This window comes from Pipistrellus kuhlii, unplaced genomic scaffold (genome assembly GCF_014108245.1).
Source record: "Pipistrellus kuhlii isolate mPipKuh1 unplaced genomic scaffold, mPipKuh1.p scaffold_m20_p_63, whole genome shotgun sequence".
In the NCBI taxonomy this organism is placed as follows: Eukaryota; Metazoa; Chordata; class Mammalia; order Chiroptera; family Vespertilionidae; genus Pipistrellus; species Pipistrellus kuhlii.
This window is the reverse complement of record NW_023425566.1, coordinates 1-140,401: the sequence shown is the minus strand read 5'-3', so window position 1 is coordinate 140,401 and position 140,401 is coordinate 1. Positions and strand designations below refer to the sequence as shown.

Here is a 140,401-nt window from a genome sequence, read left to right as displayed (position 1 = left end):
CATTTATTCAAATCTCTGTACCTGAGGTCCAAAAAGTAAAATTAAAGAAATAAACTTCATTTAAAAAAAAATAAGCACGTGAAACTAAGGAACCTTGAAGAAGCATGGGTCAGGGGAGTCAGCGGGTTGACTGAGGAACTCAGGCTGGGTTGTTGAGGGATGTGTAAGAGTTTTCTAGGCACAGAGTCTCAAAGGTACCGGAGGGCCCGCCAGTGGCCCGAGGGCTCTGAGGACACACTGATGTTGCTCCTCCTTGGCTCAGACTCCTTTCATGGGGTGGCCTGGGAGTGGCATTTAGTGAGGAAGCATGTTTAGGATTTGGGGTGAGGATGGGAAAGTGATCACCTTTCTATTGCACTTGCTGGCACCCCAGTCCTATCACCTGCCCTTCGACCACGCCTGCTTTGGGGCCAGCCAGCTGTCCTTGCAGGCTAGAGGGTCCCACGTGTCACCAGCCCTTCAGAACCAGGAGCTTCAGAACAGAGTGGGGAGCAGTGGTTCTCAGCCTTTCTAATGCCGAGACCCTCAGGTTGAGCACCGCTAGCAAGGTCACCTAAGACCATCGGAAAGCACAGATATTTACATTATGATTCATAACAGTAGCAAAATTACCGTTATGAAGTAGCAACAAAAATAGTTTTATGGTTGGGGGTCACCACCACACGAGGAGCTGTATTAAGAAAGGGTGAGAACCACTGGTGGGGAGCCCTGGCAGGTGTCGGAGCAGGCTGTAGCTGTTCTGGCCCCAGGGCCGCAAGGTCTGCGGTGAAGGCTTGTGCTCCACTGGGGCCAGCAAGTCCTCCTCAGGAAAGGAGACACCATGGCATTCCCCGGGACAAGGAGTCAGCTGCAAAGCTACCTAACCTCACAGATAAACTAGAGGTTTTCATTCACTTCTGAGTGTGTTTCCTTTGTAAAATGGGTTCTCTTGTTAAAATGATGCTCAGAATTTCCTAGCGTTTGGGGCATGTTCTAGAATCTAGATCATGATTGACAGTGGTTATGTAGAGTAGAAACTTGTCAAAAATCATCAAGTTGAGGATTCAAATGTGCACATTCCATTGTATGTAAATTGCGCCTCAGCTAAGGGAAAAGAGCATTGGTGGGGAGAAGGTGCTGCTTTGAAGCAAGCCCCCTGGGCGAACGGTGGCAGCCCTGGGACTCAGCCTGGATCACCTGGAGCCTAGGTCTCAGGCGGCCGCTGCTTTGGTGCCTCTTCTTGCCTGCGGTTCGCTGTTAAAATCCTGATGGAATCCAGCGAAGTCACTCAGCTGAGCGCGCAGAGAAACTGGACAAAACAGTGGCCCTGCCGTCGGCCGCTGCTCTGAGCACTAAGCAGTGACGGGGGTGAAGGGGACAGCACTGGGCTGTGAAAGAGTCATTTCCCTGCAGTGAGGGACTGGGAGCACATTTTAAAATTCCGTGTTTGTTCCTGCTTTACCTGAACTCAGAGGCCTGGGAGGAGCTGTCCCCAGGCTGCAGGCTCACTCAAAGCGCAGGCGGGAAGCCCCAGATGCAAGAGGTCTTACTTCCTTAGATCAGTGACTTCCTGCAGGGAGTGGACAGCGGCCCCTGCCATACGTGCTGCCCAGCTGCTCACGCCCAGCGCTTTTAGCAGAGCCACCAGCGGCCTCTTCACCGCTTCCCTTTCTGGCATCTCCTTGGAGAGAGAAAGGCTCCGGGTTCGAGAGCTCTCCGGGGGTGAAATGTGCCTGCGTTCTCCTGGGAGTATGAGGCGTGGAGGTGCAGAGACCTGTGGCACCACACGCACCAGGACAACCACCAGGGGACAGGCATGGATTGGGCACCGCCAGCCCCTGACTTGGGGCCCACCACCCAGCCAGCCCCCCATGAGCTCCTCGGCCGAGGCCCCGTTCAGCCACGCCTCAAACGGCAACGAAACCACACAGCCTCCTCCCTGTCTGCACAGGGCGTGTGGGAGGGCAGCCCTGACTAGACAGTCTCAGTTAAACCAAGAAAATATTGTTTTAAAAATATGAAGTTAAGAGCATTATCTTTCCACTACGAGGTTGGGTTTCACCTGGGACGCTGGCAGAGACACAGGCCTCATGGTGACTCCTGCCCACCGCCCGGCCGCTCCCAGGAGCCAGGCTTCTGGAAGGAATGCAGTCTATTGAAACGCAGCGCCCTGGGCCAGGGCCAGGGCTCGGGGTGAGGGCCAACTTCTCCTTTTTGAGCCTTTTAAGTGCATTTTTGAAAAAGGGGAATGCAGACTCCTGGACAGAAATGCCCCTTTTCCCTGTGGCTGGCGGGCACCAATCCCATCTCCACCCCATGGCTCTTCCTGCACCATCTGTGGCCGCCACCGCACGTCCTGGGGAACGTACCCCATCAAGACTCCGTGTGCCTTTTGAGGTACCTCGGGTTGTGAAGTGGGAGGACAGGTGACTTCCAGCTCGGTTTGGGTCCTCGAACATTTACTGTGCTCCTACTGTGTGCCTAGCAATCAAAATGAGCTCACAAACCCCGGGTCAGTCACGGTCCTAAGACCCACACAGGTCTCAGCTCATTTAACACTTACAGCCTCCCTGGGAGGTGTGCCGGGGCGCCTCCCCTGGACAGAAGAGGAAACTGAGGCTCCGGAAGTGGAGTAAATTAGTTAGGATGGTCAGAGTGGAGGAAGCAGGGTTCCTACGCCGCCCACCTGGCCTCACAGCCGAGGCTCTTACTCACTGCGCTACACGGCCTAGACCAGAGCACGAGCCCAGATTGCAGAGGCCCCAACTGAGGCAGAGAGAGACCTGCCACGCCTTCCGATCCCAGCCAGGCAGCGGGCACTCTGTCCTCCTCAGAGGCCTTGACCCAGCAAGGCGCTCTGCTCCCTGCCCAGGCCGCCGCCAGGCTGCTGAAGACCCACGCAGAGGCACAGCCCTGGGGCAGGAATCTTCTTCCATAAAAGGAAGCTGTATTTGCAGAAGGAGCCACATTTGGCTGGTGAGACTCATCCAATCACAAGTTGTACCCAAGTTGTTATAATTCAAACTCAGATGTCGATTGCAACTCCTATCGCACAACTATTTTAGGCCCAGGAAAGCCCACAAGCGTGTCTATTCTGAGACAGCGACACAAAAAGATCCAGTGAGAAGAACGCTCAGAGAACCTGGGATGGTAATTACTCCTACACGCTCGGCTGCTCTCGTTTTATACAGTGGCTTTGCAGAGACGGCGTCTCGGGGTTCGGCCCAACGGTGGGTGGGATTGGGGGGTGACAATATTTTTAGTTCCTAGAAGCCCCCCCCTCTCCCCGCCTTCCTGAGAAGCTTGAGGCAGAAATGGGCCCAGGACCTGAGGGACGAGCAGGTGTCCCCGGGCAGCTCAGCCAGGCAGGGCCCGTGCTGGGGAAGTGCAGGGAGGGGGTAAGGGAAGAGGCTCGGTAGCATAAAATATGGACCTTATTTTAAAAACAACAATGTTGCCGAAACCGGTTTGGCTCAGTGGATAGAGTGTCGGCTTGGGGACTGAAGGGTCCCAGGTTCGATTCCGGTCAAGGGCATGTACCTTGGTTGCGGGCATATACCCAGTAGAGGGTGTGCAAGAGGCAGCTGATCGATGACTCTCCCTCATCGATGTTTCTAACTCTCTATCTTTCTCCCTTCCTCTCTGTATAAAATCAATAAAATATATTTTAAGAAAACAACAATGATGTTGACCCCAGTTAGTGGCTGTTTGATGTTATGGCCGGGACTGTGCTAAGCCCTGGGCATGTATTAATGCACTCGTTAATCCAATCCAAACAACCCCTCAAAGTAGATTAGTTTAGAATCCTCTTTTTATGACACAAAAACTAAGGCAGAGAGGCTTGGTGAGTCTCAAAGTCACACCTCGGAGCAATGAGGCCAGGAAGAGCTTACTCCGGTCTTGAGACTAGCTCTGAGCGGGGCGGGCATGCAAGGGAGCGGGGTGGGGTCCAGAGTGGGTGACCCTCAAAGAAGGAGTCTCCTCAGGGACCAGCCTTCAGTGGAGGCAACTCAGACAGACGTGGCGTTTTCTCGCCCTCACCCACCTCCCTGGAGCCCCTGGGTTGCAGCAGGTTTGTCTGGAGAGCATTCTTAGTGTGAAAGCACCCCCTTCCCACAGCCCCCCCAGAAGGCTTCCCCAGCCTCCCTTCCCAGCATGAGTAAACGGAGGCTGCCTGAGGTCAGAGAAGCTCATGTAACCACACAGTTCCGAACCCACACGCCCCCGGGGCTGGAACTGACCTTGGAAATGCCCAGAAGAATTCGTGGGAAAAAGGAACCGTGCTGATCCGGTTTCATTTGGGGCACAAATGCGGCCGGATCCCACACAGCCATAAACCCAGCCCAACCCAAACAGCAGTGAGGGCTAGTCGGTCTGGTCTGCGTCAGGGGCCTGCCTCAGTGAGCGTCCCTCACCCAAAACTCGAGCCTAAGCCCAGGAGCCTGTGGGGTGCGGGGTAGAGAGGGATGGGGACATGCAGAGACACTGCGGGGCTGCTCCCAGCTGAGCTGCACCCCCGGCTCCTCTGCACTGACTCCTGGCCTTGGACATGAAGGCCTGAAAGCCGCCAGTGCCTGCTTTGGAGTGCTCTGGACCCGCCACGCTGTCAGCTTCCCCGGTCAAGCCCACGGGTCCCCTGCCCACCTCCCAGACACAACTCAGCTTAACTGCCCTGAGCAGAGAAGCCAGATCCCAGCCACGCACTGGTCAGGAGCAGGCAGTGTGGGTGTCATACTCTGGCTTTGTCCAGGGCAGCAGGATCCCGGTCCGGGGCCCAGGGAGGGGCTCTCCTACGGGGCAGAGAGGGAACTGCTGTCATCAGCAAAGGAGTCCCAGAGCCCAGGACCCAAGGAAGCTGCTTCCCAGGCTGGCCCGGGGAGGAGGCCCTGGGAGGAGGTGCTCGGCTCCTCTGCAGGTTGGGGTCCCCCGAAAGGCAGGCTCCAAGGACTCAATACAATGGAACACCAGTCGCCCTCACCTTATTCACAGAGACTGAGCTCCTGGCACACAGCGCCAGCCAAGAGCTTCCAGACGCTCTCTCATTCCCTCCCCACCTGGCCCCCAGAGAGGGCAGCTTCTGGCCAGTGTCCCAGCTCCTCGCTCTGCTGACCTAGAACTTGGGGGGTGGGAGAAGGGGGTGTTCTGTGTCTCGTGGGGACAGTCCTGGGCTGGAAGTGGGGCGATGGGGGAGCTGCCTTGCTTCTCTGCCCCTCTCTGCCCAGCAGCCTTAGCCCCCTCACTGCCCTGAGCCGTGTGCCCTCCCCTGGGCCCCAGCTCTCCCAGCTGAGGGTTTTGTGGGCTTGGGCTTATTTCAGCCTTGGGTTTTCAAGAAGCCCAGAGGCTGACATGTCCCAGAGAGAGTGGCGTCCAAAGCCACAGACTTCAGTAAACACTGCTGGGCTCCATCCTGCCAAGATGCTGAGCCACACAGGGAGGGTGGGGCTGTCCAGTCACAAACCCAGGGACTGGGGCTTCACAGACACCAGTGTGGGCGCAGGGCAGAGGGCACGCAGTGTCTGCGGGGTATGATGGTCTTCGTTCTGACTCCGTGTAGGAACTGCTCTGGGGCTCAGTGAACTGGAGCAAAGGAAGCCAGCAGCCGGTGAGCTAGACAGGCGCCAGGGTCCCCGTTCCACCAGAGTGTCGGGAAGACCTGGAATCTTCTGGGTGGGGGGATGTGTTGGCGGCAGGAACGCTTAGAACCCAGAAGGAGGGTACTCTGGATGCAGACGGCTGGTCCCTCAGGGCTGTGACAGCTCTCAGAGCATTTTTAGGTACGAGTTACAGTGCACATAGCATGGAGCCAAAACTGGGAGTGCCGGTGAGGGCTGTAGCTTAGTGACAGAGGAGCTGGTTGGGGAAGAAGTAGTGGAGGGGAGTGCCAGATGGGACTCAAGGTGAGCAAGTATGGCTGAGAAATCAGAAATTATGAGTGGGGAGACAGAGAGAGAGAGAGAAAGCTAGACAGAAATGGTGGGACAGGAAGCAAGAAAGGGAACCAGCAACATGGGCCAATGTTCCACCGAGAAAGGAAAAGCCAGAGGAAAATTTTCCACTTTCTTCCCCTGAAACCTCCCTCACCAGTCAGACTTCTCCGCCACTAAGAAGATGTACTTTGTTTTATCTATTTTTTCCTTCCTCAGTGAACAGACAGAATTGCAGCCGCTTGGCATGAAGTCAGATTCCTCAGTCTCTTTGGATTTCCCGCATAAGCTGTCCGGGCCGTCTCTTCGCCAGAGCATCGAGGAGGAGCTGAGTGTCTTGGGGACTCGGGCGGACTTGCAGCACAGCCTGTCACAGGGTCTCGGAGGAACGTCTCTCGGGGCCTCTGCAAATCAGTGATCACCTTTCTCTCCCGAGGGGAACTCGGTCTGGTTTCAGGGGCACGGAGGCTAGTTTGTTTCTATGTCGACAAAGCAGAATTCATCCAGGAATCCGGAGGCTGAGGGGGCCGGCCTGTTAGACTCTATCCTACGTGCACTGTAACTCGTTCACTGAACCATGCGCCCATCATGGTGCACGGCCCAATGGGCTTCCTCGGTGAACTCGCCCACATACCTAGCCCCCAAGTCAAGGCACAGGGTATACCCAGCTCCCTCCAACCCCCAGAAATGAGCCGTCACTGCTTCAGGCCCCTTTAACTCTCTTTTTCTTTTCTCCCTGCCAGATACAGAGCAGGCCAATGAGCACGGGCCTTCCTGGGCATCATCTCGTCTTAGGCTCACTGAAGCCTTCAGAGTACCCAGACCTCCTGTCCACTTCACAGATGGGCAACCTGAGGCATCAGCCGCATCCCTCACCTGCTGGGGGTCTCATGGCCACAGGGGGTGGAGCCCGGACCAGAGGTCATGCCCTTCCTCACTGACCAGCCTCCTCCTCTGTCACGTTGGGCACAAAGGAGACCTGATGGCCCACGGTGACAGCCCCCAGCCTCGGCGGAGCCTGAGGGCACAGCAGGTGTACAGTCTGTGCTATTGACCAACTGAACAGACCATCACCACGTGCACACCCTGGACAGATGTCCTGGGAAACAAGGGGCTTTTCCAGGGAGGACAACCTCTGTGACCAATGGCCTCATTTGGGCTCCCACCGTGCAGGCCCTGAGACAGGGTGAGGGTGCGGTGGTTCCCCGGGCAGTGGCTGCAGGAAGCAGGGGTGGGCTAAAGGATGATAAAGCTGAAGTATGAGCCGATTCCCTCTAATCAATCGTGGAAGATGTCTTAAAATCACTGCCTTAGCTGGGTAGTCGGGTCCTCACCCACCGACTGCTGTGGGCACGGAGGAGGAGAGTTGCCATGGGCACTTCCTGGTTGCCCCTGCACGTGGGCTGGGCAACCCACGGGTGCAGGAAAGAGCCAGCAGGCTGCTTAGTGGAGAGCAAGATGGGCTGATGACACGGCAGGTGAACCTGAGGCACCAATGGACCCTCTGGTCGAGCAGCTTCTGCTACAAGAATCAGGAGAGGAGAGCGAAAAGAAGGTGACATGTTTGAGGTCTCTATTCGCTAGCATCTCAGTCCATTTGGGCTGCTATAACAGAATACACAGACCGCGTGGCTTAGGAACAGTCATTAATTTCTCACCGTCTTGGAGACTGAATGCCCAAAACAGGGTACCAGAAGACCTGGTATTCATCATGACCATCTTTTCACTATGTCCTCCCCTGTAGAAGGAACTCTCCGGGACCTCCTTTAAAAGAGCAGTCCTGGGGGGAAGAATGTGGGGGGGAGGGTGAAAGAGGGTGTGGTGAGGATAAATGGTGATAAAAAAATTTTTAAATAAAGAAAATAATAATTTTTTCAAATGGCACTAATCCTATTCATGAGGGCTCCACCCCCCATGACTTAATCGCCTCCCAAACCCCCTCTCCCTCCTAATTCATCACATTGGGGGTTAGGATTTCAACACAATGATATTAGGAGACACAGACATCCAGTTTTTGTCCATGTTAATTCATTTAAACCCCACAATAGCCCCACCAGCTTTATCTCCTCTTTCCAAGTGAGGAAACTGAGGCACAAAGAGGTAACTATTTCACCCAAAGCCACTTAGGTGGGGTAGAGTGCGGGGAGTCTGAAGTCAGAGCTTGTGTTCATAACCAAGTCTGGGATGAGGGTGATCAAGCAAGGCACCCAGGCTGCAAAACTGAGCGGGGATGTCCCCTCAGGGCTGTGCAGGTGGAGGATTGGCACCCCAGAGCGAGACCTTCCTAACTGAACCTGGGTGCTTCACCCTGGTCAGGACTCTGCAAACTGCTCCCTTGGGTGAGCTTCCCCCACAACCCTACCTCTGCCCATTGAGCACCCCCTGCAGGTGAACTGGGGGAGTGCTGATCCGGTTCTGAGGCTGACCACAGGCCACATGCATCCACATGCAGCAGGCTATTGGGGTAACTGAGACAATTATGCACATAGTTTATGCAAGAAACAACTCGTCCCTTTGATCTGTGTGTTTCAAGAGGAGTAAGTAACTGGTAATAAAATACATTGCAATTTGATTTTAAAGTTTATTCAGTAGACTTCCAGTTTCTGCTCCAACTCGTACAGCTTGGGGGTGTCTTAACTGAATATCAACATCTCTTCTTAGATCCTCCAGAGAATGAGGTCACAGGGCAGACTGCCACCCCAGTGGCTGGATGCAGGGATGCGGAGTCACAAGCTTTTGGAGCTGGTAGCAGGTGGAACCTTCGAGCAGTAACTGAGTCACTGCTGAGGGCTGAGTGTGACTAGCTTAGGATAAAAACTTGAAGGTGCCCAGTCTCGGGAGGGGCCCCACACTGCCATGAGTTTTTCCTCAAGAGCCCCACCTGTGCCTCCAGCAAGAGGAGGGACAGTGACCTTTGTGAAATAGGTTACTTCCCAAACATCTATTCTTCTTAACAAAGGACTGCACTCAAAGGGCAACACCTTTCCTGGGCTTCCTCTGACCCAAGCTAGGATAGCCAGACAGCTGGAGCCCCTCCCAGCTTTCCGTATCACTTCAGGGGAAAGGAAAAGAGACTAAGAAAGTCCTCTGAATGTCACACCCCAGGGGATGTGGCCACTGAAAAGATTTAAATACGAGATTATAAAGGTCTTTCTCTCCCCATTACCTTACCATCACAGCAACAGGGCTCCAGAATGACAGCAGTAGATTACAACCAAGAGAGTGCAAGACACAAACTCAATTTAAGAGAGAATTTCCAGGGAAAGCCAAAGACACTAGGGAAGACAAAAACAAACTCGAGAACTTTGAAGCCTCAGCCACCAAGAAGCTCTGAGCCAGACTGACAGAGATCCTCACACCAAAGTCCACTTCCCTCGTTCCAGTTCCTCATACAACTTATCAACCCAATTTTCAACCCAAGGTTACTAGGAAGGCAGACTCAATGGCAAGGAAAAAAAGAGATGATGAAGCAGGCATCAGAAGCAGACTTGGCTATGACAGAGATTTTTGAATTATTAGACCAGGAACTTAAAATAATTATGGTTATATGTTAAGGATGCTAATGGGAAAAGTGGACCACATGCAAGAACAGTTGGATAATGTAAGCAAAGAGATGGAAACTCTAAAAAAGAGTCAAAAGGAAATGCTGTGCTCCAATTTTCCAAAATTAATGCCAGATACCAAGAACTCAAAGGATACCAAGTAGGAAAAATACTAAAAAATCTACACCTAAGCATATCATACTCAAACAGCAGAAAACCAAAGACAAAGAGAAAATCTTGGAAGAAGCTGGTAGAGAGGAAATGCCTTGCCTACAGAGACACAAGGACAGAATTACATCAGCTTCTTTTCAGAAATTATTAAGTAAGGGTGAGATATTTAAAGTGTTGAAAGAAAAAAAAAATCAACCTAGAATTCTGTGTCATTATCCTTCAAATTTGAGGAAAAATAAGGATTTTCTTATAACAAATAAAAGCTGAGGGCATTTAACACCAGTAGTCCTGGCTTGAAAGAACTGTTTTTAACAGGTTCTTCAAAGAAAAGAAGTATTCAGATGAACATAAAGGAAGCATATTAGAGGAAGAATAAATTGAGGTAAAATAAAATGTTTTGTTTTTCTTATTTTATAAGTGATCTAATAGATAACTTTGTTCAAAATACTAATAGCAAAAGTGCATTGGGGTTTTATAATACAATGAATGACAGCAATGTTACAAGCAAAGGAAGGAGGAATTCGATTGAAAATGCTCTGTAGTCAGGTACCTTCACTACTCATGAGATGGTAGAGTGTTAGTTGACAGTGACTTTGATTAGTTGTAAACGTATTATTATAAACTCTAATAAAACCACTAAAAATTTTTAAAGCAAAATTGATGTGCTAAGAAAGGAGAGAAATGAAGGCATAAAGCAAAATTGTCAATAAAAACCAGAGAAGGCAGAAAAGGAGAAGACAAAAATAATAAGTATAATAAACAAAAATATAATATATGGTAGATATTAAGTTAACCAAATCAATAATCACTTCAAACATCAATAGTCTAAATATACCAATTAAAAGACAGAGACAGACAGCATAGATAAGACCAAACTATGTGTTGTCTACAAGATAGATGCTTTAAATACAAATACATAGACAGATGAAAAATAAAGAAGTGAAGATATACCCTGCTAATAATCAAAAGAAGGTAGATGTAGCTATTTTGTTGTTGTTGTTGTTGTTGTTAAACTCGCCTGAGAATATTTTTTTCCCATTGATTTTCAGAGAGAATGGAGGTAGGGTAGGAGGGGGGAGAAAGAAAAGGAAAGAGGAGGGAAAGAAAGACATATTGATTGTTTGCCTCCTGCAGGTGGCCTGACCGGGGCCAGTGGTCAAACCTGCAACCTAGACACATGCCCTTGAGCAGGAATCAAACCTGTGACCCTTCAGTGCACAGGCTGATGCTCTAGCCACTGAGACAGGGAAGATGTAACTACTTTAATTCAGACAGAGCAGACTTTGGAGTAAGGAAACTTACAATAGGGAGAGTGGAGAGGGAGAGGGAGAGGGAGAGATGAGTAAAGAGAAGGAAGAGAAAGGGAGGGAGGGAGAGAGGAAAGGAGGAAGGGAAGGGAGAGGCAAGAGGGAAGAACAAAATACAAAAGGAAGAAGTGCAAAAAGTAAAAGCTCAATTAGAAAGAAAACGTGTCTCCAGAAACAGAAGATAATTTTTTCCAGTTGCTTCACTATATAGAAAACCTTAGTTAAAATTATTAATTCAATTAAACAAATGCTCAAAGAAAAAATGATATAAATTTTTAAAAATCCTATTTAAGATTTTTAAAAACTGGCCTAAGGAAACAGATTTTAAAACAAACAAACGAATCATTACATTACTAAGAAATAAAATTTTAAGTGATAGAGAACACAACAGTTATAGTTGAAAATCCAATTATTTAACTAAAGGCCCGGTGCATAAAATTTGTGCATGGGGGGGGGGGGGTGTCCCTCAGTCCAGCCTGCACCCTCTCCAATCTGGGACCCCTTGAGAGATGTCCATCTGCCAATAGGATCGGGCCTAAATGGGAAGTCGGACCTTCCTCTCACAATCCAGGATGGCTGGATCCCAGCTGCTCACCTGCCTGCCTTCCTAATTGCCCCTAACTGCTTCTGTCTGCCAGCCTGATCACCTAACCACTCCCCTGCCAGCCTTATTAATGCCTACCTATTCCCCTGCCAGCCTATTTGCTCCTAACTTCCCTCCCCTGCAGGTCTGGTATCCCCCCACTGCTGTCACCTGCAGGCCTGGGTCTCTCCCAACTGCCCTCCCCTGCAGGCCCAGTCATCCCCAATTTTCCTCCTCAGCCAGCCTGGTCACCCCTAACTGCCCTCCCCTGCAGACTTGATGGCCCACAACTACCTTTCTTTGCAGGCCTGGTCCCTCACAACTTTCCTGTTGGCCTGATCACCTACAACGGCCCTCCCTTGCAGGCCTGGTCCCTCCTAATTGCCCTCTTCTCCTGGCCATCTTGTGGCAGCCATATTGTATCCACATGGGGCAGCCATCTTTGACCACAACAGTTATAGTTGAAAATCCAATTATTTAACTAAAGGGGCAGCTATCTTGTATGTTGGAGTGATGGTCAATTTGCATATTACTCTTTTATTAGATAGGATTAGATAGGATAGAGGCCTGGTGCACTGTGGGGGCCGGCTGCTTTACCCTGAAGGTGTTCCAGATCAGAATGGGGGTTTCTTTGAGGTGTGGGGTGGCCTGGGCGAGGGGCCTGTAGTGGTTTTCAGGCTGGCCCTGTCCCCAGTGACCCAAGCAGAGGCCCTGGAATCTGGGATTTATTTATCGTCTATAATTGAAACTTTGTAGCCTTGAGTGGAGGCCTGGGCCTGCCAGGGTGTGCAGAAAGCTTGGCTTCCTCCATTGCTGGGGAAACCCAAGCTTCCTGCTCGCTCCATGGCCACAGCCATCTTGGTTGGGGTTAATTTGCATACTCGCTGCTGATTAGCTGGTGGAGTGATGGTTAATTTGCATATTATCTTTTATCAGATAGGATAGAAAAAGGCTTGAGATAAAATGAGTAAATATGAAAGAGGCAAAGAGTCAGGGCTGAACAAAGCTAAGGCCAGGCAATGAGGGGTGTGAGGTGTCCCTGAAGTACAGAGCCCGGCAAGGACAAAGGACCCAAAGCCATGAAACAGAAGTTTCCCTGAAATGAAGAAAATTCTCTTACAATTACATTAAAGACTCTCATTATGTTCCAAGAAAATTTAATGAAAAATGCTCAACTCGTGAGACATTTCCTAATGGAATGATTGCATTTCAAAGATAGAGGAAGGCTTTAAACATTGAGTCAGGACAACAAGTCATGGAAAAGCAGGGTAATGGCACACTGACCTCAGACTTCTCTGCAGCCATGTGTGGCGCAGAAAGCCACCAACAGCTTCCACAACGTTCTGGAAGCATTACGAATCGTCCAGATATCACATCAACACAGCAGGAAGCTGCAAGGACACTCAGGCGTCTCACACCCATGACAAAAACTCCCTGACTAGACGTTTTTTGGAAGAAAATTGAACTTTTTCACAATGAAATGCACCAGTGATAGATTAATCCAAGAAAGAATTACGACCAAACGTACAGCGACCCTACGACACAGCAAGCAATTTCACGAGGAGGGTTATCCTGCTGTAAATGAGCGCTTCCATCTGCTTGGCCAGCAGAGGAGGACGCTGCCAGTCCTCGGCTCCCTGCCCAGGAGGAAGGAGAGAGGAAAGGACAGAGGGTGAGGAGAGTCATGGGCCAGGCTGGATGCCGCAGGGGAGCTCCCACTGCCCTGGGAGTACAGTCCCACCTAGCCCACTGACAGGCCCCGCCTATCCCAGCTCTAGTCCCCAAATCCCCAGGCTCCTCGCAGCTCATGCTCTCCCCAGCCTCCTGGCTCCGCTTCCTAGGCCAGCTGCCAGGACACTGTCCCCACCCCACATCCCCCCTCTGGCCAAGTCCTCCTCACCTTTCAGGTGTCAGGATACACACTCCTTCCTGGAGCCAGTCTCCTGGCCCCACAGACGTGGAGACGTCGAGGGCGGACACACTGCGTCCGTCTGCTCGCTCTGTGCTGCCCTGCCCCCTTTCACACACCCCTGCTCCTTAACTGGCCTGCCTTCCTGAACGGGGTCTCACACCTGGCACACCTCTCAGATCCCCCCTTCCTGCCCTTGTGGGGGCTGCTCCGCCACCCCCATCTCCACCTTCATCGGTGGGTGAGACGCACAGCGGGGTGGGGCGGGGTGGGGCGGGGCCGCTGGCTTCCGAGCAGCCACCGAGGGGCTGGGTGGGGAAGCCCAGAGATACTCATTCCCAGGGGGACAGGCAGCCGGGCAGAATTCCTTCTGCACTCTTTCTCCGGGGGCTCTCGCAGGTGTGTGTCCCCGTGGCCTTTCCAGTGAAGTCCATGTGGTCAGTGGGTGCCTCGGTGGTGTCCACCCTCAGCATGTCCGGGCTTGGCAGCCAGGGCCCCTGCAGGCCACACCCGCCTCGCTGCCTCGCTCCCTGGCCCTCACCTGCCCCCCCTTGACATCTTGGTCTCCCATCCCGGCCTCAGGCTCTGCTCCCGAAGGACTGCTCAGGGAGGACAGGGACGTGTCTTGTTCCTTTATTTTTCTCTCCGGGGCTTGGAAATGAACATTTGAGGAATGGCACGTGAGCTAATATTCAGGTACGTTCTCTTACCACTCGTTTTACAGTCGGGAGATAAAGACACAGAGGAGGCGAGGTGAGGGTCTCCTCTTAGGGTCCTTGGTCCAGAAATTGACCTAATGGCTGAACCGGAGTCCTGCTCTCAGAGAAGTTGGTTGGTATCTGAGAAACCCTTTACATGTCTGTGAAGACGAGGCAGGTTCACGTACATTCAGGCTGGAGACGGTCGGTTTTCCTCCCCAGGCCTGGCAGCTTTCCCGACTGTCAGGAAGGGAGTTAACCTTTAACATGGATTGTGCAGTTATATCTCAGCCGGTGTCTTTCTGTTACTTTCTTGCAGACCCTAAACCAGTGGTCGGCAAACCACAGCTCACAAGCCATATGCGGCTCTTTGGCCCCTTGAGTGTGGCTCTTCCACAAAATACCACAGCCTGGGACAGTCTATTTTGAAGACGTGGCATTAGAAGAAGTTTAAGTTTAAAAAAAATGTGGCTCTCAAAAGAAATTCCAGTCGTTGTACTGTTGACATTTGGCTCTGTTGCTAATGAGTTTGCCAACCACTGCCCTAAACCGTGGCCCACGGAGACAGGCAGCACGGTGAGTGGCTTCCTTTAGCCCCAGTTTCAGGCCCTCGGGCCGTCTTTGGACCACGTGCCCCAGGAAAATGAGGCATGGACATGCCTGCTCCCACACTGTGCACAGAGTGCAAGGAATTTCCCCAGATAACTGCCTGCGATCAGGTCCCTCTCCTCTGAGCGGAGGCAGCCCAGAGGCCGGAGGGAGCCAGGACCCAATCAAAACGCAGAGAAGGGACAGTCCTCGGGCCTCTGCAGCGAGGACGCCCGTCCAATCACTCAGAACAGATGTGATGATTTTTGCTCTTCTCTCCAGCAGTAGCCGTGAGCTTCCCTTTTGCAAATTCCCCAAATATGCTTCGCGGGTCTTCCACGGCCGGGCTGTTCCCTCCTGGTGCAACCTAACTACACACACTGGGCTTCCAGCTGCATGAAGCCGGGGCCCCACCCGGGAGAGGCCTGGGCCTAGGAGAGGCCACGCGTGGGAAAAGCAGGCAGAGCTGCTCCAGGAGGCGAAGTGGCCTGCGGGGGGTTATACCTCCCTGTTCTTGGGGACGGAAGGGAAGAGTCATAGTGGGGAAAATACTGTGGTCTTTGGCTGCAGTTTGATTCGCATCTTAATGTCGCCTATTTCTGGTGGCGATTCCAGAGAGGATGCGGCGACAACGTGCCTCCTGGGCTGCAAATGGAAGGGCCTCTGCAGCTCTCCCACCGTCACCCAGTGACCTGTGACCTTTAGCTTCTTAAAACGAAGCAGTCAGGGTTCCACCAAGAGCAAGCCACACTAGCGGTAGCCCCAAACTGCCCAGGAGCCCAGGTGAAGTTGGGCAAAGGGCGGAGACCCCAAACCTGAGAAACCCCAACCTGGTTGGTGAGATGAAGCGCCTAACAGAACAAAGCATGTCTGCAGTTGAGCTCCCAGCCAACCCCAGCCTGACAGGATGTAATGAGCTTTGGGGACTGGAAGTGGAAAGAGTCTGGTGATTGCTTTGGAAAGAAAAATAAAGGCAGGGAGGGAGGAAACTTTTCCTGCCTGAGCTTAACACAGCATGCTGCGTCTTCTCCTTTTTCTGCTGCCCTGGCCGCCGGGAGCCCTCCCTCCATCCTCTTCTCCGGCCCACAGGCTGCTGCTGGCCACCGGGCTCAAAGGAAGAGGCCGCCGAAACCGGTTTGGCTCAGTGGATAGAGCGTCGTCCTGAGGACTGAAAAGGTCCCAGGTTCGATCCCGGTCAAGGGCACATACTTTGGTTACAGGCACATCCCCAGTAAGAGGTGTGCAGGAGGCAGCTGATCTATATTTCTCTCTCATTGATGTTTCTGACTCTATCCTTCTCCCTTCCTCTCTGTAAAAAAATCAATCATATATATATATATATATATATATATATATATATATATAAAACCCCTTCTCCTGCCTGTCCCCCTGCCCCCCCCATCATTGGCCACTCACAGGAAGTATGCCTATATTTGTTTCTCTGCAGTATGTGGCTCTCCTGCCGGTCCCCTTAGAGACAGGCCAGCTGTGGGTGTTCCTGAGGCGGTGGTTCTGGGAGAGCCAGAGCTGGAAGAAGCGCTGGGGGCTCAGGGGCAGGGATGGGTGGGCCGCGGGCAGCAGCTGAAAGGCCAGAAGCAGGTGTGATTCTGGGAGACAGGTCACCGGGCCCGTGGCCTCCACTTGTGCTGCGAGCCTCGGAAAGGCCAGCAAGAGCTGAGCAGTGGGCCTTGCCCTGCCCCTCCCCAGAAGCACAAACCATCCTGGTGACCAGGGCTGAGGCCTCTGGGGAAGAGCCACAGCCTGGCATTGCCGTTCCCACGATGACATCAGTGAGACAAACCAATGGCTCCTCAGGCGGTGGAGGGGACCCTGGTCAGGCGCTGGGGGTCGGGGTGATGCTGTGTGGTGACGCCAGCTCAGCGCTTCGGGGCCTGGACCTTCTTGTACTCACCCGCAGTGAGAGAACAGGCACCGGCAGTGTTCAGAAAGGGGTGCAGTGATAGACACTGCGGGGGCCCGGCCTACCGGGCCTGGCTATACCAAACTCGAAGGAGTCGTGTGTCCCGGGAGCTTCAGAGCCGCGCGCAGTGGGACCACTCCCAGGACTGATACACGAGAGGAAACATCGCGCTCTTTGCCACACATGTGGGCAGCTGCATTCCATTGAGCCTGCTCAAGGACCCCATCGACAGCGCCCAGACATGGAGGGGACCCTTGGCAGGGGGGGCCAGGAGGGGATGGGCATGGCTGCTCATCAGTCAGGCTGTAGTGCCCAGAGCCACCTTCCGTTGGTCCTCGGATGTGCATGGGACCTCCGTTTGGAGCCTGGGGCTACAGTGGGGACCAGTGTCTGCAAGGGGCAGTGTACCTAGTGTTATGTGTGCGGCCCTGGAGGGAGGAGGCTTGAGCTCGAGTCTCACTTGTACTGTTCCTCAGCTTTATGACCTTGGCAAGTCGCTTAGGTTCTCTTTGCCTCAGTTTCCTGACCTGTGAAATGGGCCCCCACGCAGGCACAGCTGGTAGATAGCACTAAGGTGGAGCGTGAGGCCCTCTGTCATCCTATCCTTCCCGGGATCCTCCATCCCCACTCAGGTCTCTCAAGGCTGCCTCCTCACGGTGTTCTTCTCTGACCCCTTCTGCTGCCTGTCCCCCTGCCCCCCATCATTGGTCACTCACAGGAAGTATGCCTATGTTTCTCTGTGTGGTGTGCGGCTCTCCAGGGCATCATGAGCTTCATGAGAAAAGACTTCCTCAGTCCTGCCCAGGCGGCCTCAGGGCCAAGGACAGACTCTGCCTCTGACCGAGACAAGCTCCTACACAGGTGGTCCTGAGTCCCATCACACCTGAGCCCGCACAGAGCATGCCCGAGAGACCCCAGATGCCACCAGACTGGGCTCAAGGAAGCTTCGCGGGTGACAGCCCCCAGTGGGGTGCCGGCAGCCCTCCCAGGCCCGGTGCCAGTGCTCGCAGGCGCCAGGCCCTGCCTGGCCAGTTGGGAGCGGATCTGGCCGCGCTGCCCAAACAGCGCCCGCTTTCAGTTCCTTCCTGGAGAGCACCGCTTTTCAGACTCTCCGCGGAGCCTGCAGCTGCAGGCTTCCCGCTCCCCCGTGCACCCGGCCTGGGCGAGGGGCTGGCGGAAAGCCAGAGCCAGCCGCTATGGCAGCGGCTCCCGGGACTGTAGGGGCTGACACCTCACAGAGTTTCCAAAACGTGTGGCTGAAATGGGAAGAGTGGAGCCCTGTGATACGGAGGAAAGCTGAAATGCCGCAAGCTCCCTCCCCGGGCTTCCTGTTTTTAACAAAGAGCCCAGCCTCCTCGCCCCCAGGCCAGTCGGAGACCAGCAGGTCAGCCATGGCTTCCTTGGGCAGTTCCACCTCCTGGAGCCTCAGGCTCCTCGTCTGTGCAATGGGCACAGGAGAGCCCTCGCTGCCCCTTTCTGCGAGGGCGGCGTGAGATGCTGTACATGGCGCACAGTTGACATGCACATATCTAAGTTCCCTTCTCCCTCCCCCTGGCCCAATGGCAACTGGGTATTTGGGTTGCAAAACACGCCATTGATTGACTACGTCCCTCTCTAAGGGAGACTGTCTCTTCTACCTCCTCTCCTACCATCCTCCCCTCTTCACTGACCTTCTGCTTTCTCCAGTGAGACAAGCCCAGTCCCACCTCAGGGCCTTTGCACCAGCCATGCTTTCTGCCTGGAACCCTCCAGAACCTGTCTTCAAATATGGTGTGGCCACCTCCTCATCCTTGTTCAGGTCGTATCTCAATGCCACCTTTCCGTCACCTACTGCAATGCCTGGGCACAGCAGATGCACACAGAATTGAGGTTGAATGAAGCCCGCTCCGCTCATGTTTAAAGACATGAGGAAGCAGCCTTCCCTCTGGGCGGGAGAGGCGGTACCTTGAATGGAACCTGTTTTAAAGTTTCCAGCGATGCATCAAGCTGAGTTACTCCACTGCCGCCCCCCCTCCCCTCAACCCCGAGGAGCCACTAAAGTTCCTGGGGGTCATCCTGAGGCAGGGTGGGGTGTCAGGGGCAGAGGTCACTGCAATCGATCCATCGGCTGGACAGGACCTCTCGCTGGGAGACAAGGCTCCCATGACTGCGGCAGGTTTCCGAAGGGACCCACAGTGGCCCATGGTGAAGGTCCATCCACGTGCCACACACAGCCTGGTGCCCATGGTGCCCGTGGAGCCCCTAGGGGAGAGAGAGAACCGGGGGTCAGAAAACGGGCCCCTCCTGCATTGTGTGCCTTTGGGCAAGTCACTTCTCCATTCTGGGCCTCGGCTCTCTCAACAGGAAAATGGGCAAAGAGATTCATGCTACCTTGGTCCCCGCTGGCGCCTCTTCCCAGCCGTGCTGTCCTCAGGTGGCCACTCTGCACCTCTAGTGTCTAAAAGGGACACTAGCTATGCCAACCACATAGGGTTGCCATTGAACTAATCTGACATGCAACTCCCTGGCACGTAGCAAGTGCTCAGTACGTTTCTGGCTCAGGAGCAGAGCCTGGGCGTCTGCGCGGACCAGCTCGCAGTAAGTGGAGAAGGTGGGGGCTCAGCAATGAACATGGTGGGGCTGCCCACAGAAAACAAAAGCAGACAGAGGTGAGTGAAGGGAGGAAGCAGAGGACCGAGCAGGAGCCTGCATTGGACACACCTCCCCACCTCACCCACCTGGGTCGGGAGAGCCTGGCTGTGAGCTGCACTTTATTGGAGCCATCGGTCCCCCCGAGTGGGGCAGATACCCATCAGGCAAGCCAGGGCGACCTGCCTGGGGCACGTCCCTCTCTTCGCAGAGCCTTGAGGGGGGCAGAGAGCCAGGAACCAGGAAGAACGCCTAGCCTGGGACACAGTAACTGCACAACCACGGCTAACCAGGTGGGCAGCCCCACAAATGACTTCCAGACGAATCCTGGGCCGGAGACTGGCTCAGCCAGAATGCTGACTTCTCAGGCCTGGACCACAAGCAAACGAGAGCCACATCACGAGTGCGGCAGACTTGAGGCTGGACAAGCCTGGCTCTGGGGGAGTCCCGTCAGCGGGAAAAGTGTTCGGACATCACGCACCAGAGCCCCTTCCTGTGGAACTCAGGGACAAAGAGAGGCGTGAGGGGAGGAGACCCAGATCTAATCTCAGCTGCCGCTTCACAGCTCTGTGTCCGTGGGTAAGCCACCTCCCCCTCTGTGCCCCCGAGTGAAAAGCATGAAGCAAAGGGAAGCACTTCCCGGGGCCAGGCCGCTGAGAAGCATGTGACTCCAGCCTCAGCATCTGACCTCAACTCACGTCTGCGAACTGAAAGGGAGGCTTTGCCCAGGAGAAGCTAGGACCCAGTTCATACCCCTCCACTGAGCCAGCATTCATCGTTTCCTGGAATGGAAAGGCATTGACGTCAGGCATGGTGGTACCCAGGGGCTCCAGCAACATCTCCCCAACTTCTGTCATCCAGACATGTTTACCTAGAGGGGGCACCTCCGGACGCACCTCTGCCTGGCCTCCCTGAGAAGAACAGCTGTCCTTTCCCGTCTGTCCCAGCAGGACTCCCAGGATGGCTTCCAACTTGCACCCTTTGTCACGTGCCCATCCCAGCCCACTTGCTGAGCCTCAGTGTAAATCCAGCCCACAGCCAGCTGGGTGTGTGCCCTTGGGTGAGCAGCCGCATCTATGGGCTGTGACTGCCATGACAAATGTCCACACACGTCAGCAACACAATTTCTTTTCTTCAAGTCCCAAAAGTCAGAAGCCCAAAATGGGTGTCATGTGCTAAAACCCAGGGGTCAGCAGGAGTGTTCCTTCTGGAAGCCCGGGGGGGGGGGGGGGTATGTTTCTTTGTCATTTCCCACATCAAAGCCAGCAACGGCCTCGCGTCTGCCTCACATGCATCGCTGACCCCCTGGCCGTCCTGCACCCGCTTTCACCTGGGACCACCCTGTGCTCCACGGGGTGCTGGACACGCCAGATCCTCTACCATCTCGGGTCAGCTGATTAGTGACTTTCATGCCACCTGCAGCCCTAATCTCCCTTTGCCACGAGACATGACGTGTCCACAGGTTCTGAGGGTCACCATCGGGGTCATTATTCTGCCATCCTCCCTTGCCTCACCAGTCCTCACTCTCACTGCCTGTGAAATGGTTTGATGGCCTTGCTCCCTCTGAGGATCAGGCTGAGAGATCCTGAGCACAGAGCCCAGCAGTAAGTGCCTAACAGCGGTGTTGACCAGCTCAGCAGTGTCGGTGGTGCTCGGCCAGCATTTTGGAGGTGCTCACAGTTATTTTGGAAGAAAGGCAGCACGTGGTTTGGGCAATAAATAATTCTATACAATAAAAGGCTAATATGCAAATAGACTGAACAGTGGAACAACCGAACAACCAAACAACTGAACAACCGAACAACCATACACTGGTTGCTATGTGTGCTAACCACCAGGGGGTGTGCTCAAACATAGTGGGCATTGGCCCGGCAGGATGATGGAGCAGGTGAGCAGGGGCACCAGACCAAGGCAGGGTGCCGGTCACTATCATTGGAGCTAACCTCGGGGTCCCGTTACTGAAAATTCTTTGCTCCTGCAAGCCGAGGTCCCACTGGACACTTGCACCCACAGCTGGCACTGGAGCTGCTGCTGGAACCCACTGCCAGCAGCCAGCACTGGTCCCAATTGCTTGGTATCATCAGTGGGTGTGAGCCATGGCTGCCAGCTCCAATTGCTCCTGAGGGCTTCTCCACATCACCCTGCTCCTGAGTGGCGGTCAGGGCAGCAGCCAAGGCTCACACCTGCTAATTCCGTTGGCCCTACTTATACCCACTGCTAGCATCAGCCCCAATCACTCCACACCATCAGCTGTGTCCTCAGCGTGTGGGAGCAGCAGCAACAGGAGCAGGGCTGCTGGCAGAGAGGAACCAGCCAGGGGTGTGAAAGATGAGCCAAGACCCACCCCTGTGCTCACCAGAGTCTTGCAGCCCACAGTTCCTTTCAAGGTGCACAAATTCGTGCACTGGACCCCTGGTGTAAAATAAAGGAACAACTCATCGCGGGGCCTGGCACGTGACCCCGACATTCTGATTCCTCTTCTGCCGCCACTGCTCAGACAAGGCGGGACACCACCCCAGGTGTGGGCACAGGGAGAAAGAAAAGCCCACAGTAGCCTAAACATGCAAAGGTGCCCACCACAGCCCTCTCTGGGCACTCTGCCCTGAGAGGTTTCAGAGGAAGCCAGGGCCCACCTGCTCTGCTCAGGCCTGTCGGCTCTGTGGTGCCACCAGGTTCCGGCAGCATCGGCCCAGGCAGCCGGTGCTGGGAATGTCTGGGGAGTCAGATTTGTGGGAGAGCCTCTGGGCAACTCTGGTTCCCACCTGGCTTGAGCCTCAGTTTCCCCATCTGTAGGAGGGAGAACCGCTTGGTTCTGACCACGTGATGGGCACTCCTTAAAAGGCCACAGCTGCCTCCCGGCCTCACCTCCTGACCTCCGGTCTGAGTGCTGTGCGAACTGTGAGCTCTAAGAGACCAATTCTACCAACTCAGCAAGCCCCTGGCGCCGGAGCCCGCCTTATAAAGGCGGCAGCTGACCCAGAGGGGAAGCGGCACTGAAGGACGCACGGCTGAGAGGAGGGTGGGTCTGCTGCTCCGGTTCGGCTTCCACAGCCCAGGACCCCCGCCTGAGTACCTCCCCAGGTGGCTAATAAGAGAGAAACAAGGTAAAACAACACGAACCACCAGCCCGACCCCCTCCCTTCCCCCCTGCCCTGCCCAGTGTTTCTGAGAGCTAATTACAGGTTTAATGATCCTCCTGCACAGCCGCCTCGCTCGCACCGTGGTGCCAGCCTCTGTGCGATAAAGCCTCATGCAGCTCTCATTGATTTGTAAGCAGCTCAGCTGCCTGCGAGAAGGCGCTTGCCAGCCAGCCTCTCTCGCGCCCACTCCCCCCCCTCCCCCCACAACGTGACAAAACGCTGCTGCCAGGGCCTCCGCGGCGCTGGGGCCTCTGCCTGTCTGCTTCCAAGGGCAAAGCACAGGGCACCCTCCCCGGGGGCGCAGCACGCGGTCTCCGCTGAGCGTTGGGAGGAGTCTGCCTCTGAACGCTTCTCCGTGTCTAGACAAGAAGCACGGCCTGCCTAAGGCCTTAACGTCTCCACCTCGACTCCCAGGAGAGACCCCTGGGCTGTAAACAGAGACAAGCTGAGTTTTCTCTCTGTTTTCCTCTTTGTTTGTTTGTTTTTTGTTTTGTTTGCTGATTATGTCGGTTGCAGAGCTGGAGAGGCGATGTGAACTTCGGGGCCCACACACTCCCTGCCTTCTCCATCCCGTCCTGGTGTCTAAGGGTCTGGGGGCACATCCTGCGTTTGTCACTTGGCGGCTGTTTGGGCCCTCTGAGCCTCAGTTTCCTCATCGGAGAAATGGGATGGCCTCACCGGGGTATTATAGGACTAGATGAAGCAATAAGCAAGACAGCCAGTGTACCTGGTTGAAGTGTCCCCAAAAAAATTCATGTCCAACTGAAGCCTCAAAATGTGATCTTGTTTGGAACTAGAGTCTGGAGCTCAAGTGAGGGCTCACTGGAGCAGGGCTGTTGTCCCGAGAAGATGAGGAGAGACAGACATTGACGTTTACCATCAGCTCGGGCTGCAGAACAAAGACCGAAGCTGGGGCGGTTTAGGCCACAGACATTTGTGGAGGCCGGAAGCCTGAGATCAGGGCGCGAACACTGAGGGTTCTGAAGGGAGCTCACTTCCTGGCTAGTAGACGGCCGCCAGTCACAGGGCTCTGCCCTCGTGAGCTCCTAACCTAATCACCTCCTACAGCCTCACCTCCAAATGCCATCAGATGGGGGTTAGGCTTTCAGCACATGAACTGAGGGGACACATTCAGCCCATAACGACAGAGAGGAGCAACACAGAGGGAAGACACCACAAGATGACAGAGACAGGTTGGCAGGAGGTGCCTAAAAGCCAACACGGACAGAATGCCAGCAAACACAGGAGGCAGGAAGGGCCTGCACAAACCCTCACTACAAACTTCCAGGTTCAGACCAAGGTCAGAAGAAACTTCTGGTGTTAAGCCACTCAACTGTGCTATTTTGTTACAGCAACCCTGTGAAACTAATACACCTGCGTAAAAATAACAGAGCTTTGTAAAATACTTGGCAGAGCAAGCACATGCCCACAACAGAACTTTGAAATCTAAAGGTGACAATTACCCATTTCGCAAATGGGGAAACTGAGCCTCCAGGAACCTAAGTGACTTGCCAACCTCACATGCAAGCATTTCCTCCACCCCTGGTGCCTGTCCTTGCCCAGAGTTCAGAGAGAATGCTAGGCAGGCACACAAAGATGGTCCTTTCCCTGACCCCTCCCCACCTCTACCCACCACAATCATGTGTCTGTGTCTGGGCTCCCTGGGTTTTCCCTCCATAGCTGGGGCCCAGTTCCTTCCTCAGAGGCTCCCAGTAGGTGCTTTATAAAAGAGTGTTCATGTGAATGGCTGAATAGATTCTGAGCTTGGTGAGTTGTGTCTTGTTCCCAGCTTTCTCCTAGGGCATAGAATGCCGCCTGACACACAGTAGGCTCTTTATCAAAGACCCATTGTTCAAATTGGTCTATATAATAAAGATGCAATATGCAAATTGACCATCATTCCAACACACAAGATGGCCACCCCCATGTGGTTAAATATGGCTGCTCCCATGTGGACACAAGATGGCTGCCACAAGGTGGCCAGAAGGGGAGAGAAGTTGGGGATGATCAGGCCTGCAGGGGAGGGCATTTAGGGGCAACCAGGCCAGCAGGGAATAGCAGTTAGGGGAGACCAGGCCATCAGGGAAAGACAGGGACAACGGGGCTAGCAGGAGAGGGAAGTTGGGGGTGACTAGGCTGGCAGGGAAGGGCACTTAGGGCAATCAGGCCAGCAGGGGAGTGGTTAGGAGGTGATTAGGCTGGCAGGCAGGCAGGCGAGTAGTTGGGAGCCAGCAGTCCTAGATTGTGAGAGGGATGTCCAACTGCCTGTTTATGCCCAATCCTGGAGGGGGTCCCAGATTGAAGAGGGTGCAGGCTGAGCTGAGGGACACAGATCCCTGTGCACGAATTTCATGCACCAGGTCTCTAGTAGACTATAAGCTCTGTCAGGATTAGAAATGGTTCTACCTTTTTCCCTGCTTTCTCTCCAATGTCTGGAACACTGCCTGCACCTAGTAGGTGCATTAGCAATGTTCAATTATTCTTCTACATGCCGTGTCAGTTGTGTGAGAATTGGTACTGCATCTGTGTCCTGTCTCTACCATATCTACAACACTGCCTGGTGCATTGTCACTGCTCAAAAAATATCCATCAAACAACTAAATGAATGATTGAAGAGTGAATATCATCTCTAAGGCTGTTTGGCATAGTTCAGTCTAAAAATCTGCTTGTCTCAATCCATCTGGTCATTAATCAAAATTGAGTCCCACCCACATGGCAGAGAAGCCAGGGATGGGGCTACTATGAATAGTCCTGGTGCTGACACCTGGTCTGCAGGCCAATTGTCAAGCTAAAACTTAGTGGTGACATTCCGGAGCTGCCTCAGGTCCCACCTCAGTGACTAGTTCCAGGGCAGGGCTGGGCCCACCCATGCCTGGGGGCTGACCTCCGCTGAGTCCAGCTGGAAGACTTCTGTGCCCAGGGGAGTCATGGGGCTCCCACCATCCAGCCACCTGCCCGGAAAACCAGCTCAGGTGCCCATGGGGCAGTCCAGATGACCCTGAGAGCAGGAGCCGCAGATGGAGAGCCTGCGGCCAGGCCAACTGCTCCTCAGATGGGGGTGGCATGGGGACCATCACCCCTCCAGGAAGCTCCGCTTAGTCATGGTGACCCCAGCAGCTGAAGTTCTTGCCATCAAAGCTCCCTGTCATCTGCAGTTAGATCAATCAATCCACAGATGAGTGGCGTCTCACCCTATGTGGACAAGCACCCCTGAGCCTACCTCCTGCAGTAAATCTTGCCATGTGCAGGGGGAATGTCCTCATGTGTGACAGTGGACAGTTGCCACCCTGCATCACTGAGTCCCAGCTCTCTGGACTTCAAAGTTCCAGGCTTCCCAACAAAATATGGATATCAACATATGAATTTCAGATAAGTAATAATTTAAATACACTTACATATATATTTACATTTATATATACTCTCAATATACTGGTAAATATATATATATATTGTTAGAGGCCCGGTACATGAAATTCATAAACTTGGGGGTGGGGATTGTCCCTCAGCCTAGCCTGCACCCTCTCCAATATGGGACCCCTCGGGGGATGTCTAACTGATGTACATTCCTCTCACAATCTGGGACTGCTATCTCCCAACCTCTCACCTGCCTGCCTGATTGCCCATAACTGCTTCTGCCTGCCAGCCTGATCACCCCCTAACCACTCCCCTGCCAACCTGATCAAGGCATAACTGTTTCCCTGCCAGCCCAATTGCCCCCAACTGCCCTCCCCTGCCAGCCTGGTTGCCCTTAACTGCCCTCCTTGCCAGTCATCTTGTGGTGATCATCTTTGACCACATGGGGGTGGCCATCTTGTGTGAGGTCATGAGGGTCAATTTGCATATGACTTCTTTATTATATAGGATGATACACAGTATTACATGTATAGCATAACCTGTATTATATATATTTTTTAATTTATGGGGGCTTATTAAGTCTTATACTGAAAAACTTTTATTTATCCAAAATTCAAGTTGAACTGAAGACCCTTCTTTCTTTCTCTTTCTTCCTTCCTTTCTTCCTTCCTTTCTTCCTTCCTTTCTTCCTTCCTTTCTTCCTTCCTTTCTTTCTTTCTTTCTTTCTTTCTTTCTTTCTTTCTTTCTTTCTTTCTTTCTTTCTTCCTGTCTTTCTTTCTTCCTGTCTTTCTGTCTTTCTGTCTTTATGTTTGTTAATCCTCACCCAAGGATATTTTTCCATTGATTTTTGCAGAGGGTGGAAAGGAGAGGAAGAGAAACATTGATGTGAGAGAGACACACTGAGATGCAACCGAGGCACATGCCCTTGACCAGAATCAAACCCAAGACCCTTCATTCCACTGAGCCACACCGGCCAGGGTAGGACCCTGCATTCTAATTTGCTGACCCAGGCCAGCCTAGATGAACATGGCCCATGCCCTCTGTCGGGACAAGCCCTGACCAGTTAGCCAAAGTGTCCAGCAGGTCTGGTCTAACCACAAGGCACTGCCACCCAGATGGGCCCCAGCCTCAGACAGGCCCACTGGTGCCAGCAGGTCTCAGTCCTGGGACCTTGGCTTGAGCTCTCAGGAAATGAACTTTCTCTTTCCTACTGATTTTAAACCTGAAGCCAACAGCAGCAAGTCACGCTGACTGTGGTCTTAAACAAGAGGTGGGTGGTCTGAGGAGGAAGCCCAGCCGTGGGCACGGAGGGCGAGGAGGCGCAGCCTGACTGTCCTGTCCAGTCACAGCAAGTCCCCGGGACTCCCCTTGGTCATTAACGTCAGTTTGGATTGAGTTTTCTATGTCAGCCAACCCAAGCCACTAAGCTCACGAGGCGCTGAGTGAACCCCGGTCTTAGCAACAAAGGTGAGTCCCAGCATTAAAGTCACTGAGTCCCCGGAGCCCACAGGCTTTTCCAGCAACCAGGCCGCCTGGGCCTGACCTTCCTCATTGGGGCTTAGCTGTCCTCGGAGAGCTGTACTTGGAGCAAGGGAGACTCCGCTCAACCAGGAGCCCTGTCCACGCTCGCTCTCCACCCTGCTTCGGGGTTAATCTTCCGGAAGAATCGCCCGCCTGCCTGCGGTCGGGGGCCCGGGCTTCTGGACAGAGCATCAGAAACACATCTCTGAGCCCCATAAGCCCTCAGAAGTGGGGACAAGAGGAATGTGCCTTATGGGTTCAGACGAGGGACGGGCCAGGAGGCTGGGGGCAGGGAAGGTGTTCCCACTTCTGGAATCCTTTGGCATTTAAACAATGGAACCAACAGGAGAAGTCACTAAATGGGGCCAGTTGTAAAGCTCACAGCCGGGTTCCCCCACAGCCGGGAGGGGCCGCAGCCTCTTCATCCACACAGAGGACCTGCTGCTGAGAGGACAGGAGGAGCTGATATGCCTGAAGCTTGGCAGGACCTGGCACGAATGCGCCCGGGCATGGCGGCCGCTGATGCTGGTTCCTTCTCCCCGGCTGAGCGGAAAGCAGGGCCGGAGGCCGAGCTCCGCACGCCGCTCACCTGAGGAGTGTGGTCCCAGGGCAGCAGGAGGGAGGCACAGCTGGCCGTGGGGTCCGGCAGGATGTCCCGGCGAGGCCAGAGGGGTCTTTGGCTCCTGGACAGTCTGCTGAGAAAGGCGGCCAGTGACCTACCTCCTGGCTCCTTCCCTGCCGTGGCCCAACGTCTGCCCTGCTGGGTGCTGCCTGCTCCCCATCCTCTTAGGGCACATTGCTCTGCCCTTTGGGGGGGCTCCTGGAGAAACCAGAGAATCTAAGAGTCCACTCCAGGTATGCATGGGGCCCGAAGCAGCTGTGACCCCAACACTAAGGGCAAGATGTAGCTGTGCTAAAGCTGGACCATCATAGGGGGAAGAGGGAGCGGAGGAGGGGAGGGGTACAACACAGGCAGCTGATGGTCTATGGCACATGTGTCAAACACAAGGCCTGCGGGCCAAATCCGTCCCGCCAGGCCTTGCAATGTGGCCCGCACTGCGCTGTCATCACTGCACTCCGCTGCGTTTCCATCACAATGACAGTTTATGACTGTTCAGTAAACCATTCGGCCCGCGATTTAGGCTGGATTTTAGATTTTGGCCCCTTCTCTGATTGAGTTCGACACCCCTAGTCTATGGTCTTGAGGACAGAATACTCCCTCACTGGGAAAGCCTCCGGCCCAGGGCGTAAGTGAGGCCATGGGGGAACTGGAATGACAGAAGCTGGGCTGGGTGTTCACACGGTGTACCAGCTTCATGGATACCCATGCTCCATCCCTACACCAAGCCAGGCATCATCCCCTGTGGTTGTAAAACAAACACATGACTGTTTCTAAGGCGCTAGGATCAGTGCTTGGCATATAAGAAGTGCCACAGAGGAGTCTGTCAATAAGTAGATAAATCCAGACCGGCTGGTTTGTCACCCGGTCTATTTGATCTTCCTTGGGCAGTTACACAGTCCGCTGCTCCAATGCCCTCCTCTAGCCCTGGGTGGGCGGGGCAAGGAGGCAGGAGGGGAGGACAGATCTGCCAGCCGCTTGTCCCTGCCCACCCGGAGGCCCGGCTCCCACCTCTGCTCCCAGCGCCACTGCTGTGGATCCGCAGGGATACCTCCATGCTCCAGAGTCAGAACTGGTGCTGGAAGAATCACTTAAAAATAAAATAAGACAGAGGAACTCCTTTATGCTGAGGTGACAGTATTTTCCCAAGTTGCCTGCAGGACAGAACATTAAAAAAAAAAATGTATCTTTAATAGCATTTTGCTGAAATCTGCCACTGGAGAGCTTTGTGTCCCCACCGGAATATGGAAGGGCTCTTGTCTGCCCTTCATACCCTCCTCACCATGCCCCCCAGCACCCGCCCCTTCCCCCCACGCCCATTCTCTCCCCAGGGACTCTGCAGCTGCTGCCTTCCTTCCCTCTCCACAGTGGTCAACTCTGAGCTCAGGAAGGGAAGAGAAAACACAACCCCGGAATCCAATTGCCCTGCTCCCCGCCCCTCCACCCCTACATGTGTGACAAGACAGAAACACAGGGGAAAGGAAACTCCAGCACCAGTAAAAGGTTTTCTTATTTCATACAAACGAGTGTGATAAGAGATGGTAAAAATGTAGGGGGGAGGACAGAGGGGAGGAAGGCGGCAAAGCAAAGGGGCTGTTAGTGCAGCAAAGTACAATAATGGTAACATTTATGAGTTGATGTATATACACATATATGAATGCCTGTTGTGTAAATACACAAAGGAAATCTGGAAGGATTTGCTTTCCTATGTTCCCCCTGGAATGGGGTATAAAGGAGAAATGCTCTGTGCCCCATGCATATTTCTCCACTGCTTCAATGTTTTGCAGGTAACTTTTTAAAATCAAACGAGGATCTCCCATCACAGGGAGAACTCATGCAACCTGTGTGATTGGCTTGCTGGCCCATCTGTAGGGAATCGCCACACACCACCGGTGGGAGCACCTGTGGACCCGGTCACTTTGGAGGGTGGGTTTTCAGTGTCTGAAGATGTTCAATGATAGCCAGCACACAGCATGTCCATTTTTCTGAAGGATGAGCACGGGTGAGAACACCCATTGTGGGGGCTGTTAGTGAAAAAACTCACACCTTAAAGGGTCCCCGTGGAGGCTGGCAGAATAAACTATGGGGCCTTAAAGCATGAAACGGTTACACACCCAACACAGAAGCCCTGCGATGTTTTTTCGGGACAATGAGAAGAGGTGCAGAACAACCTTCCCGGTGGGATGCAGTGTATGTTTCCGGGGCACCTATGAACGGGTGCAAACTCAGATGAAGACGCCCGGACGAAAATGCACGGAATGATCCCGGTGTGTGGTGGCCTCGACTCTCCTTCCAGACCACCTGCATTGCGGGGACAGGCAGGGCTGTGACCATAGGACAGTGAACTGTGAGCAGCAGTGTCCTGCGGCTGCTCCAAGCTGCACGTTGATGAGGTGAGGTGGGCACAATGACCACCACGTTCAAGATGGCAGCTCCCTGCCAACCTACACGTGGCTCTGAGCCCTTGAAAGTTGAATTTTTCGTTGCTGCAGAATAACCCAGCCTCCCCAGCTATGTCCCGCCCAGGGAAGGCTGCCAGCCTCGTCTCCCACCATTGGCCCATCCCGGCCTTCAGCCACCGCTGCCAACAGGAGCCATGAGTGAGAAGCACGTCTTGTTCTCCAGGCATCCAGAGCTGAGTGCTCAGTCAGCACCGGGAGTGGAATAAATGAATACATTTCCCAGGAAGCTGCAGGGGCCAGGGGACCTGGCACTTCCTTGTCAGATCTGATCCCGGCTGAAGGCGGAAACGCTAATTATTCCTCCGTTCACAGCGCAGTGCTGGCTGCCTTCCCACAGCCGTGCTCCTGTCGCCTCCTGACAAGGGACCTGGCTAATGGGCGGCATTTCCCAGCTGTCCTTGCAGCTGGGCACTGAGATGAGCGTGGGACTGTGGATGGGGATCCTTCAGAGGGGGGGGGGGGACGCCGGGTGCCCCTTTGGGTCCCCTCCTTCTCTTTGACTGGGTTTCCTCACAAGCCAACCCCAAGTCAAGGACTCAAGTGCAAATGGGTCTTTTCAAGGTCGTGCAGTGGGAAGGTGAGTCTGAGAAAGAAAGGAAGCCAGCACAGAGCACATTGACAAACAGCTTAGACTGTGGGCAACATGAGCTCAATCCTGCTGGGACCTGGGGAGATGGTACAGAACTCGCCTCTCCGAATACCCCACCAACTACTGTTCCCACAGAACACGCCTTTCCCCGTTACCCCAACTCCTGTTCACACCGAAGGCTGCCTGCCCTCGGGGCACTTTCAGCTAGGCCTGCGTGAGCCAGTGCAAACCTTCTCCAACACCCTGCCATGGCATGCTCTGGGGCAGTGAGAGTCAGGAACGGCTGTTACCCTCCCAGACCCTGAATTCGTGCATGGGTGGGGTCCCTCAGAGTGGCTTGCAGGGATAGGGCCAAAACCCACAGTCCAGTGCCACCTGCAGCTCCTACCTGCCCACTCCCGCTCATCCCGGCCCCACTGTGCCTGTGCAGGCTCGTGCACAATCAGCCCTGCATCTGGCGCCCTCCCAGGGGGAGTAGCCTGAGGGATAGGGCTGAAACCGGCTCTCCAACATTCCCTGAGGGACCCTGGATGTGAGAGGGTGCAGGCCAGGCTGAGGGACCTCATGGGTGCACGATTGGGCCAGGGAGGGACCATCAGAGGGCTCCAGGGCATGTCCAGGCCATCTAGTCACGATCAGCCAGACCCCAGCAGCAAGCTAATCTATCAGTCAGAGCATCTTCCCCCTGGTGGTCAGTGCACGTCATAGTGAGTGGTTGAGCAGTCTTAGCGTATCATTAGCATATAACACTTTGATTGGTTGTTCAGTTGCTCTGCCATTTGGTCCATTTGCATATTACCCTTTTATTATATAGGACTAGTAGCCTATTGTGCAATATTTCGTGCAGTAGGCAGCCTACCACTTCTGTGGGAGCCGGCAGGAACTGGAGCATACTGCCGGGAGCCATGCTGCTTCCATGGGAGGCAGGCCTGCTGTATCCTCTCCCAGCCTGCACTCACCCACAGAGGCTGTAGGCTGGCCCCTCTGTCCGCCAGAGGCCCCGGCTAATCCATACCTGCTGCCCAGCGGCCCTCCATGGGGCTGGGGCAGAACGCTCACACTGCCCACTCTCAGCAGCTGCCCCTGCCCCAGGACTGGGGGACTCCGGTGAGGCTGAGGGGAATGGGTGCCATCATCTTGTGGCTATGGGCACCACCATCTTTGTGATGGTGTGATGGTTAATTTGCATATTGTCCTTTTATTAGATAGGATGATTGTGATAAATTCTATAAAGACAAGGGCCTGTGATAGGAGGGTTTGACCTTGTCACAAGCAAAGGTCCTATGGTTGAAAAGATTAAATATAATAAAGTGTGTAAACTTTTTAAGACTCGCTGGCCAGTACGTATTGAATGGAACATTATTAGGATGTCCTAGGCCCATGCTGGGAAGGATTCCCATCCACTAAGAAGATGCTTCCCTTGCCATGGTTCTGGTTTTATCTTCCAGCATGGGGCCGGCCTATGAGGAGAAATGGGCTGGTCACTCATTCCCCACGATAGGGATTTTGTTTGTTTGTTTTGGGGGAGATATATATATATATATATATATATATATATATATATATATATATATAAAATTGTTGATAGTATTACAGATATATCCCATTTTTAGGGATTTTTTTTATTATTATTATTACAAACAATTTGGTGGTGTTCTGCTCAACGGAAGAGCTTGGTTGAGATGTGTGATGGGCAAGCTAAGCTAGCTGAGACGGTCCATTTCCCTCTGCCCACGCTGATCCCCAACTCACTCTAAATTCACCAGGTGATCAGCCCCACCCTGGTGGGCACACATAGAGGAGAAAGGACAGCCGGCCTCCCACAGCGGACATTTCCTCCCGTTGGTGGATCACAAAGATTAGAGGTGAGGGGCTTGGAAACGGTATGTTTCCTTTTTATCATCCCCCCCCCCCCCGCCCCCATTTCAGACAAGCTCCTGGGCCAGGCGCTGCAGGGAGCACTCGGCCTCGGCTCTGCCAGACATCAGCTCAGGGCTGCAGCACCCTCAGAGCCAATATTAACTCTGTTCCCTGTCTCCAGTGGGGCAGGAGGCCGGCTGGCCCAGCGGCAAACAGAGACTGCATTTACACTCCGCCCCTCCACCTCATTCCTTCATTCTAACTCGCCATGTCTCTGCAGCGGGCAGTGGGGCCTCCCTGCCTGGGGACGCGCGTCTTTTCACGGCTGTGGGACCAGGATCTGAAAGCCCATCAGCCGCCTGACAAAGCACCAAGGCGGCCCCCAAAAGGTTGTCAGCAGCTGTGAACCCACCAAAGAGGGTCTAGGGGGACCAGGCCAGATGCTAGTCCATCTGCCCTGCAGCCGCAGCCCCATCCTGGTCAACCCTTTGGTCAAGGCCCACCCCTAAGATGCTGAGTACAGCCGGCGGCAGAGTGCTATTCCCAGGACAAGAATTGCCCCTCCCCGCTAGGGACAGGTGTCAGCAGGCACCTCGGGTCCTACTTGCACTTCACTGCTGGGGACACTGAGGTTAGGGGAGAGAGGAATGTGGTCAAGGTCAGAAGACAAGTCAGAGCAAGAGAAGAGGGAGCCCTCCTCCACACAGCAGGTACCCGGGGTCTCCCCCTAACACTGCCCAAACACTCAACTTGCAGGATCTGGTAGCACAATCCTGACTGTGCCGGCAGGTGACAGAGCCCTGTCCCAGCTCCACGTCCTGGACTTCCCTCATCACATCACTGACCCCGTAGTGTCCCTGCCTGGACCCTTGTTTGTCTCCCATGACACAAACCCCACAATGGCAAGGGCTGTGGTGGGTGCTTGGGTGCCTCACCTGTGATTTAGGAACACACACGCATGCACACACACACACACACACACACACTGCGAGTGAAGGGTGGGTGAGTGAATGAGACAGTCACCAATTGCACACTCCTGATTCACAGGTGTCTGCACCCCTGTCCCAGCAGGACTGGGCAGGCGACTCTGGTCCTGGCTGAGCTCTGATTTGCTTCGTGACCTTGGCCACACCTGTTCTCCGGCCCCGCCTCCCCCCAGAGTAACCCTCCTGTGGTCAGAGAAACCCTGAGGCAGGGGAGAGCAGAAAGGTTCCCCTGCTAGCATTTGCTGCAGCCGTCACCATCATTGTCTTCATCAACATTATCATGTCCTCCTCATCATCATCATCTTTATCTTTTGCCAAAACTTCAACCTAAACACAGGCCTGACACATTTCACAAAAACCAACTCCAAATGGATCAGAGACCGAAACAAAAATGCAAACGTTACAGGGTTTTTGAAGAGACCTGACAGGCCCTGCCCTATGACTGGGGGCTTAGTGGTGTGGACACAGCAGTGGTGAGACTGGGAGTGGGGCACTGCCTTAGTTCGGGTGAAGCCGGCAGGTGTGGTGTGATCTGCCTAGGTTCCAGAAGCTGAGTTGACTGGATATCCTGGCTGAGAGAGGTCTTCTCAGCAGGAGCATTTCCCAGGAAGTCTCCATGGAGCACCCAGCACCACAGCTCCCTGGCTGTCAGCCCCTGGCCCCGCACCCTGGGAGGCCGCCCTGGAGAGGGGGAGGAGGTCCCTGAGGGAAGGAGGCCCTGCTCCCTGAGCCCCATGGGGGCAGAGCCCCAGGAGGGGCAGGACCTGCTGGTCCCCAGGCCACTCTGCCTCAAATCTTCACTCAGCCCCCAACATGACAAACGCCTCCTCCTCCACGCTGCCGTTGCCGCCTGCAATTTCTCTGTCTAGACGGGTTTGGGGCAGAGAGAGGCGTCCCAGGGTGGTTCTCAGACGCACCGGCTGTGTCTGCAGAAAGCGCAGAGCCCAGGGCAGAAAGCTGCCTCTGCGGAGTTCCTCCAACAGGAACACACTTAATTCTTTTCTTTTTTATCGCTGACAGCTTCCAACAGATAAAGCTTATTTTATTTAAGCTTTCACACACCCAGTGAGATAAGTATCCCTGAATTCCAGGCTTCACAGGGGAAAAAATTAAGAAGGGATGAAGTCAGAATCTTGAGCAGGTTTCTCGGAACTGCAGCAGGCAGACCCCCAGGAGGGGGTGTGAATAAATCACCTCCCTGTGGGAAGGTAGGGACAGCTGGGCTCTGCGGAGGGCGTGTGCGAACCTGCTGGCGGAGATGTTCCAGGGGACAGCCACGGCTTCTGACCCAGAGGAACCTAGAACTCAGGTGGGGAGGAAGAGACCAGGCTACAGGAGAGGGCACTGTGGGTTCAAGCCATCAGGCAACAAAGGGTCTCTGTGTGATTTCTTGCACTTGTATTTGAATCTATAATCTCAGTTAAAAAATATGTATGTATACATATATTTAATTACAAATTATAATTAAAAAGTAGGATGAACTTATTGACCTTTGAATGCTTTTATTTATTTATTAACTTATTCCAAGGATTCAATAAAACTATTTTTATTCAAAAATATACATTAAGCCCATCTATAATAATAAAGGCATAATATGCTAATTAGATCAGAGAGCCAAACCACCTTCCGGACGTCATTCCGGATGTCCTTCTAGATGAAGCAGAGGTGATTAGGGGTTATCAGGCAGGAAGACAAGCAGTTTGGGGTAATCCAGCAGGCAGGCAGAGTGGTTAGGGGTGATCAGACAGGCAGGTGAGTAATTAGGGGCAATCAGGCAGGCAGGAAGCAGTTAGGAGTCAGCCAGCAGTCCCAAATTGCAAGAGGGTGCAAGCCAGGCTGAGGCCCCCCCCCACCCCCAATCCCATGAAGGAATTCTGTGTACCGGGCCTCTAATATATATTATAACAAAACACTCCAAAGTGTTTTTGGGCAGATCCAGGACGTGAGGATTTTTAGTGTTTAAACACTCCCTCTGGCTCCCTGTCCCTTCTAGCTCAGAGTCTCTGATACTAAGTGGCATTCATAAAGTGCCTACTGTGCACACAGCCCAGGGCAAGGTGCTGTCAGACCCAGGAGAGACCAGATCTGACATCTGGGTGGTGAAACCGGACACCAGTGAGGGTCAGTGGGAAGAGACAGTGAGAGCCAGGGCCCCATCACAGGTGGGTCAGGATCCTGGGCCACTAGAGCAGCAAAGCGAGGGCTGCTGGTGGCCTGCACAGGAGCACCTGGGTCCTGCCTGTCCCCGGCCCCTGGCTCCTCTGTGGACAACCCACCTTCCCGGGGGGCCCTCAATCAACGCCTCACTGGAGGGAGTCACCCACAAGCCGAGAGATGACAAGGGGCAGGGCAGGAGGAAGGCCTTCCCCCTATCAGGGTGTGTGTGCCAGAGTGGCTCCTCGAGGCCGCCGGGAGTTGGCTCCTTGGCAGAGAATTCCCAAAGTCACGGGTTGGCAGGCAGATCAAAAGCAGAATTAAACTCCGGCAGCCTCTCGTCTGGGGTTTATTTCTAATTAATTCCTCGCTGGCACATGCAGAATCTGCACTTTCTCTCCCTCCCGGCTCTTCCAGCCCCATGCATATTTAAGAGCTCAACAGCTTTCCTGGTACTAAATATAAATCATGCTTTAAGCTGAGAATTCAGTGTGAGTTGGTGGTCTTCGCCCCTCGCATTGTGGGGTGATTCTGCTCTTCTGCCTCATGCTGGTTGGACCTGTGGGTGCTCCCCCATCCATCCTCATTATCCAGTCCTCCCATAACCCAAGGACAGTGGTCAGTACGGTTTCATCTGTCTAGCATTCATCCCCTCTCCTCTGGAAACAGCACTCGATTTTCCTTAAGAGAACATAGCTGACCCACATCTGAGTCTAAGGGTGTTGTCAGACCCAAACCTGGCCAATAAGAACACTGGTTCCCTACAGCCATGGTGATTGTTTCAGGGATGTGCCCATGGCACACAAAAGACCAGTAAGAGACTTCTCTGGGACTTGCGCTGGAGCCAAAAAGATAGAGACACTCTCTTATCTCTTAAACCACTGTGTGAGTAAGAGGAAACCAGGGGTTCTGGCAGCCACTGTGCCACCCACTGCGCCCACCTTCTCAGGAGCAACCGTCCAGGAAGGGCGTGGAGCTGAATGCCGGCTTATCAATATGGGAGGAAGGAGAACATGAATAAACTCACCATTGCAACTGCCGGTAAAATATTAATTCAGGAAAGAATCATTAATGGGCACAAAACCATGAGCTGAAAGAGTGCTGGGAGAACAGATTCTTTGAAAAGGGCCCAAATTTCTCCCTACAGAGTAATTTCAAAGGGAAAATAAAACTTCCCAGAGGAAAAGTCAGTGGTCACCATCTCCCAGAGACCACACGTGGCATCTCCAAGAGTGGAGCCCCGGACATTGTGTTTTCATGGGAAACAGAGGGGAGAGAAGAACAAGAAAACCAGAATGGGGGACAGCCTGCAGGGTAGTTGGATGTTCACTTCAAAAAGTAGAGATCATGGAGGAAAGATGGAGGGAGAATATTCTAGATTTCTAAAGACTCAGGAGATGTGCGAATTTAAGTGCAATGTGAGGAAGTTGTTGGATCATTGTTCAAAAGCAAAACAACTAAAAAGATGTTTGGGGGAAATTGGAGAAGTTTCCTTGTGGACTGGGCAGCAGATAATAGTAAAGATTTAGGGTTAATGTTCTTAGGTAAGAAACAGTGGGGTGGACATCAAGGGAAATGGCCCTTTCCTTTGGAGATGGAGCTGTGTGGATGCCTCCCTTTGAAATAGTTGACACACAAACACACACACCCACTGACATAGATGCTGCAGAGCGGCCCAAAGGTAACTTCGTTAAAAGTCAAGGTAAGTACCATTCTTCCAACTCTTCTATGTATTTGACAACTTTTATAACAACAACAACAGAGTGAAAACCAGCCTGTCACTTAACATGGAGTAGCCTTGAGAAAGCCACCTTAAGGCCGTGACCTGCACGTCCTCGGGCACTGAATGGGACAATGGGAAGCAGACCTTCCTGAAGCTCTAGGAGGACTTCCCTGAATGTCCAAGTAGAAAGCTTGGTTTGAGAGCCTGGCCCCTAAAGGCACTCAATAAATGCTAAATGTTAGCTTTGTCAGAAGACAGTGAACTGAAACATCCCGGTTCTAATCAAAGACCCCAACCCAAACCCTCAGAAAGTCCAGGGTCACCCTCAGGCCGGGAGGGCGGGCTGCTCAGGCCCTGGGGCTGCCCGGACTAAAGCTCAGGCCACTTGAGGGGTGGTCCCTGCACACAGTCAGGCTGCTGGGAGCAGGCAGCCATGAGTGTTGTACCCTTCAATTCACAAATGGGGAAACTGAGGCCACGGAGGCCAGGTGGGTACAGGGAGCCTGACCCCTGCCTGGCATGATCCATAGCAGGCCTGGCCTGGCCATCAAGGTTTGGGGGGGGGGGGCATTCAAGGACAAGGGGGCTGTTCCTGTGCCCCAAATGATGGCAACACAACAGACCCTCCCCAGCCAGGCCTGACTGGCTTTGCATGTGCATAAATGCATCCAGGGGGCACACATGCCCCTGGGCCCCTGGGCACCCCTTTATTGTTCTCTTAGTAATCGCTCTCAACCTGAGCCTACAAGGACTGCCCTCCATCAGACCAGCAGAGGCCAGCCTGGGCTGCCCATCTGTATTACTTATCGCGCCTGGACTTGGAGGAGACAGTTGAGAGAGGAACATGCTGGCCCTGAGAGGGGACAGGAGTCATCACCAGGAATAGACAGGTCCCGGAGCCTATTGATGCTCTCAAGGCTGCTGGGTACCATGGCTCCTCTTCATCTCATGGCAGAGGCACCCGGAGAGCTCACCCTGCTCTTCCAGCGACGTGGGCATCGCCATGCACCACCTGCCCGAGGAGGAGGGCCACACTGTCCCAAGATTGGATAGCTGGACCTTCCAGGGGCGGAGTTTACCGCCAGAAGGATCCCGTGGCCCGCGGTGACATTCCATAGAAGGAGCAGGGTCTAGCTGAGGGTCTGCCTACAACACACCAGCCTCCACCTGCACTAGGACGCTGCCCTACTGCTCACAGCCCTGTCCTTCCTCGCCTCCACGCCCCAGCAGCTGCACTCACCCTGTGGGTGCTGATCGCTTCCCCTCTGCCCCGCACACCTGTGTCCTGTGAGCTTCAGCCCCGCGGGCCCAGCACAGTGCCTGGCCCGTGGAAGGTGATGGGTCCACGTTTGCTCCCTGAAGTGACCCCATAAATGAAATAAAGAGGATTTTGAATCTCGGCTAAGCAGGGGTGGGTGTGATATCAGACTGATTAGACCACACCCCGGCCCCGGTCACCATGGACCCTCGGAAGCCACTGGCCCGCCACCTCCGTCTGAGCAAGCTCCTCCCGCACAGGCTCCTCCGGCGGGATCAGCTGTGGTGGTCATGCGGCCGTCCCAGCAGACATGGGTGACTGCCTTTGAAACCACTTTGGCCTGTGAGTTGGAAAGCCGCCGACTGTGATGAACTGACCTGAATGTTAACGGCACGGGACTTTCGTTGCATTCAGAGGGGAAGGAAACGCGCCACTCGCAGGAGCCGGAGCTGCTTAAGTAGTGTAGTAGCTAACTCAGAATCCAGGCCACAGGGGGCCAGGACCCAGAAGGGAAGCGGGACCTCCCCGGGACTCGGCGGCTTCAGAGAAAGAAGCCAGTGGCTCAGAAATGATGAGCACGCTTCCTGAGAGAATCAGGCCAGAGCCTCCAGCCAAGCGCTGAGAGTGCTCCCCAGGCTCCTGCTTCTGTCAAAACTAAGGACTAAAAACAAGTGGGAACGTGGTAAGGACTCAAGTGTGCACACGAGGATACATGACATATGACTCCGGAGGGAAGAACCAGCTTTTAATAACAGCAAACAGGTCCCCCCGGTACTCAGCACGTTTGGTTCAGAATAGCTCCCAAAATGGAAATCACTCAAATGTCCATCCATAAAAGAAGGAATGAACTGTGACTTAGTCACGCCATGGAATAGTATGCAGCGATGAACAGGACAAGCTCTTGCTATGCACAAGAACACGGATAAAATGCAGAGGAATGGTTAGTAAAAACGATGGCACCAAAGGTTACACGTATACTGGATGGCTCCACCCACACCAAGTTCAAGAACAAGAGAAACGAAGCTGCAGTGATAGGAGGCAGAACAGCCTTACCTGTCAGGAGGTACAGATAGGGGCTGGCGTGCTCTGCATCTTGATCACAACAGGGGTTAGAGAAGCGTGCATCTGTGCAAAATGCAAAATGTGCGTGTTCAGCGTGCAAAGCCACACGGAGTGGACGTGTTACAAGACCTGTGCACGCACCTGGATGTTGGTTATACTTCAATTTAAGTATGTGCATATTTAAAGAAAACCCTCTTCTAAGTGACATGGCAGCTAAGGTGTGTGCCAGGCACTGCCTGGTGCCACAGTTGTGACACGTGCAAGCTCGGAGCCCGCATCCCACCCCACGCGGCCGACAGCCACTGCTCAGGCAATGGGAGCCATTACCCTCACAATTACAGGCTGAATTCTTTGCAGTTGTCTCTTCTGTTCACAAAATAAATTATGCACCTTCCCTGTACCCTCTTCGCCCACGTGGACGAATACAGTGGGGAGACTGGGCACTTCTTGCTTGTGGTTAAGGGCTCCGAGGGGTGGGAGCCACGGAGACGCTGCAGATTACGAACTGATTTGCTCCTCATGAAATTTCACGGCAAGCAGGAAGCCATCCCTGTCCCCACGAAGCGCAAGAGGGAGAATGAATTATGCTTCAAAGCCATAAGACGTGAAAATTGATTCAGGAACGCTAGCTGTTTTCAATTTTATACTGCCATTTATTTTAAGAACGCCTAGGCTCTCCCAAACAGGAGTTTAGAGGCAGATAGAAAATATAATTAACACTTCAATGCCGCTCCGTCCCGGGAGATGGGTGTCTGGGCTCTGATCTGCATAGCCAAGCAAACAGGACCCGGGCCAGAACCCAGGAAACATCGAGGGATAAACAGAACATGAAGGATCTGCTGCCTTTTTCCAGTTTCTCCTTCCAATCCTGTCTCTCTCTAAACTTTTATGAGCGGGGCTGGAAACAGGGAGAGGAGACAGAGTTCCAGGGACTTGCGGATTGAAGGACTGACGGAGGAAGCACATCTGGCAAAGCAAAGGGCCCAAGTGAATGCTGCTTGCACATCTGCAGGAAGGGTTGCCTGAGGCCGAGCGAGCTTGGGGTTTAGAGACAGAAAGATCGTATCCCAGGACCAGCTTGATCACGTTCCAGCTTTCAGGCGTCAGTCCACCTCTTGAGCCTTGGCTTCCTCACCTGTGAGTTGCAGATCAAAGCAGTAACCTGTTTAGGGTTGTTGGGAGGATGACACGGAAGTAATTTTTTTTTTTTCTTTTAACTGATTTTTTACAGAGAGGAAGAGAGAGAAGAATAGAGAGCTAGAAACATCAATGAGAGAGAAACATCAACCAGCTGCCTCCTACACACCTCCCACTGGGGATGTGTCTGCAACCAAGGTACATGCCCTTGACCAGAATCGAACCTGGGACCTTTCAGTCCACAGGCGGATGCTCTATCCACTGAGCCAAACCAGTTTCGGTGGAAGTGATTTTTGCAAAGCACGTTGCTTAGTTGCCAGCCACAGGTCAGAGGCCCTCACAAGCACTAAAGACCCAGGCCCCTCCTTGCCACCTGGGAGCAAGGCAGCTCTGTTGCTTGCGGAGCCAGGGCAAAATAGAGACATGGCCCCTTGTTCAAAAGCAAGGGGAAGTGCCTGTGCCATCGTAACTGCAGCCTTCTTTCCTTCTGCAGACTCTTGACTTGTCACCTATTTTTTATTTGCCATTCGAAGTTGTCCTAAGAATGCAGGTCTAATTATTAGCATGAATTGGATCATTCATCTTTTTATTATGCAATGTCAATTTTAAATGCAAATATGAGAGTATTTGACTCATATGCGGAGTCACCGAAATTACACTATTTGTATTTCATTGCTCATACATGCATATGTATTTTGTTCTTTCCGGAACCGTAGAAACTCCGCACAAAACTGACTCAGCTGTTTTATTTCTCTCTAGATAGCGCGCACTCTGCACACACCCTCCTGTGGGCTCGCTGGTGACTCAGGAAGGACTGGAAGGTTGTTCTCTCTTCCCCTTTCCTCTATGGCTTTGTTTTTAACAGAGGGACTGGTTGGGCCAGGGAAGTGACATAAGAAAGCATATGATAGGGTTCGTTTGGTCATTGTTGTTTCTTAGAACAAGGTTGCCTTCTTTCCGTGTTAGAAGCAAGCTCTGGCTCACAGGGACTGTGGGCTCTCGAGGTGCCCATGCCCCTCTGCCTCAGTCACAGATGGAATGCCCTGACCTGTACTTGCTTGAGTCTCACTGAGCTGCCAGGAACCTCACAGGATTCTGTGCCCGTGGGTGTTGTGAAGGGGACAGCAGGGAAGGGGAAACTCATACTGTCTCCTCTGCTTGCACACAATGGCCTGTGAACTTCACTTACACACACAAGTTCAAGGCTCCTCAGAGCAGGACACACCTCAAAGACACGCCCACCCCTGGTGACTGACAGTACTATCCTGCTGACAAGGAAATCAAACAAAGAGTGGAATCTTCAGGTTTTCACTTTTCTCCCAGGTAGAATGTGTTGCTTTCCCTCTGTCTCCTGGGAGCAAGCCCACTTCCCTGTCCACACTGCAGGCAACAAACCAGGAGGGAAGGAAAGAAGCATGCCTGGTCCTGAGGGGACGATTGCAAACTCATCATTTAATTATCTCCAGTTGATAACTGGCCAGCTGTCTGTGACCGTCCTGCATCGACTGCCTGATGGTTTCCTTTTGTTGAATGTTAATGATGTTTTGGGAAGCCTTTGAACTGGACTCCCAAATCCAAAGTGACTCCTTGTGGTGGGGAGAGGGAGAGGGCTATCTGGGAATGACGGCGGGAGGTTCCCTGTGGGAGCCCAGATTACCGGTCTACACATCCTGATGCTGGCTGGGCACATATCCTCTGCCAGACCCTCTCGCAGCAACTTGTGGGTGCAAGCACCTTCCCACCTCAGGGCCTTTTACTTGCTATCCCCACAGACAGGACTCTCTGTCCCTATCTGACCTCAGAGCCGCTCATCCTCGTCTTCCAGGGAAGGCTTCCTGGACACTGCTCTCTAAAGATGGATTGTCACACATGCTTGCTTATTTGTTTTGTGCAAATCTCTTACCTCAACGTGCAGGTGTACATGTTTAGCCTGTTTATGTGTCTCACCTGTTATACTGAAAGTCCACGAGGGCAGGGCCGGATGTCAGCTTCGCTCCATGTCACTTGTGCCTGGCACAATTGTTTTTTGGAGATGGGGCGAGGAGGTTCCAGGTACCCAATGAACGAACAGAGGTTGAATGAATGAATGGGCTCAGTATTTGGGAAAGGAAGCAAAGAAGGATGTGGTTCCTTTTTGGATCTGTGTCCCCTGGCCTCACCTGCTTCGAGCCAGTGACTAGACCGAGTACCAGCTTCCTCTGCTTCCACAGCAAACATCCTCATATGCTCCTTCCCAGAGTATAGTCGGATAGCTGGGTAGTGGATACATGGCAGGATGGCAGGATGGCAGGATGGGTGGGTGGGTGAGTGGATGGATGGATGGATGGCAGGATAGATGGATGGATGGATGGATGGATGGATGGATGGATGGATGGATTGGTGGATGGATGGCAGGATGGATGGATGGATGGATGGATGGATGGATGGATGGATGGATGGCAGGATGGATGGATGGATGGCAGGATGGATGGATGGATGGATGGATGGATGGATGGATGGATGGATGGCAGGATGGATGGATGGATGGATGGATGGATGGATGGATGGATGGATGGATGGCAAAATGGGTGGGTGGATGGATGGATGGATGGATGGCAGGATGGATGGCAGGATGGATGGATGGATGGATGGATGGATGGATGGACACATGAATGGAGAAGTAGATGTGTGGATACAGGGATGGACGAATGAGTGCAGACCAGCTACAAGTGCCCAGATTGGTTTCCATGGATGGAAGTGGTCACACCCAGCCCAGGGATAATCCTTGGCTCCCCTCAGCTGGCTGGGCTTCTGGGCCTCAGCCCAGCACACTCTTCCCTCCCGGCTGCACTGTGGCCTTCTCTTGCCAGGACTCACTTGTCCCTCATTGTTTTCTCGCTGTGACTGGATGTCAGTATTTCCTGCAGGAGACTTGGCTGAGTGAACAGTTGCTTCCCCAGGAGCTTTCTCTGGCTGAACCAGGCACTTCTAGGTAATTTGGGGCATCACCCAGGTTATTTGTTCTCACTTCTGTCAGAAGAAACCTGGAGATGGTTTTCCTGTCCTGCAAGCAACCACAACTGAGAGGGGAGTGTTGGGTGGGCAGAAGCAGTGCCGTGCCCGGGGTCTGCGGGGGTCTTCCATGGGACCACATGCTGGAAGCCTTCTTGTCAACTGAGTTGTGCTCAAGTGCTCATGGTTTCCTAGCTTTTGTTCCCAATCTCCACACAAATATTGACATTGTTTCCCTTCCCGTTACAAATCAAATTAAGTCTTTATTTCTGTACTTTATGCTGCTGATCTCAGGTGCTCTGTCAACTTTTTTCAAGCTCACATGGGCTGCAAAGCAGTGGGGAGGCGGGGCAGAGTGCTCCCTTCCTCGTGGTGTTAGCTTCTGAGGAAGGGATCTGCAGGTGAGCCCTTAGGTGCCGGCAGGTGAGAGCCAATGGCCTCCAGGAAAGGACCGGAGTCCAAGAGCAGCGTGGAGAGTGTGCACAGTGATTTCATTTCACAAATCCCACCCCACTGTCTCAGCGGATGTCCCCACAGCCCAGGGGAGGAGAGAGGTTTGCTTCTTGCAAACTACACGTGCAGGGCCTTGAGGCTCAGATGGAAGCAGTTAGCATTCACAGGTCTACATATGCGGCATGGCGACACGCCATTTCCCCTCACTCCTCCACCTCCCCAGCCACGCACCTGCCTGCCAAGCATTCATTCAGCACCGATTGTGCACACGGGCTGCCCACTCAGTGCCCAGAACACAGCGGTGAACAGAGCAGAGCAGAGTCCGCCTAGTGAGCGTTCAGTCTCCAACAGGGAACAAATGAGGAACAAACAAGGAACAATACAAGGAACTCTGGCAGATCAACAACAAAAAAAGAGAGAAAAACCCCAATGGAAACACGGACAAAAGATATGAAAATGCAATTTACAGACAAGGAAACTCATGAAGCTGGTGAACAAAGGAAGAGACATTGATATCCATTAGTAACTAGAGTTAGGCCAATGAAAACATCGCCTGACATTCATTTCAAAGGCAGTTATTACAGAGGGTTTGAAGGCTGCATGGGGTGCAGGCGTTGTCGTGCCCTGCCCTCCTCCCCCCCCCCCACCCCGTGTGAGTGTGTGTGTGTGTGGGGGGGGTCCATCCAATAAACTTACAGCAATTTGAATCTTATGGACCTTGCTCACCAAGGTCCATAGGGGACACATTTGAGAATGCTCAGCACAGACCCACTGGGTGTGGGTCCTGGAGACCACCTGTCTGCTCTCTGAATGCCATGGACAGACAGACAGGAAGCATTGAGAGCAATGGTCCAGATGTGCATGTATGTGTACATGGATGAGCTTCAAAACATGATGTTGAATAAAAAACAAAAGAAACAGTGAGATCTCTAAGGCATGTATCATTTCCAAAGTATAAAATGCACACACCAGATAGTACGATGTATTTTGCAGGGACACACACAGCCAAAGGAGGCACAGCAAACACTGAGTGACTGCTGGGACTAGGGGCATTGGAGTAAATATTAGAGTAAAGAGTGGTGTTGGCTGCTGCTCAGGGCTGGCCCTCCATCCCCAAAGGTCCAGGGGTACCAACTCACCTGGCTGGGCAGGGGGCTGGGGGTTTTGCTGTGAAAAGGTCTCACCACTAGCCACAGGCAGCTGCTTGCACTTATATTTAAACTAGAGGCCTGGTGCACAAAATTCGTACACAGCGGTGGGGTGGGGAGGAGGGGTGTCCCTCAGTCCAGCCTGCACCCTCTCCAATCTGGGACCCTTTGGGGGATGTCCAACTGCTAGTTTAGGCCTGATCTCTCAGGTTTAGGTCAGACATCCCTCTAACAACCCAGGACCACTAACCACTAACCTGCCTGCCTGCCTGCCTAATGCCCCCAACTGTCCTCCCCTGCAGGCCAGTTCGCCTCCAACTGCCCTCCCCTCCTGGCCTGGTTGCCCCAAACTGTCCTCCCCTGCAGGCCTGGTCACCCCCAATTGTCCTTCCCTGCTATCCTGATCTCACCCCTAACTGCTCTCCCCTGCTGGCCTAATCACCCCTAACTGCCTCTGCCTCAGCTCCCACCAGCATGGCTTTGTTCGGAAGATGGCCGGTCAACCAGGTCTAATTAGCATATTACTCTTTTATTAGTATAGATTACTTAATATTATATGGAATGAAAGACTCAGTTGCACAGCCTCACGTGGCTGGTGGCTACAGCAATAGAGAAGAGGGACGTGCTGGTTACCAGAGGGTTCTATTGGGCAGAGTTGCTCTGGAGCAGGCTGGGCACATGGAGGGGTGGTTGCCAGGGGCTGCAGCGGGAGAATGAAGACCACCACCCCCCAGATGTGCACATCCCAGCTCTGGTCATCTCTGGCCATTCAGAGGGCAGGAGAGGTCCGAGTGCCCGGCCCAGCCCCAGCACACCTGTCACTCTCCGTGGAGCCGCTGCCTTTGCCCAGACAGAATAGATCACTGGGCGACAAAAGGAAAGCCAGGAGGCCGGAAGCCTCATCCCCTTTGGCCTGTCAGTCACATCATTAATAGAGATGTGGCTCCAGCTGAGGTGATGAGGCCGCCTGGGATGAGGGACCAGCTGTGCTGGAGCCCCTGCCTTTGCCAATCTCTTAGGCAGCCGTTAGGACAAGGGAACTGAGCCCAAGGTCCCGGATAGAGACCCAGCCCGGCATTTTGCGCAATGTCTTTAAACCCACCTCGCGGCCACTGCTGTGGGGACCGGATGAGATGCGGCGAAGACTGTCACACAGCACCCAGAGCAACGCAAATCCTTGTACACAGTGTGTGGACATTTTTAAATGTGGAGGGTAGTTCATGTGGGGCTGAGGGGACTCCTGAAGACTGGTATATAGATCAAGCCCTCTTGCCTTGGCCGGCAGGCTCAATGGTTAGAGCATTGGCCTCGCACCCAAGGGTTTCAGGTTGGATTCCCAGTCAAAGGCACATGCCTGGGTTTCAGGTTTGCTCTCTACCTCTTGTCCAGGCATGTGTGGGAGGCAAACAGTCTCTCACATCAATGGGCCTCTCTCTCTCTCTTCTTTACTCTCTCCCACCTTCCCTCCCTCCCTTCTTCTCTCCCACTCTCTCTGAAAAGCAAAGGGAACCATAGCCTCAGGTAAGGATTAGCAACAGCAACAAAGGATCAAGCCTCTAACAAGCTTCTTCAAACTACGGCCCGCGGGCCACATGCGGCCCGCAGAGGAGTCTGATCCGGCCCGCCAGGTTTTTTGGGCAGTGAGCGCAGCCGAGGTGTTACAGTAGGAATTAGTAGTTCCTATAGTCCGGCCCTCCAGCTCTCTGAGGGACCGTGATCTGGCCCCCACTTTAAAAAGTTTGAGGACGCCTGCAAGATGCTCCCTAACAGAAACCACACAGGAGAGAGGACAAGGGGATATTTATTTCATGGACCAGGCAGCCTGCGTGGCCCTCTCGCCTGTGTGTCCCAGTTTCTGCAGGGGCAGTGACAATGCCCCGCAGGGAGGGTGAGGATGGATGTGCAGACCTCGGGTGGAGGGAGGTGCTGGATTAAGGAGTTGCCTGCTGGGGAGCTGGGCTCCTGCAGACTTGCATGAGGAAGGCTCCAGGGAGACCCCATGAGGCTCTGGGCTTTCCTGTCCGGCTCCGCAGGGTGGCCTGTGGCAGAAAGCCCTCCGCCGGAGAAAGTATGGAGCTGTGTGAAGACTGGGTCCAGCCTCGAGGGCACGGAGCCTGTGCCTGCGGGTCTGCTCTGCAGACCTCCGCAGGGAAAGAGGGGAGAGGGGTCGGGCCCCGTGGTGGCTTTAAAACCTGCCCGCAAATCCTGCTCCCTTCAAGGGCGGGGCTGCATTCTCTCCCCAGAGTGACAACTTTGTGACTTGCTTCTAGCAGATGGAATAGAGCAGAAGTAACAAGGGCACAGGATGCACACGGCCGCCTCCTGTTCTTTCCCTTGGTCTAGGGCAGTGGTCAGCAAACTCATTAGTCAACAGAGCCAAATATCAACAGTACAATGATTGAAATTTCTTTTGAGAGCTAAATTTTTTAAACTTAAACTTCTTCTAATGCCACTTCTTTAAAATAGACTCGCCCAGGCTGTGGTATTTTGTGGAAGAGCCGCATGTGGCTCGTGAGCCGCAGTTTGCCGGCCACTGGTCTAGGATAAGATGCTGCCCTGCAGTGAGGACACTCGGATAGTCCTATGGAGGGGTCCACATGGCAAAAAAAAAAAAAAAAAAAAAAAAAAAGAAGGCCTCATGCCCACCTCCATCAAATGAGCCATGTAGAAAGCAGATCCTCCGGCCCCAGTCCAGCCTTCAGATGGTGCAGCTCCCTCTAACACGCTGATGCAGCTTTATGAGGGACCCTGAGCCAGAGCCACCGGCCAAAGGCGAGCCACAGAAACTCTGAGATAATAAAGGTTCAGTGCTTTAAGCCACTCCGTTTGAGATCATTTGTTATATAGCACCAGATACTAATAAGTCAGTTGATTAATTGAATGGATGAATGGGTGTTGATGAGAAACTTTGCATGAAAAATAATACCTCAGACACTCCTGGCTGACTTCATGTAACCATTGTCCCTTCCTTCTTCCCCAGTCGTCTTAGTTCAGGAAAAGGAGAAATAACTTATTGTCACTTTCTACTCTTTTGCACAATTTTGATTTAGTATGTGTCTATATCTCAGGTTCAAGTAAAAGTAAAAATCTCTCTATATAAAACCCTAATATGCAAATAGATGGAACAGCAAAACAACCAAACAACTGGTTGCTTTGACATATGCTGACCATGGGGGTTTGGGGGAAGGAGGCATGGAACATGGTGGGCATTGGCAGCAGGCGGCAGAGCATGGAACATAGTGGGCAGTGGCCACAGTGGGACAGTGGAGCAGGTGAGCGGGGGTAGCCAGACCAAGGCAGGGCACCGGTTGCTGTCATCAGGACGAGCCTCTAGGTCACATGTGTCAAACACAAGGCCCGAGGGCCAAATCCGTCCCGCCAGGCCTTGCAATGTGGCCCGCACCGCGCTGTCATCACTGCACTCTGCTGCGTTTCCATCACAATGACAGTTTATGACTGTTCAGTAAACCATTCGGCCCGCGATTTAGGCTGGATTTTAGATTTTGGCCCCTTCTCTGATTGAGTTCGACACCCCTACTCTAGTGGTTACTGGAAATTCTTTGCTCCCATGTGCTGTGGTCCCAAGCTGGCATTTGCACCTACTGCTCACACCTGCTGCCAGCACCAGAGCCTCCTCTTGCACTTGCTGCCAGTGCCCGATGGCCCCTCAGGGCTTCTCCACCTCCCCTTGCTCCTAAGGGGCTCTCAGGGCTGGCAGCCACTGCTCACACCCGCTGCCAGAGCCCAGCACCAGTCGCGATCGCTGGCACCATCAGTGGGTGTGAGCAGGGCTGGCACCATTAGCCCATGGGAGCGGCAATGGTGGGAGCAGGGCTGCCAGCAGCCAGGGGACTGGGGACCACAGCAGGAGGGGCTGGGCGGGGGCACAGAGGATGGGCTGAGACCCACCCTGTGCCTACCATGGCCTCATGGCCCACAGTTCCTTTCAAGGTGCATGAATTCATGCACTGGACCCCTAGTAAAAGAGTAAGTTCAATAAGCGTTGTCCCGAGAAAATGCCAAGATGTTGTTTTGATGCTTATTTGTTTTACTTAATATGCATAATGCAACCACATTTAAAGACAAACAAAGTGATACACATACTCACAATCGTTCTCCCTAAGGTGAGGAGGGGTATGCCGTAGGGAGGGGTGTAGGGTTAGGGGGAGGAAGTCCTCATGTTACTCCCCATACATCTGGAATTCTTAATTTGTTTATAATGAGAATGTTTGCAAAATATTTATGAAGATGTTTTAGATAAGAAAACATACATTTTAAACAAGAGGAATCATCAGACAGTGTGATGAGAGCTCAGGGGAGCCCAGGCCTTTAGGAAGCTAGAGGAAGGCAGCTAAAGCACTGGCATCAGGGAAGGCCTCCTGGAGGAGGAGGCATTTGAGCTCTCAGAGAATGCTCTTCTCCTTGAGTCAACAGAGGAGCGGCCCTAAAGAGGGCCCCTCTGCTTGGTCTCACCTGCTTCTGTAGCAAGAGGAGTGAGTACTGTAGGGCCTGCCTCTCCTTCCTCCAGTGCTAATAGGATTTGCTGGGCCAAGGCAGAGTCCCTGCTTCTCCTTTCCTGTCTTGGGCATCCCTCTCCTTCATAACAACAAGAAATGCGGTTAACAATCACCACCCCTGCAGGTGTTGCTGGAGCACCTGGGCTTCACTTAGGGAGGAGCACTGCTAAGGGCACTGTTCTGGCCTTACAGATAACATATGCAGAGTACACACCTGGAGGCACAGAGAGAGTAAGTGACTGCCCAAGATCACACAGCTGAGAGGGGCACAGCCCAGACTTGGACCCGAGCAGGCTGGCTCCTCTCTATCCAGCAGGCCTCACTGTCTCAACAGGCAGCTTTCCTTACAGACGTCCCTCTCACCAGCAGCCCCCCACCACGGCCCTCCTCCTCCCCAACACTTCTCCCTCTTTCCTCTCCTCTCTCCCAGCCCCTGCCCTCCACGAGGCACTGCGGGGGCTGGCCCTGAGGGATGGCAGCTTCCGTCCTTCCGCAGACAAAGCACATTCAGCAGCTCAGGCTCCTGAAGGAACCCTCCTTCCGAGCCCTTTGAAATTTATTTACCTAATTAAAACTCTCCGCAGCTCAACATGCTGGAAGAGTTCACATTTAACCGACACGCAGCCAACCCAGCCGATCGGAGGGCAGCCCCCTCCCAGGAGCACGCCGCCAGGCCTGGAGGGCCAGGGTGAGCAGAGCGCCATTGCCCCTGAGGCTGGTGCCAGCAGCTGTGCTTCCGGCCAGTGAGCCTGCCGCGCCGAGCCTCCTGTTTAATTAACTCCATGTCCCCGGCGGCCAGGGCACATGGCACACTCTGTCTGGCTTCCCCACGAAGCCCCAGCTCATCCCAGCGTGCTCTCTGAGAACAGAGCGGGAGATGGCCGGGGGGAGGCTGGGATCTAGAAATGAACGTGCAGCCCAGAGCACAAGCCAGCCTCGGAGAGGGGGAAGCCACACGTGGCCCGCCGCCCGCCCTCCAGGGGCTGTCTGCTGCGACTGTCTGCTGCGTCCAGGGTGTGAATCGCAGGCCTGGCAGCGAGCCGGGCTGTCTGGCAGGGAAGGGGGTGGGGTGGCGCTGCCCCCAGGAGTGGGCAGCTGGTTCAGACCGGATGCCAGCAAGAAGCTCTCTTGTCCTCAAGAAAGGCCTTTCCCTGTGAATGGGGCAGACACTTCGCCCATGGGAGTCTGGTCGGTCTCCCCCAGGCAGCAGAAGGGCCTCCTGGGCTTTCAAGCTGGGCTCAGGGGCTCAGGAGAGCCCAGATGCAGCCCAAGGTTTCAGGAATTCAGGCCCCAAAGGCCCTGCGGGGCTGGGGGATTCTACCATCAGGGATGCTCCTCCCTCCACCGGGAAAGTGAGAGAAGAGGAAAGCCGAACCCCACTCCCCAAGGGGAGTGAGAAATCGATGGGGTGGCATACCTAGTTAATGCTAACAAACTCAGTGACAACAAAAAGAATAACCTTCGCTGCAATTTCACTCTGCCCATTCCCGCTCTAAACCCTTTGCTGGGCATCGCTCACTGAGCCTCCTGACAACCTGGCGGTACCAGTTCTTCTTGCTCCCGTCCTACCGCTGAGGACACTGAGGCTGGGGAGTTCGTCCTGTGCCGAAAGTCACACTCAGGAAGGGGTACCCCAGATGGGAGCCCAGGGGGACACTGCACGGCCGGGCCCTGCCTCCCTCAGCAGCAGCCCCTGCAGAGCCGCCTACGCGTGGCAGGGGTGCGGCCAGAGGTGAGGCTATTCGGGGTCCTTGGACCCAGCATCAAATCACGCAAACTGCACAGGGAAAGCTTCTCCCTTCCCACCCTCCTCAGCCCCTGCAAGGAGACTGCCACGAGCAAGTGTCCTGGCACTGCGCGCCCTTCACACTCCTCGCACTTGCTGGCTCCCCTGAGACCAGGCGCAGGCTCCCGCCGCCCTGAGCCGAGGGCACCGCTTTGCCCCCTCCTCCGTTTTCTCTTCCACCTCTACGGAAAGCGACCCAGCACTCCCCTTAAGGCAGCAATACAGAGTTCACTTTTAGGGTAAACTTGGTTTTAAAAGCCAGTCTTTTGAGACAGACACTGAAATATTTATGGCTGAAATGACATGATGTCTAGGATTTGCTTCAAAATAATCTGGAGTGGGGGGACAGGGAGTGAAATGTAGAAAAAAACAGAATTGGCCATGAGTTGACATTTTTTTAAGCTAGCTGATGGATATATAATTATACATCCATTATATATATATATATATATATATATATATATATATATATATATATATAATTATGTGTATGATTTTTACATACAATTTTAACACATTTTATACATTACATTATAAACTAGAGGCCCAGATCGGGGCCAGGCTGGTGAGGGTGGAGAGGCTGCAGGAGGTTATGGGGGGAGGGGTGATTGGGGCCCCCAATGGGCCAGTTGGCCACTGCAGTACAAATCATAGCAAGACCGGTTGTTCCAGTCATTCCGCTGTTCCAGTCTCTTGGCTTTTATATATATAGATTATATGTAACTGTGTAAATGATGTTTTAATATAGTATAATAAATACTTATTTTACCCAATAAAAGAATAATATGGAAATTAACCATCACTCCATCACAAAGATGGTGGCACCCATAGTGGCTGGGGTGGGACTCTGGATGTCTTGCCTCAGCAATGTGAGCCCAGCGTCCTATACCCCAGCCATGCAGGGGAGGAAGGGGCTTCTGGGGGTGACGCAAGCCCAGCATCCTACACCCCAGCTGTGCAGAGGTAGGGAGGGGCCTCTGAAGGAACCCACCTAGAGACCAGGGTGTGGGACACTGGCATCATTGCAGGCCAGGCTGAGAAACCCCCTCCACCCCCAATCCCCATGCACAAATTTGATGCACTGGGCATCTAATACATAATATATTCCATTGCAATATATTTTATATTACATATTCGGTTATTCAGGCTATTTTTGTATATGTTTGAAATTCCCCATTGGAAAAGAGTTTCTTTTATTTCTATATAACATTTTAAAAAGAAATCTGTTTTAAGAAAAAGGTTAAATCATAGTCTAAAGTGGTAGGTACTCAGATGTGGAAGAAACAATAAAAATGAGGTGCAAATGAGTGAGGTGTGCAGACGCTGGTACCTGGGGTTCCCACAGGCTGCCTGGGGTGGCGGTGGGGTGGGGACCAGGAGAGGCCCGTGGTCTGGTGTCATCCTTGTCCACCCTGGAAGGAAGGGAGGAAAGAGGGCCCTGCCTTTGCATCTTTCTCCCTCAATGGTGGAGAAGTGCAGTGTTGATGAAAAGATTCCATCTGGAAATCAATGCATCAGGGTCAGCAGGCCTGGCTCAGGGGAGGGTTTCTCACAGGTCACTCCCAGGCCGGCTGCAGGCCCCACCCAGAGGATCGACCCAGAGCGCAGACTCAGGGAGGGCTCCCACAGTGGAGCTGGGGTAGGCCCGAGAGGCTAGGACTTTGGGAGCAGAGACCATGAGCCCATCAGAAGAAGGTGTGAGAGGCCTCAGAGTCCCCACCCAGGGTCCCAAATCTCCACCTTTGTTCCCGTGGGCCCCTCCCAAGCAGGGCTCCCACTGTAGTTTCAAACTCCAAACAACAAATGCCTCCTTCTAATGGGCATTCAGCTATCCATGATTCGTTCATTCAGTTTCTTAACTGACACTTACCAAGCACCTCCTGCAGTCTGAGTTGTTCTGGAAGATGGAAACACAAGACAGAGAATGACACTTCCCAGGAGTCTTAGCACTGCCACATCAGGAGGACAGCCATCACCCCATTTTCAGATGGGGACCCAGTGTGTTCCCAGGAGGGGAAGGGTGCAGCGGAGAATAGACCAGAGACGCACACACAGCTGAGCTCTATTGAGCACCAACTGTATCCTGTGCTGTATCCTCTCCTGCCCCCCACCATGAGGTGGTACAGTTGGTAGACGCCTTCTGCATACCAGGCCACGGAGAGGGGTGGGTCTGCTACCTGAGTGTGTGCTAAGTTTCAAACACTCGGGGGGCAGGGAGGGCGGCGGGGGAAACCTTCCTTTGATCCGTGTGGCCCTGGAAACGTGCTGGTCTGAAATGAGGGGAACCGTCAGTGTAAAATCGGTGTAAAATACTTGCTGGATTTCCGCTGCCGTATAGGAACAAAGGAAGAAATGGAAGTATCTCACTGACCATGTTTCATGTGATTACATGTCTGATGGTAACATTTTGGACACGTTAGGTTAAACGTAACTTTTAAATACATTGTTATATTTAAATGTCTGTTTCTTTTTACTTTTCTAATGTGACTGTTAGGAAATGTTGAGTGACATTTGTGTCTAAGCCCATTTCACAAATGGGGAGATCAAGGGCTCTGGCGGACCAGCATCATGGGCATGCATAATGCAGTCACAGAGCCCAGGCTCAGAAAGGCTCCAGGCTTATTTTGACGCGGTGCTGTCTCACCTTGAAATTCTTACTAACCCTTGAACGAGGGGCAGGGCATTTGTATTTGCACAGACAGAGGGAGGCAAGCTGCCCACACTGACCCAGAGACTATAGCGGAGCCAGATTCAAATGCAACCTCCGCCTAAGCCCCCCCACATCACTGCGGCCTGGGCTGTGGGGGGAGGGCAGCCTGCAGGACACAACCTGAAACGACCTTGAGGACCCAGAGTCATACCCTCACTCCTTCGCCCCATTCTTGGGGTTTCCTGGGCATTTCTTTCTGGAAAGCCTGGAGTGGGTCCTCCCTCAGAAAGCCCAAGCACACTCTCGGCCTTGCTAAATAGTTTCCCAAACTGGGCCCAGCTCCTCGCTGTTCCTGAGGCTCCAGAGGCTCAGGCAGCCTTCCAGCAAGTCCTTGCTCATTCCTTGAGTAAAGAGAAGTGAGGAGACCTAATTGGGAGCAGTTTATGATATCACCGAGGCACTTAGGAGTTATTAACACCTTTTATGAACCCATTGTTTAAAAGCCTGCCATGCTTAATCATTTTAGCACCATCAAATCCATATTAACAACCACCCCACTTGCACTCCGAAATGTCACCGTTTGATAACACTCATGAAACGCAATGCCTTGGAAAATCTGGGCAGAGCAGGGGAGCTCTTAGCTTCCCTGCAGATGCACCCGCAGTTTGGGAGGCCCTGAATTAAAGGGGCGCAGGTCTCGGGTCCTGCCGAGACCTTCCTGAGAAATCGCTGTGAGCCCCACTTGGAAGAATGGCCCAGGTGGCAGGCCTCAGAAGGGCCTGCGATCAGTGCCAGGAACTGTGTCAACTGAGTCATGTTTTATTTTTTTCTTGTCAAACAATAGAAACATTTGTAAAAATAAGAAGTGTTTGCCGAGGCTGGTTTGGCTCGGTGGATGGAGCGTTGGCCTGCGTACTGAGGGGTCCCGGGTTCAATTCCGGTTGGTGGCGTGTACCTTGGTTGCGGGCACATCCCCAGTAGGGGGTGTGCAGGAGGCAGCTGATCGATGGTTCTCTCTCATCGATGTTTCTGGCCCTGTGTCACTCTCTCTTCCTCTCTGTAAAAAATCAATAAAATTTATAATAAATAAAAAAGAAGTGTTTGCCCTTCTCCCCCACACTTGAATCCCAGCTCTGCTACTTGAAAGCTGTGTGACCTTGGACAAGTGACTTCACTTCTCTGTGCCTTTCTCTTTGTCTTGTCTGTAAAAGAGAACATCATTCTAGCACCAACCTCATAGTCTTCTTGTAAAAGTGAGAGAATCTGGCTGGGAGGTGGGGGAAGGGGGAAGGGGGAGATTAGAAGGGGGTCCTAATATAAGGTGGCAGAAGATTTGACTTTGGGTGGTGGGCATACTGTGTAATAGACACCTCTGAAACCTATATGTACATGTTAACCAATGTCACCCTGATCAATCCTATCCAATAAAAGGGCAATATGCAAATTGACTGTCACTCCAACACACAAGATGGCCAGCCCCATGTGGATACAAGATGGCCACCACAAGATGGCCATCGGGGGGGGGGGGGGGACCAGGCCAGCAGGGGAGGGCAGTTAGGGGTTACCAGACCAGCAGGGGAAGGCAGTTAGGGGCAACTGGGTAGTCAGGGGAATTGTTAGGGGGTGATCAGGCCGGCAGGCAGAAGCAGTGAGGAGCAATCAGGCAGGTAGGTAGGTGAGCAGTTGGGAGCCAGCAGTCCTGGATTGTGAGAGGGATGTCCAACTGCCCATTTATGCCCCATCCCACTAGGCAATCCGGCATCCCTCGAGGGGTCCCAGACTGGAGACGGTGCAGGCAGGCAGGGCTGAGGGACACCTCTCCCCCGCCTCCCATGCACGAATTTCATGCACCAGGCCTCTAGTTTAGTTAATATATTTTTTAAAGTGAGAGAATGTGTGTTTGCAGCATTGTGCTCAGCAACTACAATAGTTAACGCTCCCCAAAGTACATTGCCTCTCAAACTTCAGTGGGAACACTCCCAGCAGATCGGTGTGTCCTTTCAGATGTTTGTGCACCTACAACACCCATCTGCACGCACGTTTCCATGGCTTTGCTGTCGCACATTGTTCCTCACAAAGCAGAAATCTCGCTGTCGCTGCTGTTGCGGCCCCCCTGCTGTCAGTGTTTTTCCCAGGCAGCAGTGAACCAGGAGAGCCTCCCACTACGGTGCATATGATGTGGCAAGATTTTTCTGAAAAGGGTCAAACAGTAACTATCTTAGGCTTCGTGGGCCATCTGGTCTCTGCCGCAGCTACTCAACTCTGCCCTTGCAGCTGAAAGCAGCCAGAGACAAGAGGTAAACAGAACAGCTTGTTCCCATAAAACTTTACCTACAAAAGCAAGCAGTGGGCTGCACTCCCCAGCCTAGCCCTAGCCCCACCCAGCTCCCCGGTGTCCCCCGTGCGATTGTCCTGTTAACTACCCAGGTCCTGGTCACAGGGCATATAGGTTGGCTCCCAAGGGTGACTTTTCAAACAGAGCTTCCAGGTCTTGGGGCACCTGAGCCAGGGGATGCCGTCCTCCTGCTGGGATTGCTGAGGGACAGGAGAGGTGCCCCTTGAATGGTACCAAGCCATGCTTTACTTATTTTTATTTATTTTTAAAATTTATTTTATGCTTCACTGAGCACTGGATGGTGAAAAAGGGTTAGAACAGAGCCCCAGGCAGGTGAACAGTGTTAGCCATCGCCATGCTATCCCCATTCTCCACTTTCTAGCAGGTCCTCAAGTCCCCACAGCACCTTCCCTGCAGCAAATCCAACCGGACCCCAGTGCCTCTGGGGCTGGCTGTCAGCAGTCCTCAGACTTCCCAATCACTGGCACCAAGTTACAAAGGTAAGAGAGAGTCTTATTTCTCAAGGGGATTAGGATCACTAGAGGAAGGGAGGGAGGGAGGGAGGGAAGGAGGGAGGGAGGGAGGGAGGGAAGGAAGGAGGGGGGTGGGTATTTGTGCAAAAATGTTCATGGCTCCAGGAGGTACATCCAGTTATTGTTCCCATTTTAGAGATGAGGAGACTGAGGCAGCAAGAGGTTTAAGGACATGTCCCAGGTGAAACGGTGGGTGAGGGGAAGAGCCCAAACTCGCCTTCATGCCCTTGATTCTAGAACCCCCAGTGACACAAAGGGCGGTACACAGGGGTGTCCTCTGAAACCCGGACAAACCTGCGTGTCCAGCCATCGGGGATTGCATCCAGTCTCTCATGCTCCACCGCCTCAAAGACGATAAATCCGCACTCATCAGCACGGGGCGGGGACAGGCGAGAGGGCAGAGCCAGGGCAGAGCCAGGGCTGAGCGGCACCCGCGGGGATTCTATTTTGGCTTCAATATCTGTTTAAATATACATGTACATCCCCCCATGTGTGCAAATATGCACAGAAATGAAACTGGAAGAAAATGCATCCAAATCTGAAAAGTAGTGTTCATGGGCAGTAATAGTCTGCATTCTCTCCACTTACAATTTTTTTTTTCTTTCTATTTTGCCATGAGCATGGATTGTTTTTATAATTGGGGGCTGGTGGAGATGTAAAAAAAAATAATTAAAAAAAAATGATTTGGCTACTTTTCATTTTGAAAATTGTGCAGTTTGCTTTCTCTAGGTCCAGAGAAATCATAGCCCGGTTGTAATTCCGGCACCTGCTCCGGAGAACGGAGGTACCCCTGCTTCTTTAACCAGCCCGTTGCTAAGTGAAGGGGACGGGGGTCACTCCGGTGACCACATTATCTTGAAGGACCCCCATCTTCCCAGCAGACTCCTCCAGACTTTGCTCTTTCTACTGTTTTGAAGAAGGAAGCAGCCACGAGCCCCACAGGAGCCACTAGGAATCCATATTCTGCCAGTAGCCTGAGGGGCCTTGTTGCTGTTTCTTTCCCAGCCCCACACCTTGAATCCAGGCGAGACCACGAACCCCAGCAGTACCTGCATCTCAGCCAGGTGAGATCTTGAAGCAGATGCCGGACTCCTGGCCCATAGAAACTGTGAGATAAAAACAATCAATAAATAAAATAAAGTCTATTGTTTAAGCTGCTCATTTATGGTAGTTTGTTACGCAGCAATAGCTAACTATAACAAGCTCATCCGTTCATTCATCCTTCTCAGCTCTGCTACCCAGGCAGCAGGTTTAGCAAATAAATACACACAACCCCAGTCAGGTTTGGATTTCAGTGGCATTCAGATCATACTTCATTTCTTCATTGCTGGATTGAAATTCAAATGTAAGTGGGTGTCCTTTGTTTCACCTGGTGGCTCCACGGCTAGACCTCAAGGGAAAGATGCTGAGCAGAGACTTTGGCAAATCCTTGCCTTCTGCTCAGAAACCTGTGTGGTAGACCCAGGGACGCCCTGGAAACGGCCCTCTAAGGCCAGCTTTGGAAAAATGGGAGCAAATCTTAAGGTTCCCTTTTGTAACCAAGTTTTCAGCACCAATTCACCGTCCCTCAGACGAGCGCCCTGCATTTGGCTAGCCTGGGCCACAACATACCCAGACTCGGCACAGAAGTGAGGGCTGGAGCCTCACACTGAGTGCTCTTCTGGTTAATGAAATAAAGTCATTCATCCACTCAGCTCTGCCAGGGGCCTGGCACCAAGTTACAAAGGTAAATAAGAGACAGTCTTATTACTCAAGGGGATTAGGGCCAGTAGGTGACAGAAGGGAGGAAAGAAGGGAGGGAGGGAGGGAGGGAGGGAGGGAGGGAGGGAGGGAGGGAGGGAGGGAGGGAGGGAGGCATTTGTGCAAAAATGTTCATAGCAGCAATATTCATGACAGCCCAGCACTGGAAACAGCCCGACCGGCTGTAAACAGGTCGGGGACGGCCATGCCGCAGAGCATCCTGAGCCCTGAAAGGAACAAGCTGCGCCACACGGGAGAACAAGGGCGGATGTGAGCGAAGAAGCCAGAGGCAGACAAAGGACGTATTGTATGAGCCATGTGTACAGAGTTCCCGAACTAGCACCTTCTTCCTGGTCTTAGAAGACAGGGTGGGGGCGGCCTCTGAGGGTGAGTCCTCGGCCAGCGGGGCTTCCGCTGCTCATGCCCTTCTCCATCCGGCTGCTGGCAGCACGGGAGTGTGTGCTTGCGTTGTGGTCGGGTGTGATCAGGACGTTTCTCTGTGCTTGCCATATTGCAGTCAATGATCGCATCGTAAAAAAGAGGTAGGTTCATGGACAGGTGACTGGGTGAGCAAGCTGGGGTGGGTCCATGCCAGAGAATGCCACCCAGAAATAGAAGCCACACACAATATGCACAAACCTCACAGCAATCATATTGAGTGAAAAAAGCCAGACCAAAAAAAGCATGGACTGTGCGAATCCGTTTATATAAAACTGTAGAAAACATAAAGCCACCTACAGTGACAGAGCAGGCCGGTGGTTGCTCTGAGGGAGGCGGAGGGAGATGACCAGGGGACACAGGGCCCTTTTGGGCGACGGAGATGTTCAGTCTCTTGACTGTGAGGATGGCTTCACCTACGTGCACATAAGCCCCCCTGACCACATTGCCCACGCTAAGGATGTGTGTCAACAGTGCCTCAGTAACACTATCTCTATATATAAAAGCCTAAGCAACCGAATGATCAAATGACTGATTGCTATGATGCTCGCTGACCACAGAGGGCAGATGCTCAATGCAAGAGCTGCTCCCTGGGCCAGTGCTTCTCACAGCCAACCTTCTCCTCCCTTCCCCGCCCCCCAACCAGCTGGCCAGCCCTGATGGCCCCGATGGAGACTGAGTGAGACAGCTCTGATTGGCCCCAATCGCTGGCCAGGTCAAGGAACCCCACACACGCACGAATTTGTGCACCGGGGCCTCCAGTGTTTAAATGTAAGGGCGGAACCCCAGGATTGGCCACTGGCCGGGATGTGGAGGGTGAGGGACATCAAGGAGGTGTCAGAGCAACCCCAGCCTCCTGGAACAAGGCACTGGGGTAGGAGAATAGAACTTGCATCACAGTTGTCATTTACTGCCCATGCCACCCCAGCTCCTGGAAGGCGGTGCCAGGGCCTGCATTTGGGCACCGTTGTCCCCCTGGTACTCAGCACAGGGGTGGGGGGTGGAGTGGGGGGCTGCTCCTGTGTATTTGCTGTGTAGCAGTCCCTCCCCAGTTCTGGGGCAGAGAGCAGGGGAAGGAGGGAGGCCTGGCTGGTATCACAAAGGCCCCGCATATCCCCTAGAGAAGAACAGCGGGCGTTTGCTCCACATGCTACCGCTGCCAGCCTGGGCTCCATCAGTGCCTGCAACACCTTAACCAGATCAGTACTAATACTGCATCCACTTTACAGGTGAGGAAACTGAGGCATGACGGTTAAGAACTCGAGCTCGAGAGCCAGGTTTCCACCCTGGAGTGATTTTGCCTCCTAGTGAGTGTTGGCAGAGTTAGCAAATAAAAGTACAAGGCACGAGGTTAAATTTGAATTTCAGTGAACAAAGAAACACTTTTCACTATAAATATGTCCAAATATTGCCTGAGACATACGTATGCACCCGTTTGGGACATAATTATTCTAAAAGGACTCGTTGTTCAGCTGACATCCACATGGAGCTGGGTGTCCTGCACTTACCAGGCAACCCTGCTCCGCGCAGGTGTGTGGTGATGAGTGGGCCGGGCTGGGTGGTCTCAGGCAGGGGCCATCACCGCTCGCACCTAGTAGGGACTAGGGACTACGGACGCTGCTGAGCATGAGGACAGCCCCAAGACTGTCAATATGACACCACTGAGAGATCCTGACCTGGAGCAAGACTTGGGGTGAAACTCGGGATCTGCCCCTGTGGGGTAACAGGCAGACCCGGGGTGTCATGCCTCACCTGGGGAGCTCACAGGTAGGGACAGCGAGCTCTGAAAGGGCAGGCCCATCCCGCACGCCCTGAAAGCGGGTATCTGATGGTCTCTTGGTCAGGAGAGTGTAAAATGACACAGAGGGACGGAAAGTAAACAAATAACCAGAGAGGCCCAGATTAGCCATCTGATGGTTTCAGCATGGAGATTTGGTACAGCCTGCTCCAAGCATCCTGGTTTCCTTGGATACCCTGGCCACGCATTAGCTGTCTCAGGCCAAAAATAAAAGATTTTCGAGAAAGAAGTCACAGGACATTGCTGCTGCTTTTAAAAATCAGACACACCGGGCTCCGGGACAGACAAGGGCTTACCTCTCTCTTCCTCCTGTCGCAGGACGGTGCAGGGGCTGACAGGGTGGACCCCAGGGCCCGAAGGGTCTGAATTCAAATCCAGGCCCTATAGTAACCGGGCAGGTTTAAGTGCGTTTTAACTTCCTCCTCAGGCCTCGGAAAGCGCCTCCTCGTTCACCCCTCAGGGTGAGGCCCCACACGTGGGAGCTGCCTCCCAGGACACCAGAATCTGAGGGCAGTGGGCACCTGAGTCCCCCTGGCAGCCCTGTCTGAAAAAGCCAACAGCTGGAAACAACCCAGATCAATCAGGTAATCACCGGGTGAATGGAGCGTCGAAGTGGTCACAGGTGCTGCAGAGCGAGAGGAACAAAGCACTGTGCCCGCAGCGAGGATGAGCCTCCGTCTTGGCAGTGAGTGCGCAGAAAGGCCAGGGGACAGCCCACAGCTGTGTGGCAGGCGGCAGGGGGGATCTGTGGACCTGAACCCCCAAGGGAGCTGCAGACACACAGACCACGCCCACAGGTGCTTTCCCTGGCCCAGCCGGACACGCCCTGCTCCGTGGGCTCCCGGCAGACCCCTCCAGCCGGGGAGGTTCCGGAGGACGTTGCAGGGTCAGGGCCTGCTTCATGGAGTGGGATGTGTGCAATCATATGGGACTCTGCCCCACAAGCGGATCTGCTGCTGTCACCTTGACACGCAATGGTTCTGAGCTACATTTTTAGTTTGCACCGGGCTCCACAAAGAACGTGGCTTGTCTTGAATGGAAAGCCGCGATGTTTCGCTTGCTCCTCAATTTCTGGAGCATGAAGCTATGGACTCTATGAAGCAGGTTGATGTAAACAAATGAGAACCCCACAATTTCCGGTCAGTGACAATGGAAATACCCGTGCAGATGCCCAAAGCCACCTTAGTGGTTGCTGGTTTAGAGGGCTGGCTCCATGAGGCAAGAATGGGCCTGTCGTGCCCACCAGGGTACTCCCATCCTAGCCTAGCAGGGCCTGGTATGCCCCAGTGGCAGCCAGTCTATTCACCACTCTGACCTCAGCCAGCCCAGAGGCTAGGCAATGAGGGGGTGGCAGGACCCCAGCTCACCGGGCTGTGCCCTTCCCACACGATTCCTATGCCTCCCCCCTTTCTTGCTTCCCAGTAGCACAGGCCTGGCTGGAGAGTTTCTGGTGAGTGCTGGAGAAGTGCTTCAGACCACGGGCTCTGGAAACAGACAGACCTGGTTTGACTCTAGCCCCACCACCTTCCCGCCACGGGACCTTAGAAAAGTTACCTGGCCTCCCTCTGCCTCCGTTTCCACATTTGTAAAACGGGGATACTGACAGCACCTAACCTGTTTTTGTGTGATTATCGAATTAGAGAAGAAAAGCGTAATTTTTTGAGTATTAAGTTTTATAAGATGTTATGTTTTTATTAGTACTGTGCTAAGACTTGGTCTTTGACATAATAATGCAACAAGTATATACGGAGCATGAACCACGGGGCAGATCCTCCACAAGGTACAATGTACGCCACCCCTGCGTCCCTCCCCCCGCCCCCTCCCCGCCATCTCCTCCCTGCGGAGCTCGGGTAGGGGAGGCAGAGGAGGAACTAAAGTGGAGCAGAGGTGTGTTGGGGGAGGAGGGGACGCGGGGGAGGAGGAAGGGGAGAGTAAAATTTGCCCGTGTTTACTCAGAAAGGTGGGATTCACAGCGTCTTTCATGGATCCCGTTATCCCACCGGCCCCTGCCTGGCACAGAGTAGATGCTCAGTAAACGTCCGGCGAATGGTCGGATGCCACTGGGCCTCAGAGGATCCTGTAAGACACCTGCAGATACAAACAGCCCGGGACGGCGGGCGGCGTGGAGGACGGCACCCCGCACCTCCAAGCGGGGAGCGGACACCCGCCCAGGAGCGGAGCCGCCGCGGCCACGCCCTCTCGCCACCACGTGGATTTAAAACCCACGCTGGCCCCGGGCTCCTGCCCCTCTTCCGTCATTGGGCGAAGCCGCCCGCACTTGCGTCCAATCAAGTAACTGCTCCCGGAACCCGAACTTGGGATTGGCCGGCCCGCTGTGTCATTTCGGGCTGCCCGTGACGTCAGAAGCGTCTGGCACCCCCGCCTCTCCGGTGTCTTGACTGGAGTTAAAGGAACCACGGGGAAGACGTGGGCGGTGTCGCTTCAGAGGCGCTTTTAAGTAACCTTTAAAAAAATTTAAATTAACGTTCATTGCAGAAAACACAGCAAACAGTATAAGAGAAATGTACATCCCACAAAACGAACTACAGTTAACATTTTGGCATATATCATTGGGATCAGTTCTGCAGCCTATTTTAAACTTTACTTTATAAAGGACTTTTCTCTCTTACATCAAATAATCTTTGAAAACATCCTTGTTAACAGTTGGATTATCTTTGACCGTCTTTGTTTAATCGAACCCCCCCCCTTCACCCCCCTTTCATTAATTTTATTGCCTTTTTGCTTTTATAAAGATAGGATCAATATTTTGTCCTTAATACTCACTTCTCATTATTTCCTGAAAATGTGTTGTAGAACGGGTACTAGAGCATGAAGACACGCTTGAAGGGCCTCATTCCCATTGCAAAATGGTCCTGCATTCCTTCAGATGTGCATTGAGCCGCTGATGCTCCCAGCTGTGGGTCCCCAGGGCCCTTTGAAGAGGGCAGTGACATTCCTCACCTCTGAGGTGGGCTCCTGGACACGTGTTCCCAAGCCCCCTAAGGGCACAGCTCCCTGTGCAGAGGGGAGGGGGCCATATCTCTAACCCTGGCTGGGGACTGAACATGATGGCAGGGGTGTTTTCTGTGTGCCACTCCCTGGTAGGGACTGTTGGGGCATCGTGGTGCCCTGCGGGGCCTGGGCTTAGAGTCAGGGACAGTCTTCTAGCTCAACTCTGCCTTCACCAGCACCTTGACCTTGGCTAAGCCTTGTCCCTGACTGGGACTCAGTCTACCCATCTGTCAGAAGATAGGATTTGGCTCCAATGTTTCCACTGTCATCTCCCTCTGCCTGCCCCTCATCTCCCTGCCTTGGTCCCAAAGCCATGTGTTCTCTGTGGAAACCAGTTCCCTGCTGGGAATGAGACACTGAGGGAGAGGAGAAGGAGATGGCTCCCGTGGGAGGGTGGGGGTAGGGACCTGTGACCGTGTGGCAGAGCTTGTTTGGCTCGCTGCTGGAGAGCGCAACCATGTGGCGTTTGTCCAAGTGCTAAGCTCCTGTGCCAACATCTAAACACATAGAGACAACCAACAAAACACACAATGCACATATACCCCCCGCAGCACCCCACATATATATGCAACACACATATGGGCATCCATAGACACACAACACACAGAGTACACTACCACCACTCCCCTCCCCCCCCCCCCCCCCCACACACACACACACAAATCAACTTCATGGTTAAGACTGTCTGGTTCTGCTCCGGTACCAGGCAAGTACCTGTTCTTGGTAGGTGCTGGCCCAGGTGCCTGGCTTGCCAATACTTCCTTAGAAGTTTGTCATTAGGTGGGTATTCAAGGGGCAGGACAAAAGGAGATGTATGGAGTGGAGGGAGTGAGCAAGAAAGGAAGACAGAATTATTAGCAATTAAGGTAGCCCCAATTGCTCATGTGAGTGGGTGCTGTCCATGAATCGCCCAAGGTTTGCCGCGCACCCACAGTCCGGCAGCCCCCGATCATCCCACCCACTGGGATGCATTTGGACAAGGCAGACTGTCTTGGCCCTTGGGGCTCCCAACCAAGGGCAGACAGACAGTGAACACTCAAACACACATGCTCAGTGCCGTGGGCCACTGTGCTGACACGCACACACACTGTGCAGTTCTGTTTCCACTCCCATTTGGCACGGACTCCTCAGGATTATCCAGGCAAAATGACCCGCCAAGTCACTCACAGAAGGTTCCGATATGGAGTTGCCTCTGAGTTGGTCTTCACTTCTTTCACTTGAGCCCACTTCCACCTGACCCTCCCTGCAGTGGTCAGCTGGAGCCTCCAGGAAGCCCATGGCCAGAGTTGCATGAGGCCAGCAGAAAGGTCAGGAGACCCCAGCAGAGGCAAGGAGGGCAGAAAAAGTACCAGCAGTCACATGCCACTCCATCTCACTCATGCCTCAGTGTCCCCATCTGTCACCTGGGAATAGTAGTAGCTGGGACCTCACAGGGCTGTAGGGGATGCACTGAGGTACTGCAGACTGGCTATAGGATCCGAGGCATATATGTTGAATGATGAAGCTGATGAATATGCAAATATGCAGGGCCTAGGGCAGGGCCTGCCATCCAGGCAGTATCCAACGAACATTATTAGCTCTTGATACTGATTAAAAGTAAAACAAGACAAAAAATAAAACATACAGTCCAAAGATGCAAGTCTGGGAAAATTGACAGGTCGATTAAACCAGAGGCAGGACTTGGGGAAAAATGAGTCAGTGGGCTGGATCTCCGGTGCTGGGCAGTCAGCAGGAGAGGTGCCTAAACCTGCTTCTGAAAAGGCAGCTCTGTCCTCAGGCCTGGGGCGGTGGGAGGTGAGGGGACATGGCTGGCCCCGAAAAGGCTGAGATCTGCTTTGTACCACTGCCGCCCTTTGTGGACTCAGCCCAGCACTTTCCACAATGCCCAGCAGATGCAGTCGGACATGGCCAACCACCCCCACAGGGGGCCAAAACCCATGCTGGCTTCCCAGCTTCCCAGCCTGCTGCCAGGCTGCCAACGAGGGCCGGCATCCCAGAAGGACCGACTGCAGGATCTGCAAGTCTCCTTGTTCAAAAATGATTAATTATTAAGAGTTTCAAGACGGTGACAGTAGAACATTAAACGGAGCACGAGGCGCGGTACCTGCACTGACTGGCCTTGCCTCCGATCCCAGCAAGGCCTCCCGACTGGCTTAGACTGGACTTTCTCTCTCCAAAGGCCCCCCTGCGGCAGATCCAACCCACACTCAGGGCAGACAGGACACGTGCTGTCTGGAGGCCCAGAAAGGCGTGTTCCCAGCAATCGTCTGGGGACACACGTGCTTTTCACAATCCCATGACCCGTAACCAGCCAAGTTGGGCAATGTGTCCCCAACCCCAGACTTCCTGGGACCGTGAGGATCCCTTCGTTCCTCTTCCATGAAGGGCTCTGGCCTGGGCACCTGTGCCCCCTGGCACGAGACTCCCTATCAGCTGTCCCACCTCCCCAGAGAGGCCACCCTGTCCCCTTGGGCTCCAGCTGGGTCCAGCCAGGGCTGTTTGTGTTCTTCTCAGCTCTTGTCCCTCTCTGAAGACATCACTTGGACTTAGGTGTTTACAGACTCACACAAGAATGAGTCCCAGGAGAGCAGGGATTGTACGGCCCCAGGCAGATGCTCAGTAAATATGAGTAAATAAGCCACCTCTTCACATATTTCCTGATCCCCTCCAGGCCGCTAGCTCATGGTCGCCATATCTGAAGTGATCTAGTGTAGCTACCAGTTTGCATGGGGGCTCCTAGTCTCTCCTGCCCCCACGATGCCACACAAGGACAAGGTGCCCAGTGCCCAGCACAGTCTGGCCCTGAATGGGGAGCATACTATTTACTGACAGAATGCAGGAAACTTCTTTTCCTGACTTGTGGCCTCCCTCCCATGGGCTCAGGCTGGCCCAGCAGAGGTGGGCCAACACCCGTACCTCCCCAATACCCCGACCCCTTGGAGTGAGGCTCTCATCGGGCCAGTAACACCTCGTGGCCTGATGGTGGGTGTGCCCCTGCATCGCTGATCCCTAGCACCACACAGGGCGGAGCCTGGCACACGTCTTTGGAGATACAGCTGTGACCACCGTGCCTGGCGCCCTGTCTTAGGCCTCCGGGCAGAACCAACTTTGGAACCAGGGCTGAGACCACTAACCAGGTCCAGGTGCCACCATCATCAAAACAGTGGTGTCACATTGTCAGGACTCAAAAAAATATGGCCAGAGCTCAGTGTGGGTAGGGTTTGTTTTTTGGTGTGTGTGTGTGTGTGTGTGTGTGTGTGTTTTATCTACTGAATTAACTGGTTATTTCTGCCTGTTGGCGGTTTAACCTGGATTGCCTCATTTCCCAAACAATCAATGTGTGTGTGTTTCGGCTCACCAGACAGGACAGATGTCTGCGAGGGACTTGGAGGAGGGCAGGGGTTCTGCCGGGCATGGCTGGATTCCCGGCTCTCAGAGCTGAGCCCAGTGACAGTTTGTTGGTTGAATGAATGGAAGAATGGCTGGGAGGAGGGGCAGTGGTGGTCTCCTTGGCCTCAGGCCCAGGGTCATTTTCAGGGTCCCCTAGGAACTTTCAGGACCTCCTCAGCCTTTCTCCAAACTGCAAAGGCCATATTGCAGCAAAACCTATTCCCCACATTGCCCCTCTGCGGAGCAGCAGGTGAAGTTGACCCCTCCTCAAGGTGGGGGCTGCGTCTGCCCTCAGGACTCTCCCATCCAGGCCTCGGGCTTGGACTTCTCCAAACAAATGATGGTCAGTGCCTTTGACCACTGCGGTACTGACACTTGCGGCTCCCTCATAAAGCTCCTACCAGTCCATCGCCACTCCAGCTAGGAAAGCAAGAGGCTTCCTGGCCAGCAGTGCAATGGGAAAACTCACCCACTTCCCAGGCCTCTTTCTCCGCATTCTGCGACGCTCTGCTGGTTCCAGTCTATTGAAAGGAAGTAATAACTTTAGAACCCCTTCCCCCTTCCGCCCCCCCAACACAAAAATAATTCCTGCTCTTGACTGAAACTCCAGGCATTACAGGGGTGTGTGAATATTTAAAGAACTAGGGGTGTGTGTGTGTGTGTGTGTGTGTGTGTGTGTTTGGGGGGAGGTGAGGGGGTAGGTGCCCCAGGGCCTGGGTCCCACTCAGGCTCCACCATTTGAGTGAGCTTAGATTAAGTCAGCGACTCCAGGTCAGTTTCGGGTCTGTGAAATGGGATAATAACCACCCTGCCTCCCCCAGAGAGTGCCAGGTTGAGTTCATATTGGGTAAACTTCTGGCACGGGGTAGGCCCTCCATGTAAAATACAGACTTAGGAAAACGTCTAGGAGGGGACACCCCAAATTGCCAAAAGGCGCGGAGGGGGGGGGACGGGAGGGGGCCCTCTTACATAATATTTCAACACCTTTTACACCAGGAGACATTCTCGGCATTTGAGTAATTAAAACTTAATGAAACAAAAGTACCCCTTGGTCCTCGCGAGCCGCGCCTCCCCCTCCACCCCCCGCCGGCGGCCCCTGGGGCGGCAGACAATGGGTGTGGATTCACCCGGGGCCCTGGGCTGGGACTCCACGACGGTCCCGGACTCGTATTTACATGACAAGGGCTCTGGGGCATTTGTCGGCGCTGCCCGGGGCGTGCCTGCGGAACCTCCAGGTGGCCCAACCTAAACCTCCTTGGGCTCGGGTTAAAGTGCGCCGGGGACCAAGTGGGCTGGGGGCCTCGTGGGGCTGCAAACCCGGAGGTGGGGAGCTTCCTGCGAAATCAGGTAATGGGTGACCTGGAGTACTCCCCCTTCTCTCCTTCCCCTGCCCTGAGCCCCAGGAACCTCGTGCTCCTTCGGGGAACCCAGGCTTCCTCCCAAACTCTAGGTCCAGAACCCGCCGGGCCGAGGGGGCGGGGAAAGCACCCGGCAGCGCTGCTAACCCGAGTCTCCCTCTCCCCGGGCTGGTGTGCAGGGCACGGGTCCCACACGGACCCGGTTGGAAAGGGGACCGAACGCCCCTCAGCTGCGCGGGTTCCGGTTCTGTGCGGGCAGCCTCGCTCTGGCCCTTTAAGAACCCGCCCCCTTCCCCGTCACCCCGCCCCGCGGCCCGGGGAGGGGGTGCGGGGGAACCTCGGCGGGGATTGGCGCAGCGCGCGCCCCCTCCCCGGCCCCCGCGCGGTGGGAACCGGCAGCCCCGTCTAGCGCTGACGTCAGACCGTCTGCCTGCCTCCGACCGCGGTCTCGGAGCGAAACCCGATCTCCTTGGACTTGAATGAGGAGGAGGCGGCGGCGGCGGCGGAGGAGGCGCTCGGCCGGGGAAAGCCAGCGGCGGAGGCTCAGCCCCGGCGGCCGCGCGCGCCCCGGCTGCCGGCCCATTTCCCGGACGCCACCCGCGGGCGCTGCCGACGCTCCGGGGGCCGCGGAGGGGCGGCCGGGGGTGGCGGGGGACCGCGGCCCCGCGCACTGAGTCCCGCGGCGCCCCGGAAACTTGGCGGCGTCCCGAGCCTGGCGAGCCGCGGCGCGCCTTCCCCGCCGCACGCCTTCTGCATGCGGGGCCCGAGCGCCGGGCGTCGGCCGGAGCCCCCCCCGGCCGCCCCCGCGCACCTCGCACCCCGCGCCGCGCCGCCACGCCGTCCATGCACCGCTTGATGGGGGTCAACGCCACCGCCGCCGCCGCCGCCGCCGCCGGGCAGCCCAATGTCTCCTGCACGTGCAACTGCAAACGCTCTTTGTTCCAGAGCATGGAGATCAGTGAGTGACCCCGCGCCCCCCTCCCCGGAGGCCCCATTGGGCTCAGACCCCAAGTCCAGGCGCAGCTGCGGGCGGGGACCCGGGCTGTGCGCGCCCCTTCGGGCCGTGAGCCCCGCGCCCCGGCTGCGCCCGCCGCGCCCCGGGCGCGCCCTCCCGGCTCGCGGCAGCTGGCGGCCGGCCCGGCTTTGTCCCGCGGCGCTGCGAGCCTGGCACGGCCCCCGCCGCCCGCGCCCTGCCCGCGGGGACTCGGACCCGGGCCGAGTGGTAGAGGGCGGCGGGGCGCCCGGCGGGAGAGAGCTAGGGTGGATGCGTGAAGTTTCCATTTTATTTCCCTAAGGGGCAGTCGCGTTGGAGCAATTAGGCCGGCTCTGTATCAACTTTGGCTGGGGGGGGGGGGGGGGGGGGGCCGGGCGTGTGAGACACTGTCTGGCCTGCGAGGTGTCTGGGGCTCCGAGCGGCTGTCTGGAGTGTGCGTGGCACCGTGTGTCTCGGTCTCTGTAAGTGGGTTGCGGTGCGTTGATGGGAGTGTGCGTGGCACCGTGTGTCTCGGTCTCTGGAAGTGGGTTGCGGTGCGTTGATGGGAGTGTGCGTCTCTGTGTGTGTCTCGGTCCCTGTAAGTGGGTTGCGGTGTGTTGATGGGAGTGTGCGTCTCTGTGTGTGTCTGTGTGTCTAGGTCGCGGTCTGTCCCAGGAGTACGTGTTTGCGAGCCTTCCCAGGTCTGCGTGGGGCTGGACGCCTCTCTTGGGGGTCTGGGGACCATTTGTGCCCAGGTGTCTGGATCCGGGGCTCCCGATGGTGGGTTTGGCCCAGCTGTGGATCCCGAGTATGTGTGTCATTGTGTGTCTGTCCCCGACGTAACTATAAATATCCTGTCTGGACAGCTTGGCTCAGTCAGACTGGGACGATGGTTACAAATGAGTCAAAGTTTGGGGCTGTTTGTGTTTGGGACTGCCTTGCCCTGGCAGAGGGAGGTAGAGGAGGATAGGGCTGGGGGTGTTTGAAGCTCAGCCTGATTTGCCCGGCACTTTCCTCCTATCGCCCACCCAGGTGGAGGTATAGCTGGATGGGGAATTGGCTGCCACCCCCTGGGGCCGTTTTCCAGCCAACACCCCTCCCCCAGCCACCTTTGGAGGACCTCTTGTCTCTCTGAACTTCATTTCCCATCTTCGCCCCTGGACACCTCAGGCGAGGGGGCACGCAGCCCTCTGCACGGCCAGCCTTCCAGCTGGGACCAGGAGCCAAAAGGCAGCTGCCACAGAGCCAGGGCCGTCACTAGGTGACTCATAAGCCAGTTTCCAAAGGCGGCTGCCACAGCTTTCGGCCCCTGAGCCTGTACAGTGAGGCTCAAGAGGTAAAAATAGCTCATGAGCCGCCCCGCTGGGGCAGGCTGGCGGGCTTGGGTGGGGGGTCCTTCCATTCACCTCGCCCCACTCCCTCCAGGCAATTGAGAGCCTTGCTCCCCTCCCCCAGCTGCCCTGCGCCAGGCCAGCGAGGTGCCAGGAGGACCTGCTCCGAGCCAGCCAGCGTTTTCGGAATTGAGTTGCATTTAAACCAGATTGCTTCCCAAAGGCCCTTTGTGAACTCGGGAGGCTAATGAAATGCACGGGGATGTTATTAAAATATGTTTGCACATGTTTGGAGTCTCCCAGTGCTAAATGGGTTGCTGCTTAGGTCTCCTCCTTGCCTTGTTTTTACCCCCTCCTTCTGTAAAGCTGCTCCGGGGACCTCCCGCCCAAGGGATCCACGTCGTGTTGAACTTGTTACCTTGAGGGCTGGGCTCTGTTTGACACTCTGCTCTTGTCCATCCTTTGGGCACAGGACTTAAAGGGCACTCGTTCTTATTTCCTCCCCTTCTTTGGCTAATATTTCGACTGACACTAAGGGTCAGTAAAACCGTGGCCTGCAGGGACCCTTGAGGGTAGCATCCAGAACCCTGGTCCTTGGCGCAGAGCTGGCCCGGGGCGGCCCATTACTCCCTGTACTTTTTACACAGGGCCCCCTGCTTACGGGAAGAAAGCCCAGGGCGGAGGAAGCAGCTTTAAAACCAGGTATAATGTAACCATTTGTTGCAAGTGCTAATCAGATTTCAGTCAAGGGTCTCCTGAGGAAGCCCAAGGGTCTGGAGTCCTTTTATACAAAGATGGAAGGATGGGAGGAAGGAGGGAGGGAGGAAGGAAAGATTGAAGAGGGGAAAGAAGCTGAGCAGTGGCCACTGGGTAGTTCACACAACAGCGCTGGGAACATTACCGATGCGTCTGGAGGGCCCGCCGGGCAGCATTCAGGGGGCTCTTTATGAGAGGGGATTGCCCTGGTTAGGACTTTTAAGCCACCTGGCCACAGGTTCCTCACCTGGTAAATGTGACCATGAGGTTGAAATGCTACCATCTTTCACGATGGGGCCTCTGCCCTCCGAACTCTGGCTGGAGGCTCCCGTGGCAGAAGTGGTCCTGCTCCAGTAGTCCTGGGTCCTCCCTCCGTGGGCTCAGGATCCACGCCGTCATTTCTAGATGAGGCAGGGTGTGATGGAAAGCTTTGCCCCTGGTCCCCCACCCACGCTAGACCGCCGATGGGCTCATTTCTCGTGGAGTGCACACACTGTCCCTGGAATTTGGAACTTGGGCTCCAGAGTAGGCCCACCTTGAACTTGGGGGGCTGGAAGGAATCCGTGGCATCCATTTTGCAGCATGGAGGGAGGGGGATGGGGGGGGGCAGACATCTGGAATGGGCTTGACTTGACTTTAACAAGATGCTCCATCTTTTCTGAGAGTCGAGAGTCTGATGCAGTTCGCTGTTCCCAAAACCCAGTCCGCAGAAAAACACACCTCTCTTTAAAGGCAGGGGTCTTGAGATTGAAAGCCGCAGGCTCAAGTGACAGCCCACCACGAAGGCAGCCAGGGAGGGGGTTCGCTCCGCTTCCTTTGAGAGGATTTCTCCTGCTACAGTTTTTTCTCAGCGTTCTTGTTGATCTTTTTTCTGTGTCTTTTAGAAATGACCCCGTCTTCCTCTACCCGCTTCTGCTCCTGCGGCTGGTAGAAGCCGACAGCTCTCTGGGCGGACTGAATTGTCTGCCGTACAGCCGCTGGCTCTTGTGATAGCATTTCTGGAGGGCCCTGGGAGGCTCACCCTGGCACCCCTGCGGGCAGACCTGCTTGGCAGTTTGGGTTTTTAACACCATCGGAGTCTTTGAGCCTCTGATTCCCCTTCTCCAGCTGGTTCCAAACCAGTAGTCCCACACAGCGTTCAGCACGCAGGGCGCCGTGTTCTGATTGTTCTCCTGACGCGCTGTACCGCTGAGCACTGAAGTCCCCGTGTCTCAGCCTGGACGCTGGGCCACCCTGGGCCAGATGATCCCCTTGGGAGGGTGGGAGGAGGTCCTGCGTGCTGAGGTTCGGCAGTACCCCTGGCCGGTCCCCACTGAGGCCAGAAAGAGCAGCTTCCACTCACCCCGACCCAGTGTAACCCAGACCACCTGCAGACTATGCCCGACGCCCCTGACAGGGTCCTGGCTGAAGCGCAGGCTCTAACGGGTCTTGGTGTCTGTGGGGGGGGGGTGGGCAGGAGGGCAGATCTGAGCTGCCAGATCCCCTGTCCCCTCAGAAGTCAGTCCCTGTGAAGACTGCGCCATCGCTCTCCAGCTTGGCGTCGTCCATTGTGCGGGAAGGGCTAGGGCTCCCTCAAGGACGGCCCAGTTTCCATCCTGCGTTTGCGTTTCTTGGGAGGAGAGGCTCCGGCACCTGTGGAAAGTGGGTATTTCAGGGTTTGGGTTGATCTTGGTGCCGAGGGCCGCTGTGCCCTCGGTGGGTCCTCTCAGCAGGGCTTTTCAACCCACAGCATTCTGCGGCTGATCTTGGCTGACCTTGGCTTGAGGTGCGATTAGGGGTTGAGTTTTGGCGGGACCTCAGGCCGGGCAGGAGGTCTGGGTTAAGCCAGCTACACCGCCCCACGAGGCCCGGGGTCAGGGAGGGCTTAGTCTTATCAAGACAGAAGATCTAATTGCTCCTGCTGCACAAGTGCCCCCAGGTGCCTGCCCACATATCCATGCATACCAGTGTGTGCACAGTCCCATGTGCCTGCACCCATACACATGCACACATACATGTACACACACTCCTCGGCCTTTCCTGCCAGCTTCCCTTTGGGTATGGATGGTTACTTCTCCTGGGCACGGAGGAAAAGAAATGGAGAGAAAGCTGTGCCGCTGTGTGCACTCTGCCTTCGAGAGAAGGGGAACGGAGTGACAGGGGGAGCCGCCGAGAGGAGGCTGCTGGGAGGGTCCTGCGGGGCTGCTGGCCTCAGCGCAGGACCAGGCACGTGCCCAGTGTCTGAGGGCTGCCGCTAGTGCACCCGGGTGCTGGCCGCCCCCCCCGCCCTCCATGGGTTTTAAACGTTATGGTGTGTTCAAACGTGAGGAAGGGTTTGAGAGGAGGGTCCTGGTGGGGGGGCCCAAACCAGAGGGTCTGGGTAGCGTTTTGTTTCGGACAAGTTTGCAGGCAGTGTGGCCGCGGGGATCCTGCCCAAAGAGGCCGCCGTTTCACATTGGATTTGGGAGCTGTGCACGGGCGGATGGGAGGAGAGCAAAGCTGAGGCCCGTTTTGTAAAGATGTCGTGTGCATGCACGTGCGTGTGTGTGTATGTGCATGTGTGTGTGTGCACACACATATTGAGGGACACATGTTGGGCTGTGCTGGTGTGCCCCCTGCTCTGGGTGTGCCTGTGCCAGGAGCATGGTTCCCGTGGGAGCGTTTTCTCTGGGGTGGCGGCAGAGGACGGGGTCTGCCCCCAGGGGCCCGGCTGCTGGGCTCGCCATTGCCACCTGGACCCCACGTGGCCAGATCTTCGGGTTCCAGCGATCGGGTCACTGGATTTTGATGTAAAACTGGGGGTTTAAGTACTGTCAGCAGCCTACTTTTCTCACTACGAGGGCCCACCGCTGTCCGCACACCCAGTGAAGCCCGTGTGCTACTGGATTAAGAGTGTGACCCGGGCCAGAGGGATCGAGGCCCAGCTCAGTTCCAAAAGTCACTGGCTGCTTCACGTGTCCGGTCTGTAAAGTGGGATCACAGCAGCCTGGGTGCTGGGGGCTGTGAATAAGCGGCCTCAGGGCGCCCGTGTCTGTGCTGCTTCCCCCTCGGGGCGGGCACACCCTCTGCGAAGTCATGAAAACAGCACTGACAGCCAGCCTCGCCTGGCTAACCCCCGGCACCTCTCCTCGGGGCCTTGTCAGCCTCTGGCGAGAAGTGCCGGTCACCAAGCTGGGAAAGTTCTGGAGTGGCTTGCCCACCGGAGTGGGGGCTTCAGACCGCGGCGTGTGCCTCAAACGGTTTGGGGCATTGCCAAGCTTTCGGAGAGCCACAGAACGGCTTCTCTCTTCTGTTTCCAGGGTGACTGATGGGTTTTTGCTTCCACTCCCTTTCCTGGTTGGATACAGAGAGCTCATTATGTGCCAGGTACTAGTGATGCATTTCTCAGTCTTCAAAACACCACCGTGAGTGAGCCATTGCTAGCACCGATTTGCAGATGCAAACACAGCATCAGAGAGGGTGAGACACTGGCTGCAGGTCACGCAGCCAGGAACTGAGGCTCTGCTGCGATTCACACCTAAGCTCCCTCCTCCCAGGATGTCTCTCCCATGAGGCCACACTGCCCCCCCGAGCTCCGGCGTTTTTTTTGTCAGACTTGACATTACAGCGGTGTTTCCGATTGTGGCCAAAGACCAAAACCCATTTGGACCTGCCTTCCGGGAGGAACACTAACAGACCTCAGAGCTCGAGGTGGCCTCTGATGCCTGCCATTCTGGCTGTTCCAGATGCTGTTCCAGGTGCTCCGGGACATCCGAGGACGTCACAGCAGAGCTGACGTCCGGTGAGGAAATGGAAGACATGAGCTCGTTTCCGGGAGGGGGGTGCTGAGACCCCCAGCTCCCAGACTGGCCATCCTGTTGGGCCCCCGAGTCCCCGAGAGCTCCGTGGGACCGGGCACAGTATTGAGCACCGTGTGATCAGGGTGCCATACCTGTTCCCTCCCGTCACCCAGCATGAGGTGCCCCCAGCCTGGCAGATAGCTCGTACGTGTAGGAGGAGGGGAGAAAGTGGGCAGGGCAGGCTGATGGGCTCACAGAAGATTCCAGATAGGAGAGGAGGTAGTCAAGATACAGACTCTGAGAACCGTTCTTTTTGGGTTTGGACGAGGGTCCCTTGGGAGGAATGCCTCCGGTCCTCACAGGGTGCGGGGCAGGAGCCTGAGCACTGACAGCACCCGCACAGAGAAGCAGTGTGGGTGCTCCACTCCTCGGCAGGAGGCTGCGCCTGAGCGTCTGCACCCATGGGAGGTGCTCTGAGGGGTGGCACCGGGATGCCCACAGCCCCGTCGGCGGGAAGAGGCCCAGCCCCCGCCTCCCACCCCCATTCTTCGGGCTTTGCCCTGGGCCCTGGGCTCTCTAGGAAGCTGACCCCCATGTTCCCAGGCTCTGTCCTCAGAAACAAGTTAAATGAGGAGCTGAGTCAGTTTCAACAAAGTTTGGGGCAAGCCCACTGCCCTTTCCCCAAAGAAGTGTTCACCCCCAGTGGTCTGGCCGCCCACTTCAGACACCCTGACTGCTGTGCCCCCCCAGGCTGTGCGGCAGTGAGAGGCCGTGGGCCCGCTGCCTGTTGTGCGTGCCCACGCGGGCTGGGCGTCCCTGACAGGACGCTCCCGCAAGGCTCAGCCCCAGCAGCCACACCGCCTTGAGGGAGGCTCAGAATTTGCCTGTGGCCACAGCAAACACCCCTTCTTCACCAGCCCAAGTTAAAGCAGGTGAAATAGCTGTGATCTGATGCTACAACTGCAGCTGATGTCCAGGGAAATGTGGTGTGAGAGTCTGGTTCTTGTCGAAGATGTGTTTCAACAGCCGGGAGAATCTCTGTTCTGTTATGGCCCCTCCATTGAGGGAATAATAAATAAATAAATAAATAAATAAATAAATAAAAAGTTAATGCTGAAACCGTCACCAGAACTCTGTATGTCCATGCTCGCTCCCGTTACACTGCTCACTGGCTGCACATTAGAAGGACTTCCTGACGGCCTTAGTCACCTGGAGCAAAGTAGAAAGGGAAGGTATTGGGAGGGTCCATTCTGTCCCAGGAGCCCTGCAGGAATTTGGTGGCTGCCCCGCCCCCGTTTACAAATTCCCAAACCGTAGGGCTCCTGCGCAGTAGCCACTCACAGGTCTAACTCTCACTGCCTTCCGAAAAGCAGTATAGCCAGCACTACTTCTGTAAACCTATGAATCAACTTTGCGCAAACACCCTGAGTAATTTCTTTGTTCCTTTTTTTTACGTGGTAATTGGTGTCTGTAAAAGCCAAAGGTTTGGGCTTGCAGAAGGCATGATTCATTTATTGGTGTCTGCGCCGCCCCGCCGCCGTTCAGTCATTCCAGGATGCCGTCTCGGTGAGCCGGGCGTGATTCATCCCGGGCTGGGCTCGGCAGCCCATGGGGTCACGACCATCGGAGGAAGCGGTTTTTTTTCTAATCTATTTATGGTATGGGAGAAAGAGGTGGGTGTATTGAGATGATGGAGAGGGTGTCAATTACATTAGTGAATATCACCGATTAAATAACACCAACCAGCCCTTAAACACCACTCCACTTACTGCTGTAGATCATTAAGATAGACCACAGCTGAACACGCCCCTGTCTCTCGCCGTGCTGCTGACGCGTCCCGGTCTCTGAGCAGGCTGTGGGCAGGGATGCCCCGTCTAACCTGGAGCAGAGTTTCAAGCTGGGAGCCACTGATGCAGGGATGTTGGCATTTAAAAAGTCTACTTGTAACGGTTTAAATGTCTCTGCTTCAGGGTCAGGGGCCACTCCCTACGCCCCTCTCATTTGCTTACCCGTGGAGCTGCTGGTTTTACCTAATTTTATTAGTTACTTTGAGCTCTAAATAAAATTGTCACCGTCCCCCCATCTAGAGGTAATTAGTAGTGCTTGCTGCATGGCTGAGGTGCAATTATGAGCCCAACTTCCAATTCCACGTGGATCTAGGCCCGACTCGCAAATCACAGGCCAGAGTGGCTTGTGTTTCGTTGAAGAAGGTTTCCGCCTGCCGTCCCCTCTGAGTGGTTCTCCGTCTGTAGCAGGTGTCCTGCCCTCGGCATCGCCGAACAGAGGTGTCTGGCCCCGTCCCCGGGAGGCCTCAGCTCCTGTGCACCGTTAGTCGGGGGGACAGCTAGCCAAGATTTCTCCAGCTGCTTTGTGACTTTAAGGTGTGGGTGGGGAATGAATGCTTGGCATTCGGCTCAGCACACCCCTTCCTGCCTGAGACAAACATGGCCACCCCACGCCCACCCCTGCCGGGCTCCCATCCCTCCGAGGTGGTGCGCCCATGCCCACCCCCGGCCCGGGTGAGGGTGGTCTCCAGCAGTGAGATCACAGTGCAGGTGGTCCTCGCTGGGAACACTGGGCATTGTCTGCAGAACTGGCCGTGGGAGGGTGGCTGCAGGGCTCCGGGAGGAGAGTAGCGGCTCCTGCTTGCAGCCACCGGGACTCCCTGTCTGCTGCTCCTCCTGTCACACGGCAGCGGCCTAATGGGCAGGGTCAGCTCCTTCCTGAGATCCAAGGAGGGACGCAGCCCCTGCCTTTGGCTGGCAGGCCTGGTCCCTCTCGGACCCCTGGGCTTGCGTGTGGGGAGATATGGGGAGTGAGACCCCACCTCCTGCAATCAGCCCCCGACGTACTTCATTGCTCTTTAGAATCACAGCCACTAACTCGAATGCCGCAGAAGCCCCCATTTCGCCTTGCAGTCGCTTTCCCGGATGTCTTGAGCCCGACCTAAGCCCAGTGTAGCAGTCATTTACATTCCAGTGAGAATGAGCCCTGGACGCTCTCCCCAGAATAGACTCAGGCCGTGACCAGGGGTGGGGTTCGGGAAGAAGAAGAAGAAGAAAGGGAGGCACTGAGAGGCACGAGCACTCAGCACCCAGCACTTTCGCTTACTTATGGCTTCCTGGGTGTTTGCTGGTGGCAGCGAGGCTTTTTGAATCCCAGCGGCTCCTCCTGTCAGTCGTGCACGTGGGCCGGGAGCAGAGCTACGGCACCACACGTGGCTGCGGAGATCACCCCGCCAGGAGCAGAGCAGGGTTCAAACTGGGGCTGCGGGGCCCCGAGGCCTATGCTTTGCCCACTGTCCCCTGGGCCTCAGAACCACCTAGCCCCTGGTAAGGCTCCGCGCCTTTGCCCTCTGGCTTTTCCAGCTGGGCCCATGTCCTATCCAGTCCCTCCTCCACACTCCCCTTCCTGGAAGGGTCACCTGGCCGTGGTCTGAGGCTTAAGCTGCAGAGAGCAAGAATGTGTCCCGCATCGGGCTGCCGCTGAGGGGATGAAGGGGTCACCGTGACCTGTGGGGGCTGGGCTCCCCAAGAGGTGCCTCCTGAGTCTGGCTGACCGGGAACCCTAACCCTCAGGCTGCACCTGGGCCAGTCCTGGGCGTGAGGCAGGGCAGCCGCACTAATTACAGCTCTGCTGGTGACCCCAGGGTTTGGCGGAGGGAGGCACATGGGCACAGGGAGGGCTAGAGGGGAAGGAGGGACCCAGACCATTCACAGCCCGAGGCCCGGCCATAGCCAGAGGACTGCTGCAGCATCACCACCACAAGACCACCCACTGCCGGGCCTCCGATTGGCCGCTGTCCCACTCCTGTGCCTCTCCTGGACCGGGACCCGCGTGCCGTCCCGTCCTGGCTGGACCCCATTCTGGCTTCCAGCCGGGGCTGGCCCTTCTCCTGTTCGGGATCAGGTGCTGTGACGGGGGCCCTGCAGCGTGGGGCCAGGGAACCTGGGGCTGGTGGGCAGGTGGCTCCTGGGCTGTAGGTTTCAGTCTTCAGTTCTGTTGCCGGCAGGGACAGCCTGGGTGGGTGCACGGTTCCCAGCATCGGGCCGGAGCTGGATGCCGGCCTCCTGCTCTGCTCCCCGAGGCTGGCCGGCCCGGCCCTGAAACGGGCCCTTTGCTGGAGCTGCCCCCACCGTGGCCTTCTAGGTTCTCGGCAGCCATAGCTGGCTCTCTGCTCCACCGGGAGGCTCGCCGCTGCTTGCAGGGTTTCCTGGCACAGGGACAGGAGGCGGAATGGTCAGGGCACGGGCTTTCTTGTCTCCGATGAGCCCATGTGTCTCTGTCTCCCTCACACCACCCCCTCCTAACTTCCCTCTCTGTGGGCATCATTGAACCCAGGGCTCCTGGGAGAAGAAGGAAAGCCTCACACTGTCCCTTCCCTTCCCTTCTGTCGTCAGACGTCCTCTCTGGGCCTGTGTGTCCTCGCTGTGCCGGTGGGTTGAGGTGTAATTTACAGTCGCATTGCGCAGGCGTAAGTACCGTAACGGGTTGTGGCAAGCCTATGGGGGGCAACGGCCCAGACATGCCCCGCCTTCTGCCTGAGCCGCCCACCGGAGACCCCGTTTTCCTGGGGGAGATGTTGTGTAAGTGGGGTCACCCTGTGCTCCCTCCTGCTGTCTGGCCGCTGCCGTGCTGTCTCCGACTCAGGTCCACCTGTGCTGGGTGCCCGCGGAGGGCCTTGTCATTCCTGAGTTTTCACAAGGGCCGGGGGACTGTGTGACAGGACAGGCGGGGCCCCGAGGAGTGACTGTCCCATGTGGGAATCCAGGCGCTTCCATGGGGAAAGGTCGTGTAACCTGACTCTGGGCCCAAACCCAGGCACTCGAGGCCCCCCTGGGAGTCTCAGGGTGGGGACAGAGCTCACAGCCGGGGCCCCCAGCTGCTCATGCCCACCGCCTGGTCGCCTCACCTGGCCTGCATTCCTTCTCGGGGAATGAGGATGTGGGTGACTCCAGACAGGTATGAATCATGTCTGGGGGAGGTGGTTACTCACAGGCGGGGAGCTCGGGACCTAGTTCCTGTGGCTGGTGGTCGGCTTGGACCTCGGAAGGGAGCGTGTGACGTGGGGGTTGGGGCTGCCTCCGGGACACAAGGAGCTGGAGGCTGTGGTCCCCATCTCCTCGACTCTAGAATTCTCTGGAGAACACACAGTAGCCAGGTGACTGCGGTGCCTGGAATCCTGGCTCCTTTGCTTCCCAGCTCTGTGGTCCCCAGTCCTCTCCTATAAAACAGATACCAGTATGTGTTCTGACTTCTTTGGAAGGTTATGAGACAACATTGGCTCACTGCTCTTGCTGAATGCCAGCCCTGCAGGAGCTACTGGATCTAGCCCATTTTTCAGATGGGCAAACTGAGGCTCAGAGGATAGAAGTCACTTGCCCAAGGGCACGTGAATGGTAATTGGCTGAGCTGGCACCTGCATCATAACTACCCTTCCTTGTAGGTTTGGAGGCATCCAGTGACCCAAAGTGAACTGTAGCCCGTGAGAAAGTTCTGGAGGGCCTTTCACGTTTAATAGTCACGCCCTCGAGTGTTAAATGTACGTGAGGAAAAAACCGAGCAGGCACCTCATTGATTTCCTGAATGTTATTGTTTAAGACAGAGCTCAGTAGCCAAAGCGAGTTGGTTGAATATTTATTGAAGATGTAAAATGAGCATACCGAGGAATTGTAATTCCTTCCATGGGTGCTGGAAATGGCAGCCATGGGGAAGGCTGGTGGGCAGCAGCGTCCAGGGCGCCTCCACGGCATCCTCAGGGGCTCAGAGAGCAATCACAGCGTGGAAGCGCTTCACTCTTTGGCCTTTGAGGGTCAGGATCAACTCGAAGGTCAGGGTCAACTCGATTCTAATGGCATCAAGGTCATGGGTGCTGTCGCCCTCTGAAACCCAGGGGGAGAGTCCGTGGACGGCGGTTACGGTGAGCAGGTTCTCCCTCCCGCGCTTCCTCCAGCCTCCGCCCAGAGCAGCTTCCGCAGCGATGGGTCCAGCTTCCCTTTCAGGATGGCGCTGATGGCGAGACACCAGCCCTCTGCCCCACTGGCCTCTCCGCTGAGGCTCGGGGGTCTGTGACCTGCCCGGTCACGGCTGTGTCGTCTGGATTCTGTGTGTGGATTCTTTGTCATCAGAGGGGTCTTTTCCCATGGACTTTCAGAAAGAGTGGAAAGGAGGGGGAGGGACACAGAGAGAGAAACTTCGATGTGAGAAAGACACATTGATCGGTTGCTTCCCACACACCCCAACCAGGACCGGGGATCGATCGAGCCTGCAACTGAGGTACGTGCCTTTGACCAGTATCAAATCCAAGACCCTTCTGTCTGCAGGCCAACACTCTGTCCACTGAGCCAATTGGCTAGGATTGGACTCTGCGTTTTAACCAAGATTTCTGCGTTCCCTTTTTTTTTTTAATGGAAAAATATCACCTTTATTTAATTGCCTCGGTGCCTGACATGGTTTGATATTTCACAGGATAGATCCGTGATTTATTAGCCGGCTTCCTAATGTACCTTTCGGCTCTGGGGAGAGCAGACACGGTGGGAAGCGAGTGAGCAAAGGTCTTTCCCGGCTCTGGCCTCCTGGTGGTCCCACCATCAGTGGTGCAATGTCCCGGCTGCAGCTGCGGCGATGGCGGTGTGGCACCGGGGCTGTGCATGCCACCGTCTGGCACGGGGGCTGGCAGAGCTTGCTTACTTCTGCTATTTTCAAAATGGTGGGGGGAGAGGTGGGAGAGCTGCTTGAAGACCCTCTGGTGAGACTGGAGTGGAGCCTCTGAGAGGGGGCAGAGCTCCCTTGGGGAACCGGCCTGTGAGGCCGGCCTGGCCCAGGTGAGACAGCCGCCTTCCTGACTCATAGACCTTCCTGGGCCTCCGATCCTGGCCTGGGGCTGGTCCCGGAACTGAGAGGAAAGGGCAGGAGGTGCCTCCCTCCACCCACTGGCCTTCCCTGTGGGGTAAGGGAGACACAGCTCCTGGGCCTGCCTCCTGCCTGACTACCTGTCTGGGAATTTTTATTGCAGCCCACAGAGGCCTCGCAGCCCCGCTGGAATGCGAAGGCTCCTGGCCCAGCAGGTGGCCGTGGTTCTGCCGCTGTGGGACTGTCTGGGCTCTGTGTTTAACTCCGCCTGGCTGGTTCCGGTTAGATTTGGGTTTGACCACTTCCCGGAGACCTTGGCCCACAGCAGGGACTGGATCAGCAGTTGATAGGATGAGGTGTGAGAGCCGGGAAAGTGGGCCTGAGGGTCAGAGCTCCCAGGCAGCCCCGTTGTGTCCCTAACACCACCCCCCCCACACTCACTATGGAGTCCTCGTACCTCTGGTGGTACTTACTGCTATACTACAGTGGGTCCTATGGTACAGATGTGCTCACTGAGGTTTAATTGGTCTCATGGCTGTTGTGGCAGAGCCCGGACTCCCACCCTGGCGGGAGGGCTGCCCAGCTTCGATGTATAAGTGTGAGCTGTGGGCTTGGCGGGGACAGTTACGGCCCTTACGGATCTGACCCACCTTGCCAGTCTGCCGTCCGTCCGTGGGAGAGGGGTGCCCACCCTGCGTGTCCGGAGAGGGCCCCGGGCCGCACTGACTCCTGCACTGACCTCTTCTCCAGCTGGCAGCCTTTGCCCTCAAGGAATTCTCCTGGGCCAGGAGCAACGTGCATCCCCTGCAGCTGAAGCCAGAGACCCGGCTCCCGGGAAGGAACAGGGCTGAGCAGAGCAGAAGGTTTGGGGAGGAGGGCCAGGCCCAGGGAGAGCCGGGCACCGGGATGGTGAGCCCGGGGCCCCCTCCCCTCTCCTGGCTGTGGGTGGTTTCCTGCCGCTGGCCTCGGCAGCCCCGTTGTCTGCCCCACCCCATGGTTTTATGGGTGCCCTGATGGGGATCTAGCCCAGCCTGTGGGACCCTCCAAGAGGCAGCCCGCGTGCGGAAGTGAGCAGGTGAGGAGGACCTGGACCCAGCAGGGATGGCGGCAGGCGGGCGGGCATGGGCCGAGCAGCCTGGACCACCCCCCACCCCGGAGAGTGTCCTTGGGGCTGCTCCCCCTGTGAGCCTGCTGCCTCGTCTGTCAGCTGGACGGCCTGAGAATCAGCTGCTTCGTAGCTCAGAGCGGGGATCAGTGAGAGAATAGAGCCTGGCTCCCTGCCAGTGCCTCGGACATGCCCAGGAAATGCCACCTGTTCTGCTACAAAGACGTGGTCCCACCGAGGCAGCCACACTCCGGAAGTCCCGGGATCCCCTGGGAGAGGCGGGGAGGGAGGGCTGGGGCCCCTAGCTCCCGGGGGGACGCGAGCTGGGCCTTGAGGCTGGAGCAGGACTTCTGCCGCGGAGGGAGAGGTTGCTGAGTGGGGTTACAAGTACCAGCCCCTCCCCATCACCCGCTCTCCATTCCCAGGTGGCGGGGCAGGTCACCGAGGCTGTGGCACCGGAGGTGGGGGCAGGTGCTGTGGACCAAATCAAGGCCAGGAGACCCAGCGTCCCTCCCCTGCCCCTCTCCACTCACCCTGCTTAGTCCCCGCAGCAGGGCAGTGTTTCTTCCGGGAGAAGTGCGCCCCATCCCGCCCCGAGTGACCAGAAGAGGAGGCCTGGGGTGGGAGCTGCTGCCATCCCATTGGGCCTCCCTGCCCTCCCCTGAGCACCCTTCCCCTCCGCCTGCCCAGGGCCCCCAGCCCAGCCCAGCTCCTGAGAAGACGGGCCAGGGAAGGGGGTCCCCGTCCCAGACTGACCTGGGGCTGGAAGACTGGGCGGGGCATGTACGTTCGTGCTATAATAATTTGGGGACCTCACTGATGGACAGTTTTTCTCCCTACTTCACTCCTTCACTCGCGAACTCTTGACGTTTATGAAGCACCTACTCTGTGTTGGGCCTCGGGTTCTGGAAACGTGCAGCCGTGAGAAAGACAGGGCGCAGTGGGGAGAGGTGGCCGGACGCCGCTGGTAAACGAGCCGGGCCCCAGCTGTGGCTGCACAGCATCCACCAGGGGCCACGCGCTGAGCGGGACGCGCACCTGCAGGCGGCCCTCGGCTTCCCCCGCCATGCTGACCAGGCCCAGGGGCTGCGCTTTTGCCCTTTTCTTGTAGGTTCTGGGTCCTGTCGGCTGGGGCCCCCGCGGTACGATGGTCCTGGGGGTGCCCTGGAAGCCTGGCATGTTTCTGAGAGGGCCCGGGACCCCAGGACTAACAGGTGCCCAGGGCTGCGGACACCACCCCTAGCATTTTTGCCTCTTGAGTCACAATGAAAATGCTGTGACTCTGCTGATTGTAAGAAGTGATAGATGCTCCTTATTTAACCAAAAGTCAAAAGAATTTGATAAATGGCAAAGACGAAAGTAAAAATGTCTGCCGTCCTACCGGGAGGTCGGTTATTTGGCTGATCACTCCCACAGGCCTGCCTCCGGGCGTCTGAGCTGAAGGCTGACAGAGGCTGCACAGTGGTTAGGGAGATGGGTGCAGGCCCCCTCCCCTCCCCGGCCCCAGCCCACACACGTGTCACAACCTCTGGCCGCATCAACCCTGGCAGGGCTGCTCTGCCATCCATTTGGTGTACTGAAAGCCTCTGCTGGTAAGACAGGTCTGAGAACCCAGAGAGGGTGAGCAGGGCCTGGGCCACACAGCCACCAGCCAGGCACGTGTCCAGGAATGTGCCAGGGACTTGAGCAGGGCCTTCCAGAAACAGGAGACCCCGTTGCTCACACACACACACATACATCAACCAGGAACACACGGGAAGCTTCTAAACTGATCTGACAAGGAAACGGCAGAGTTCACAGATGTGCCTGGGGCCCTGGGGTCCCGGGCTTCCTGAGGGCTTCCTGGGCGCCCGCTCCCGTAGTGGCGGCTCAGGAGTCCCCGAGTTTCAATGTGCCCAGCTTTGTGGCCCAGGCTGGATTCTGGGAGCTGGGCTAGCCGTGTCTGTCCCAAGAGAGACAGGAAGTGCAGGGCACCGGGCCCACCCCTGTGCCCGACCTCTCCGCCGGGAGGCCAGCCTCGGTCCGCACACAATGCCCCCTCTCACGTCCAGACGGGCGGTCTAGACGCTCACGCTCCCTTTTGTGCTGGAGGGTCAGGGGTCGGGAGTGGCCCCAGAGAGTGGGATTGGGGCCCGGCAGGAAGAAACCTCCCCGGGAGAAGAAAGGTGGGGGCCGGGGGGGGGGGGGAGGTGAAAGGACACCAGTCTCCAAGGAGGCGGCCGGCGACCAGCCCGCCCAGCAGAGCAGGTGCTGATGGTAATGACCGGGCAGCTCCGGGCAGAAATGCCGGTGAAACCCAATCCAGCTGACGCCCACGCAGGCCTGTGCCCGGAGCCGCTCAGCTGACACATCTAAATAAAACCCGCTGCCCGTGCCAGTGGGTCTGGGCCAGAGGCAGCGCCCAGCCAGGCCGGAGCCCAGGAAACCCCGTGCGTAGGGGTGCAGCTGTGCCACGTCCCCACCTCAGCGCCCGGGGATCCTTGCCACAGCCCGGTGCTTTGTAAAGGGCAGGGCAAACAGACATCCCTACGGGGAACCCCAGGATCACCTGGTCCCCTGGCTGTGGGTGTTTGCCTGGGAGCTGGCACTGACCAAGGAGAGATGCAGGCTGTGCACTGGGGCGCTCTGCTTCCAGGTCTGTCACCTTTCAGAGCCTCAGTCGCCACATCTGTGAAACGGGGACATTGATGGCCACAGGAAATCCCCATTGGGGAAGACGGGGTGATTTCCTGAGCCAAGCTACCATCCCGCCTGGCACCGTGAGTGCCCCACTCCCGATGTGGATGACTGGCATTGTTCTGTCTAGGACAGGAAAGGGACAGGCAGACGCCCCTCCTGCTGAGTTCAGTAGAGAGCAGGGGCCAAAGCTAGTGCAGGGGGCACCGTGTGGGGACCCTGCCCAGGCCTTGCTATGCGATGTGGTCAGTCGCCTGCCCTCTGTGAATGGCCAGTTTCTACCAGAAGGCCCTCCCAGTTCTGTCCTGGGAAAGCCCCCAGAATGGGTGCTGTGTGGCCCTTACCAGCCTGGCGGAAGGAGAGGCGGAGGGAGCGGGCAGTGCCTCCGGGACCGTCGAAGCGCCAGTGGCTGCCGCTGATGGGTGAGGCGTGGCCGGCAGAGGCAGGTGCCTGGTGTGGAGGCATTTGGAGTTGGTGCTGGAGTATTGGGGAACCCTGTGAGGGTGTGGAGCAGGGCAGGGGGATCAGGGCCCGATGGGCACTGCGGGGATGGGGCTGGAGGCAGGGAGAGCAGCAGCAGGGGTGCCCCTGCCAGGGTCCAGGGCACTGCTGATGGTGCTACAATAGATCAGTGGAAGGCAGGTGGGTTCAAGGTGGTGAAGACAGGTTGCAGTAGGACTGGACCAGCAGACCTGACCTCACCGCACTCACAGCTGAGAAGGAAGCTAGACAGACACAGAACCGGAAAGGCCAGGGCCAGAGGCCATGGGAGCCCGAGGAGGGACTGGCAGAGAACCCAGGCCCCGCGAGCTGTCTGGGAGGCCTGTGGGTTTGGGTGAGTGTGGGAAAGCAGAACAGGACCCAGGAAGGCAGGCAGGGTGGGGTCCCGTGTGGGCAGGGGTGTGGGCACTGGATGTGGTTGTGGATGGTGGGGCGGCCTGGCGCCTGCCTCTTCTGATGTGACCTGGGCCACAGACCGTGTCCCGAGGACTCTGTACCTCCTCAGGCTCCTCTCCCTCACCTCCCCGCAGGCCAGAGCCCCCCAACTCTGTTGGGGGGAGAACTGGCAAGAGAACGTTTGTTTGTTTGATGGGCAGCCGTCCCCTGGCTGGTGGGGGCATCAGCGCTGGGCCGAGAGGGAGAGCGCCCATGGGTGAGGGGACCCGGTGGGCGTAGGTCATCACCAGTGGGTGCTTCCCACTCCTGCTGGGTCACCTGGGCAAGCGGCACCCTCTGGCAGGGGGTCGGCTGGTAGGAGGCAGCACCCACCGGCCCAACGGGCCTCTGGGGCTCTAGCACCTCACAGTCCACTCCCGGCCCTGCCCTGGGCACAGCGGGCCCTGGAGGAGCAGCCTTGCCCCCACAGCTACGAAAAACGAGAGCAAGAAGCCGGAAGGAATAGGGGAGCACTCGGGTCCTTGGTCCTGACAGGCGGCCCTGTTTGAGTGGTTCGGTCTGACAGTTCATGTCCTTGTGTCCTGCCCGCTGGTGTTTGCCCCGAGCGCAGCTCTGCCCCTGGAGCTGTCTGTCGCCACTGCCCATTCACAGGTGAGGGCAGGGGGCTGTGCCTGCGGTGGGCCCGCCCAGGCATTGAATGCTCAGCACAGCGAGTGACCGGGATACCCTTCACAGTTGGGGAAACCGAGGCTCAGGGCGGTGACTTGGGTGCCTGGAAGGGATGGAGCTGGAGTGTGAGCTGTGTCTGGCTCCAGTGTCTGACTGCACAGCATGGGGCGGGGGGGGGGGGGGCCGTGTAGCCCGCACCCTGGCAGAGCAGCAGTGAAGGGTGGAAAGAATGACCCTGGTGGGCGCTTATCAGGCCTTGGCAACCCCGAACGGAGAGCACAGGGACCCCTTCGAGGGACCCGTCCCTGTCGGCCTCTCCAGGTTGTGACCTGGCCAGGGGGAGGCCCGTGAACTCACGGGTGTGTTTCCTCCTCCGTTCTGCCTGACCTGGCCGAGTAGAGGCCCATCCCCCGCTTCAGGGCATGTTTGGGGTCACAGTGAGTGTGTCCCAGGGTGTACCCCCGAAGGGAGAATGGCCATTTCGCAGTGCCTTTGTGAAAGCAGGGGCCCTCCTGCAAACGCACAGTTGGAAGTGGCACAAAATTCCTGCTCTCCCGTTTATTTTTCTCAGTGCCCCACCCCCCACAGGTGGAGACAAATCTCATCCCCAAGGATTTTAATTTAACCCCTTTAAAATGGAACAGAGATACACTAGGTGCTAGAAACATTTTAACAGTCGACCTCTTACAACAAGAAGAGCGAGAATTGTCTGCAGGTCAGCCACGCACAGTCCTATTTTAAGAGCAACTTGGAGTGCAGCCCAATCAGAGACGATCTGTTTTCTATTTCCCCCCAGCAGCCAGCCCCTCAACACCCCCTCCCACCCCTTCCCCTGGCAGCCCCCAGACCAGACCGATAACTTAGCATTTTCATTTAAGTCCATCTGACAAATCATTCTAGACGGAGAGAGCAATACTGCGTCTTTAAATGGCTACTTTGTCAGCGGTCTCTGGGCGCTGTAAAAAGTCCTTTGTTATCTGTGTCTAGACAGCACGCCAGCGGGATATTTGGTCTGCGCGAGGGAGAAAGATCTGACAAGGTTGAATTCATTTACCGGCGTATTTAAAGCAGAATTTCAAAACACTCGCTCATAAACCGCTCGGCCCAGACGGCCCCGGCCTCCCCCAGCCGCCCTGGCCTTTCGCGTCTGGTCCGGCGGCTCGGCCGGGTGCCCTGCGAGGGCAGAGGAGGGGCGGCTGGGCTGCGGCTTTCTTCTCTAATTGTCCCCTTTCTGCCCGGCCAGACACCCCGCAGATGTGCGTTCTCAGGGGCTCCTCCGAGGGGACCCAGTGCGGAGGCGCAGACAGAGGCACAGACACGACCCCTCCAGCTTTCGGACCATCCCCACCCCCACACGCTGTCCTGCCCTGCAGCTAAGTCCTGCACCTCCTCCAGCCGCCCTGTGTGCTGACACATCGCCCTGGCAGCGCCTTTTATCTGCCACCAAGAAATAGAGAAAGTGTGTCTCTGGAGGACGGCAGAGACCTCATGGCCTCCGCAGACTCCCCCTTTTTGTCCCTCTGCAGCCTTTTTCTTCCGTGACCGCTAACGCGCCAGAGGTTGGCTTTTTACAGATAATATTGGGGTCACCCGAATGGGTCTGAGGTCTGAGTTATTCCAAATACAGGCAGTCCTCTGGTTACGGCGGACTCAACCTATGTCCTTTCGTGGTTATGTCGCCATCTCCCAATTATTTATAAAAAAAAAAGCTCCGTCATTTCAACATATGTACATATGTGCTTTATGTTTTTTATTATTTATTTACCACAAGTAAAAGTTAGGCAATGCTATCTTTTAATTTTTTTTTTTATTGACTCACTTCATTACTGCTGTGTGTGTACTCCATGTGGGTGATTTGGTGCTCATGGAGGTGGGTTCCGACTTAAGGTGAAAATTGACGGGAAAGGATCTCCGAGGAAGTAACCGAGGACCTACTGCAGGGGCATCATTAACCTTGCTGCCTGAGTGGCAGGTGGTGGCTGCCCGGTGGAAAGGGCGAGTGGAGGGCCCCTGCCGGGCCCAGTCCCCCCATCGCTGTCCCTGCAGAAGCTGAGCCTCAGGTACACACTGTCCCGCTGGTGACCAGGAAAGGGACTGCTTAGCCTTCTTCCGGCTCCGCAGTGTGTGGGGAGCAGGGACTGGCTTGTTCCCGTCCCGCTGGGTGTCAGGCCCGCCTGTGCGCCCTCTGAGCAGAAGCTGCGGCCGGAGAGGTGCGAGGGCCTGCTGCCCCCCGGCCAGACCACCTCTCCCCGTTGAACAACAGAGTCCTGGCTGTTGACCCAGCAGCACACTCCATCTCCCCCGCCCGAGTCATCCATCTGCCCTCCAGGGGTGTACATGGCGGAGGGCACGAAACGGCGGGAGGCAGCCCAGGTTCCTGTTGGGAGCCCCAGCTGCGTCCCAGTTCTGCCCGGTGTACATGGCGGAGGGCACGAAACGGCGGGAGGCAGCCCAGGTTCCTGTTGGGAGCCCCAGCTGCGTCCCAGTTCTGCCCGGCCACGCAAGCCCGGCTCGGGGGACCCGGCATTCCACCGGCACGAGGGGGCGCCGCGGACGCTCCCCTCCAGACCTGGCCCTGGGCCTGACCTTGGGTTTCCCCCCCAGAACAGTCCGAACCCTGCGCCTCCCATGTGCAGGCACAGCACAGGCTCAGGACCGGCTTCGTGTGGGCCCTCAGCGCGGAGCCGAGGCCAGAGCTGGGTTCTGGGGGCTCTGAGCTGAGCCGTTCCATCGCTTTAGCCTGAAAGCCTGCAGTTCCTGGCCTGAGAAGGGAGACGTCGGCGACTGAGTCTAATATTTTGAGTTACACAGTCATTAAGGTTTCTCCCTCCCCCATTTCTGCAATGCCCATGTTTAAGGAGAAAAGTCCCAAATGTACCATAAGGATCTTTTTTAAAAAGAGGAGAGGGAGCCCAGCTGGTGTGGGCCACCCACGAACCAGGTCACCATCTGATCCCTGGTGAGGGCACCTGTTTGGTTGTGGGCTCGATCCCCAGTAAAGGAACATGCAGGAGGCAGCCGATCGATGTTTCTCTCACTGATGTTTCTGTCTCTGTCCCTCCCTTACCTTCTCTCCAAAATCACCAAACACATACACACACACACACATATATATATTTTATTGTGTGGTTTTTTTTTAAGAGAGCCCAAAACAGCGTTGCCAGCCCAAAACATGCTGGCCCAGCCCTTTAGCAGGTTCCGGGCAGGAGCGACGGGCCCTGCGTGATGGAGCCTCGGGCCAGGGCTGGCTTCGCGGTGATTGGTCTGCGTGGAGTCATCAAAGGAGATGGTGACACGAACCCGTCACCACGCCGATGCAGCACGGAGGGAGGAGTGGCACCGGGATTGATTTTTCCTTCTGAAAGCAGGCCTTTCTCCGCACATAAAAACGTGCTCTCAGCATGAGTTTGGGAGACTTTTCTTTTTAGAATAATTGATTGCGTATCTCCTGGACTTCTTTTTCTTTCGAAAGAGCAGTGGGGTCCCATTCCTTCTAATCCAGCGGCTTCAGGGCCCCCCTCCCCCCCCACGGGAAGATGTGACTTTGAAGCCGCTAAGGATGGCAGTGGCCCTCGGCCTCGCTGTGGAGCCGGAACACGGCTCCTCTAGGGCTCTCATTGGGGGGCCTGGACTCCTTGCTCTTCTCTTCTCAGGAGTTGGAGAAGCCAGACTTTCAAGGCGGCTATGGTGTGCTGCCTTTTTTAGGAGGCAAATTGCCGCTCGTTTGTCAGACAAAACAGATGTGTCCAGGAGACAACGTCTATTTCCATAACACGAAGCAAATCTGTGCATCGCCTCCTGTGCACAGGGCCCGCTCATGCGGAAAGCCCAGCCCGCAGCGAGCAGGAGTATTTATAGCTCGTCCCCGGCACGTCCCCGTCCGGAGGAGCTGCTTGCTGTGGCGACGGGAACGTGGATTGTGGATAGGCAGCGGGCGCTGTTGCAGTGGCTGGAAAGTCTTTAATGGGGAAATGGGGTTCCTGGCTTCACCTCTCGGGGGTCTTCTCATCTTCCGAGCGTGTGGGGTACTGGCTAGAGACCCCTGTTTTCCCATCGCGTTAGCACCTCTTTGCCAGGAGGGGCAGTAGGAGGGTGAACGTGGGGGAACCCCTCTGGGCAAGCAGGTAGCACCCGGGACTCTCAGGAAGACCTAGAACCTGGGTGTTTGTGCTTTGGTTCCCATTTTATGGATGAGAAGCCGAGGCGCAAAGAAAAACACCTTGCCCCAAGGCCATGTGACGATTTGATGGCAGGGCTGGGCTTGTCTTGGAAGCAGGACCCAGGAAGCACCCGGACCACCAGGCTCTGCTCAGCCTTCAGTCCCAGCGGCACCCCCCGCTGCCCTCTTCAGCTTCATGCTGCCATGTGCACAGGGACTTGCGGTTGTGCAGGGAAAGAGGTGGGCCCGGCGTTTGGGGACTCGGCTGTCACCTGTTTGTCCGTCCAATAGCTAGGCTCCTGCTCTGTGCCACAAGGAGCTGAGATGGACAGTGGTAAAGGAGAGGCCCCGGCTGGCCACACGGAGCTCAGATTCGGGGGGAGGAGGGGGCAGGCAGCTGATGTCATGCCCTCGCCCAGGTGGACAACCACAGATGTCTCCAGACAGAATCGCCCCAGTGAGGACACTGCTCTCACCCCGGCCTGCCTGACTTAGCTGTGAGTGTGGGCAGGCCGGCAGCCCCTTCATCTGTCAAATGTGCGTGATGACAGACTCCCCACCGAGGCCAGTTGGGAGCCTTGAATGATAGAATGCACTCAGAGTTCTTAGCACAGCCTGGCTGAGCCACGGCGGCCGGAACGCTCCCCGCTGAGGTCTGAGGGCCAGAAGTTGCTCCTCCATTCACTTCCAGGCGCCACGCCACAGGCCAGACCCACCTCACAAAGACTCTCGCCTGGACCTGGCTAGGTGCTCCCGTGTGGGTGGCCACTGCCCAGGAGACCGGAGGCTGGCCCTGGCTGTCCAGCTTTGCTGGGTGGCTCTGTGACTCTGTGCAGCTGTCTTTCCCTCTCTGGTTCCATCCCGTTTGCATCTGACCCGTGTCAGGGGATTTCCAAGCTGCTTCCTCCCCCAGACACCCAGCACCCAGTCGCTTGCTGTTTGCCCAGGTTTGTTCAGGAGTCCTGGCTCCAGGGGTCTCTGAGCCACTCGCGGTGCCCAGCACCCGCCGAACGGGTTCAAATGTCAGACGCAGCATTCGCTTTTCTGCCTGGAGCTGCAATGTAAGAGGCTCTTTTTGTTGTTGTTAGTCCTCTGGAGGATATTTTCCCATTGATTTTTAGAGAAAATGGAAGGGAGGGGGAGAGACAGATAGAGAGAAACATCGATGTGGGAGAGACACGTCAGTTGGTTGCCTCCCATATATGCCTGACAGAGCCGGAGAACTCTGTCAGAGTCTGCAGAGTCTGCAACCGGGGTACATGCCCTTGGCCAGAATTGGACCCAGGACCCTTTACTCCACAGGCTGATGGCTCTGGCTACTGAACCAAACTGGCTAGGGCACATACAAGTTTATTTGAGCTGGTGGGTTCTCCACTGAAGGAGTGAAAGCCTGCCAGAGATCATTTGATCCACAGCCGGCCACTTGCAAAAATTACCAAACCCAGCAGGTCCCCGGACCGGCCCCCAAAAGGTGTCCTCTGTCTGCTGGATGCAGAGGCCGTGGGGTTCAGGGTGCTGTGTTTAAGGAGCCCCCCCACCGGCCCTGGTTTTGATAGCGGCCTTGTCTGGAAATCACACTGGAAAGTGATACCTGGATCATTTTCAAACGCACCTTTTCTGCACAGCCTCTGCTGGCACACGCACACAGGCACCGGAGTCGGATGTACACTTGCCCAGAAGCAGCTAACTCCTCCTCATACCCTCATTCCTCATCCCAGGGCGTCCGTCTTCCTTCTCGTCCCGAATGCGGCCGGCATTGCGACCTCAGGACATTGGCACTGGCCATTCCTTTGGCCAGGAGTGGACTGCCCCCATCTTCCCCCAGCTTTCAGGTCTCGGTGTCAGGGCCCCCTCCTCAGACCTGCCAACCCTGCCAGCCCATCTGAGGGGCCCTCCCACGAAGCATCCGCTTAGCACCTCTGGCATCACCTTGCTGGTGTGAGTGCTTGCTTGTGTATTTTCTAGGGTTAGTGCCCCCGCCCTCACCAAAGCTGGCGCGGGCCCTGGCATGGACCCCAGATGCAGAGGGAGGGACTCGTACGCATGGCAGACCAAATCCAGCTCAGCCCAGGTTTCCGGAGAAGGCAGGGGAGCGGTGTGTATGGAAGTGGAGGGTGCGCGGGTGTCCTCAGCTGCCCATGCAGCCCACTGCTCCGCCTGTGCTGCTGTGGCCGCAGAAGGTGTGACACCGGACACTGATGGAAGGACCCTTTGGCACACTGTAGTGGGATGTTTGTGTTGGGGACACAGGGACACCTGGATACCTTGGGGTGTTGGATTGTATCAGGGATAGAAGGACACTTTGATCATTGTATGGGATATTTGATTGTATCGGGATATAGTGATACGAGATGTTAGGGAACCCCAGCTGCTCTTCCTCCCCTTGGGAAAGAAGCGTAGGTTCCTTGCTGAAGGGGAGCCAGTAGGAGCAATGTTTAGAGGTCACTTAAAATCTTCTTTCTTCGTTTCTACATTTTAAATGGTGTGTGTAATTTTCAAACCTGGAGCCAGACCAGCAAGTGGAGAGATGACAGCCGAGAGACGGTTTCATTTGGCTGGCTGCGGCGGCCAGGTGGCAGCTGCCGGAGCGGGGGCTGGGGAGGGCGGCGGGGGGAGCGGCTTCTGTCCCGGCTCTTCCCTCCCCCTCCATCCTCCCAGTGCCAGGCCCGGGCTGCACCCTCGGCTCACTCAAAGCCGCTGGCGGTGCCCTCTGCCAGTGTGATTCGAGGCCCCAAGGGACAGGGCCCTCCAGACTCATTACTTTTGTTTAAATAAACAAAACACACCTTTATTTTCGGATTATTGCAGCACTGCGTGCAGTTGTACGAGAGTTTTTGTGCACATCACTCAGCCTTCCCGGTGGTGATAGCGGCAAATTGGCATCACCTCACTCAGGTGCCCCTTCATGTGCACTCAGTGAGTGCGTACGTGTGTGCATACGTTCAGTTCTGTGCAGTTTCATCACATGTAGATTTGTGTGGCCCCACCACAGACTAGACACACAACAGCCCCATTACAAAGATCCCTCCTTTCTGTCCACACCCATCTCCTTCCCACTCCCTCCCTACCCCCTGGCGACTGGCATCTCTGTAATTTTGTCATTTCAAAAACATTGTGTACATGGGATCCTAGACTGTGCATGCTTTTCGTGTGGGCTTTTTCACTCAGCATGATGGATGACCCCACCGGGTTATCGTTCCTCCGGGGCAAGCACACTCTGATAGGGGCGTGCCAGTCGGTCTGCCCACTCGCCTGCTGGGGAGCCTCAGGCTGCAGTCGCTGACAAAGCTGCCGGGAGCCCGCACACAGGTGTGTGGGGACGCCCGCCTCGTTTCTCTGGGAGGGAGCCCCGGTGTGCAGTGGCCGGGTTAGACGGCTGTTGGGTGTTTGGTTTTGTCAACACGCTCGCTGTGTCCTCTGACCTCTGGGTAGAGATGTGCGTCCTGGTGGGTGGGCCCGGGACTTGGATTTCTGCTGCCTTCACATCTTCACCGAGGGCAGCATATTGTGCCAGGCGTGGTGCTGACCACCCGAAGTGCAGTGAGACCAGGAGAAGCAAGGGCCCTCCCAGGGCGTTTTCTCATTGGACTGGTGAAGTCGGTAATAAACAGGCAAACAAATTAATAAAGAGGGTAGTTTCTCAGAGTAGCCAATAGGCACACAGCGCTTTCCTGTACTCTAGGCACTTTCTAGGTGCCTGAAGTCCTCACACAGGCCATTGAGATGGGGCTAACGTGTCCACCACGGTGCAGACGAAAAAGCAGAGGTGTTGAAAGCCAGAATACAGAGCCGGTGCAGTCCAGCTCCTCACCCCATACGGCGTTGTCCCTGTGGCCACGACAGGCCCGAGGGAGATGCAGTGAGGTGGGAGGCGAGTACATTTGGGGTGGGTGACCAGGAGGCATCCCTGAGGTGGGCCAGGCCAAGATACCAGGACAACACTGCATGTGCAAAGGTCCTGGGGTAGGAATAGGAAAAAGGCAAGCATCACCAGAGTGGTGAGCAAGGGAAGGAGGCGGAAGGTACAAGAATGAAGTTGAGTGGGCCTTGTAGAGTTTTAATCTGAGCACGAGTCAGTAATTCAATAGATGTTTAACGAAAAGAATAGATGGGGGAGGGGGACCAGTGTGCAGGGGGGAGACAGGAAGATAAGGGAAGACACGCACTCAAACCTTTTGCCTTTTTTTTTATCTTTGTTGCTGAGAATATTACAGACGTCCTCCCTCACCTCCCCTGTTGCCCTCCTCCGCCCGGCCTCCCTCCCCCAGGCCTTCTCCACCATGTTGTCTGTGCCCATAAAACCTTTGCTCCTGAGGATGGCTGCTGCATCTGCCCAGCCTCAGCCCGGGTCACCCCACGTCCCTTGGGAGTAGAGCCCAGGACGAGGTCTGTCTGTGGCCGGGGCCCCTGAGTTGCCATCCGAGGCTCTGCCCTGCCAGGACTGAGAGAGACCCGGCCCCACCACCTCCGTCATCGGCCTCTCACCGTGTATTCCCAAGGAGGTCTGTCCCTGATGGATTTTCCTGGTCTCTCGGCTTTTCCTGCCTCCTTGCTCTTCTCCCTCTGCCCACACCGTTGTTTGCATAGGAATGGAACTCACTGGGTGGCATAAGCCGGTCCCATCGATCTGAATGAGCCTGTGCTGGTGCCCTGCAGCCTTGCCTGCCTTTAGCACTCGTGCCCGCCGTCTGCTCTGTGCTTGCTGTGCACCAGCTGGTGTCGGCAGCGCGGGTTTACCCACCAGCTCAGTGGCTGCTCGGCAGTCCTGGGTGTCATGCTGTGGCCGATCCTGCTTTACAATGGAGAAACTAAGGCAGGGGAGCCACGGTCTCACATCAGGTTTTGAATCCGGAGCCGGGCCACTCGGGCCCACAGCTTTGTCACATCCCCATCTCGGAGCTCGGAGCAGAGGCCCCGCGAGCTGCTGTTCTCTCCCAGAGGAGGCAGGCGAAGCCGGGGCTTCCCAGCGCTTGGCCAGGGAAATGCTGGAAGATGCTTTCCTGCCTCTGGAAGGTGCTGTGTCCAGGGGAAGTGATACCGAGGCTGCAAGTCTCAGCCTGGGGAGGGGGAACCAGGAGAGGTGCCAGGGCGGGAGGCCCGTAACTGCTCTCTGGGTGTTTCACGGTGCCTGTCACCTGGAGAAAAGAGGGGGAGAGATTGGAACAGGGTGTGAGGAAAAGACCCCAGCCGGTCATACACGGAGACACCAGGAAAACGGACCCCGAGAGAGAAGGAGACCCGTTCACAGGCAGAGGGGAGGCACACACAGATGCCCTGGGTCAGACACAGACTCAGGCAGACAGAGAAACATTCGCTTCCCTTGGCAGGGGCCCCTCAGCGCTGGGCGCCTCCCCCAGCCTCCCTGTTCCTGCCCGGCCAGGTGCCATGCAGGGGCTGGGGCCACTGTGTCCAATGTTGTCCCCTAGAACCTTCCCCACAAAACACACTGGCAGGAAGGAATGCCCAGCCCGGGCGAGGGACGGTCCGAGGGACCCGGGTTCCCAGTGGAGGATGAGCCGAGCGTGGCCCAGGGACCAGTGAGGGGCTCTGTCACAGGCCTTCCCGCCCAGCTGGCTTCTGGGGGACGCGGGCCTTTCTGTCGCTGCTCTTTCTCAGAGCTGAGGGGGCGGACAGAGGAAGGCGCTGGCCCTGCTGTCCGGGGCTGCCAAAGGGGCAGGTGATGGTGTGGCTCTGTGTTGAGTTTGTGGAGGTCAGGACACCAGGCCAGCCCCCTACCCTGTGTGAGCTCCGGCAGCCTCAGATTCCTCGTCCCTGAAACGGGGACAGTGGGACAAGGACCCTCTGGAGAGTCGCTGGGAACGTTTGGTGAATGACGGAGACCTCTGAACCCGGGGAGGGCACAGGGCGAGGGCACAGGTGCCTGTCAGGCCTTCCTGGTTAGAATGGCGCTGGGAGATTTCCACATCCAGTGTCCACCCAGAAATAGACCCCGGCAGGGGCACGGGTTCGAATCTCGTGCCATAGAGGAGACCAGTCCTGGGAAGATGGAAACCTCAGCTTCCAGGCCGCTGTGAGCCCCGCGCCTGGCACGCAGTAGGTGCACAGCCCCTGTGTGCTGCGTGAGTGATGGCGGGACTGCGGAGTCCCCAGGGTCGATTAGACGAAGGACGGCCTCTTCTGTCCCCACTGGGTGCTTGTGTGTCTCGGGCCAGGTTCTTCCCCCAGGACTGTAGGTGCTCTCCCTGCCTGAGCTCCTGTGTCTGTCTCTCCAGGAATACCAGTCTGCTGGGGGCTGCCCCAGCCAAACACCGCGCGGGGTTACGCAGCAGAGCTTGACCTTCTCCCTATGCCGAGCCTGGAAGTCCGAGGTCAGGGCCCAGCACGTTGAGTGTCTGGTGAGACCTCGCTCCCTGCTTGTCGACAGTCGGAGGCTTCCCCTCGTTGTGTGCGGCCGGCGTCCCTTCTAGGGACACGCACCCTGCAGGGTCAGTGCTCACCCCAGCGGCCTCACTGCTTTCTCAGCGGCCCTGTCTCCAGACACAGCCACCCTCGGGGTCCAGGCTCCAACACACGGATCTGGGGGACACGGACATGGGGTCCCCAACACAGGTCCCTTCCCGAGGCCCAGGCGGGGGACCTGGGAGGCAGTGAGAGCAGCCAGCCCTGCAGGCGGCTCTGGGAGCAGCAGCCTCCGGAGCCGCCATCACTAACGGGCTTCCAATGCACTTACTGTGCGCTTGGCATTTCCCCACCGAGTCTCACAACGGACCCCCAGCACAGCCCAGGGTCTGACGGTGGGAGGCGGGCCAGAGAGGTGTGTGCTCGTGGTGCCCCTTCTCCAGCTGGGGAAACTGAGACGCAGAATGACATCATTCCTCGGGTCACATGTTCAGCCACTGGCAGAGCTGGGGTTGGGTCCCGGCAGCCCAGTTCCCGGGGCCCAGGGAGCCTGTTTCCCACCTTCTCCTGCCTCCTGCCCTTTGACCTTGGCCATCCGTCCACCTCCCGGCTTCTGCCCTGGCTCAGACCCAAATGACTGGGCCCCTCTCCGCCCTGAAAGGGGAGGGCAGTCCCGGGTCAGCGGGGAGGCCCCTGCAGATGGTGGCCGCCGGGCCGACCCCGCGGCGCCCAGCACGTGGCAGCTGATTGAGGAGCCATTGAAAAGGGACTCAATAGGGACCGCATTGTGCCGCCGGCTCCGAGTGGCGCTCGCTTTGTGTCAAGAGGCTCGGAGCGGGGCCGGCCCAGCTCCCCTCCTGGCGCATGTGGGGAAACACCAGCTCCTGGAGGGGTCACTGAGAGCGAGGAACATCTGCTGGCGTGCGGGGAGCGTGCCGCGCGCTGTCGGCCGCACTCACACACCGGCACGCGCAGCCTGGGTCTTTCTCGTATGCTAATTAAGATTTTTTTTTTTTTAAACAAAATGACCAAACATGCAAACTGTAGAAATAGAGTATAGTCCCCCTCTTCCAGGAGAATCATGGCTAACCATTCGCTGTAGACCGTCATGGTTGCTGTGGAAATGGGTCTGTATGACACGTACTGTTCTAGTCTCTTCCCTTCTGCCCAGCAGTGATCTCAGGCACATCCACCGCCAGCGGGTGGACCCATGGGCCTCAGCCAGGGACCCTGGGCGACGTCTGGAGACATTGTGGGGTGTCACACCGTGGGGGTGATGTGCTCCTGGCCCCGGAGGGCAGAGAGCAGGGTGTTGCTAAGCACCCTGTGAGGCACAGGGCGGCTCCCCCGTGGGGAGGGGCCCAGCCCCGATGCTGTAGGTTTGCACGTTCTTAGTGGCCCCGTCATATCCATCATGTGACTCACTGTGTGCTTAGTGGGATGGAGGTGCCGCTGGTTGTTCATGTAAGGAATGCTGCGGTGGTCGCCTTGTGCACCCGTGCTTCCCAGTCCCTCTGTGACTTTTCTGTTAGATACAATCGTGGAAGTGGCATTCTTTGGGTTAGAAAAGTAGCATGTATTTAAAAAAATTTTTAATCCTCACCCAAAGATAGGTTCTTACTGATTTTAGAGAGAGAAGGGGAGAGAGAAATATCTCACATGTGCCCCAACTGGGGATTGAACTTGCAATTAGGTATGTGCCCTGACCGGAAATCAGCCCTGCAACCTTTTGGTGCACCAGACGATGTTCCAACCCACTGAGCACCTGGCCAGGGCAGTTTTGGTAGGTACCCGCCAAAGAAGATTATTATGGCCAATACTACCAACGGCAGATAACTCCCCAACCCACGCACCTCTCCCATTTGTTACCTACTCTCCTGAATTAAAATGCATTTGATATATTTTATTTTTAATTGTTACTGTTTTTAAAAATATTTTTAATTGATTTCAAAGAGGAATGGGGAAAGAGAGAGAGATAGAAACATTAACGATGGGAGAGAATCATTGATCAGCTGCCTCCTGCACACCCCACATTGAGGATGGAACTGCAACTGGGCATGTGCCCTGACCGGGAATCGAACTGTGACCTTCTGGTTCATAGGTCAACGCTCAACCACTGAGCCACATGGGCTGGGCTGTTTGATGCCTTTTAAGTAACTTTCCATTGCACCCCCAGCGGGTCCATTGACGGAACCAGGTGTCTCTCTGCAAGTTCATTCCGTTCTGCCGATAGCTCGCGCGTGGTGAGTGATATCCTGCTGACAGTGGGTGTTTAAAGATGTTCGATGTCGGTGACAATAGAAAAAAAAAACCCATTAGTTCTTTCCATTTGGATAATAGCAAGAAAGATAAAAGCACTGCTTTGTCTTTCCTGTTGAAGGAGCTTTTAATCATGAGGTTCTAAAATGATTACATAGCCCTTCTCGGTCCCTGGAGCCCACCAGCCGGTTCCCACAAGTGCTTTCGGACCCACCCCTGCCCTCCGCCCCCTCCAAGGCCACCTCCCGAGAGATGGGAGACTGCACAGCTGCCACTGGGGCGTCGGTGTCTGTCTGGTGGTCCCTCCCCGCCGAGGGAGGTGTCCCCTGGGGGGACGGAGAATGCCCAGGAAGGTGCAGGGAATGGTTTACCTTCAGAGTCCTTGGACCTGGGCCCATGCTGTTGCTCATCACTCACCTGGACTGTGCCTGGACCCTCGGGCTCCGCAGGCTTCCAGCTGAGCTGGGGCAGCCTCAGTGGCCTCGGGAGTGCTGAGCTGAGTCCTGGGAGCCCGGAGGGAAGTACAAAGTGTGCACGTGCACACACGTGTGTTCAACCGGGGAGGCGGGAGGGGCCGTGGGGCGGAGGGATGGGGTGTGCTGGGCTGTCTCCGGTTGTCCCGTTGGCTCTCCAGGAACACCCCGGAGGGAGGGCACTGCCTCCTGTGAAGCCGCCAGTCAGCCCAGGTTGAGGAGAGTCTGGCCACATGCATCTCCCCTCCAGCGAGGGGGCAGGCCCAGCCAGGAACACCTGATGGGGTGGTCAGTCACCTCAGGGCCAGCCAGAGGCCACCTGATGTCTGGGCTTCTCTCCATCCCCTCAAAGTGCTGCCAGGTACAGGCCTTCACCCCCCATCTCCCACCCCCAGCATGCGGGGAAGTGTCATGTGGGAGGCCTCTGTCTGTCCCGGATACTGATAGGAGCTGCTCACCTCTTGTCTCTTCCACTTGGAGTGGAATTACGTGTGCATACAACATGCATGTCACTCGGAGGGGTGTTTCCCGCTGGCCCCCAGTCCCTACATACCCATAGACATGGGTGTGCAGCACTCACTTGTATGTTAAGATATATATATTTATATTTCCTTAAATAAAAACGGGCTAGTCCTCTGGTGGCTTCTTTCAGAGCCGGGCGGTTTTCAAGTTGGTGCGCGTCTCCCTGGCTGTGCCGCCCTCTGGGGGACGGTGACGGGGCTCCCGGTGAGTTTGTCTTTCCGTGCGGACCTGCGTGGGTCTCTGGACACTCGGGTGCACCTGAGGGAATAACGGGCCATTGGCTCGGTTTGTGCTGGGCACCTGCTCCGGGGAAGGCGCTGTCCTCGGTGCTGGGGCTGCAGAGGCTGTCGCTCCAGGTGACAGATGTCCCGGGAGGGGCGGCAGGAAATACGCGGTTAGACGGGTCACAGATGGCGTTGAGATTAGTGCCACAGACAACAGGGCAGGCCCGGGACGTGGGTCCTGGGCTTGGGACAGTCAGACATGGTGCTCAGGGACACGACCTGGGGAGGTGACACTGGGACAGAGGCCGAGGGGAGGAGGCAGCAAGCACTTGGATGTGGGGAAAGGTCCTCTGGGGAGCAGGAAGGGCCCGGGCCGAGGCCCCGTGGTCTGCCTGAGTGAGGGCCTGTCACAGAGCGTGGAGTGAAGGGAGAGAATTCCAGGAGAAATCCGCGTGGGGTGGAGCCCAGAAGTTGCTTTCCCTGGGCTAGGCTCATGCTTGAAAGGTTCCAGGAGAGTTTTGCTCTGCAGGGGTGCGAGCCCCAGCTCACGCTGTCCGCTAGCCCTGGCCCTGGCAGAGGGCACCACTCCGCGCCTCTCCAGCCACAGCGGGTGGATTCGGGCATCCGGGCGCCTTCCTGGAGACACGGACTCCAAAGGAGCTCGGGTATTCCTTGCACAGCGGTGTGCAGTGGGGACCGGTCAGTCCTCCTTCCCCCCCAGACACCATTGGTCTGAAGTCACAGTTAGTGGGCCTTGGGGGCAAACCTCATGTTCTGAACCTGCCCCCTCAATTCTGCCGTGAGCAGCAGGCAGGAGCCTCGGCCCTGGTGCCAGGCATGGCACAGCAGGCACGTGACCTGCTCCCGCCCGGACACGGCACTCCAGGCAGCGTCTCAGGCTGCGTGCTCAGGTACCGTATTTTCCAGCGTATAAGACGACTTTCGAAACGAAAAAAAGCCTGCTCAGATTGGCCAGAGTCAGAGAGGCGGTCTATTAAAAAAAGAACTGGTGTTGCCTCGGAAGTGGGGGGTAGTCTTATACAGCGAATATAGGCCTAAACCTATGTTTTAACTGTAAAATTGGGGGGGTCGTCTTATATGCCGGAAAATACTAATGGGGCCAAACGCTCAGCTGTGTGCGTGGCACGGAGTGAACATTGATACGCAGAACAGTCTGGTTTTTTATTGTTATTGCTAGAGGCCCAGTCCACGAATTTCGTGTGCCAGTACGGTCCCTGGGCCTGGCCTGCGATCAGGCCCATCTTCCCCTGGCCCCCCACTGCCACCCGGTTCTCTGTTCACCATCGGGTGATCGGGGCCTGCTGGCCAGGGGAAGGGACGGAGGGGTCAGCTGTGCCCGCCTGCTCACTGGCCCTGCCCTGCCACAGGTGGCCCTCTGTGTGCCTTCCTGGTGCCACCCACCCCCGGTTCCCCATTCGCCGTCAGGCTGTTGGAGCCTGCGGCCAGGGAAAGGGACCAGGTGCTTCTCATAGTGACTGGTCCAGCGGGCATTCTGGTCTGTCCGCTGTTAGGGTCAATTTGCTTATTACCCTTTTATTATATAGGATTTCTTTTTTAATCCTCACTCAAGGATATTTTTCCATTGCTTTTTTTTTTTTTTTTTTTAAGAGAGTGGGAGGAGGAAGGAGAGAGAGAGAAACATCAACGTGAGAGAGGCACATTGATTTGTTGCCTCCCTAATGAACCCCAACCAGGACTGGGACTTGAACCTGTAACCGAGGTTTTTGCCCTTGACTGGGAATCCAACCAAGACCCTTCGGTGTGTGGGCGGCTCTATTCCACTCTAGTCACAGAGAAACACCGGCGAGGGCGGGTACATTTTGTTTAAAAAAAGAGAGAGAGAAAATGGCTCAGATTTGTTGTTCACCCCCAAACCTCAAGTGATCTTTGGTGACCTATAAGTGATCTTACCCAAGCAATTACCCTGCCGTGGAGGAGTCTGAAATGAATGGCACCAGGAGTATACAGATGACGTGTTAAAGAATGCTACACCTGAAACTTACATAATTCTCTTAACCAATGTCACCCCAATAAATTCAGTAAAGAAAAAGAAAGGAAGGAAGAAAGAAAAGGAAAGGAAAGAGAAAAGAAAAGAAAAGGTGCCGGGAGTGATTGGAAAGTTATTTCTTTGATGTCTGGTTTAATTTTATTTGAAATTTGGGACAAGGAGGGGGGGGGGGGGCTGCATTCTCATTCAAATGCAGGGTGGTGGGGAGAGAGGAGGGACAGTAAATGGAGTGGCTTGGAGCCCAGGCAGGCTGAGGTGCCGTGGAATGACAATGAGGCCTTCCCTGGTGGGTCTCACCAGGCAGGCCTAACAAGATTAGATTTTCATACGTTTCAGACAGCGACAGTTCCTAATTCCTCGGTGTGCGGCCGGGAGGCCAGACAGGGGCAGCCTGCACGGGCTGCTTGTCAACCAGAAAGCGTGTGGGCTGCCCCTCCACCCGGAGCAGACACCGGTGGGGGAGGGGGGGTGTCGTCTGGTCTGGAAGCCCCCGTGGGCTGGCAGGAGCCAGGGAACTCTGGCTCAGCTCCCCAGCTGAGGAGAGAGAAATGAGCCCCAGCACCCCACTTCCACTCAAATGATTGTCTAAAATCTCCATGGTCTCACACCCATATATATATATACACTAGAGGACTGGTGCATGAGATTCGTGCATGGGGTGGGGGGGTTTCCTTCAGCCCATCCTGCACTCTCTCCAATCTGGGACCCCCCAAGGGATGTTAAACTACCCGTTTAGACCCGATCCCACGGGCAGTCAGACCTCCCTCTCACAATCCAGGACTGCTCACCTGCCTGCCTTCCTGATTGCCCCTAACCGCTTCTGCCTGCCAGCCTGATCACCCCCTAACCAATCCCATTCCAGCCTGATTGATGTCTAACTGCTCCCCTGCCACCCTGTTTGCCCCCAACTTCCCTCCTCTGCCGGCCTGGCCACCCCTAACTGCCCTCCCCTTCAGGATTGATCACCTCCAACTGCCCTCCCTTACAGACTTGGTGCCTCCCAACTGCCCTCTCTTGCTGGCCATCTTGTGTCCACATGGGGGCAGGATCTTTGACCACATGGGGGCAGCCATCTTGTGTGTTGGAGTGATGGTAGAAGCCTGGTGCATGGATGGGAGCCAGCTGGTTTGCCCTGAAGGGTGTCCCGGATCAGGGTGGGGGTTCCTTTGGGGTGTGGGTCGGCCTGAGAGAGGGGCCTATGGTGGTTTGTAGGCCAGCCACGCCCCCTGGCAACCCAAGCAGAGGCCCTGGTATCTGGAATTTATTTACCTTCTACAATTGAAACTTTGTAGCCTGGAGTGGAGCCAAGCCCCATGCTCACTCCATGGCTGCTGCCATTTCTGTTTGGTTTTATGTATCTTCTATAATTGAAACTTTGTATCTTTGAGTGGAGGCCTATGCCATCCAGGGCAGGTCGAAAGCTTTGCTTCCTCCGTTGCCGGGGGCAACTCTATCCTGCTCTCTCCTCCAGCTCTGTGGTTGCCGCCATTTTTCTGGGACCCCTCTATCTTCTATAATTGAATTTATCTTCTATAAATTGGAATTTATCTTCTATAATTGAAACTTTGTGTCCTTGAGTGGAGGCCTAGACTGGCCAGGGTGTGTGGAAAGCTTGGCTTCCTCCATTGCCCAGGAAACCCAAGCCTCTTAACTGCTCTCTGTGGCTGCAGCCATCTTGGTTGGGGTTAATTTGCATACTTGCTCTGATTGGCTGGTGAGTGTGACTGGCTGGCATGGTTTGAGCAGAGTGATGGTTAATTTGCATATTACTCTTTTATTAGATAGGATATACTAGAAGTCTGATGCACAAAATTCGTGCATGGACAGGGTCCCCAGGCCTGGCCGGCCACCAGGGCCTATCTGCAGGTGACCAGCAGGGCAGTGGGGGGAGGGCCCCCTGTTGGCACCTGCCTTGGCTGGCCTGGGGCCTGCAGGCTGGGGCAGCTCCTACTGTGAGTGTCTGCCCTCTGGTGGTCAGTGCACATCATAGCAACCAGTGATAGCAACCAGTTGTTCACCATTTGGTTGCTTTGCATATTAGGCTTTTATTATGTAGGATAATACTTGCATAGCCAGGCCTGCTCTTGGCACAGATTAGCAAATCCTACACCAGCCCCTCCCCATTTACAGCTGGAAAGTGGCTCAGGCTCCTGCCCGAAATTCAGGTGACAACTCTTGTCACCAAGAGCAGGAGACCATAAACTCAGACTCAAGAAAGTCCCATCTTTCCCTTCCCTCACCCCTCAGGAACACGTGCTCCAGACCACAGTGGCGCCACCACACCCGCTGTGGTCAGTGGGAAGCACAGATCCGATCCCCATTGAAACCTGCCAGCCCCAGTTTAACGCAGTCGTGCTGGAAACGTATCCCTGCGTATTCTTCCTGTGTCACAGATCTGGCTGAGTGTTTCATAACTATTCTGAAATAATTGATTTTGAGCCAGATTTTAATGTAACCTTAAAAGCCGGTTCTGAGAGAGCATCCTGGCAGCTGTGGCTTCGGGATGCTCCCGTCTCGGCCCCTGGCTGTGAGGGGCTGGCGTGTGCCCGGGTGGTGGTGGGAGTTAAACGGGAAGTCCTGTCCTGGCAAGGTGCTTGGCTCCCAGACGGTGCAGCGGAGAGGGCAGCTGCTAGTGTCTTTATGAAATGCCCGGGGTGGTGCCCACAGCTCCCTGTGCTGGGCAAACAGTTCCTTCCTCTCTGCCCTCGCTGTCCACCATGTTGGCGGAGAGAGACGGGCACCACGGCCACAGCCACTGGCTTCCAGGACCACATGGTGGGTGGCGCTCCAGCCCGGTAACACGAGGCCTTTGCCTGAGCCCGGCTGTTGGCGACACTGGAGCCATGGACTCAGGCCTGGGTGTGGGCAGGCGGCCTCATCGGGCCCGTGGGCTGTGGGGCCTTCCTCCAGCCCCTCAGCTCTCAGCCTCCGTGTACCGGGGGAGGTCACAGAGTGACAAAGGATTCGATAAAGCGATGTCCGTGGGATTCGGGCCGCACAGACACCCAGGGGATCCGAGGTGTGTGTGACCGTCTCAGCCACTGCGTCGTCTGTCTGTGGCAGAGAAGACAAAAGCCGGGAGGTCTACCACTGGGGGCCGCAGAGGGCGCTGTGCGTCTGAAATTCTCCACAAGGAAAGAGGATGTTAAATTAAACTAGAGTGGCCTTACTCTGAAGGGCCGGGTCACCCCGGAGCCTGCCACGTCCGTCACCCACCCCAAGGCGGGACAGAGTGAAGGAACAGCCACTCTCGCTGCCCACCCAGCAGACCTGATGCCCGAACACAGTGAGGAAAGTGCGGTCTTTCCCGAGGGCTCGTCTCCCCGGCGGTCCCCGCAGCAGGGACAAGAGCCCATAGTCCCCAGGGGCCTCCGACCCAGCTGCCAGCCTGGGTGGCTTTGGGGTGACCTTGCCCTAAACCCTGGACCCTGGGACCGAGCCAGCATCCCCTGGGCACCAGCCTGGGGAGGGGTGCCATTGTCCCCACAGGGGTGTCAGGAGTTGTGGTAACCGTGGCCACGGAGCGCCTGCCACTGGAGGCCTGTCCTCCGCACTCTCTCCAGGCTGTCCCGGGCTCTCAGAGGTGCGGGTGCCCGGGTGTGGTCACACCTCGCGGCTGGCAGACCCAGGTCCTCGGAGGCGCTCGGGGTGTGGGAGAGCCAGGAGAACTGGGCAGGACAAGGCCCTTTCCCACGTTAGCTCTCAGGGAGGCTCTGGGTTCAGGGCCTGGCCCTGCTTTTTCTGGGTTTGGCCAAAGGCATTGCTCCCCGAGCCTCAGTGTGCTGGTCTGCAAACTGGGGATGGGGGTGGCATCCACCTCATCACCCGGGGGAAAGAGCCAGCGCTGGCCTGTCGTGCTGCAGCTGTTGGCACCATCACCGTGGTTCCAGCGAGCAGTTGCCATGAGTACCGCGGGGGGGACTGTGGACCAGCCCGCCCACCCCCTCTCGCTCTGTCCCCTTTGTGACGGGGCCCTGGCATTGAGTCCTGGGGTCACAGGAGATTTGGGGGCTCAAGTTGGACGTCAGTGGTTGGTCCCATCTTCATGTACCATCCAGGCCACTTGGCCTGTTGTCCGGATAAAGGGAGGACTGTCAGACTGGGGAAACTGAGGCAGAGCCCTGCACATAACCATTGGCAGCTGAGTGACCTGGGACTCTGCTTTGGCTGGAGGGCCCGAAGCCGCCGCCCTGTGTTGGCCTCCCGGTGTCTTTAAAGCTCTCGGACGAGTCACTGACACTAGAGGTGGGCAGCCTCCTGGAGGCTCCCTAGGTTCTGGGGGGATGGGGAGGTGCCCACTGGGGAGCCGCCTGGGCCCTGTCCCCTCTGGCCCATGGGGTCCCAGCAGCAGCGCCTTCCGGAAAGGTGTGTGGACTGGGAGAGGGGCTCCGCTGTGAGTGCTCCCCCCCTCCCACACCCCATGGAGCCAGAGTGAGGGTCGCACAACGCTGAGGCCCAAGCCACCCCAGTGGCCAGGCCGGTGACTGGGCCGGGAGGGGCTTGGGCCAGCAATGGGGCAGACGGTGGCCGCCACCCGGCTGGGGGACTGTGGGTGCACCCTCTCCTGGCAGGTGCTTTCGGGGTGCACGTCCCAGAGAGGGGGTTTGTGAGAGTGCATGGGTGCTGTCAGCAGGACCGGAGTCCCCTCGCCCACAGCCAAGGCCAAACCCGCCCAGGGCATGCCCTCCGGCCCCGGGGGCCAGCTGCTGGGCTCCTGCATACTCTGCCTGCCCGAGCCTTTGCTGGACGGGGTCTGGGCATCAGGTGCCCCCTTCCTCCTCGGCTGATAGGTTTGGGCTGCCCTTACTTCACTGTCGCTGGGGTGCTAGTGAGCCCCCCAGTGATCACGGTCACCCGAAGGGCACGCTCCCTGAGCGGACACCTCACCATCCGCAGGCTTCCCGGGCAGTGCCCTTCACCCGCCCCTCAGCTTGGGCAGCAGGGATGGACTCGAGCCAGGCCAGGGCCCAGCGGCTGAGCCGGACAGAGAGGCTCGGGGACCCTGGCCAGTCTCCCCCCTGCTCTGGGCCCAGACCCCATGCCTTGGCTTCTAGAATATGAGCCCAAACCAGCCGAACTTGCTTTTTCTGAGTTTCTCCCTCTCCCGCCACGGGGGTTTTGTGGCCCGTGCCCTCGTGGGCTGTGGCCAGCCCCTGGGTGGGTACAGCAGTGCTGTCAGGAGCCCCCTGTGCTCATTTCTGGAGGTGATTCTCTCTGGACACGGAACCCCAGAAACCAGGTCCTCCGTGTTGGCCCTCGGTGGAGCTGTGGGGGTTCTTCACGTCCACTCGGTCTGCAGGGGCCCATCCATGGCCCCGTGCCGCAGCCACTGTCGCCATCCACACCTGGCCACACCGGCAGGAGGGCAGAGCCGGGCCCGGGCCCTGCGGGCCGCCCGGGCAGGGACAAAGGCAGCCCATACCCACTGCAGGCCCAGCAGGGGCGGGGCCCCTGAGACAGCGGGGGAGGGAGACGGGTGCCCACTGCTGCTGTCTGGCTGGGGCAGAGTGGGCCAGGCGGGGGGCGGGGTCCCAGGCCCCACGGGGGAGGCCATGGCATTGCACACAGCCGCCTGTGTGTCCCTGAATGGGTGCTTTATCCTGGGTCCTGACTGCCGGGACCTGGCCCTGTGGAATGGAGCCAGGCGGCCAGGCCCGGGACCAGCCTGTCTTGGGGGGAGGAGGTGTGGCCACAGTGACTGAGTTGAGGCCAGACGCCTGGCCTTTGCCCAACCCAGGCCCTCCTTCCTGGCAGGAACTCAGGGTGTCCGGAGGTGGCGGCGGCTGCCGAGTCTGCCTGGCGGGGCCCAGCCTTCTCAGGGATCTGTGTCGCACCAAAGCCCCTGCCATCCTCCCGCCTGCCCCCCCAGAGCGAAAAGGAGACACAGTCCCACCCACGGGCCAGCACCGAGGCCCAAACTCCAGATCAAATTCCTGGGTGCAGTGACCGTGGAAGGGGCCATTGCTCCTGGCTCCTGTCACCTGACCTCCGAGGCGGCTGGCAAAGGAGCCTGGGCTGCACTCGGCCCACACAGGGATGGCCGTGCCACTGCTCCGGGTCATCCCATCGCTGGGCACTCCGTGCACGCAGGAGGTGCACAGCACTGCTGGCCCCTGCCCACCACATGCCAGGGGCACCTCTGTTGTGACTGTCATCCTGTCCCAGATATTGCCACATGTCCCCTGGGAGGAGGGGGCAGACTTGCCTGACTGACTTGCTAATAGTGCCAGTGGGCAGATATGTAAGGAGAGGTGGGCACCCTGGAGACCCGCAGGATGAGGGGCTGGGCTCCCAGAGGGTGTGGCTGTGTGTGGAGTGGCTCCCGTGGTTGGGCCAACAGCATCGTTCAGCGCTGGAACCCTCCGGAAAACAGACCGGAGTCCAGAGGGGGGTGAGCCCTGTTAGAGACAGAGTGCTACACAGCCACGCCTCACTGCAGCCATAGCCATAGCCACGCCTCACTACAGCCACAGCCACAGCCCTCCCTCACTGCAGCCACAGCCCCCCTCACTGCAGCCACAGCCCCCCTCACTGCAGCCACAGCCCCCCTCACTGCAGCCACAGCCCCCCTCACTGCAGCCACAGCCATGCCTCACCTGTAGCGACAGCCACGCCTCACTGCAGCCCGTCCCACCCCACCCCCTCACTCTTCTGTCTTGGAGGCGAAAACGCTGAGCCAAGTGGCTGTGAGCTTGAACCTGCCCTGGGGCCCCTCAGCGAGTGGCTCTGGAGTGCTGGTGGCATTGGGGAGTCTCCTTGTCTGTCTGGGTCAGGAGGCACCATCCTCTGCTTCTTGGGCAGGGCGTTCTGCCCAGCAGGCTGGGAGGCTAGCACCTGCTGGCTGGTGGCCCCTCTGCATGTCAGCACCCAGTCCCGGCAGGTCTGTCACCAGTGTCACCTGCTGGGGGGTGAGGGGGAGGCTCTGCTGGCACCAGCATGGCCACCTGCCAAACCCCTCAACAGGGACCTGCTGAGTCAGCAGAAACCTCCAGCAAGATCAAAACACCCTTCCTTTCCCAGAACTTGAGGGGTTTTCTGTCTACGAGGGGAAACGAAACAAAACCGGGAATAATTATTTCAGTACCGCCGAAACTGGTTTGGCTCAGTGGATAGAGCGTCGGCCTGCAGACTGAAAGGTCCCAGGTTCGATTCCGGTCAAGGGCATGTACCTTGGTTGCAGGCACATCCCCAGTAGGGGTGTGCAGGAGGCAGCTGGTCGATGTTTCTCTCTCATCGATGTTTCTAACTCTCTATCCCTCTCTCTTCCTCTCTGCAAAAAAAATAAATATATTAAAAAAAAAAAAAAGAATTGCAGTACCTGTAGTCGCGGTGACTGGTTGTTCTGAGCCTCTTGGTTGTTCTGAGCACTCCTGTCCGTGTGTCCGTGCGTCCGTGTGTGGTGTGACTGTGTTTGTGTGTGTGTGTGGTGTGACTGTGTGTGGTGTGACTGTGTGTGTGTGTGTGTGTGTGTGTGGTGTGACTGTGTGTGGTGTGACTGTGTGTGTGTGTGTGTGGTGTGACTGTGTGTGGTGTGACTGTGGTGTAACTGTGTGTGGGGTGATTGTGTGTGGTGTGTGTGTGTGTGTGTGTGTGTGTGTGTGTGTTGTGTGACTGTGGTGTGACTGTGTGTGTGTAGTGTGACTGTGTGGGGTGATTGTGTGTGGTGTGTGTGTGTGGTGTGACTGTGTGGTGTGACTGTGTGTGGTGTGACTGTGTGTGGTGTGACTGTGTGTGTGTGTGTGTGTGTGTGGTGTGACTGTGTGTGGTGTGACTGTGTGTGTGTGTGTGTGGTGTGACTGTGTGTGGTGTGACTGTGGTGTAACTGTGTGTGGGGTGATTGTGTGTGGTGTGTGTGTGTGTGTGTGTGTTGTGTGACTGTGGTGTGACTGTGTGTGTGTAGTGTGACTGTGTGGGGTGATTGTGTGTGGTGTGTGTGTGTGGTGTGACTGTGTGGTGTGACTGTGTGTGGTGTGACTGTGTGTGGTGTGACTGTGTGGTGTGACTGTGTGTGTGGTGTGACTGTGTGTGTGGTGTGACTGTGTGTGTGGTGTGACTGTGTGTGTGGTGTGACTGTGTGTGGTGTGACTGTGTGTGGTGTGACTGTGGTGTGACTGTGTGTGGTGTGACTGTGTGTGGTGTGACTGTGTGTGTGGTGTGACTGTGTGTGTGGTGTGACTGTGTGTGGTGTGACTGTGTGTGGTGTGACTGTGTGTGTGGGGTGACTGTGTGGTGTGACTGTGTGTGTGTGGTGTGACTGTGTGGTGTGACTGTGTGTGTGTGTGGTGTGACTGTGTGGTGTGACTGTGTGTGTGGTGTGACTGTGTGTGTGGTGTGACTGTGTGTGTGGTGTGACTGGGTGTGGGTGTGACTGTGTGTGTTGTGACTGTGTGTGGTGTGACTGTGTGTGATGTGTGTGACTGTGTTATGGGTGTGACTGTGTGTGGTGGACTGTGTGGTGTGTGTGTGACTAGTGTGGTGTGGTGTGACGTGTGATGTGTGTGGTGTGACTGTGTGTGGTGTGACTGTGTGTGTGGTGTGACTGTGTGTGTGTGTGACTGTGTGTGTGTGGTGTGACTGTGTGTGTGTGGTGTGACTGTGTATGGTGTGTGACTGGTGTGTGGTGTGACTGTGTGTGTGGTGTGACTGTGTGTGTGGTGTGTGTGTGTGTGTGGTGTGACTGTGTGTGTGTGTGACTGTGTGTGTGTGGTGTGACTGTGTGGTGTGACTGTGTGTGTGGTGTGACTGTGTGTGGTGTGACTGTGTGTGTGTGGTGTGACTGTGTGGTGTGACTGTGTGTGTGGTGTGACTGTGTGTGGTGTGACTGTGTGTGTGTGGTGTGACTGTGTGTGTGTGGTGTGACTGTGGTGTGACTTGCGTGTCTCTGTGCGGGGGCGTCTGCCGGAGCCGGGGCCTCTGCGGCTGGGTGTCGGGGGCCGTGTGGGGTTGGCTCCAGGGCTCACGCGTCCCCTTGCTCTTGCAGCGGAGCTGGAGTTCGTGGAGATCACCATCATCGTGGTGGTGGTGATGGTGATGGTGGTGGTGATCACGTGCCTGCTCAGCCACTACAAGCTGTCCGCGCGCTCCTTCATCGGCCGGCACAGCCAGGGCCGGCGGAGGGAAGACGCCCTGTCCTCGGTGAGTGCCGCCCTCGGGCGCCAGGGGCCCCTCGCCGGGGCCGGGACCTGCAGCGGACGGAGCTCCGGGCTCAGGCAGAGGCCGGCAGACGGGCGGGGGCTCAGGTGCCGAGCCCGCTGGTGACCCAGACAGGAGAGCCCTCCTCAGCCAGCGCCCGGGCAGGGACCCGGCACCTTGGAGGCAGAGGTCACCGGGGAAGGGTCCTTTCCGGGGCCGAGTGCAGTCCCAGCCCCTGGCCCTGGCCGTGAGCCCGTGGGCCAGGCCCTCCTTCATGACACGGGCTTCAGTCCCACCGTGTGAGCGCGTGGGGCAGACGCTGGGGTCCGAGGGCAGCTGGGAACGGAGGAGGCGGCTCACAGGCAGCCTGAGACGGGCACATCTGAGCAGTGTTGTTTGGGCTTCGGGAGGACAGCGAGGGGACAGGAGCGGCGCTGGTGTGGCCTCCGGTTCCCGGGTCCCCGGCTGAGCCAAGTCCGCAGGCAGGCCTGGCCCGGCAGGTGCTGGCATCTCCGCTTCCATGAGGCCGCGGCCTCCGTGTGCCACCAGCTCGCCAGGGCAAGAGCGGCCGCTCCCAGGCCTCACGGCTTTTCAGCGGCCGTTTGAGAGGTTGGAAGAGCCCACCGCCCCTTTGTCGTCCTCCCTGTCGTTCCCTCGGGGCTGGCGCCTGTGAGGGCCTTTGGCACGAAGGACAATGCGCCAGCCCTACAGGCCAACCCTATAGGCATGCCCCATGCTCCCTTCCCACCTAGCCCGGGCGTGCACCTGTGCAATAGGGGAGCTGGCCTCTCTCCCGCCGCCCCCGTGGCCCAGCCTCTGGTCCTGGAGGGTGAAGCTGGCCACAGTGTGGGGGTGCAGAGGCTCCGGGGAGGCAGCTCTGTGGCAGCACCTGGGACTTCAGGATTCAGGGTACCCGGGGCAAAAAGAAAGGCGCCCCCCCCCCCCACCACCACCTGCACGGGTCCCCAGGGGCGCCTGGATGGTAAACACAGCCTTGTTAGGCCTGATGAAAGGGTGGCAGCTCCCCGGGGACCCCCTGCCAGACAGGGTGTGTCTGAGGAATCTCTGGCCCAGCAACCTCCCAGAGAGACCCAAACCCTGCCACCGTCTGCCTGGGGCTGGGCCTGGCTGCCCTGCCGTGGCCCTTTTCTAGGTGACTTTCTGGGTATTTGCTTCCTCACTGGCACGCAGTCAAGCCCATTTCCATGGAATCTTCCCTGGTGGCTGTGTCTGCCCCAGAGCAACGCTGTTAGTGACGTAGCAGACCGTCTGCCCCACCAAGCAGAAACTAGCTCACTCTCTGGTCCTTTATTTATTTACTTTTTATATATATTTTATTGATTTTTTTTTGATTTTTTTTTTTACAGAGAGAAAGGTAGAGGGATAGAGAGCTTGAAACATCAATGAGAGAGAAACATCAATCAGCTGCCTCCTGCACAGCTCCCACTGGGGATGTGCCCGCAACCAAGGTACATGCCCTTGACTGGAATCGAACCTGGGACCCTTGAATCCGAAGGCCAACGCTCTATCCACTGAGCCAAACCGGTTAGGGCTCTGGCCCTTTAAGGAAACAGTTTGCAGACCCCTGATTCTACATGGGGAAACCATGCCAGGCTGGACGGGCTCACCACAGGGAAGATTCTAGAAAAAAAAGGATGGCGCCTGGACGTGGAGGGGATGGGAGTGGGGCACTGTCAGGAGCAACCCTGAGAGTCTGGCATTTGCATCTGGAAAGATGTTGGGGCCATTCACTGAATTGGGGAACAAGGCGAGGAAGGAAGATGGCCGCTTGGCAGGGACTCTACTTGAGTGCAGGGCCGCCCTGGCAGTAGGTTTCTGTGCCCAGGGCCAGGCTGGGGGGGAGCTGGGGTGCTGTGGGAGCCTCCAGCCGGGCGTCTGGCCTGGTGGGCGGTTCCCGGAATTCTGAAGGAGGAGGTGCCCTCATGGCGTAGTCAGTGGCAAGGATGGTGGATGGTTCTGGGTCTGCCGTGGGGCACCCAGGCGCTGATGGGTGTTTTCGTAACCTCCCTGGGTGGTGCTATTTTGCAGCCAAGTGGAGAGCCTCTGGGCTAGGGCTCCGTCGGTGGGGCTGGAAGTGGGGGAAGAGGTGTTGGCAGCCATGTCCTGCTGGGGCTTGGCTGGAGGGCCTCACAGGAGGCTTTTAGGGAGGCTTGCATGGGTCCCATTTCATCCAAGACCCCGTGGCTTCTTGCACTCCTCCCCTGGGCTCCCGACTCCACTTGGGAGCAGGTGGTTGGTTTAGTGGGAGAATTGAAATGATGCTTAAAGAGCTTATCACAGTGCCTGACACCAAGGCAGCAATTGAGAGATGGCATTGTTAATTAATATTAGTACCAAGATGGCCATTGACCACCGTATTAACAGTAACATGTATGTCTGCTGTCTGCACCCCCATGCCTGGAACATGCTAGGCCCCAATGTGTCTTTATGGTTTTAGTCAGTGCATTCCTGTTGGGACAGTTTTGAGAGACACAGGCCCCCCTAGTGGCCATGTCGGAAATTGCAGCCCTCCAGAGAATCCTCAACTTGGAACCCCTCCAGAAAAAGTGCCCCCAGTGAAATTAATGGGATGATGGGTGTGTTTGTTATTTGATTGTGGTGATGGGTTCCTGGTATATACATATGCCAAAACTTAACCAAGTTATATACTTTGAATATGTGCAGTTTATGATATGTCAAGTACATCTCCATAAAGCTAGCTTTAATTTTTAGATTTTTTTGCCCCTCAGATGTACTGATCCTGGTGTGGGGGTCCCACTTCCCTGGCCTTCAGGCGTCTCCTCATGAAACAGGGATCTCAGTTCAGAGGGAGGGGTCTTTCGTCAGAGGATAGAGGACCCGGAACCTCTGGCAGGGTTTCCGGCTCGCTGGGAGCCGAGGCCCCGATGTCTGCAGAGCATGCTGTTTCCTTTCCCCGGGCTCACTGTCTAACCCCTGACGGGCCAAGGTCAGGGTGGCCTGAGCAGGACAGACGCTGCCCGCAGCAGGTAGTAGGGATGAGGGAGCCAGCAGCGTGGCTGAAACTCTCACCTAGCCAGTGCAGCCTGGCTGCCTGTGCACAGACTGGAGTCCAGAGCCAGCCCTGTCCGCTCCCCAGGGGAGCTGCAGGCCCCACCCAGAGTTTCAGGGCAGAGGGCATAAGCCTCATGAGGTGGCAGCGACATGCCTGGCACCTGACCCAGAGCTTGGCACAGAAGTGGGGCCACATCCACAGTCTGTTGACTCACTGAATCATGTCGTGGCAAAGCAGCGAGGTGGGGCTTCCCTGGTTAAAGCCTGTTTCTTCACCTGTAACCTGGGCTCACAGCGGGGAGGCCAAGACAGTCAAGAGCTAAGTAAACAAGCAGACGAGATGTCTTGTGACGGAGCTCATTAGAGGACAGGATTTGTGATGGGTGAGGGCCTCCCGGGTATGGTGTAGGAGGAAGTCTGCAGGGGACACTGGGATCAGAAAGCAAGGAGCCCTGCTGGGCGGCTCAATTGGTTAGAGCATTGTCCCGTGCAAGAAGGGTCTTAGATTTGATGCCCAGTCAGGCACATCCTGGAAGCAGCAGACCGATGTTTCTCTCTCACACATCTCCCTCTCTCTTCTCCTTCCTCTCTCCCTCCCCACCTGTCTCTAAAAGCAATGTACATATCCTCGTGTGAGGATAAAAAGAAAAAACAAGGAGCTGGCCATGCAAAGGCCCTGAGGTGCACACCTGGCATTTCGTTGCACTCGGTAGCAGTCAGCAGGGCTGGAGACAGCTGGTGATGGGTCCAGTGTTTTCATATGCTCGCAGAGAGCGCCGTGTACTCTGAGCCGTTTGTGCGCTCCACTCCTTCAGGCTGGAATCCAGCCTCTCGCCAACGTGGCACACGCCAGGCAGGGATGGGCAAGGCCAGGAGGGCTGGATCCAGCCAGGCTTTCTTAGCAGCTAGCTGGGTGACTTCGGGTTTATTCTAAGGTCCGCAGGAGGCGCTGGCAGGTTCAGAGAAAGGAGGGTCAGTGCATGTTTTAGAAAGTTTGGAGGATGCATTTTCGGGGACAGCGGGGGAGCCCAGAAATGGGTGTCTGAGGTGTCAGGGGCCCGGTGGGGTTGGAGAGAGGTGGCTAGTGCGAGGTCTCATTCCAAACGGAGGTCCCAGGGTCAGAACCGGGTGGACCCTTGGCTCTCGGCTGTGCTTCATCCACTGACCGGCCTCTCTCCTCCCACAGGAAGGATGCCTCTGGCCCTCGGAGAGCACCGTGTCGGGCAGTGGGATCCCCGAGGTGAGCCCCATGCAGTGCGCCTGCCACCCCCTCCCCCTCCTGCCCTCCATACCTGCCCCCCAAAGTGCTTCAGCGGACCAGACGCCCCAGCCCAGCGGCGCCCTTCCCGGGCCTGAACCGCCGGCTGCCTTCTCTGAAGAGACGCGCGGTGGCTGTCCTCCCTGCCCGGACAGGATGCCCCTCCCCAGGGAGCAGTCCGTGTCCGCCCCAGACCAGTCAGGCGGCCCCTTCCGCCCTGAGGACCCCAGGCTCGCCCCCCGCCCTGCCTTTCCCCAGAGAGCAGGGTCGCGCACCCATCCTTGCTTCGGGCCCTGCTTCCGGGGACCCTCACTCTGCTCCCCTCGCTCCAGCCTCAGGTCTACGCCCCGCCGAGGCCCACGGACCGCCTGGCCGCGCCGCCCTTCGCCCAGCGGGACCGCTTCCACCGCTTCCAGCCCACCTACCCCTACCTGCAGCATGAGATCGACCTGCCGCCCACCATCTCGCTGTCGGACGGGGAGGAGCCGCCGCCCTACCAGGGCCCCTGCACCCTCCAGCTGCGGGACCCCGAGCAGCAGCTGGAGCTCAACCGCGAGTCGGTGCGCGCGCCCCCAAACAGGACCATCTTCGACAGCGACCTGATGGACAGCGCCGTGCTGGGCGGCCCCTGTCCCCCCAGCAGCAACTCGGGCATCAGCGCCACGTGCTACGGGGGCGGCGGGCGCATGGAGGGGCCGCCCCCCACCTACAGTGAGGTCATCGGGCACTACCCCGGCGCCGCCGCTGCCTTCCAGCACCAGCCGGGCGGCGGGCCGGCCACCCTGCTGGAGGGGCCCCGGCTGCACCCCGCGCACCTCGCCGCCTGGAGCCCCGAGGAGAAGCAGAAGGGACACCCCCTCTAGGCCCGGCGCCGGCCGTGGTGGGTGAGAGGCACACACTCGCACTTCGAAGGAGAGAGGGGAGGCCGCCCTCCCCCTCCCCCTCCCCGTGTATAAATAGTCACGTGTCTGTCTGGTCCGGATGCACAAGCTCCGAAAGCTTGCAGGACAGCCAACACACACGCGCACACACACACACAGAGACCATGTTTCTTTGCTGAGCCCCGTCTTGAAGGCAAAAAAAGAGAAGAAACAATTCTACCCTAGTCTTTTTTTCTGTTGCTAGTCCAGCTTCGTGAAGGCTTCCTTTCGTTTGTTCATGACGATTTCACTTAACTTTAAAAAGAAAAACATATTTGCACAAAACCTTTGTTTAAAGATCTGCAATATTATATATAAAAGTCTATATAAAGTAAGAGAAGCTGTATGTCTGAGGGCAGGAGTATTTTTGTATCAGAAGAGTCCTATTGAACACACACACAGGCCGTCTCCTGAGCGAGGAGAGGAGCGGCCGCTCGGAGGGCCGGCTCCGAGCGTGTGTATTCACCTTGTAAAGAAAGCAATGACAGAGCAGGGGTCTAGAGTTATTTATATAAATGTTGAGCTTTTGCACTATTTTTTAATATAACTATGTCAGTGCTTGTTGGACGGACACTTTTATCGCATTTGTCGAGACTCTGAGGGAGGGTTGCCGGGCAGAGGGGCTGGGACAGTGCAGCCGTCTGCCGCGGGCGCTGTGCCCGGGGCAGGCTCTCCCTCCTCACACATTCCCGCCCGAGGGGGACACGCCTCCTCCTCGGGGCCAGAACAGCCTTTGAATCGCATGAAATAGAGGCACCGAGTTCCAGGTGGTGGCTTTGCTTCCCCAAATGAAATAAACTGTTACTGAAGGAATTTGAGTTTTCCCTCCTATTTTTTATGTTTAATCATGAAGGTCCCCGTAGGCGGGGGCGAAGGTGCTGCTATGGACACGTCGAGGGGGCAGATGGCTTGGTGTGCAGAATTCGGTGGTGGCCCCATAACGGGTCGGTTAAGGCCTGTGCAGTCCACTGGCTGCAGGAAAGGCCCAGAGTCTTAGGCCTGTGCTCCTCCCTGTCTTGCTCTCCATGTGTGATTCCCACTTAACGGGCCAAACACAAGATCACAGGTGAAGAAGCGACACTCCCAGCACGAGCAGAGGGGTCGTCGCAGCCACTGCACCCCACGCTTGAGGCTGTGCGTCCGGGTCCTGTGAGACCCGGGAAGTCATTGGGTCTGGCCCTGCCAAGGCCTCAGGGGTGAGTGAGTTAAATGTCTGACCGAGCACCGCGGGCTAGGTTCTAAGGGTGATTTTGGATGACCCGCGGATGAATAAAGCTTCCCCACCCCTGCTTGGCAGCGGGTCCTCCGCCTTCTCTCCATCCCGTTCCTCCTGGACGCAGTCCTGTCATGTGTTTCTCTCCCTGTGTTCCCGTCAGTATCTTCCTCAGACGTGAATCCTGTTTACCGGGTTCCACTGAGTAGGTTGGGGTGTGGAGAGACCCCTCGTGGGTGTGCATGGGCACACGTGTGTGCGAGTGGAGCTGAATGGCAGGAAGTGGAGTTGGGGGTCCCTTGGCGTCTGCCGAGGACGGTGGCTGGAGCTGGAGCCCTTTCTCCCGGTGAGGACTCGCTAATCTCCATGAGAGGTGACCCCCCCAGCCGGCAGCCCCCGCCTCCACCCCCACCCCCCACCCACAGAGGTGTCCTCATTTCCGGCGGACGTAAGAGAGAGAGATGAGGCCATAACTATTGTTTTTAAGCGACTATTTTATTACTTGCAAAATGAAAACCGGGGAACAGTTTTGACGTTCTGACCATTTGAACTCTGTTTATAGACACACTTCACAAACAGCCGAGCACCAGGCGCGCCCACTGTGTCCTCAGCCAGCCTGGCAGGGGCGCCCGCCTCACAGCACCCGCCTCTCCGTGGTCTTCCTGGGGCATGCTGCCCTCCGAGAGGGTTCTTTTCTAGGGCCGCTCAGACGTCCTGCCACCTGTGCCGACAGGACAGGGACAGTTTGTAGGGAACGGTTTTAAAGGTACGTTTCCGGGGAGCTCTCTAGTGCCTTACTGAGGAAGCACTGGCTCCGGTCGCCCGGACCCGCCTCCCGCTCCTGGCCCGCAAAGGGCTGCTGCTTCTCACACCCCCTTTGCTCTCCCTCATCCCAGCCCACTGCCCTCCACCTGCACTCCTCCCTGGGCCAGGCAGCCCCTGCTGCCCCATCCTCCCTGGCCGAGTACTGTGCTTACTGCCCCCCATCCCCCTAGGGCGGAAACCTGGAAGTGGGCCTCTTTTGTGTGAGCAGCATCAGCCAAGAGTCAGCAAGCAGCGCCCCCGGGTCCTCTGAACCTCCTTACCGGTCTGGTCCGAGCTGCTGTACTTGCAGAGTGAGGAGGAAGCTGGCAGCCGACCTCAGCGGGTTTGAGGGCAGAGCTGGCTCCTCTGATCAGCCCCTGTCAGTGCTGGTCCTGCAGGCCAGGTCGCCATGCGGGCCTGTCCCTGGGCTCGAACCCAGCAGGTGACAGCTGGGGCATGCATCGCAAGAGAACAGTGGTGTGTGTTTCCAGAAATTGGCGCCGTAGCTAAGCTGTGGGTTTCTCTGGACCCCAGAGCTGTGGTGGGGGTGAGGGCGTACGATTTCCTCTAGGTCACCACTGTCAGGTTGTTACCCTTGAAAAGCCTTTGCGCACCCTCAGGAGGCCCCCTGTTGCCGGTAGAGGGTTGGGGGGTCTTTAGAAGTGCTGGTTGGAGGGGACCGGGTTGGGCTCAGAAAAGGGGTGGAGCTCGGCTGTCCGTAATGCTCATTGTTTTCCTGCCTGTTAGTCATCACATCCCCGCACCCCATTCCCACCAAGCCTGGTCCGGGCACACGGACTCGGCAAAATCCACGGTGAGCCGTCCGCGTCCTCAGAGCCCAGGGTCTGTGCTCAGAGCTAGGCGACCCCTTCCCGGGCAGCGAGCTCCGCTCCGTCCCCGTCCTTGTCCGTCTTGTCTGCGAATTCTGTGTTTCAGAGATTCCTCTTCTACGTGTAACGCAAAGCTTCGGGGCCCATAAAACATCCCGGTGACAAGGGAAGAACTGTCATCCTCCGGAATCTGGGCTTCAGACGTTGCTGTGACCATGGGGCTGCGAAGGCCGCCGGACCCCGCAGCGGTGTGCGAGGGCGGCGCCCACCGGTGTCCTTGGCGCCGGAACGCTCGCCTTTGCCGCCTGTGTCCCGACTTCGGCAAACTGCAAACTGGACTGGACCGGGCTCACGCCGCCGCCGCTGCGGGGGGAGCCTCTGTGCTCGACGCCAGGCCACGGGCCCGATGATGGCTTGTTATCAGTAATCGTCAGTGACGAGGATGACATTCTGAAGAGCTGCAATACTTACACAATAAATTTTACAATCTTTGGAACGAGGCTGGTTTAGTTCTTTGGTCGTTCCCCTGCCTCCACCGCCCTCGGCAACAGCCCCCGGGCCCCACGGAGCTGCCCCACGGAGCTGCCGGAGACCTTGGCCAGTTCCTTCTGCCCCTGCTGTAGGGCAGGGAGCCCCGTGCAGTGCGAGCTCGGGCGGGTGGTTTTAGCAAGAGAGGTGGTGTTTGGGTTAAAGGAATTTCCAAAACATTACCTACTTTTCCCCCTCCGGGAAATTTTTAAATCACCAAAGCGTGACAAAGGCTCTGATAAGGTCTGCGAGAAACTGAGGTGGGGTTCTTCTAGGAGTACACTCTGAGACGTGCCCCTGGGTGAAGGGAGGTGTCACGGTTGTCTCCCAGGGAGACCAGGGAGTCGGAAGTGGATCACAGAACCCCAAAAAGGATCTCGGGTCTGAGTGAGGCACCCACAGTGCCCACGGCAGAAACTTGCTTATTTCTCTCATGTCTAAGGGTTGCTTTTCCATCAGCCTAAACAGCTGTGCCCGTCCGGATTCCGTTGTCGGCAGATTTCCGGTGGACGCTGTCCCTCGGCCTCCATTCTCTGGTGGGTGAAGAGAAGTTGTTGGTTTTTATTTTTATTATTTTTTAAAATATATTTTATTGATTTTTTAGAGAAAGGAAGGGAGAGGGATAGAGAGTTAGAAACAGCGATGAGAGAGAAACATTAATCAGCTGCCTCCTGCACAACCCCTACTAGGGATGTGCCCGCAACCAAGGTACATGCCCTTGACCGGAATCGAACCCAAGACCTTTCAGTTCGCAAGCCGACGGACGCTCTTCCCACTGAGCCAAACAGTTTCTTGCATGTTGGCTTTTAGTTTGTCCACTTGTTTCTTCTTGTGAGAATGATGACTTCAAGACTGTTTGCACCTCACACTGGAAACAGAAGTTCCCTGTAAAAATAAAAGTTCTCTTTGTTTAGAAGGTGAGCTAGACTTACACCCTATGGAACTCACAGGTAATACCTAGTGGGCTTAGTGTAGGCACAACGTGGTGCCCTCATCCCCGGGCCGAATTTCAGGACGTCCCCATCTCCCCAGTGAAACTTTGCTCCGTTCCAGTCCTTCCCCAGCACCGGGCAGCCACAGTCCTCTTCCTGTTTCCGTGGGTTTGCCTACTTCAAACATTTTGTATAAGCAGAGTCATGCAATCTGTGACCTTTTTCTTAGATTGTGTGTCTGGCTGCTTTTCCTCAGCCTGTTTTCCAAGGCTCGTTCATGGTGTCGCGAGCATCAGTACACTTTTCGGTGAGTCCCATTCCATCGTGTGGGTGGGTTATTACAGTTGTTTATCCATTGCTCAGTTGGTGAACATTGGGGTAGACTCCACGTTTGGTGAGTCTGAATAATGCCGCCCTGAACACTCATGTACAAGTTTCTGTGCGGACATATGTTTTCACTTATCCTCGGAGAGGAACTAGCCAGTTGGATCACATGGTAGTTTTATATTTAACTTTTTGAAGATCTGCCAAACTGTTTTCCTCATCAGCAGCACCAATTCACATCCTACCAGCATGAATGAGGCCCCAATTCCCACATCCTCACCAGCACTCGCTCTTTCCCTTTCTTTCTTTCTTTCTTTCTTTCTTTTTAAAAATTATATAGATAGTATTGATTTTTTTTTTTACAGAGAGGAAGGGAGAGGGATAGAGAGTTAGAAACATCGATGAGAGAGAAACATCGACCAGCTGCCTCCTGCACACACCCCACTGGGGATGTGCTCACAACCAAGGTACATGCCCTTGACCAGAATCAAACCTGGGACCTTTCAGTCCACAGGCCAACGCTCTGTCCACTGAGTCAAACCAGTTAGGGCCCCTTTTCTTAAAATTATTACATTTAAGGCTATCTGGTGGGCATGAGGTATCGTCTCATTGTGGTTCTGAGTTGCATTTCCCTGAGGATGAATGATGGCCGGCATGTTTTCACCTACATACTGAATGTTTGCATTTCCTCTTTGGGGAGACGTCCACTCAAACTCTTGGCCCATTTTTTAAAAATATATATTTTATTGGTTTTTTTTTTTTTTTTAGAGAGAGGAAGGGAGAGGGATAGAGTTAGAAACATCAATGAGAGAGAAACATGGATCAGCTGCCTCCTGTACGCCCCCTTCTGGGGATGTGCCCTCAACCAAGGTACATGCTCTTGACCAGAATCAAACCGGGGACCCTTCAGTCCACAGGCCGACACTCTGAGGTTTGGGCTCTTTACCCATTTTTTAAACTGATCCTAAAGAGAGGAAGGAGAGAGAGAGAGAGAGAGAGAGAGAGAGAGAGAGAGGGAGAGAGAGAGAGAGAGAGAGAGAGAGAGAGAGAGAGAGAGAGAGAGAAACAGTAGTCAGTTGCCTCACGAACCCTAACAGGGATGACGCTCCAACCAACTGAGCCGCAGCAGGCCCTTGGCCCATTTTCTATTGGGTGACTTGCCTTTTATTGCTGAATTGTAATATGTCTGTATTCCGGATACTAGATCCCTCCTAGATACAGAAAACGCTCCCACTCTTTGTGTTTTCCTTTGCACGAACGTTTTTAATTTTCATGAATTATTTATTTATTAGTTTCTTGGTGTTATATTGAGGAAACCCTGGTTTTTATGCAGATTTACACCTGTTTCCTCTCAGAGGTTTCCAGGGTTAGCTCTTCTATTTAGTCTTCGATCTGTTCTGCGTTAACTCTTGCACTTGGCACAAGGTAGGAGTACAAACCCTGTCTTCTGCACGTGGGTGTCCCATCTTCCTTGCATCATCTGTTGACTCTTCTTTGCTCTGTTTGGTTGCTCTGCATCCTTGTCAAAAATCAACCCACCACAACGGTATGGGTTTACTTCTGGGCTCTCGATTCAATTTCACTGAGCTGTGTCCCCCTTACGTCAGCTCTACGCAGTCCTTGTTATGGTAACTTTGCAGGAACTTTCATAAATCTTCCAATTCTGTTCTCATATTTCAAGATCGTTTTGCATATCTCAAGATTCTTATGAATCTGAGGACTGGCTTTTCAGTTTTTGCACAATAGCCAGGTGGGGTATCAATAAGGATGACCTTGGATCTGTAGAGGTCAGTTTGGGGACTATGGCTGCCTTCAGGAGATTAAGTCTTCCGACTCACAAGTGCAGGAGGCCTTTCCACTTAGGGAGAATTTATTCAACTACTTTCGGTGATGGTCTTGAACTATTGGTGGTGGGATTTTTTGCTAAGTTTATTTCTAAGTAATTTGTTCTTTATGATTCTTTGGTAAATGGAATTTTCCCCAAAAAATTTTACTTTGAATCTTTCACTGCTAGTCTGTAAGAATGCAGTTGATTTTTATATAATGACTAGAGGCTCAGTGCAAAAAATTCATGCACTGGGGGGGGGGGGTAGTGTCCCTCAGCTCAGCCTGCACCCTCTCCAATCTGGGACCCCGAGATCGGGGGATGTCTGACTGCCGTTTGTTGAACATCCCTCTCACAATCCAGGACTGCTGGCTCCTAACCTCTTGCCTGCCTGCTTGCCTGATTGCTCCCTAACGACTCCCCTGCCAGCCTGATTAACATCTAACTGCTCCCCTGCCAGCCTGATTGCTCCCAACTGCCCTCCCCTGCTGGCCTGGTCTCCCCTAACTGCCCTCCTCTGCTGGTCTGGTTCCCCCAAACTGCTCTCCCCTGCAAGCCTGGTCCCCCCACAACTCCCCTCCCCTGCTGGCCTGGTTGCTCCAACTGCCCTCCCCTGCCAGCCTTATCTCTCCCCCAACTGTCCTCCCCTGCCAGCCTGATTGCTCCCAACTTCCCTCCCCTGCAGGCCTGTTCTTGCCCCCAACTTCCCTCCTCTGCTGGCCAATTTGGTTCTGATTGGTTGGTTTCCATGCCAGTCAGTGTCAAAAGCTTCGCCTCCTAGGCAGCCATTGGCTTCTAATAGTTGACCCAGTTTTGGTTCTGATTGGTCGGTTTCTATGCCAATCAGCGGCTCTGGGCCTATCAATGGGACCTGATCAGAAAGGCGGGGCTGATCAGCAGCCCCAGTGGAGGCCTGGAGAGAAATGGAGGCACAGCTGCTGACCAGGCCCAGAGCTAAAGAAAAAGGCAAGAGCTGATCAACAGATAAGATCCTGCTTCTCTCTTCAGGCCTCTCTCTGGGCCTGATTCAAAGACCCCTCAGCAGTCAGACCTGGTTCACCGTGCCTGCAGCCACCATGCTGCCGCAACCCAGTGCTGACTGCAGGACTGACTTCCAGTTGGTCCAGCCTCCCGGTCATTGTGGACCCAGGGTTTTTATATATTAGGAATTTGTATCCTGCAACCCTGATGAACATGTTTACTAGGTCTGAAAGGTTGACTTTTATAACTGAAAAGCAACAGTTCAGAGCTGGGCTAGAACACACGCCAACAGGCACAGATAGATATGCACATGCCACAAGAAGCTAGTGCTCTGATTGGCCAGGTTTGGGTCACATATTCCAGAGCATGTAACCAAACCTGGCCAATCAGAGCAAAGTGGGGTTAGCTCCCTTCCATCCACATGAATTGAGAAGGGAGAGAGGTGATTCTCAAAAGGAAAACTAGGAGTCCTGGTCGGGTAGCTCAGTTGGTTAGAGTGTCATCTTCATATGCCAAAGCTGTGGGTTCAATCCCTGGCCAGGGCACATACAAAATCAGCCAATGAATGGAATAACAGATCAATGTTTCTCTTCTTCCCCCCACCCCCACTTCTCCTCTCCCCCTTTTAATAGAAAAGGAAAATTGGAGTGATTTTACCAGAAGAAGGAGGTTGGGTGCTAGGTACCGTGTTTCCCTGAAAATAAGACATCCTCCAAAAATAAGACCTACTTATAGGTTTCCTTCTGAGTGAAATATAAGGCATCCCTCCGAAAATAAGCTCTCCCCCCCCCCCCCCAGGCTAAACATGAGAGATTTGGTCCACTGATTCTGAAAGAAATGGAGTCACAAGAAATTCACCAGGAAATTCAGGAATTGGATTGTTATGATGATGTTCCAGAAGATGATGACATGATTGTCATTTAATAAATGAGTAAATTCTTGATACTGTAGGATTCACAGTTTGTCTGGTTTGTGTTGACAACTACCGTACTACCGTACCGTATACAGGTAATAAATTTCCTTTATTTTCATTTAACAATAAATGTGTACCGTATTCTTCTTCATGGAAAAATGAGACATCCCCTGAAAATAATTCCTAGCACATCTTTGGGAGCAAAAATTAATATAAGACATTGTCTTATTTTCGGGAAAACAGGGTAGCTAAAAACAGCAGATGCCACCCAGCTGGCATGGTCAGTGGTTGAGTGTTGACCTATGACCCAGGTTCCGGTTTGATTCCTGGTCAGGGCTCATGCCTGGGTTGTGGGCTCAGTCCCTAGTAGGGGGCATACAGGAGGCACCCAATTGATGATTTTCATCATTGATGTTTCTATCTCTCTCTTTCTCTCCCTTCTCCGAAATCAATAAAAGTAGATCATAAAACCAAAAGCAGTAGAGGCCATTACACTGGACAAGTGAATGCGATAATGCCGACAAAGAAAGCTGTTTATAAACACAGCAACTCTCGCACTGCGCCTCCGAACCGTCTCCTCTGCACCACGGGGGAGGCAGCAGCTCCTGCACCAGCCCTCCGCGCTGGTTCTGAGTTGATATTTGTTGAAATTATTTCAGCATGTGTGTCTGGCTTCCTGTCGCAGGCATTGACGGAACGTTCGGAGCGAGGAGAATGTGCGAGCCAGCAAGGGAGGCAGCACACACAGGGCGTCTGCCAAGCGGCTGGCGTTTCCTTTCGCACTCTGTACAGTTGTCCCCGAGAAAAAGCGCTGCTTCTAAAAATAAGACAAAATATTATAAAAAGCCTCACAATCAGACGCTTTGGAACAAATGATGGGTTTAAATGTGCAAATACATTTCCAAAACAAATGCCCATCTGCGTGTGCACACGTGTATCTGTGTGCGTGTGTGAGCCTGCTGGGACCCTGTGCCCCTTCCCCACATTTCCTCGCAGCCCCCCTCCACCAGTTCCCCCCTCCCCTCTGTGCTCCCTCCTTGCCTTGCGCTGCAGGCTGAGGTTGAAATCATGGTGTTCAGCTTATTAAAAGGCTTTCATTGAGCTTGGAGTAATTAAATTTGTCTCTAAAAGCATCTAACTTGATTGAGTGAACAAGTTTAAAATCGGATTGTTTTAGATCCACGGTGCTCGGCTTCTCCTGTCTGCTCTTCGCAGGGGTGGCCAGCGGAGCCACGGAGCATGGGGCCATTGGGCTGGCGCCGTGGCTGCCTGCTCCAGGTTCAAATCCTGCCCCTCTGAAAACGCCTCCCGCACTCACCCGGCCACAGCCGTGGGGGCTCCTCCTCTGATGTGTCTCCCCATTTCCTTCTTTTCCCTTCGGGACGTGGCAGTCCTAGCACCTCTGGCTTCCAGGTGCCTTTGAACATGTTTGAGTTGCAAAATACAGGGGCGGGGGAGCATTGCAAATTCGGAATCCATATGTATTTAACTGAAAGCCTAGAAAACCTAACATGTCAAGTTCACCAATTGTTCCATTTAATCATCATTAAAAATTGCATCACACTTCATTATTTGAAACAAATTTACAGGCAAAGTCGCCCCACTTGGAGAGAATTCCTGAGACTCCCGGACACTCGGTGAAGAATTGGTGGCCAATTGTAATTAAATGAATTTCTTGTAGGCAAATAATTTTAGAAGTGAAATTATTCTTAGAAATCATGTGATTATAAAAGTAAAAGTTAGATGTGAGTTCATCTCAGTGTATTTGTTGGGCTTTCTGAAAAGAGTTGGTGGGAAGGAAGGGGCCCGAACAGCCAGTGCCGGTCACTCCCCTCTCCCTTGCCCACCTCCAGCCCCAGGACACCTTTCCCAACCCCCATGCCCCCTGGGGTGAAATCCTCCAGGAAACATCTCAGGTTCCTACCACGGCTCACTCCCGGCCTGCCCGCTCCCTGACTCAGCACCACCTGCCGGTCCGCCTGCCTATCCTTCCTGCGGAGAGCTGGGGATGGGAGGGCCTGGGACTCAACCTGAACCACCGGGCAAGCCCTGGACTGGGCAGTGTGGCCTCTCCTGCAGCCAGAGTGGGAAGCGGAACCAGGAACCTGTGAGGGGCCTTTCTCCTGCTCCCCCTTCCCTGGGCAAGCCCCCACGTGTGGCCTGGGGTTAAGGAGGCACAAAAAGCCATTTGGTGAATGACCGGCCGGATAAATGGGACTGCTCTGTCACCAGAGAGAGGGACAGCTGGAGGTCCTATGATGGTGATATAACCAGCTCCCATTTAATGAGCACATGCTGCGTGCTCAGTGCTCTGCTAGCACCGTCAGCCATGACCTCACTGAACTGCAACCCCACAACTGAGGCTCAGAGGAGTAGTGGCTAGAAGGGGTGCCAGGACCAGAGCCCCAGGTTTGCCCATGGGGGCATGGGTGGCCAAGCTCTGTCTTGAAGGGCAGCGAATAGAGCCTTCAACGCAGCAGCTTTGCTTGGTCTAGGTTTCTCTCCCTCCTCCTCTGCCTCCTGGGACTTTGTGCGATCCTCTCTGGCCATCTCCAGTTCTCTGACCTTTGCCCTTGACCAAAGACATGTCACTTCCCACATTGGGTGCCTTCTGAATGCACAGGGAAATGCAGATAACACCCAGGCTGCCTGGGAGGAAGGAGACTGGGTTCGACAGCACAGTGTGCGGTAAAAATATCTCTCTTCACAAAGAGCGTGAGGGAGAAGCCTAAAGACTCAGATCAGTAACGTGTTATTATCATCTGGTTTGGGTGAAGAGTTCTTAACAGTTTCTAGAAAAATACAAGCCATAGAAAACGAGCCTGCTTTTCGGGGCAAAGGGAGGTTCGGGATCCAGCAGTCAGCGGTGCCATCTGGGATTTCCTATGGCCTGTGAGGCCCTTCCCAGGCGGGTAAGGGGACCCCGGTGTCCCTGTCTCCCTTCCTCTCCCCTTTTGCCTTCCACCATGGGCAGCAGGCCCTGAGAGCATGGAGACTGCCCTGGAACGCGGACCTATCAATAAATAGGCCCACGAATGCCCACACCTAATGGCCACAGAGGAGGCCCCTCAGCTCCTTCCATGGACGAACACCTGAGCCCCTCAATGGGAGGAACAGCTAGGTATCCTCCAATATCTGTGGCCCCGTACCGTTAAGTACCAGGGGCCCCCATTTCAGCGGGGTGCATTGCGGCCCAGAACAAAGACCATTGCCCCCGGGCCTCTCTGGCCGGGCGAGGAGATGAGTGGGATGCCAGTGGGATGTGTGTGCAACTTGCCAGTGTTCTTAAAAGGGAGATTCATGCCCTTCCTCCCTTCCTTCGTCCCGCTGGAAGGAAGGCAGATGTGATGGCCGGAGCTGAAGCAGCCGCTCCAGAACTCAAGGCCAGTCTTGGGATGGAGGCCACAAATGGCAGAGCAACAAGATGGAAGGAGCCTGGGTCCTGACCTCATGATGTGCCACGCCAAGCCTGGACCACCCACCAGACTGTTTGAGGAGAAAAAAAGGAAGAAGCGCCTGGATGGCGTAAGCCACTGATATCTGGGTTAAAGGCAATCCTTATAGTCAAAATGACCCTGAAAATCCCTTAAACGGAGAAGAGAAATAAAAGATAATCCTTTGGATTATTTAAAAGTGAGAATCCCACTCAGTGCGGCGAGACCCTCACAGCAGGCTCAGGACTCCCCTGAATTCTGGACGTGCTGTGAGAGCGAGGGAAGTTGGAACCCACACATGTTTAATTGTTTTTCTTTCTCTTTCTCTCTCACCTTTTTTTTTTTTCTTTTGCCTAGTGCCCACGGGTACCTGGCAGAGAGGCATCCAGCACGTTTTCCAGTGTGTGAGGACCTACCGAGTATCATACAGACACGCTTCTTCTTTAGTATCTCTGTTTCACCGTTGAAGAAACTGAGACTCAGGGCGTCCTGACCCCCCGCGAGAGGCAGGGCCCGCCATGGAGAAGAAGGCCAGATGGAGTCCTCGCCCAGGCGGCACTCCCAGGCGCCTGGCCTTTCCTGCGCGGTGGCTCCTGACGCAGGTTCCGGGGCCACTCAGAGAGCAGGGCGGAGGCCACACGTGGCTTCAGGACGAGGCAGAGAGGACGGGAAGGGCCATCCAAACACTGCCCGGTGGCCAGCCGTCACCACTGAGACACAAGCAGTCCTTCCAGAAGCCAACCGGACCCTCAGGGTGAAGCCCGCCCTCCGCCTGGCCTGCAAGCCCAGGAGGCAAGGAGTCAGTGCTGGGTCACCATGCCTGCAGCCAAGGCCTGGGCTTGCTGCTTCCACCCTGGGAGGAGTTAAGGAGCCTGAGAGGGAGAGGCCAAGGTCAGGCCAGATCTTCCCTGGGGAGACGATGGGTGGGAGGTCCTCCCTCAATCAGAGGGACCAGGCGGAGGTGGGCCCCTGGGCCCAGGTTGGTGAGTGGGCGCCACCTGGTGGCCGGCCCCGGCACGGAGACTCCCAGCATCCACTGGGGCTCACCCATGGCCCTTCCCACAATCTTCCTCAATACCCTTAACCACCTTGCATTTAAAGTCCATGTCGTCAGTTCATATAGAGATATGTGAATCTTCAGTTTTACGTGAAAGAGAACAAAAGCACCCGGTCTTGTGGCTCCCAGGTTTTAGTGAGTGGTCACTCTCCATACGGCACCCTGCCAATGCCATCACTGGGACCCCGGCCCCGACCCAGAGGTGGGAGCTGGTGGATGTGCTGGGGACCAGGACTGCTGCTTTCTCTGCGAAGGCAGCCTCTGAGCGAGCCCCGGGCCCGTCCCCTCCTGCATCGCTGTTCACCCCTGTGTTGGCAGCAAGGCTGACCGGGAGTACCCCGAGGGAGTGGGCATGTCCGCCTGCCAGCCCGCCCAGGCCTCTGCGCTGAACCCCGGGCCAAGGGGTTTCCGGGGCTGAGTTCTTGGTCCCCTTGGCTGCCTCACACAACGCCCTTCGTTTCTATGGGCCTCGGTTTCCCCTCTGTGACCTGAAAGAGAACCATGGCTCTGGGCTGCTTGAGGGTCACTTAGGAAAGCGATGGGGGTGTTCCGCCTGGAACATGCGGGTGCCCAATTGTGCTCGTGACTGTAAGTGAAGCTGGAAGCACACGGAGGCACAGAAAGGTTTAACAACTCGCCCAGGGTCACAGAGCCAGTAAGCGTGTGGGTGGGGAGGGGCTGGGTTAGGGCCCCTTGAACAAGTGGCCGCACTGACCAGAGCCGCAGTTTCCCTCTGAGAAAAGAGGCCAGTGCTAGTCCCTACCCTGTCGGTGAGTTGGAGGGGCCCATGAGGTTTGAAAGCACACGGTCGGTGCTCACTAAAGAGAGCTGTCGTTTTGAAGTGTACACGATCGTGGGCACCCAGTGTCCCGGCCTCTGTGTGCGGAGGGTCAGGGTGGGCATCGGTGGGCACTCGGAAGTTACTCTGCTCTTCCCTCCAACAGCTAGCCCACTTCCTCTTACTTATCAATTCTGCTTTCGATATCGTTTCCTTCGAAAGCCACACACACAGTTTCATTTTCTTTTTCTCCACACTGCCGATCAGTTCCGGCTCCCTAGGCCCGCTTCCGGGGTATAAACAGCTGGTGCCGCCTGTGCACTCCTGTGCAGCCAGCCTCCCGCCACAGCTGCCGGCAGCTCCAGCCTTGGCCTCGCAGGGAGGCCAGCCTCCACCAGCCCGCCTTCTCAAGGCCCGCAGGTCTCCCCGGGCCCCTAGCCACGCTGTCAGCATGGCCCAGGCTTCTGCAGACATCGTCGAGGCAGGTACTAGTACTCCTTCCCAAGGGATGGTGGGGACCTGGGGGGGGGAGGGGCTGATTATAGCAGTGATAGCGACATGGCGCCCAGGGAGAGTGCCTGGCCCACGCCCCATACATTCACAGGAACCTCAGTGCTGAGCACCGCGATGCTCCCATTTCACACATGAGACCGCCAAGGCCCCGAGAGGCCAAACCTCAGGGTGTCGTATTCACACTCATTTTGAGAGCAGCACAAGCCACTACGATAAGACACGATGAGACACACATTTCCGGCTGCCTCTCCCTCTGAGAGCTCCGCCCGAGGCCCCAGTGGAGGGGCCAGCCCTGAGCCATCGCCGGGCTCCAGGGTGCCCTGGGGGCTGCGGGCTGCAGTGGGGTTTTGCCTTTTAGTTGTTGTTTCTGTTCTCATTAGCTCATTTCATCCTCACCACAATCTCGGAAGTAGCTGGTATTACCCCACTTCACAGGTGGCGAACTGGGGCCCAGAGTCACACAGCCAGTAGGCGGCAGAGCTGGGGAGCCAGCCTCAGAGAACAAAAAGGAGGCAAAGGGGTGCAGGGAGGGGAGGGCAGGGTGTAGCCCAGCTTCCTGTCAGCTCCCCAGGGGGACACGCAGGTACCGGCCAGGGGCACTGGGTAACTACGTGCTACTTCTCTGGGGCTTCCGCTCCTCGTCACGGCTGCTTGTACCTTGTCCATCTCACAGCCTCAGGTGCTGGGGCTCACGCCCTTCACTGGCCTTTGCAGTCAGGGAGGAGGGGCCTGGGGAAGGCTCACCAGGGCCGGCTTTTCAACAATCAAAACTCTTTTCAGGCCAAAACCGGTTCGGCTCAGTGGTTCGATTCCGGCCAAGGGCATGTACATTGGTTGCGGGCACATTCCTGGTGGGGGGTGTGCAGGAGGCAGCTGGTTGATGTTTCTCTCTCATCGACGTTTCTAGCTCTCTATCCCTCTCTCCTTCTCTCTGTAAAAAATCAATAAAATATATTTTTAAAAAACACACACAAAAAAACCCCTCTTTTCAGGACAAGGCAGAGCCCGTGGTTGACTGGACGAGGATTTCTGGTGGCTGATGACTGCTTGGGGTAGAGTTGGGGCGAAGGAGTGGGCACCCCCAGATATCCTAGCTGTGCTTCACCTGCCGGCAGGTGAAAATGTGGTGACAAAGGCGAGCTGCAGCCGGGGCTGTAGCCGGAACCGGATGGCCCATCCCCACCAGCACTGCCGTCGCAGAGCCAGAGAGACCAGCAGGCAGAGGACCCGCTAGGCCTGGGGTCACCTCCTCAGAAGGGGACCCGACTTCCCGAGCAGGGCCCTGCTTTGCATTTCCCTCGGGGCTCCTGGGGTCCAGGTTTCCTGCTGATGGGTGGGGCTGCCGCCCACAGCGCCCTCCGCATCCTGAACTCATATCCCCGTGGTTTGGGGGATCCTGCCCAGAGGAGGCGGAAGCAGAGAGGAGATGAGGTGCCTCACGGGAGCCAGGAACGGCCTTCCCAGGGCAGACCACACAGGCAGGGATGGCGGGCCCCAGGAGGGCAGATTTTGAAGGGAGGAGGCGGCTGGGATCTGGGAACAGAGTGGCAACTGGCCAACTGCCCCGCCCCCCCTTCCCCTGCTCTTCTGCCCTCACTCCACGCCCCTCTGCTCTGAGGACCCCTGAGGGCTCAGTGCCCACCTGCCTTCTGGCCACGCTCAGCGAGTTGAGGCCACTGGACGGCCTGGCCACCCCCCTGGCCACCAGGTTGTCCAGCCAAGGCCATTTCTGATCAGCCCACGAGCCCTCACTGAACAGAAGTGTCCTTGGTGGGTGGCTGCTCCGGCTCTGCCCCAGGCCCTCCCCCGTGGCCTTCCCTACCCCAGAGCCTCTGGCCCAGGCTCCACCCTGGCACTCAGTCCTCTCCCTGCCCCTCTCTCCTCTCCCAGACCTTGAGCAGAGGATCCTGCAGGAGCTGAAGAATGCTGGCAGCCCTATGAAGGCTGCCCAGCTGGCAAAGGAATGCAAAGTGCCCAAGAAGAACATCAACCAAGCTCTCTACCGGATGAAGGAGAAGTTGCAAGTGCATGATGCTGGCTCTGCGACGTGGTGCTTGAGAGAGGATGTGGCTGGAGCACTGGTTCCCACAGCGCCTGCCCAGCTCAGCCTTGGTAACTGCCAATCTTGGGGGGGGGATACCCGGCACCAGCAGTCCTGGCAACAGACAAGCCTGGATTGGGGCCTGGGTGTGAATACAGGCTCTGCCCCTTGGGGTGCATACCGTCCCGTCCCCTCATCCTGCCTCCCTTCCTCTTCCGGCCAATGGAGACAGGAGCAGGGCTGCATTGTGGGGTTTCCGGAGGCTTAGAGGCAAAGGGTTCAGCCTGGCGCCAGCACATAGTAGGTGCTCAGCAAAGTACAATAACATCCGAAAGGAACGATGACAACGATGGTGATGACCATAGAACCAAGTTCACATCACACGAGATCCCCTTAGCCAGTTCTGTAGCCCACAGACAGAAAGAGCTGTCACTTGTCAGGTACTCACAATGAGCCCGGGCGCTCCCGGGCTCCCCCGGTGGTGAGAGGCGGTACTCACCCCCTTTTCCCAGAGAAGGTAGGCAGCAGGGCGCTGCACAGCGGGAAGGAGGCAGGGCAGGGCCAGAGCTCAGGACCCCGCGACCCATGGAGGCCCGTCCCCTTCCTGCCCCGCCACCCCTGGCCTCTCTCTCCGGCAGAGGGCCCCCTGCAAGTTGCAGGTGCAAGTCCCAGAAACTGGGCTCTCCGCTTGGTGACCGGCCTCTTTGCAGCTCCTGGGGCAGGGGCCCCTTCCTCTGACCTCCAGCTCTCCTTAGCCACAGGGGGTGCTGAGAGGGTTCCTCGCACCCCCCTGAGAGGGTCCCACGAGGCCCCCAGAGGCAGCTCAGGCTCTGCGGTGGGAGAAGCTAACTGCCTGAGAATCGATGTCTCCGGTCTAGAGCCGCCATCACTGTGCAGCCCCGTGTGCCAGGCGTGCCCGGAGGCTCGGTGCCCATCCCGGCCCAGGACAGCCTCGCTGGGCACGGTGATGACGCGCGTCTGGTGGACGAGGATGGGCTCAGAGGGGCCGCGGCTATAGTCAGCAGTGGAGCGGACACTCTCCGGAGGCCTCCTTAGCCACCGCCGCCTGCCTCCCACAGAGCCGGTGCAGGTGCAGGAACGGATCCGCAGGCTGCTGGCCGGCCAGGGGCCCATGAAGGCCGTGAACATCGCCCGGGCCCTGGGGATGACCTCGTCCAGAGATGTCAACCGATACCTGTATGAAATGCAGAAAGACCACCTGCTGAACTTGGACAAGAAGTCAAACAACTGGGAAATATACCAACCAGGTAGGCCCTGATGTGCTCCCACACCTGGGCAGGGCAGGGAAAGAGACACTCAACATGTGTTTCTTGCCTGCTCCACCTTCAGAACCTTCCAGAAGCTTGCACTTGTCTTGCTCACCAGTCACTGGAAGGGGTTCCAGGAGGGTGGAGCATGACGCTCGGTGGGGGAGTAACCAGGGAGGGCTTCCTGGAGGTGGGGCCCAAGGCTGTATTTGCAGAAGGCCAGGGGCTGGGAGGGGCGGGTACTCCTGACTGTACTGGCCTGGGCACAGGGCTGGTTGCTGGCAGTTTCCTGTGGGCACTTGGCCCAACTTAGAGTTGGCATTGCTGAGGGAGACCGGGCTGGGCTCAGATAGAGGGGGGCGGGGTCCCAGGGCGCCTTATCCTCCAGGTGCAGCAGCTGCAGGCATAGAGCCCACAGCCTTTTACAGGCCCACGGAAATGTCCTCCTTTCTCTTACAACCAGAAGAAAAAAGTGAATGTTATAATCATAATAACGACTCCCGCCTAGATTATATGTCTTTATCCCAATGCAGTCGTAACATGTAATTAAAAAAATATTTTTTAATTAAAATAATATTTTTAATGTGACAGCCGTCAGATTGTAAACACTCGTCACGAAGGCAAATCCTTACAAATGCCTTGGGAGGCAAGCAAAGCTCTCTGGTGGCCACAAGCAGCCTGTGGACAGCCCTAGCCTTGGCCGGGGGCGCTCACGGCCAGCGTGTGGCTGCTCGAAGGGAGAGGGGCAGAGGGCAGGGCGAGCAGGACGCTCCCCTACCCTCTCGGGGAGCAGAGGACACTCAGGTAGGGTGACCTGCCATGACGCCGTCCAGGGAGGGTCATCCGAGATGCTGGTGGCATTTGTCAGACAGGCCAGTTCCAGCTGGGCTCCGGCCAGCCCCGGCGGGCACTGGACTCTGCGTCCCGGCTTGCCAGGAGGCATGGTGCCCGGGGGACAGGGAGCCCTGCTCCGTGGGGAGGTGTGGAGGGGCTGAGTGGCGTGTCCTCCCACAGGGACTCCCAGGGGAGGGAGTCAGCCCAGCGCCATCCTTTACCAGCATAACGACGTCACCATCTGCCAGAGCGGGCCGAACAGCCACATCTCCATCGGGAACTCCGAAGCCGTCCAGATTGGACACGGGAACAGCATCGTGAAGTACGTGGCCCCTGCGGAGAGCGGTGAGTCCTCCGGAAACGCCGAGGAGGGCCGGGGCGGCTGCTCTGTCTGGGAGGGTCAGGGCCATCCACCCTCCGGGGAGAAAGGGCAGCTTTCGGATCACCACGGTCCTCCTTCCTGGGCTCCGAGAACAGGGACATCTTTCTGGTTCCTGGATCAAACCCTGATTCCCTCTCATTCCAATACTGAGAGCCTCATGCTCCAGGAGACCCCATGGCTCCCCGTGAGAAGCAGTTCAGGTCACTCTCCTCAGCAGGAGGCGCGGGGTCACAGCAGCCTTTTGTTTATTCCGAACCACGGGGTTTTCTCCGAGTTATCACCCTCCAACGCTGGGAGGAGTCTCTCAGCGGCGCCTAGGGACGATGAAACACAGCCCCGCTGGCCGGTGAGAGGGGGCGGGCCACCCCTAGGCCCAGCGTGGGACACAGCGAGAGCTTCAGCCCGAGGGGAACACTCCCTGCGACTTCTAGAGAATCCTTCCCCCTTCTGGGCCTCAGTTTCCCCAGCTGTGAGACGGAGGAGAACTTTGTCTGGAAATCTAGAGCGACGTTTGCCCAGCGTCAATCCTCCGAGCTGCCCCCGATTCCAGTTGTGCCGTGTCTGACCGTGGACTGCATGTTACATGGGTTTCCCTCTCATTCTGCTCAAATGCACTTCCGAGTAAATCTGTGCAGCGTCACCTCACGTGGGAAACCAGGAGGAAACTCGGAGAGAAGCGTGGGGGGCTCTGAGCCGGTCAGACGCGCTCACACCAGAGGGACTTTCTCCCGAGGGCCTCGAGGGCGGAGGCGACGAGGAGGCGGAGGGTGGGCTCGCTGTCTGGGTTTCGAGTGCCCCAGTGACACCCCAAATCCTGGGGGCCAGTGCCGACTGCCCCCGGGCCCACCGTTCCCATGGAGCCAGGAAGAGGCAGGGGGCCTGTCCCCTCCGCCCGGCCAGCACTCGGTGTGGGGGTGCAGGGAAGGTCAGAGGTCATGTGCTGTGTTTCCTGCCAGGCTCCGCGGCTCCCCTCTGCCTCCCTCCACCGCCCGCAGCGGGTCCCCATGCTCAGGAGCCCGCGGCTGGACCCTGGGGGCCGCAGAACATCCACATAGACAACTCTGTGCTCAGACGGGTGCAGCTGGGACACGGCAACGACATGACCCTGCTCGGCGCCCCGGCCACGGGCCCCGGCCCCAGCCCCCCAGGTAACGGGGGGTCATGCAGCCATCCGCCCCACCCCACCCCACCCACTCCTCAGTGGATGGAACCTACGCCAGTCTTTGCAGGGGGAGAGGCATGATGGGAAATTCCTTTCCACCCACCAGAGTGGAGCAGGTGGGGCTTTCAGAGCTAGTTCACGGGCTCCTGGCCCTACTACGCCCCTCGGTGTTTGCATCTGTACAATGGGCGTGCAGCACAAGAGGCCGGGGCCGCTGGAGGGGGGACAGAAGAGGTGGCCGACTGGGATGGCATCTAGGGAGGTGGAGGACAGGAGCCACCAAAGTACCTGTGCCCTACAAGCACTGTCGATGGTGACAGAGGGCCGAGGCTGTGTCCTCGCGGTCGCGGGAATCAGAGGCAGGCGGGGAGACAGCCAGCAGAGAGGCTGAGGGGAGCGGAGCCAGGGACGCGGTTTCCAGAGGGGGTGCCCAGCGAAGCCTGAGGAGCTGCATGGGGCCACCACGGGGGTCAGCGGTGACCTGAGGGACAGAGATGTGGGGAGTGAGAGGAGGCAGCTGAGTGTGGACAGTCTTTTCCGAAGTTTGGGTGGGACTGGCAGGAGCAGGACGGCAGGGGCCGGGCCGGGCTGGGGCCTCGAGAACATTTTAACCAAAGCTGGAGGTGCTGTGCCTGAGCTTCTGGGCAGGGGCGGAGGGCCGGAGGCAGGGAGGAGGGAGGGAGGCCAGAGCGGGTGGTTGAGTCCCAGGCACAGCATGGAGGACCAGGCAGCTAGGTTGCAGGAGGAGGTGGGACCCACATTGCCCCCTGGGCGCAGAGGTCAGAGCCTGCAGCCCAGACAGGCCGCAGAGGCGCCAGGGTGTGGGGGCCAGGGCGCCAGTGCAGCGAGGGCTTGAGAGCCAGGCTGGGGTCTGGCTCTGGCCGCCCCTCTGCTCACCACCCCTCCCGCCTCTCTCGGACTGACCCACAGACTTTGCCACCACAGCTGGCCCAGGGGCTTCGTTCGAAATTCGAATGCCCCCCCCAGGACCTCAGCCCGAGGGGCAGGGCGACACGGCCCAGAGAGAGGAGGAGGGCAACTCGGCCCAGACAGTCCTCATCAAGTCCTGCCGCTTGGAGGAATCCAGCATCGGCAGCGGCAACAGCCTGAGAGTCCGCCCGTGGCCGGCCGGCCTCCGGACAGGGGCAGCGCCAGGGGCCAGCCGCGGGCACCCAGGGCAGCCAGCCGAGGGCGCAGGTGAGCCTGGGCCCTGGTGGACCCTGAGAGTCCTTCTCTCTCTCTTTCTCCTCTCTCTCTCTCTCTTTCTCTCTCTCTCTCTCTCTCCCTCCCCCCCCCTCTCTCTCCTCCCTCTCTCTCCCTTCCTCTCTCTCCTCCCTCTCTCTCTCTCCTCTCTCTCTCTTGCCCCCTCTCTCTCTCTCCTCCCTCTCTCTCTCTCCCCCCCTCCTCTCTCTCCCCCCTCTCTCTCTCTCTCTTGCCCACTCTCTTGCCCTCTCTCTCTCTCCCCCCCTCTCCTCCCTCTCTCTCTCTCCCTCTCTCTCTCCCCCCCCCCTCTCTCTCGCCCTCTCTGTCGCCCTCTCTCTCTCTTCCCCCCCTCTCTCTCCTCCCTCTTTCTCTCCCTCTCTCTCTCGTCCTCTCTCCCCTCCCCCCCTCTCTCTCCCTCTCCCCCCCCTCTCTCTCCTCTCTCTCTCTCTCCCCCCCTCTCTCTCTCTCCTCCTCTTTCTCTCCCTCTTTCTCCTCCCCTCTCTTCTCTCCCCCCTCTCTCCCTCTCTCTCACTCCTCCCCTCTCTCTCTCTTCCTCTCCCTCTCCCTCTCCCCCCTCTCTCCTCTTCCCCCCCTCTCCCCCTTTCCTCCTCTCTCTCTCTCTCTCTCTCTCCCTCTCTCTCCTCTCTCGTCCCCCTCTCTCTCTCTCTCCTCCCTCTCCTCTCTCTCTCTCGTCCCTCTCTCTCCCTCTCTCTCCTCTCTCTCCCTCTC

The 140,401-nt window shown here is 56.1% G+C and overlaps 2 protein-coding genes across 2 annotated transcripts; both read left to right on the top strand.

Moving 5' to 3' along the window:
* The first annotated feature begins 69,595 nt into the window (after positions 1-69,595).
* PMEPA1 (prostate transmembrane protein, androgen induced 1) lies at positions 69,596-119,463 on the top strand. The gene is made up of 4 exons (XM_036420188.2): positions 69,596-70,222; positions 113,288-113,442; positions 117,659-117,712; positions 118,063-119,463. Exons 1-4 carry the CDS (start codon positions 70,108-70,110, stop codon positions 118,591-118,593), a joined length of 855 nt encoding a protein of 284 aa, XP_036276081.1. The 5' UTR covers positions 69,596-70,107; the 3' UTR covers positions 118,594-119,463.
* Positions 119,464-132,591: 13,128 nt separating this feature from the next.
* ZBP1 (Z-DNA binding protein 1) lies at positions 132,592-139,721 on the top strand. The gene is made up of 6 exons (XM_045575063.1): positions 132,592-132,754; positions 134,673-134,894; positions 135,903-136,091; positions 137,174-137,270; positions 138,264-138,455; positions 139,400-139,721. Exons 1-6 carry the CDS (start codon positions 132,721-132,723, stop codon positions 139,668-139,670), a joined length of 1,005 nt encoding a protein of 334 aa, XP_045431019.1. The 5' UTR covers positions 132,592-132,720; the 3' UTR covers positions 139,671-139,721.
* The last annotated feature ends 680 nt before the right edge of the window (positions 139,722-140,401 follow it).

Bases quoted from the DNA above. Each gene is read 5' to 3' on its own strand.
- ZBP1 (XM_045575063.1), top strand. From the start codon at position 132,721: ATGGCCCAGGCTTCTGCAGACATCGTCGAGGCAG. The intron at 137,271-138,263 runs GTGAGTCCTCCG...GTTTCCTGCCAG, and splicing joins CGTGGCCCCTGCGGAGAGCG to GCTCCGCGGCTCCCCTCTGC. The intron at 138,456-139,399 runs GTAACGGGGGGT...ACTGACCCACAG, and splicing joins CCCCGGCCCCAGCCCCCCAG to ACTTTGCCACCACAGCTGGC.
- PMEPA1 (XM_036420188.2), top strand. From the start codon at position 70,108: ATGCACCGCTTGATGGGGGTCAACGCCACCGCCGCCGCCGCCGCCGCC. The intron at 113,443-117,658 runs GTGAGTGCCGCC...CTCCTCCCACAG, and splicing joins GGGAAGACGCCCTGTCCTCG to GAAGGATGCCTCTGGCCCTC. The intron at 117,713-118,062 runs GTGAGCCCCATG...CCCTCGCTCCAG, and splicing joins CGGGCAGTGGGATCCCCGAG to CCTCAGGTCTACGCCCCGCC.